The 144,179-nt window shown below is 43.9% G+C and overlaps 1 protein-coding gene and 1 long non-coding RNA gene across 2 annotated transcripts; both read right to left on the minus strand.

The window, feature by feature from the left end:
- Positions 1-756: 756 nt before the first annotated feature.
- Positions 757-70,618, minus strand: LOC133447755 (NACHT, LRR and PYD domains-containing protein 12-like). Its single transcript, XM_061726481.1, has 12 exons — positions 70,572-70,618; positions 70,315-70,381; positions 69,822-70,026; positions 50,351-52,145; positions 49,964-50,137; positions 48,124-48,297; positions 47,842-48,012; positions 7,047-7,220; positions 2,542-2,736; positions 2,209-2,379; positions 1,654-1,700; positions 757-1,552 (listed from the first exon to the last, which is right to left on the minus strand). The coding sequence occupies exons 1-12, from the start codon at positions 70,616-70,618 to the stop codon at positions 954-956; spliced, it is 3,819 nt and encodes a 1,272-aa protein (XP_061582465.1). The 3' UTR covers positions 757-953.
- On the minus strand, positions 10,548-24,327 carry LOC133446726 (uncharacterized). Its single transcript, XR_009782875.1, has 3 exons — positions 24,095-24,327; positions 13,740-14,135; positions 10,548-10,626 (listed from the first exon to the last, which is right to left on the minus strand). It is a non-coding gene; the product is annotated as an uncharacterized LOC133446726 (long non-coding RNA).
- Positions 70,619-144,179: the final 73,561 nt, after the last annotated feature.

Raw genomic sequence — 144,179 nt, forward strand, 5'->3', positions numbered from 1 at the left:
TTTTTTATGTTTATGTTCATGTTCATGTTCTGGATCTCTGGAAAGCGTCTAGAGACAACATCTGTTGTATTAGACGCTATATAAATAAAATTGAATTGAATTGAATTGAATTGAATTGAATTATGATCGGAACACAAGCCATTTCACGGTCCAGTAGTAACAGCTCTGCGGCCCGGTACCGGACCGGGGGTTGGGAATCACGGCTCTAGTGGACACATAAATTACCACATTAAAATTACTTACCTGCCCTCTAGTGGACACATAAATTACTACATTTAAATGCATTTATTTTCCCTCTAGTGGACACATAAGTTACTGCATTTAAATGCATTTATTTGCAATCTAGTGGACACATATATTACTGCATTAAAATCTATATATTTGCCCTCTAGTGGACATAAAGGTTACTGCATTTGAATGCATTTATTTTCCCTCTAGTGGACACATAAATTAATGCATTTAAATGCATTTATTTGCCCTCTAGTGGACACATAAGTTACTGCATTAAAAATACGTATTTGCCCTCTAGTGGACACATAAATTACTGCATTTGAATCTATTTATTTGCCCTCCAGTGAACACATAAATTATTGCATTTAAATGCATTTATTTGCCCTCTAGTGGTCATAAAAGACTAAAATTAACAAGACTTTAAGAATCTAAACGTGAAGTCAAAGATAAAAACATTTAGAGACAGAATCAAGAATAAAACAAGGATTATGAGATAAAAATCGAATTTATGATCAAACATCAACAATCCAGCAAAATATTTAATGTTTAAATGTGAAAAAAAATATCAAATAAAATACAATAAACCAAAAAGCTAAAGATAAACAGTGATCATCTCCTTCTTCTTCATCATCATCATCATCATGGAGACACTGAGGAACCAGAACCAGAGTCCAAGTCCAGGATCCAACAGAGACTGTTTCTCTGACAGGAGACTCTGGAGACTAAACTGGACACAGAGACACCGAGTATTCAGACACTAACAAGGTCCTTAACGTGTATTTTATCATGGACTCAGATCGGGACTGAGACCTGGACCTGAGTCTAAATCCAGCATAGAGAGGTCCAGTGAAGGTGGTGTTGACGGTGTGGAGGTGGATCAGTCTGTCAGAGACAACTTCATAGAAGGACAGAGTTCCAGCAGGAACGTCCACGTACACTCCTGCACTTCTAGAGTCTGAATCTGGAGATGAGGAGGTGATGGATGTGTCTCTCTCATTGTGAAGGACACGGTACCGACCACCTGGATAACAGTACAGACTCCAGGAATGATCGTTCCATCCAAACCTACAGTCACCAGAGGTTCCTTTCCTGCTGATTCTTCTGTAACTCACTGATAAAGAAACCTCTCCTCTCCACTCAACCTCCCAGTAACAGCGACCCGTCAGAACTTCTCTACACAGCAGCTGACGATAGTAATCAAACCTGTCTGGATGATCAGGATATGACTGATCCTCGTCCACCAACATCATCTTCCTGTTGTTGTTAGACAGTTTGATGAAGTTGTTTACTGTGTTTGTGTCAATGGTGAGTTGACAGGAATCTGATGGAGAGAACAAACAAGCAGCTGCAGTTATTATTGATCAGTTATTGATCACTGATGGACTCATGAACGAGTGAAGATGGTTGAATAAAAACACTTACACTTCCTCAGACCTGGTGTCAGAAATCGTTGTCCAGACGGCTCCACCCTGGAAGGAGGAGGAGGGTCAGACCAGCTCTGTCTCTCTCAGAGGAAGCAGTGATGTCAGAGTCCCCCCCCCCCCCCCCCCCCATCACCTGTTGGACACTCCCGTATCCACTACACCCCCCCCCATTACCTGTGTCCTACCTGAGAGTGTCCAGCCTGAGAGTGTCCTGCCTGAGAGTGTCCTACCTGAGAGTGTCCTACCTGAGAGTGTCCAGTCTCCCCCACCCAGCAGAGTGTCCTACCTGACACTGTCCTACCTGAGTGTGTCCTACCTGAGAGTGTCCAGTCTCCTCCCACCCAGCAGAGTGTCCTACCTGAGAGTGTCCTACCTGAGTGTGTCCTACCTGGGAGAGTCCTACCTGAGAGTGTCCTACCTGAGAGTGTCCTACCTGAGAGTGTCCTACCTGAGTGTGTCCTACCTGAGAGCGTCCTACCTGAGTGTGTCCTACCTGGGAGAGTCCTACCTGAGAGTGTCCTACCTGAGAGTGTCCTACCTGGGAGTGTCCTACCTGAGAGTGTCCAGTCTCCAGCGGCGATCCTTCAGTCCAGACAGAAGCTTCCCTGCTGACTCCCCTGGATGGTTGTAGCTCAGGTCCAGCTCTCTCAGGTGGGAGGGGTTGGAGGTCAGAGCTGAGACCAGAGAAGCACTTCCTTCCTCTGAGATCAAACAGCCTGACAGCCTGCAGACACACAACACAGGTCTGCTGCATGTCCTCTGCTCAAGTGTCCTGCTGCAGACACACAACACAGGTCTGCTGCATGTTCTCTGCTCAAGTGTCCTGCTGCAGACACCTTTAGCAGCAGGTTCTCTGGACCTGGAGAATACTTGAATGAATCCTGACCTGAGAGACTCCAGTTTACAGTGTGGACTCTCCAGTCCAGGACACAGCTGCTCCAGTCCAGGACACAGCTGCTCCAGTCCAGAATCCTGCAGGTCGTTGTTGCTCAGGTCCAGTTCTGTCAGACTGGAAGACTGAGAGCTGAGAACTGAGGACAGAACTGGACAGATGTCCTCTGAGAGGTTACAGCCACTCAGTCTGCAGACGGAAGAAAAGAACAGCAACCAGGTTATTTCACTGTTGTGGAAGAAAATGTAGTTGTGTCTCCAACTGTTCTGCTGGTCTTCAGTAAAGTTTCAGTTAAATCACATTTCAGGAACAAACAATTCAAACTGCTTTGCATGATAAAAACATGAAAAATAAAGAGAAAATTAAAATCACGACTTTTAGTGCAGTTGGCAGAACAAACAAAAGTTACTGAAACTAGAGTTACATTTAAGAACTAATATCATCGTTTAAAGTAGAATTCAGAATAGTTTCAATAATCCATCAAAGGCTGTAAACTAACGAGTTTTAACTTGATTCAAAGGAACTGAGGGTTTCAGTTCCTGCAGGTTTGTTTCAGATCTGTGGAGCATAGAAGCTAAATGCTGCTTCTCCATGTTTGGTTCTGGGGACACAGAGCAGACCTGAACAGGACAACTGAAAGGTCTGGGTGGTTGCTATGGTAACAAGTCTGATGTATTTTGGTCCTGAACCATTCAGTGATTCATAAACTATCAGAATTATTTTAGAGTCTATTCTCTGAGGTGCAGGGATCCCGTGTAAAGATCTCAGAACTGGACTGATGTGGTCCACCTTCTTGGTTCTGGTGAGAACCAGCAGCGTTCTGGATCAGCTGTGTGATTGACAGCTAGTCAGACCTGTGAAGATGCTGTTGCAGTAATCAAGTCCACTGAAGATAAACATGGATCAGTTCAAGGTCCTGCAGAGACATCAGTCCTTGATCCTGGAGATGTTATTCAGGTGATAGGACGACTTTGTCCATGTTTTAATGTCTCTGAAGGTTTAGGTCTGAGTCCATGACTACACCCAGATTTCAGGTCCGAGTCCATGGCGACACCCATATTTCAGGTCTCAGTGGTTTGTAGCTGTAATAGCTGAAGCTGTGTGTTGACTCTTAAACGCTCTTCTTCTGGTCCAAAAACTACTAGTTCAGTTTTGTTTGTGTTCACCTGAAGAACATTATGTTACATGTCATGCTCTAAGGCAACATGGCAAAAACAAGGAGTCCACACAATGGTCAACAGTTTTAAAGTATATTTATTAATTAAAATATCAAAATAGCCATAACCCAGTGGTAGGTGTAAGAATATCAGTGAACAGTCATGTCTGCAGTGTATGGATGTGTGGAGTGTGCTGGGTGATTGGTCTGACTGCCTGCTCCCACTCTGCCATCACAGAGGCTGCTAGCTAGCCTACAGTGAGTAGAGGGGGCAGGGCCGGCACATGTAACCACACAAGCTGGATACACTACTGCCCCATTAGACTCCTTGTCCTGCTGAACATCTCCAGGCCAATTCCTGGTAATCACATTAGGTATTTGGTCAGCCCAAATTCGTTCCCCGCAGAGGTCCTTACCCAGGATGATATCCACCCCTGCAACCGGCAACTCCGGTCTCGCCCCTATGTGAACCTCTCCATTTACCAACTCTGAAGTAAGTGACATCTTATGGACTGGGACAGGAAACACAAACATGCCCATTCCCTGGATCAAAATGCTCTCCCCTGTATCAGTCAAATCTGAAAAAGGTAACACTGACTGGAGTACAAAAGAATCTACTGAGCCACAGTCTCGTAACACCTTTACTGGTACTTTTTCGTCATTTCCCACCACAGACACAAAACCACTAGAAATGAAAGGCAAGTATGCCTCAGCAGCTGTAGATTTCAAGAGTGAACTCTGTTGTCCTAAAGGCACAGCCACTGGGCTGAGTGAATTAGCCAGTGCCACTGGTTTGACCTGTGAGCTGGAGGACCTGTCCTTGGACTTGAGGACCGGACACTCGTTCTTCCAGTGTCCTGAAGCTTTACAATAATGGCATACCCCCAGTGATTTGTCAAGTGTACCTGGTGGCACCTTGCTGTCGGGCGTATTTTTGTGAAAATCTTTAACATGCAGAGATTTATTAAACACTTTCTCTGTAGCTGCTGTATGAATACTGTAACTGTTCTTGTGAATTAACACATACTCATCTGTCAACACTGCAGCCTCAGTCGGTGATTTTACTTTGTGCTCAATGATGTACGGAGCAACATTAGATGGTACATTAGATGGTACAGTGTTAAACAACTGCTCAAAGTTCACCACCTCAGATGATGAACACCAGCGCGAAAACTGTGTCGTCAAATCTCTGACAAACTCCACATGTGACTGTTTGTCACGTTTTCTCCAGCCCCGAAATCTCTGCCTGTACGCTTCAGGAACCCTTTCATAGATCTTTAACACTGCCTCTTTAACCTTAACATAACTTCTAGAGTATTCCGGTGTTAAAGCAACAAATGCCTCTTGCGCTTTCCCTGTGAGAACAGACTGTAGCATTAACGCACAGTCTGCATCTAACCAAGCTTGTGCCTCTGCAACTTTGTCAAATACTAGAAAAAAAGTGTTGGGATCCTTGTCATTGAATTTAGGAAGGAGCCTCAGGCCACTGCCAACATCCATAGCTTTTATACCTCTGCTTCCAGTATTCAATGCATCTGCTGACAATATGCCCTGTTCAATCAACTCCAGCTTCTTGGCTTCCAAGTCTAATTTGGCCAGTTCAGTACGTTGTTTCATCTTCTCTAAATCCATTACATGTTTTTGTTTTAACAGCAATAGTTATTTTTTCCCATTTAAAATCAACGTCCGACTTGACCTCATCCTCTTCATCAAGCTGCAGAATGCCTCTCTCCACCAACCCACTGATTAGTGTGGCCTTCATTGCTGCCTTGAGCTTTCCTGTTACTGTAATGTTATAGTGTTCAGCAAGGAACAGTAGCTGGTCTTTTGTACACTGATTTAGATGTTCCACTGACGGAGACTCAATAACTTTGTCCGTAACCAAACTCATCTTTCCATTCGGGCAGAAAACAAAACCTTACAAAAACAAGTGTTGGGGCTGTGTCGGCAATGTGCAGTACAACATTTTAAACAATATGGAACAAACCCCCCCCTAACGTACCCAATATTCCTAATTAACTACCTAATTTAAACCTACCGTCGGCACCCGGGCATGAGGATTTCTCCCCTCCAGCCACCTGTGTGACCCCCAAGATCCGCCGCTACACAAAAACTCTACTAAGAGAAAATCAAAGAAACAAACAAAACGGCCGAGACCCTATTGATGCCGGTCGCTAAGGGATTTGTTCCAACTAAAAACAAAAGTACCTACACCTGTAAACACATCCCAACACTTACCTTGTTGTATCCTGAAACTTAGAAACTGGGGAGAAAAACGCTCTCTCATCCCGCTCCCAACCAAAAAACAAACAAACTCAAGTGTGAACTCCCAAACAAAACTCAATACTTTCCAAAACTGAAGAAAAAAAAATGTTATCAAACAAACTAATCAATTAGGTATGGACGAGCCCCCATTTTGTCATGCTCTAGGGCAACATGGCAAAACAAGGAGTCCACACAATGGTCAACAGTTTTAAAGTATATTTATTAATTAAAATATCAAAATAATAGCCATAACCCAGTGTGAGGTGTGAGGATATCAGTAATCAGTCATGTCTGCAGTGTATGGATGTGTGGAGTGTGCTGGGTGAGTGTTGTATAAAAGGATGCAAAAATGGGAACTTAAATCATGGCAAGGCCAGGTGGCAGAGGCCCTGCTGCATGAGAGGATAGAGAGGGAGCGAGCCTGTGGAGAAGGAGCTCCCTTTATACTCCACAGGCCCCGCCCACCACAGGTGAGCAGGATTGGTCTGACGGCCTGCTCCCACTCTGCCATCACAGAGGCTGCATGCTAGCCTACAGTGAGGTAGAGGGGGCACGACCGTCACACACATCCACTTATTGATTTGTTATCTGCATCTAAATAACACTTATATGGGCTCATTGTCTCCTGGTGACATTGAAATGTAAAGTTGTGTGTCATCTACGTAGTGGAAGGAGATCTTCTGCTGGAGTCCTGAATCCTGCTGCTGCACAGCTGAGTGATGTTGTTGACAGAACTACAGCTTCAATGTCAAAAACGTTGGATGGTGTCGTCCCTCAGGAGCAGAAGGTCAAAGGTCAGAGCAGGTCGGCCCCGTGGTTTAATTCACAACGGCAGGTTTTAAAGCAGACCTCCAGAAAGATGGAGAGAAAGTGTTGTTCCCATAACCTAATCAAGATTACATTAATCAAGAATCAATAATATGGTACTGATTAGACCGCACTGAGGTTTAAACCTTTGATTTGTGTGTGGAGTGCTGAGGTGAGCTTCTAGTGAAGTGGGTTCTACCAGTAAAACTAGACTGAAGTGAATTATCTGCTGCAAGGGAGTCAGCAGGAAAAGACTTGAATGAATCCTGACCTGAGAAACTCCAGTTTACAGTGTGGACTCTCCAGTCCAGGACACAGCTTCTTCAGTCCAGAATCCTGCAGGTCGTTGTTGCTCAGGTCCAGTTCTGTCAGACTGGAGGACTGAGAGCTGAGGACTGAGGACAGAAGTGCACAGATGTTCCCTGAGAGGTTACAGTCACTCAGTCTGCAGACGGAAGAAAAGAACAACAACCAGGTTATTTCACTTTTATGGACGAAAATGTAGTTGTGTCTCCAAATGTTATGCTGGTCTTCAGCTCATCCTGCCCCCTCCCCCAGTAAAATCAGAAATGAAAGTGTTTCCTTGTCAGAGTTCATGTTTGTGTGTGATTTTAGGTCCAAAGTGTCTGGAAATTAAAGAACCAGCGTAAACTCACTCATGTGAGGTTGTGCTGAAAAAAAGACCCAAACAAGTGAAGAAAACATGAAATCTGGAGGTAAAACCAGACGTAGTCAGAAACTAGCCCCCACTCCAGAGGTCCAACATGTGCCTCTTGGTACTTACACAACTTTCTTCGAGGCTTGGACCACCGGCAGCAGCCTCCGTAGAACCTTCTCTGAAGCTGAGAACTTCTTCAGGTCAAACACCTCCAGATCTTCTTCTGATGACAGTAAGATGAAGACCAGAGCCGACCACTGAGCAGGAGACAGTTTATCTGTGGAGAGACGTCCAGACCTCAGTGACTCTTGGACCTCCTTCACCAGAGACCGATCGTTCAGTTCATTCAGACAGTGGAACAGGTTGATGCTTCTCTCTGCAGACAGATCCTCACTGATCTTCTCCTTGATGTATTTGATAGTTTCCTGATTGTTCTGTGAACTTCTTTGGTTTGATGTCATCAGACCTCGTAGGAGGTTCTGATTAGTCTCCACTGAAAGACCCAGGAGGAAGCGGAGGAACAAGTCCAGGTGTCCATTTGGACTCTGTAAGGCCTTGTCCACAGCTGTCTGATAGAGGTGAGTGTCTGCTCTTGTTTTAAACAACCAGAAAGTGTCTTTTTGTTCCCCCAGCAGGTTGACTCCAGAGCTGATGAAGGTCAGGTGGACATGAAGAGCAGCCAGAAACTCCTGGACACTCAGATGGATGAAGCAGAAGACCTGGTCCTGGTACAGGCTGCTCTCCTCTCTAAAGATCTGGGTGAACACTCCTGAGTACAGTGAAGCCTCTCTGACATCGATGCCACACTCTGTCAGGTCTTCCTTATAGAAGATCAAGTTTCCTTCAGGTTTCTGTAGCTGCTCAAAAGCCAGTTTTCCCAGAGACTCCACCATCTTCCTGCTCTCTGGACTCCAGTGTGGATCCGTCTCAGCTCCTCCATCATACTTGACCTTCTTCAGTTTGGCCTGGACCACCAGGAAGTGGATGTACATCTCAGTCAGGGTCTTGGGCAGCCCCCCTCCCTTTCTGGTTTCCAGGACTTTCTCCAGGGCCGTAGCAGTGATCCAGCAGAACACTGGGATGTGGCACATGATGTGGAGGCTCTGTGATGTCTTGATGTGGGAGATGATCCTGCTGGTCTGCTCCTCATCTCTGAACCTCTTCCTGAAGTATTCCTCCTTCTGTGATTCAGTGAACCCTCTGACTTCTGTCACCATGTCAACACAGTAAGGAGGGATCTGATTGGCTGCTGCGGGCCGTGTGGTGATCCAGAGACGAGCAGAAGGAAGCAGGTTCCCCCTGATGAGGTTTGTCAGCAGCACGTCCACTGAGGTGGAGCTTCTGGGGTCACTGACGATTGTAGAGTTGTGGAAGTCCAGAGGAAGTCGACACTCATCCAGACCGTCAAAGATGAACACAACCTGGAAGTCTTCAAACCTGCAGATTCCTTTGGTTTCAGAAAAGAATCGATTAACTAGTTCCACCAAGCTGAACTTCTCCTCTCTCAGCACATTCAGCTCTCTGAAGGTGAATGGAAGCAGGAACTGGATGTCCTGGTTGGTTCTGCCTTCAGCCCAGTCCAGACTGAACTTCTGTGTTAGGACTGTTTTCCCAATGCCGGCCACTCCCTTCGTCATCACCGTTCTGATTGGTCCTCCTCTTCCAGGTGGGGGTTTAAAGATGTCTTCCTGTCTGATGGCTGTTTCTGCTCCGTCTGGTTTCCTGGAAGCTGCTTCAATCTGTCTGACTTCATGTTCTTCATTGACCTCTCCGGTCCCTCCCTCTGTGATGTAGAGCTCCGTGTAGATCTGCTCCAGAAGGGTTGTCTCTCCTGCTTTAGTGATCCCCTCAGACACATGCTGGTACTTCTTCTGCAGCTGAACTTTGAGTTTGGATTGACAAACGGCAGCAAAGGTCTCTAAATAAAGATGAAATAAAGAAAACCACTTAGTGATTAAAACCAGCCCACAACAAGTTCTACTTCCTCTAAAGAATCAGCATTTCAACATTCACTGATCAGCCGTTCAATGAGGAGTATTGAAGCGTTTTCCTCCCAAAAACCCCTCCGATCAATCAGAGGACCAACAACAGTGTTTCCTCTACAATTTACTTCAGACACACAAGTTGTGTTTGTTTTGTGTTTGCTGGAACTGAATATTGAACCCACACGGTTCAACTATTTAGAATAAAACTTTAATTTACTGTGATATTAATGACCCTATTAATGAGATGTTCCTAACAGAAGATGAGCTGAGTTCCTCCACCTTCCAGTGGGTTTAATGTTGTGTCAGATCTGTGAATGTTGGTCATCTACTGAGACATTGGGTGTGGTTTATCCAGCAGCTCAGATGTTCAGAGAAATGTCTTACTGCTCTGCAGGAGGTCAGCCAGCTCTTCCTGCTTCCTCCTCCTCAAGAACTTCACTGTGATCTTCATGAATGTCTTTCTGATGCTCTCCGGCTCTTCATCTTCATCCTCCTCCAGACTCTCTGAGGATTCTGGGTAATCTGGACTCAGAACCTTCTGGATGTTCTTCAGCTCGTCCTTCACAAACATGACAATGTCGTCCTCCAGCAGCTGGAACAGAAGACCACATGGACACAATCAGACTGAAATCACGGAGACAAACATCAGGTCCATGTTGGACAGACTGAACAGTCCATTGGTCACAGAGACCAGCATGAAGACAAACATCAGGTCCATGATGGACAGACTGACAGTCCACTGGTCTACAAAGACCATCATGGAGACAAACACCAGGTCCATGTTGGACAGACTGACAGTCCACTGGTCTCCAGAGACCAGCATGGAGACAAACATCAGGTCCATGTTGGACAGACTGACAGTCCACTGGTCTCCAGAGACCAGCATGGAGACAAACATCAGACCCATGTTGGACAGACTGACAGTCCACTGGTCTCCAGAGACCAGCATGGAGACAAACATCAGGTCCATGTTGGACAGACTGACAGTCCACTGGTCTCCAGAGACCAGCATGGAGACAAACATCAGGTCCATGATGGACATACTGACAGTTCACTGGTCTCCAGAGACCAGCATGCAGTTGGACATCAGGACAACAGATGGAGAAGCAGTTGTTGTTCTTGTACAGACCTGAAAGATGGAGTCCAGCCGGGTCTGATGCTGCTGGACAGACGGACCACTGGGGGACTCTGAGATCTGCTGGTCCACTCTGTGGAGGAATCATGAAGAACTAGGTCACATAATGTCTGAAGGTCCATGGAGTCATGTTTGGATAAGAACAGTCCACCAGAGGACTTCCTGTCATGTTAAAGGTTCTCTGGTCCTCCTGAAACTGTCCACGTCTTACACGTCTTACACGTCGTACAAGAAGGTCCAGCAAGTGTCCACAAAGACCAGCTTCTCAACAGATCAATGTTCACATGGTTCCAGGAACCATCTGTCCTCCTGCAGCCAGCAACACCGTCCACCTGAGGAGAACTTCCTCCCTAAATCAGTCAGTCTCATGCTCGCAAAGATCTTACAGCGTACTGTACACACGACTGATTACATTCACACACCGGACATCCATGCGTGACCTTTTACACCCACTCCCCCTTGCCTTCAGTCGCTTCTTCTTCTCCTCCCTCCGTCTGTGAATTTATGAATTTTTTTGGATCCCCATTAGCTGATGCAGTACATTAGCCACTCTTCCTGGTTTCACATATAACAAACAGACAATATATATACAGGACTAGAGGGAAGGGGGCGTGGTCACAAGTGTTTATTGGTTGCTTAGCAACGCGTGTTTGTTTCTGTTAGTTGTCAACTGTCAGTTGAGTTGTCAGTTGGATACCACTGTCTTGGAATAAAGTCCTGTTTTATCAACCTCTGGAGTCGAGCCTCATCCTGCGGGGGGTGGGTGGGGGGGGGGGGGGGAGTTCTTATCTACCGTGATAACATAAAAGTCCCTGCCCTCACTGTCCCGGATCACTCCTCTTTTGAAGGCTTAGCTGTAAAACTCACCGGCCCCAAACCCATCATCATCAAGCCGTTACCATTTACAGACAGAAAGGCCGTTTTCCTCATTGAATTTTCATCTCCAATAACATCTATATGCACAATGTCCCCCACTGTTATCCTCCACCGGACTTCAATATTCATATTGATGACCCCTCCAAACGACTTCACATCACTCCTGAACTGCCTTGGTATCATACAACACGTCAACCTCCCAACACACAACAAAGTACACATTCTGGTCTTAATCTGCTGCACTGACATTACTCCCGCTAACCTCACTATCATTGACCTCCCCATTACAGACCACGAAGCTGTACTTTACGACATCCTCACTCAACTGCACAAAGTCAAAGAACAACGGATCATCTCCTTCAGAAATATCAGCAACATCAACCCCAGAGATCTCTCCACCCTGATCAGCTCCTCTCCCAGTCCCCCCTCACCCTCCCCCCGCCGACCTAGTGAACCACTACAACGACTGTCTCTCCTCCTCCTGCTGATCTGGTGAACCACTACAACAACTGTCTCCCCCCCTGCTGATCTGGTGAACCACTACAACAACTGTCTCTCCTCCTGCTGATCTGGTGAACCACTACAACAACTGTCTCTCCTCCTGCTGATCTGGTGAACCACTACAACAACTGTCTCCCCCCCTGCTGATCTGGTGAACCACTACAACAACTGTCTCTCCTCCTGCTGATCTGGTGAACCACTACAACAACTGTCTCTCCTCCTGCTGATCTGGTGAACCACTACAACAACTGTCTCCCCCCCTGCTGATCTGGTGAACCACTACAACAACTGTCTCTCCTCCTGCTGATCTGGTGAACCACTACAACAACTGTCTCTCCTCCTGCTGATCTGGTGAACCACTACAACAACTGTCTCCCCCCCTGCTGATCTGGTGAACCACTACAACAACTGTCTCTCCTCCTGCTGATCTGGTGAACCACTACAACAACTGTCTCTCCTCCTCCCTCACTGCCCTGGCTCCACTGAAAACCCGTTCCGTGTCATTTACTCACTCCGCTCCCTGGTTCATCTCTGACCTCCACCAGCTCAAAACTACAGGCCGTCGACTGGAGAGACTTTACAAAAAGACCGGACTCACTGTGCACAGCCAAATGTACTCAGACCACCTTCACCACTATAAGAATGCCCTTAATACTGCCAAATCTTCATACTACTCCAACCTTATCAACTCTGCCTCCGGTAACAACAGAGTCCTTTTTTCAACCGTCAACCTTCTACTCCAGCCTCCAAAAACCCTCCAGACATTTCCACCGACCAATGCATCGCTTTCCTGGATTTCTTCAGCTCCAAAATCAACACCATTCACCAGCAACTGGCCTCAACACGCATCTCACACACCCACCCTGGATAACGACCACCAACCAACCTCTCTCCAGCTCTCTCACCAACTTCACTCGGGTATCAGAGCTCACCATCTCAGAACTTATCCGTAAAGCCAAAACCTCCACCTGTCAGCTTCATCCCCTCCCCATTCTGCTGGTCAAAGCCTGTCTGCCATTCATTTCCCCCATCAGACATAATCAACTCCTCCCTCAGTACTGGAACTGTTCCCCCACTCTCAAACTAGCTGCCATCACCCCCACCCTGAAAAAACCTGATGCAGTCCACAACCAGTCCACTAGCAGTCCAAACTGCATCATCTACAAAAACTTCCTCCTCACCTACAAAGCCCTTCACAACCAGCTCCCACTGACCTCTGACCTCCTACATGAAGACACTCCCTCCCCTCCCTCGGCTCAACCTCGGCTGGACTTCTCAACATTCCCACTTCATGTCTCAGCACCATGGGTGCATCATGGGTGCCCCATGGGTGCCCGAGCCTTCAGCTGCTCGGCACCCAGACTCCCCCCACACATAAAACAAACAGACTCCATCACAGCATTCAAAACCCAACTCAAAACTCACCTGTTCAAACTCGCTCACTCTAACCGGACACTGCTCTACACTCCACCAGTTTGTTCTATTCATTGGTCTATGTACTGCGGTGGCAAAAATTGTTGTTCGTTCAATAAAGTGTTCAAAAAGAATGTCAGGACACACTCAGCTGTCTTTCTGGAGTTTTAATAAAAAGAGAGCATTCATGAATGGAGTCACACAGTACAACTGATTATGAGAAGCAGTCAGTGCGTGAGTGAGCTGAAGATGTTTTGGACATCCTGCCTTATATTTCAGCCAGGCTGGGAACATTAGACAAAATATATGTCCCCCTGACAACCAGCCTGGCTCCACCACCTGATAGTGAGAAATTCCTCGTTCCTACGTTTTCAAAAACATTTATGTAAAACTCACCTCACTGAGAGAGAACGTTGGGTATCTTTAAAATAATAAAAAAAATCCCTTGATCTGTCACTCTTCAAGGACACACAGCTGGGCTCAGGTCCAGGTCCAGGTCCAGGTCCAGGTCCAGGTCCAGGTCCAGGTCCAGGTCCAGGTCCAGGTTCATTTCCAGGTCCAGGTCCAGGTCCAGGTCCAGGTCTCCTGTAATAAAGGTGTTTGGTGACGTGAGGGCTGAACTCTGACGTGCAGAAGAGTCATGGACAGTTAGATCATCTCACCTCTCTTCTTCTCTCCGACTCCCAGGTTTTCCCCTCGGGGAGGTTTTGGAGGGAAGGACTCCCTCCTCTCTGTCCTCACACTGATCCATGCTGCTGGATTCACATCAGCTCACACACCTTCTACCTTCATCTGCAGAGGAAACACACGTCATGGTAGATGTACAACGACCAGCTCTGACTGATCTTCTCTTCAGCTTCATGTCCAACAGCAGTGAGGAAGCTGCTGCACTTCTACTATCCCACCACTAGATGGAGTCATGGAGCTGCAGCTCAGCTCACACCCTCAAGCCATTTACACATTTACACTCCATTTAATCACACGTTTGCTCTTAGTTTCTGTCTTCAGGACAAAAGATCATCATTGACTCTGAATTACTGAAACACCTGAGACCCTGGAGAGTCCAGTCCTGGACCCAGTTTACACCCAGAACAGGTTCTGGTCCAGGTTCAGCTGACAGCGAGGACCATCAACTACCTCATCAACAGATTTTAGGATGTGAGGTTTGTGAAATCCCACCGTAGAGACCAGGTCCTGCCTCAGACCATGAGGTTGACGTGAGTTTATCCTGAAAATGTTCAAGGAGGTTTTAGAAGAAGTTCTATCTTCAACTTTACCACAAATGTGAAGTTGTAACAAATATTCTGGCTTAAAATCATCTTAAGACGACATTCTGTTAACAACAATGAAGTTATAACTTTGTATTTACTTCTCTCTTTTCTTTTACTTTGGCTTATTGGTGCCAAATGCATTCTGGGATACTCTGACACTTCAAGCGCCCACATCTCCCCCGAGCACCAACATCTGACCTCCCGCTGAGTCTCAGGCTGCAGTTCCTCCACTGACCACTAAAGGCCAAAACAGAGTTACCTCGCTGACCTCCGTGTTCAAATGTCCAACTTTACAGCAGAAACAAACATATTTACAGTCTGGTTCAAAACACTGAAAGAGTAAAAAGAATAAGGTTGTATTTTCATTGTGAAACAGAATTTAGATGATGGATGTTTTAGCAGTTATTAAACTACTGACATTCAAAAGTAGAAAAAGGGAAATAAAACTAACACAGTCAGAAACATTTCATCCAGATGAGTCCTCGCTCCATTCTGAGTTGTATTAATGTACAGATGGTTTATTTTATGTTAAGTAAATGTAATGTTTTCTGGATGAGAGTTAGCCTGTAATCTGATCTGTGATGTCATAAAGTACGCTGATGTCTCCAACTGCAGAAACACTGAACTTTGTCCTCCAAAGTGTTGCAGTAAAACTTGTTATTAGATTAATATTTAACACCCAGCAGGCAGAAGCTGCAGCCACCACCTTTAGCTAACTGCTAACCGCTAACCCCTTTGGTCCGGGGTCAGAACGCTGAGAACAAACACTTCATCACGGTTCAGAAAGAGATATTTACAATATATGTCTTAGCAACTACTGAAGACAACAGCAGTTACTTTGTAGGCCAAAGAGAGGACTGGCCCTTTAACGGACCCTCATCACACAAATCTGCCCCCAAATCTGCCCCCGAACCTGAACTCCGAGTTGACTTATCCTGAGATAGGAAACTCTGAGTTTTCGGCGCCAGAACAGCGGATATGAGCTAGTTCAATCAACTCTGACTTTGTTAAAGCTTGAGTTAAGCGCGTGCGTGAGGGAAATAAAAAGCCATCATCAGTAGAGCCCAGATACAACGATTCACCATGGCAACCGGCGACAACAAAAGATCCCCATACTTTTTCTTTTTTTTCTTTTAACTTTATTTAACATTTCAATTTACAAAATACCTTTGAGGAAACATTAGTTTGCATCTGAAGATCCACATACTTCACGCCACTGGAGTTAGAAGTGTCAATACCTGCGTATGGCGAGTATGAGAGCATATTTTGAAAAAAAAAAAAAACAGCTGCAGCAGCAAAGGAAAGACAATTGGCGTGGGAGAAAGTTGCTGCAGTCAATGTGTAAGATTGAATACAGTATTCATTTAACATTTAAGCACACTGTCTTATAATATTACAGATGAAAGCAGTTGTGGAATGGTATTAAATTAAATGTTATTGTCATTTAGATCAGGGGCAGCCGCCACACCTCGGCTTCAGGGGAAAATGTAAATGTTTTTTTTTTTAACACATTTATGGAATTACTCTGTGTCTATTTGTATTGATTTATTCTATTACTTAATACATATAAAATAACTACAAATGCATATCAGAAAAACATGATGGATTTCACTAGGTATTATCTTTCCCAACACTTGCACCCCCCTCATATCTTGAAATGTCCCAGCGTCCCTGACGACAGTGGTCGCTATCAATCTCGTTTTTAGCTCTGCAGTGTTACTAACTTACAAAAATGAAAAGGAAGCAGACAACAACGCAATTTAAAAAAAAAAGAAATAAGGCAAGTGATGGGTCCAGAAGATATTAACGAGGCTGTTAGCCACTGATGGATTAATTATGCAAGTACATCTTAAAGTAAGATATAAATCCTCTTATAAATCTGTTTAAGGGAAATATTTGACTTTTCTTTACTCTCCCTCTCCTTTTTGCATTTGGACTTTAACTGTTTGAAGTTAAACTGGGATGTCCCTGTGATATTGTTGCACTGACATAGTGAATAAAGTGAACAAGTTAAATTGCGTTTGTCAGATACATTTTCTCTGCTCTCTAACTCTGCCGCTTGTTGTCCGTGGTGCAGAAAACAGATGCATATCGCGTGAAGGCCCATTGACTGAATTGACGCCACTGAGGGAGGAGACGGAGAGAAACTCAGGCTTTATTGAAGAAAACCTGCTAGCGAGCAGGTTAGGTTCAGAGAGTCTGTTACTACGGTAACTGACCAGGTTAGGTTCAGAGAGTCTGTTACTACGGTAACTGACCAGGTTAGGTTCAGAGAGTCTGTTACTACGGTAACTGACCAGGTTAGGTTCAGAGAGTCTGCTACTACGGTAACTGACCAGGTTAGATTCAGAGCGTCTGTTACTACGGTAACTGACCGAGAGCTTAAGTTACCTCTCTTTGTGAAACAGGCTAGAGTTACCTCTCTCTCTCTGGTTTGAGTTACCTCCCTTTGTGAAACGAAAAACTCAGAGTTTCCCTCATTTCAGGGTGAACAGACTCAGAGTTTTCACTAAACCTGCTTTGTAAAACGGACCCCTGGTCTCTGACGACAACAAGCTCTGCTTCCAAGCCTCTCTCCTCCTCCTCTTTTAGACGTCCATCACTGCAATCAACTCCAGCTGATTAGATTAAATTAGATTATTTATTTATTGTACCCTTGGGTAAATTTGGTTTACAGTGAGTGATTCATCTCGTATTAAACATACAATCCAAAACCAAACACTCAACAACACAGGACAAGATAAAGTGACGATAGTGCTTTGGCTAAGTTAAAACATCAGTAGATAAAAAACACTAAAATATTCAGACCAAGCCAAAGGATAAAAAATGTGCCTTTTCATAAAAACAAGATAAAGGAAACAATAGAAAACATAAATACAAGGTTATGTTGCAGTTTCTCTCACTTAATAGCACTGATGGCTGCTGGTACAAAGCTGTTTTTGTAGCGTTTGGTTTTGCAAGCAGGAAAAACCGACCTGATGTAGCAGCTGAAACTCACCTTTAAGAGGGTGTTGTCTTTTAAAATAAACTCACCTTTAAGAGGGAGTTGTGTTTTAATATAAACTCACCTTTAAGAAGGAGTTGTCTTTTAAAATAAACTCACCTTTAAGAGGGCGTTGTCTTTTAAAATAGAGCCAGCTCCTCTGTAACTGATTAGTACACAGGGATTCTGGATGAAGCTGAGACTCACCAATCAGCTGAGAACCAAAGCCTCCAGAGTCTCAGCAGCAGCAGCTCAGGTGAGGTTCACGAGTCGCCATGGCAACGGACACACCCACCAAACCAAGGCCTCTGTGGTTTTAGACTTTGTCCTCCAGAGGACTTTGTCCTGAGTCATGTACCCAGCAGGAACTCTCCAGAACTCAAGTTGAAAAACCAGGGGCCTCATTTATAAACCTTGCGTGCTACAAAACAGGGCTTGAAAGATGCGCACTCCACCTTCTATGCAAAGGTTGGGATTTATAAAAAAAGACTTAACGGGAAAATGTGCGTGTCTTTACGCAAACTTTGATCTTAGCCCACAAACATTTGGAAGATATGGGGAACTGGCGACGCAGACAGTGAGGTGGTGAAATGAAGCCACATTCATGTCATACTTTTAATGTCATCACATATCAGACTTACACCGTGTCCTAACTGCATACGAGTGTCTGACTATCGTAGCACTGCGTGACATCGGATGCTCTCTGTCCATCTCCCTCCAGCAGCTGCCACTTTATAGAGGTTTTTGTAGTGAAATGAGGAGGAATCATAGAGATAACTTCTCATTTCAACTAACTGGATCAGTCGTTCCTCATCATGACCGTTTCCTACAGCGCTTTCAACCGGCTTTCAACACGAGCGACAGGTAAGAAAATAGAAGCAGGGCGTCCGACAAATGTTCAGCTCAAAACGGCGCGCTGCGTCGCACTGTGCAGCGCTTTTCGTCGCTGAAAGCCAGTTAGGACAGTCCAATAGAAAATAAAGACATGGAATTGATTTTGTCACTGACGCTCGCTCGCATCGCATGCAGTTAGGACACGGTGTGACGCACAGCAGTGTAGGAAACAGACTGCAGGTGGCGCTGCGAATGCTCAGCAGGCTCATTCATATGCAAATACAGTCATGAAGTAGTTTGCATTGCCCATTCATGGTTCAATTCAATTCAATTTTATTTATATAGCGTCTAATACAACAGATGTTGTCTGTAGACGCTTTACAGAGATCCAGAACATGAACATAAACCCCTGAGCAATTATTACATAAACAATGGCAGGTAAAAACTCCCATAGTGGGAGAAAAGCCTTAAGTCAAACAGTGGCAAGAAAAACTCCCCTTTAGGAGGGAAGAAACCTGGACCAGGACCTGGATCATAAGGGGGGACCCTCCTGCTGAAGGCCAGACTGGGGGAGTCGGGGACGGCAACAGCACAGCAGGCATGTGGAAGCAGCAGCGGGATGACCAGAGGTGGGGGTAGGACGACAGCAGCACACAGCAGACATCTACGTAGGCAGGTGGAAGCAGCAACGGGATGACAGGGGATGGGGGGGGGGGGGGCCGGGACCGCAGGCCAGCATGCAGCTCCTGAGGCTCCGGCCTGCAAACATGCACAAAAAAGAAAAAAGGGGGGCCAGCACAAGAAACTACAGGAATGATGGACAAAAACGATAGCTATGAGATACTTATAATAAATAAAAATCGAAATGGAGAAGAGAGGAAGGGAAATGGAGAAGAGAAGAAGGGTGAGAGGCACCGCCCAGCGGATCATGTCGGTGCCCCCCTGCAGCATAGGCCTATAGCAGCATATCTACCACCAAGCTATATTTGAGACTAACTATTATAGTCTTGTTCTATAGCTGCGACTATGACTACTGACTCTAACACACTAGAGTTTACACTACCTAGAGATTTACCAACACCAGCTAGAGGTTTACTAAACACTAACTATAGGCTTTACTAAACAGAAAGGTTTTAAGTTTAGTTTTAAAGGTGGAGGTGGTGTCAGCCTCCTTAACCCAGATTGGAAGTTGGTTCCATAGTAATGGTGCCTGATAGCAGAACGCCCGCCCTCAAATCTACATTTAGATACTCTAGGAACTACGAGTAAACCTGCACTCTGAGAACGGAGAGCTCTGCCAGTAACATAAGGTACTATCAGGTCTTGTAAATACTGCGGAGCTAAGCCGTTTTGGGCTTTATTTGTAAGTAATACAATTTTAAATTGGATTCCGAATTTTACAGGTAGCCAATGGAGCGACGCTAACACTGGAGAGACGTGGTCTCTCCTGCTAATTCCTGTCAGTACTCGTGCTGCTGCATTCTGGATCAGCTGGAGCCTATTCAGAAAATTACTTGGACATCCTGCTAATAACACATTACAGTAATCTAGTCTAGAAGATACAAACACATAAACTAGTTTTTCTGCATCACTCTGCGAGAGGATTTTCCTAATCTTTGCAATATTACGGAGATGAAAAACTCTATTTTACAAACCTGATTAACATATGGTTTAAATGACAAATCCTGATCAAAAACAACACCAAGGTTTCTCACAGTTGCACTGGAAGCCATCGCAACACCATCTAATCCCTTCCTAAGATGCTCTGGACCAAGAATGATAACCTCTGTTTTATCTGAATTTAGAAGCAGGAAATTTCTGGACATCCAGTCCTTGATGTCCCTAAGACATGCCTGAAGTTTAACTAACGGTTCTGTTTCATCCGGCTTCATAGACAAGTAGAGCTGCGTATCATCAGCATAACAATGAAAGTGTATGCCGTGATTCTGGATTATACTTCCCAATGGCTGCATGTATAAACTGAACAAGATTGGCCCTAGCACTGAACCCTGCGGAACACCATAACAGACCCTTGACTGTTCTGAAGAAACCTCATGTACATGAACAAACTGGAACCTGTCAGATAGATATGATTTAAACCAACGTAGAGCTGTCCCTTTAATCCCAACAACATGCTCTAACCTGTGCAGTAAAATGTAATGATCTACAGTGTCAAAAGCAGCACTGAGGTCCAGTAGAACCAATATGGACACTAATCCCTTATCTGAGGCCATAAGGAGGTAATTCGTGACTCGAACCAGTGCTGTCTCCGTGCTATGATGCATTCTGAACCCTGACTGAAAGACTTCAAACAGATCATTTCTATACAAATAGTCACATAACTGGCTTGAAACTGCCTTTTCCAGAATTTTAGACACAAATGGAAGGTTGGAAATTGGTCTATAATTAGCTAAGGTGTCTGGGTCAAGAGAAAGTTTTTTAAGTAAAGGTTTAATTACTGCCACTTTGAAAACCTGTGGTACTTAGTGATACTAAACTTAGGGATAGGTTAATTTGGTCCAGTATTGTCGTACCAATAAGAGAAAAAACATTTTTGAATAGTGGAGTCGGGATGGGGTCTGACATACATGTAGTTGACTTAGCTCTATTAACGAGTGAGGTCAGCTCAGGGAGGTCTGTAGGATCAAAACAGTCTAGAGACAAGTCAGAGCCTAGGGAAGTCGCTAAAGCTGAAGAAACGCCCACAACCGGCTGGTTGATTTCTTCTCTAATTCTCGTGATTTTACTGTTGAAGAAGCTCATAAAGTCCTCACTACTGAGAGCTGCAGGAATGCACGGCTCCACAGAGTTGTGACTCTTTGTCAGCCTGGCTACAGTGCTGAACAGAAAACGTGGGTTACTTTTGTTATCCTCTATCAACGTTGAATAATAAGCTGTTCTGGCTTTGCAAATGGCTTTTTTATATACTATTAGAATATCTTTCCATTCACGATAAGAGTCTACAGACCTACAAGAGTACCACTTCCTTTCCATTTTACGCACGTTTTGTTTCAACATGCGGATATCTGAATTATACCAGGGAGTTAAGCTCCTGTGGCTAGAAACCCTCCTTTTCAAAGGAGCAACTTCATCTAAAGCTGAATGCAACAAATCAGCAGTGTTACTAACAAGAAAATCAACATCAGAGGTAGAACCCAGGTCACTGGCCTCTACTGCTTCACTATCTTTCACTGCAGTGGCAGATTTTATAAATCAGGATTTTATTGTGTGCACGCCATTTTTGGCTTTTGAGCGCGCGTACACTTTTAGTATGACTCCTACACACTCTTTTATAAATGAGGCTCCTGGAACCTGGAACCTGGGACCTGGGACCTGGAACCAGGAACCTGGAACCTGGAACCAGGAACCTGGAACCGACCACAGTCTTGTTCATTTCATGGTCAGACACCACGACACGATAAAAACCACAGGACGCAGCGAGATGGAGACCAGGAGGAGTTTCTGGTCACGTTCATTTCCTCCTTTTAGGCCTGAACCTGAACTTGGACCGTTAGTCTCCAAATATTTCTGATCTATTCGGGCCGGCAGCTCTTTCTTCCCCCACAAATACAATAATGATCTGATACTGAGCTCCTTTATTGGACAGGTCACTATCACTGTAGTGTCAATAATCTTATTGGGTGAGAACAGTGGCTTCATTCATTCATTCATTCAGGCTTAAGATGAACAGAACCTCAGAACTAAGTCACAGTGAAAGAAAATGATTTTATTAAAATAACACACATTTTGAATTTTCTGCAAACCGGCCACTAGGGGGGTGTCACCATTTGTTTGCGGTGTGTTGAGCCGCATTTTGTAATAAACGTCCAAAATGTAATAACTTTGTCATTTCATTTTGTAATAAACTACCTACCTGTGAGGAACCAGAGCGGCCTCCCCACGTACAAGGGGACAAGGCAAAACTGGACCTGGGTGATGAGGCGTAAAGGAGACCTCGCAGAGTGTCGAATGCCAAAAAATAAGGCTTTTTATTGTATGCAAAAAACACAGACATACAGGCGGATGCAAAATCAGTATTCTAGGAAAAAAAAAGGCACAATGGGGCATAGCCTCTCAACAAGCTTCCTCCAGCAGACCCTTCTTCTGGTATACAGCTGCTGTTTATAAACCCAGGCAGGGTGGAGAGGTTGATTGGACACAGGTGTGCCACAATCAGCAGAACCAGGCACACCTGTGTGCTGCTCCCCCTCAGACCACGCCCAATCCTCCACCTTGCCACACATTAAAAAAAAGTCCGGTGATGGTGAGAAGGGGAGGGGTTGCTCACTTTCTCACACTACCCCAACGCATTTTGTAATACATTTTGCCGCACTATGTAATAAAAATGCACTTGCATTGCTTTTTTATTCTCTATAAAATGTAATAAGATGGTGCATTATGTAATAACAATTCTAAAGCATAGTTTAGTTGTTTGTTATTAGCCTATATAATTCCAAACTTCAAATAGGCAACTAAAGTTATATTTGGAGTTTTATACATAGATTTATTGGGATACATAGCTCTGAGGGAAATTGCATAAAAAACAGTAAGTCACTCTTGTATAAATTCATTGTTAAACAAACAACAATAATAAGTATTATTACATAATACACCATGTTATTACATTTCCTAGAAAATAAAAAAGTTGCAAGTGGATTTTATAATAATCTTCTCAAAATGCAATAACTTACTACATAATGTGGCAAAATCTATTACAAAATTGGGCAGTTTATTACAAAATGCGGCTTTATACAAAATTAAATGAAAAAGTTATTACATTTTGGACGTTTATTACAAAATGCGGCTCAACACGGTGGTTTTTGAGAACTTTATGTCCATAACTAACATGCCAAATATCAAAAACTTCTATCAATCTGAGCGGATCCGCTGCTCGGAGAAGAAGCGCTGCCGCGGAGACGGAGAAGGAGCTCAGTATCAGATCATTATTGTATTTGTGGGGGAAGAAAGAGCTGCCGGCCTGAATAGATCAGAAATATGTGGAGACTAACAGTCCAAGTTCAGGTTCAGGCCTAAAAGGAGGAAATATCAAAAACGTGTCACCAAGTGCAGGATTTTCCAGAATTCCCTCCCAGCTGTTCAGAGTGTGACGGCGGGAGAGCAGCATCTCCTCCTCCACACGGACGGAGACGGTAAAGCTGCTTCAGTCACCAGTACCAGCTGGTCCTGCGGGCTGACTGCAGTCCAGCAGCCGTCATTCCTACTCACCTGGTCAAATCAGCCGCTCCTACATTTTCATGTCCCTCCTATTTCAGCCTTTACGGTAAATGAATGAACGCGGCTCAGAAACACAAAGATATGAAGCACTGAGTTTGAGATAATGCAGATATTTTTTTCATATACCCAAACTTCCACCGTAATATTTACACGCTCTTAGTGTAAAAGAAAAGGATGAAACACTTTTCTTTTAACATCTAATCTTCAAACACCTTACTTTTTTACAAAGGTCAATCGCCTTTTTTGGTTCAAGTTCTGTTTTGCAGAGACTATAAAAATTAATTCTCCCATAATTTCCCCCAATGCCTCACATAGCCCTCTACACAACTACAATCACTACAGGCACAGTGAATTTCAAACAATTTTACTGTACAAATATTGAAATATGAATGTGTAAAATTCCTACACCTTACACGACCATTATCTACCTGAACTGCTGCTAATTCACCGACTCCGCTCCAACATCTGGACGCGTCGAACCGTCGGCTCCTTCGTCCTTCAGTTCCAGCTGTGAGTCCGTTAACGGGAATTATCTGCGGCGCTTTTGACCAGAAACGGAGCTGCTGGCGGTTTAAAAACTGCTGCAATCGCCTTAACACGGAGTTCCGCACAGAAACCCGTCCAGGAGGAAGTGAAAGTGAACTTGACTAAAGTATCTGCGTTTTCTCCACCAGCGGAGCAGGCGGGGGGAGAGGGAGCAGCCGCCGCTGCTGTGAGGGTGAGGGGCGCAAGTAAGGGGAAGAAAAAAGTGTACTGAATAAAATCAGGAAAGTTGGACTAACACTTACGTTCATGAGGATGAATTTGTTTAAAAAATAAAAATGAAAGAAATAGTCCCTTCTCCCCTTGTGTGTCTGCCTGTCATGCACGGGTTCGTGCGCGCGCATGTTGTCTGTTTACTTTTAGCCTTAAAGCAGGAAACTCATGCTGAGTTTCAACATCTGAAGTTGATTAAAAACTATCTCCGGACTGCATGGATGAGACCAGACTACCAAACCTCTCCTTGCTCTCCATTGAGAGGAAATTTGATATTGATAAGAGCAAGGTGATTGAAAGGTTTGCGGTGATGAAGAACCGGCTGATGGTTCTATGATGAGGCCACACACATACTGTAAATAGTTCGGATTTGAAAAAGTTTTAAAATTAACGTTTTTGCATTTTGCATTCGTTCAATGTGTACTTTCCCCCCCTTGGATGGAAATATTTGTTGTTGTGGTTCTCTGCTCACTGCTGGATGAAACCATCATTGGTAAACTGTCAACTATTTCTGATAAGATTCAGGGGCGCCTCCAAAAATGTTTGCTAGGGGGGGCGAGAGGGGGGCCCTTAAATTCTTGGGGTGGAAATCAAAACTAAAAGCCATCATTACAGGACTTAATTATACTGTTGTAGTAAACTGTTGTAGTATATATTAATGGTTAATACCATGTTGGTAAAAGCCCAAGGCATATATATATATATATATATATATATATATATATATATATATATATATATATATATATATATATATATATATATATATATATATATATATATATATAAACATTTTTAATATATAATATATATCATATATATTTAAAAAATTTTGTATATATAATTGTTTTTTATATATATTTTTATTATTAGGCTCAGAAATACTTTTTTATACAGACAGTGGACATACAGTACAAACAACAACAAAAGAGAACATCGAGTTATAATGATACGATATGTATCAAGTTGTGTGTGTGTGTGTGTGTGTGTGTGTGTGTGTGTGTGTGTGTGTGTGTGTGTGTGTGTGTGTGTGTGTGTGTGTGAATAATACAATGCACATAATAAATAAATAAATAAATAAATAGACAATTATCATATAGAGCAATATAATATAGCACAATATAATATAAAGTAATATATGTAATACTATAATAGTATACAATAATATAATAATATCCTAATATAACATAATATTATAATATTATAAGATATAACAAAATGATATCACCATACTATAATATATAACAATATAATAATACTATAATATAACATCCCATGAGATCTCATAATATAATAATAGACAATAAAAAAATATATCATGATCAGGTCTTGCTGCTTTTAATGTTGATGTAAAGCACTTTGAATTACCTTGTGTTGAATTGTGCTGTACAAATAAACTGGCCTTGACTAATGCCAAGAATAATTATTAGAATTAGAATTGGTAATATATATATCGCAATGAGGAGAGGTGGGGTCCTCCCACCCCGACCCCCACCCATGGCCCCGCAAAATACACACGAAGTATGAAAAGGTATATATTCCATCGTCCGCCGCTTATCCGTTCCCGGGTCGCGGGGCAGCAGCCTCAGCAGAGATGCCCAGACTTCTCTCACCCCAGACACTTCCTCCATCTCTTCCTCCAGCTCTTCCTCCATCTCTTGCTCCAGCTCTTCCTCCAGCTCTTCCTCCATCTCTTCCTCCAGCTCTTCCTCCAGCTCTTCCTCCATCTCTTCCTCCATCTCTTCCTCCAGCTCTTCCTCCATCTCTTCCTCCAGCTCTTCCTCCAGCTCTTCCTCCAGCTCTTCCTCCATCTCTTCCTCCAGCTCTTCCTCCATCTCTTCCTCCTGCTCTTCCTCCAGCTCTTCCTCCAGCTCTTCCTCCAGCGCTTCCTCCAGCTCTTCCTTCAGCTCTTCCTCCAACTCTTCCTCCAGCTATTCCAGGGGAGTCCGAGACGTTCCCAGGCCTTTAGAGAGACATAGTCTCCCCAGCGTGTCCTGGGTCATCCCCGGGGTCTCCTCCCGGTGGGACATGCCTGGAACACCTCCCTAGGGAGGCATCCAGAAGGATGCGGTACAGATGTCCAAGCCACCTCAGCTGACTCCTCTCAATGTGAAGGAGCAGCGGCTCGACTCCGAGCTCCTCCCGGGTGACCGAACTCCTCACCCTATCTCTAAGGGAGCGTCCAGCCACCCTGCGGAGGAAACTCATTTCTAAGGGAGGAAACTCATCTCTAAGGGAGCGTCCAGCCACCCTGCGGAGGAAACTTATCTCTAAGGGAGCGTCCAGCCGCCCTGCGGAGGAAACTCATCTCTAAGGGAGCGTCCAGCCACGCTGCGGAGGAAACTTATCTCTAAGGGAGCGTCCAGCCGCCCTGCGGAGGAAACTCATCTCTAAGGGAGCGTCCAGCCACGCTGCGGAGGAAACTCATCTCGGCCGCTTGTATCCGCGATCTCGTCCTGTTCATGACCATAGGTGAGGGTAGGTGCGTAGGTGAAAAGGTATATAAAAAAAGTATATCCTAAAAATAAAAATAAAAATAACCAATAAATAGCTAAATAATTTTTAAAAAGCATATAAAAAATGAGCAATGTACAAAAGAAATACTAAACAGAAATACTAAACCTGAAAAACGAATAATATATACAGTACATGTGCAAAAAATGTGAGGCAAGGCAAGTCAAGTTTATGTATATAGCACAATTCAACACAAGGTAATTCAAAGTGCTTTAAATCAACATTAAAAGCGGCAAGACATAATTAGACAGTAAATAACAAATAAAATGAAATGAAATTGTGAGAAAAGGTAAAATAATAAAAAGCACAAGTATTTGATTTAAGAGTACGCTTAAATAACAAATAAATGAAATAAAATGGTAAGAAAAGAGGTAAAATAATAAAAAGCACAAGCTGTTAAAAATAAGTTGTATGTTTGCCCGGTATTTGCATACCGGGCAAACAGATCGACGGAAGATGCCATAAACATCGCACTCCACTCCGCGCTGAGTCACCTGGAGAAACAGGGGAGCTACGTGAGGATGCTCTTCGTCGACTTCAGCTCAGCCTTCAACACCATAATACCGGACATTCTAATCCCCAAGCTATCCACCCTGGGGATCCCACCATCCACCTGCACCTGGATCAAAGACTTTCTGGTGAACCGACCCCAGCGCGTGAAGCTCGGTCCTCACCTCTCCTCCCCCCGCACTCTCAGTACTGGCTCTCCTCAGGGCTGTGTGCTGAGCCCACTTCTGTACTCGCTCTACACTTCGGACTGCAGCCCCGCCCACCCAGAGAACGTCATTGTCAAGTTTGCTGATGACACAACGGTGGTGGGGCTGATCACAGGGGGAAACGAGGCGGCCTACAGAGATGAGGTCCTTAAACTTGGTGAGTGGTGTGCACTGAACAACCTGGCACTGAACACCACCAAAACCAAGGAGCTCATCCTGGATTTCAGGCGGAATCGAGCCGCCCCCGTCCCCCTGCACATCAACGGTGAATGTGTGGAGCAAGTGCAGTCCTTCAAGTTCCTGGGCGTCCACATCACTGCAGACCTCTCCTGGTCTGTCAACACCACTGCACTGGTGAAGAAGGCTCAGCAGCGGCTGCACTTCCTGAGGGTGCTCAGGAAGGTGAACTTGAACACGCAGCTGCTGGTGGCCTTCTACCGGTCCACCATAGAGAGCCTGCTGACCCATGCCGTGACAGTGTGGCACTCCAGCTGCACGGAGGCAGACAGGAAGAGGCTGCAGAGGGTAGCAAACACAGCACGGAAGATCATCGGCTGCCCTCTGCCCTCTCTGCCCTCCCTGTCTGACATCTACAGCTCCCGCTGCCTCAACAGGGCAAGGAACATTGTAAAGGACAACACCCACCCCAGTTCTCACCTTTTTGACCTGTTGCCCTCTGGGAGGCGCTTCAGGGCCTTACGATCCCGAACCAACAGACTCAGGGACAGCTTCTTCCCCAAAGCTGTGAACTTTTTGAACTCATAAGCTACCTCACACTGTGCAATATCATCGTATTATTATATTATCTATGTATGTGCAATATTCTTCCACCCATCCAAGTGCGATATTCCTCCACCCATTCATGTACATTTTTATTTTATTCTCCATTCACTCTTTCCTTATAGTATATATATATATTTATGTTTACTTTTTGTTCATTTTTGTGGTGTACAGTTTACTTGTTTATATAGTCTTGCATTTGTTTTGCACTTTGACGGAGCTGCTGCCTAATTCCATTGTAGAAATATAATGATAATAAAGGCTTTCTATTCTATTTCTATTCTACCAGTAGTATCAGTTGTTTTATTTGCTGGTGGACACATAAATTACTGCATTTAAATGCACTTTTTTGCCCTCTAGTGGACACATAAATTACTGCATTTAAATGCATTTATTTGCCAATTACCAGTTGTAGTACTAGTTGTAGTACTAGTTGTGGTACCAGAAGTAGTACCAATAGTACCAGTTCTAGTACCAGTTGTAGTACCAGTTGTAGTGCTAGTTGTAGTACCAATTGAAGTACCAGTTGTACCAATTGTAGTACCAGTTGTAGTACCAGTTGTAGTACTAGTTGAAGTACTAGTTTTAGTACTAGTTGTAGTACCAATTGTAGTACCAGTTGTAGTACATCTAGTACCAGTTGTAGTACCATTTGTAGTACCAATTGTAGTACCAGTTGTACCAGTTGTAGTACTAGTTATAGTACCAGTTTTAGCACCAGTTGTAGTACCAGTTGTAGTACCAGTAGTACCAGTTGTAGTACCAGTTGTAGGACCAGTTGTAGGACCAGTTATAGTACTAGTTGTAGTACCAGTTTTAGTACCAGTTGTAGTACCAGTTTTAGTACCAGTTGTAGTACCAGTTATAGTACTAGTTGTAGTACCAGTTTTAGTACCAGTTGTAGTACCAGTTTTAGTACCAGTTGTAGTACCAGTTATAGTACCAGTTGTAGTACCAGTAGTACCAGTTGTACCAGTTTTAGTACCAGTTGTAGTACCAGTTTTAGTACCAGTTGTAGTACCAGTTTTAGTACCAGTTGTAGTACCAGTTTTAGTACCAGTTGTAGTACCAGTTATAGTACTAGTTGTAGTACCAGTTGTAGTACCAGATGTAGTACTAGTTGTAGTACCAATTGTAGTACCAGTTGTAGTACCAGTTGTAGTACCAGATGTAGTACTAGTTGTAATACCAATTGTAGTACCATTTGTAGTACCAGTTGTAGTACCGGTTATAGTACTAGTTGAAGTACTAGTTTTAGTACCAGTTGTAGTACCAGTTGTAATACCAGTAGCAGTACTAGTTGTAGTACCTGTTGTAGTACTAGTTATAGTACCAGTTGTAGTACCAATTGTAGTACCAGTTCTAGTACATCTAGTACTAGATGTAGTGCAAGTTGTAGTACCAGTTGTAAGACCAGTAGTACCAGTTGTAGTACCAATTGTAGTACCAGTTCTAGTACATCTAGTACTAGTTGTAGTACCATTTGTAGAACCAGTTGTAGTACCAGTTGTAGTACCAGTTATAGTACCAGTTGTAGTACCAATTGTAGTACCAGTTGTAGTACCAGTTGTAGTACATCTAGTACCAGTTGTAGTACATCTAGTACCAGTTGTAGTACATCTAGTACCAGTTTTAGTACTAGTTGTAGAACCAGTTGTAGTACCAGTTGTAGTACTAGTTGTATTACCAGTTGTAGTACCAATTGTAGTACCAGTTCTAGTACATCTAGTACTAGTTGTAGTACCATTTGTAGAACCAGTTGTAGTACCAGTTGTAGTACCAGTAGCAGTACTAGTTGTAGTACCTGTTGTAGTACTAGTTATAGTACCAGTTGTAGTACCAAATGTAGTACCAATTGTAGTACCAGTATTGCCAGTTGTAGTACCAGTGTGTACTAGTGTGTACCAGTGTGTACTAGTGTGTACCAGTTTATACTAGTGTGTACTAGTGTGTACTAATTATCGTTTCTAAATGCATTTATTTTCCCTCTAGTGGACAAATAAATTACTGCATTAAAATTACTTATTTGCCCTCTAGTGGACATATAAATAAATGCATTAAAATTACTTATTTGCCCTCTAGTGGACACATATATTACTGCATTTAAATTACTTATTTGCCCTCTAGTTGACACATAAATTACTGCATTTAAATGCATTTATTTGCCCTCTAGTGGACAAATAAATTACTGCATTAAAATTACTTATTTGCCCACTAGTGGACATAAAAATTACTGCATTTAATTGCATTTATTTGCCCTGTAGTGGACACATAAATTACTGCATTTAAATTACTTATATGCCCTCTAGTGGACATATAAATAAATGCATTAAAATGACTTATTTGCCCTCTAGTGGACACATAAGTTACTGCATTAAAATTACTAATTTGCCCTCTAGTGGACACATGAATTACTGCATTTAAATTCATTTTTTTGCCCTCTAGTGGACACATATATTACTGCATTAAAATATCTTTTTTGCCCTCTAGTGGACATATAAATAACTGCATTTAAATGCATTTTATTTGCCCTCTAGTGGACACATAAGTTACTGCATTAAAACTACCAATTTGCCCTCTAGTGGACACATAAGTTGCTGCATTAAAATTACTAATTTGCCCTCTAGTGGACACATGAATTACTGCATTTAAATTCATTTTTTTGCCCTCTAGTGGACACATATATTATTCATTCATTCATTCATTATCTTACCCGCTTTATCCCTTGCGGGGTCACGGGGGTCTGCTGGAGCCTATCCTAGCTCATTTTAGGTGAGAGGCGGGGGTTACACCCTGGACAGGTCACCAGTCCATCGCAGGGCCACATATAGACACACAAACCATGCTCACAATCACACTCACGCTCACACCTACGGGCAATTTAGAATCACCAATTAACCTAATATGCATGTTTTTGGACTGTGGGAGGAAGCCGGAGTACCCGGAGAAAACCCACGCAAGCACGGGGAGAACATGCAAACTCCACACAGAAAGACCCTGCTGGGCCTGGGAGTCGAACCGGGGACCTTCTTGCTGTGAGGCAACAGTGCTAACCACTAAGCCACCGTGCTGCCCTATATACATATATTACTGCATTAAAATATATTTTTTGCCCTCTAGTGGACATATAAATAACTGCATTTAAATGCATTTTATTTGCCCTCTAGTGGACACATAAGTTACTGCATTAATATTAATTTTTTGCCCTCTAGTGGACACATAAATGACTCCATCCATCCAGGCCAGGTCTCATCCCTCCATCCAGACTAGGTCTCATCCCTCCATCCATCCAGACCAGGTCTCATCCCTCCATCCATCCAGACCAGGTCTCATCCCTCCATCCAGACCAGGTCTCATCCCTCCATCCAGACCAGGTCCCATCCCTCCATCCATCCAGACCAGGTCTCATCCCTCCATCCATCCAGACTAGGTCTCATCCCTCCATCCATCCAGACCAGGTCTCATCCCTCCATCCATCCAGACCAGGTCTCATCCATCCATCCATCCAGACCAGGTCTCATCCATCCATCCAGACCAGGTCTCATCCCTCCATCCAGACCAGGTCTCATCCCTCCATCCAGACCAGGTCTCATCCCTCCATCCAGACCAGGTCTCATCCATCCATCCAGACCAGGTCTCATCCATCCATCCATCCAGACCAGGTCTCATCCCTCCATCCATCCAGACCAGGTCTCATCCATCCATCCAGACCAGGTCTCATCCCTCCATCCAGACCAGGTCTCATCCCTCCATCCACCCAGACCAGGTCTCATCCCTCCATCCAGACCAGGTCTCATCCCTCCATCCATCCAGACCAGGTCTCATCCCTCCATCCAGACCAGGTCTCATCCTTCCATCCAGGAGTTGGAGGTCAGAGAGGAAGAGGAGTCATCACTTCATCTTCACTCGGTTTCTAATGTTTTTTTTTATTTCAAAAGTACTTGAATACTTTTACACATGCTGCTGATGTTTTTACATGTTGGATGTTACATGAATATCTCCATCTTCTCACTTCATTTTTACATCAACAATTTTGAAAACCGAAGTAATCAAATTAAAACAATCAGATAAATCTATCAAATATTGTACCAACTGGAAAAGTTGAATGTAAAATGGAAATGTTTAGATTTGAAGCTCAAACTTTCTTTCAGGGAAGAAACAAGATTCTAAGAATCTTACTGTGAAGTCAAACATGAAAACATTTGGAGACAGAATCAAGAATAACAGTAAAGGGGAGATAAAAATCAAATGTATGATCAAATATCAACAATGCAGTAAATTATTTAATGTTTAAATGTGAAAATAGATCAAATAAAAATACAATAAACCAAAAAACTAAAGCTAAACAGTGGTAAACTCCTTCTTCTTCATCATCATCATAATCATCATCATCATCATCATGGAGACACTGAGGAACCAGAACCAAAACCAAGTCCGAAGTCCAGGATCCAACAGAGACAGTTTCTCTGACAGGAGACTTTTGGGACTAAACTGGACACAGAGACACTGAACTAGGCCAGGTCCAGAGTCCAAATCCAGCACAGAGAGGTTCAGTGAAGGTGGTGTTGACAGTGTGGAGGAGGATCAGTCTGTCAGAGACGACTTCATAGAAGGACAGAATTCCAGCAGGAACGTCCACGTACACTGCTACTCTGTTAGAGTCTGAAGATGGAGATGAGGAGGTGACGGATGTTTTTCTGTTATTGTGACGGACACTGTACCGACCACCTGGAGAACAGTCCAGACTCCAGGAATGATCGTTTCCTCCAAACCTACAGTCATCAAATTTTCCTCTCCTGCTGATTCTTCTGTAACTCACTGATACAGAAACATGTCTGCTCCACTGGACCTCCCAGTAATAGTGACCCGTCAGAACTTCTCTACACAGCAGCTGATGAAGACGATCAAACCTGTCTGGATGATCAGGATATGACTGAGGCCGCAAGGCAAATGTCATCTTCCTGTTGTCATCAGACAGTTTGATCTCCTTGTCTACTGTGTTTGTGTCGATGGTGAGTTGACAGGAATCTGATGGAGAGAACAAGCGGTTGCAGTTATTATTGATCCGTTATTGATCACTGATGGACGCATGAAGGAGTGAAGATGGTTGAATAAAAAGACACTTACACTTCCTCAGACCTGGTATCAGAAATCGTTGTCCAGCAGGCTCCACCCTGGAAGGAGGAGGAGGATCAGACCAGCTCAGTCTCTCTCAGAGGAAGCAGAGATGTCAGAGCCTACCCCCCCCCCCCCCCCCAACCACCTGTTGGACACTCCCATATCCACTAAATCAGGGGTTCTTAACCTTTCTGAACTTGAGGCCCAATTATTTCAGTACAGAGTGGCCCAGGGCCCATTAAATATTAACACTGTATAGGCTTAATATGACGTCACTCTTGGTTTGATTTGTATTCAATAATAAACCAAATCCACTTACAGTTTAACAATCAAAAACCTTGTTAAATAAAATGACATAATAACTTTTATTAAACATGTCAATGTTAACATTCAAACACATCAGGCTTGATTCATGGCACAAATCAATCAGTTCAGGCTTATTAATAAAAAAAGATCAATAATTAGATAAAAAGGAAGGACTCAGAATGAAAATTAATATATATACATATAAAATCAATCAATAAAAAGTAAAAGTAGAATAAATACATTCAAAATAATGTTTTTTTTTTAATTCAACAAATAAACTGTAATTAAAATAAAGTGCAAATGAAACTATATTTGTGCATGGCAGAACCAGAAGAATCGTTATATCTGTGACATATGAACAATAACAATAATAAAAACAATTAAAGCTGCAAGCAGCGATGAACGGGCCCCTCGCACTCACGGCCACCGTCCCCCATAAGCATATCAGAAATGACACCACCCACGACTTCCTATGTTAAACCATTCAAAAGTTATAGCAGAAAAAAGGGACAACCAATCAGAAGAAGGGCGGGGCTAATTCAGGCCAAAGAAGGTCAAGGACTCAATACAGCGTCCAATGACACAACCCACGACTCTCTATGTCAAACCATTCAAAAGTTATAGTAGAAAATCGGGAAAACCAATCAGAAGAAGGGGCGGGGCTAATTCAGGCCAATGAAGGTCAAGGACTCCATACATAATCTGATGACACCACCCACGACTCTCTATGTCAAACCATTCAAAAGTTATAGTAGAAAATCGGGAAGACCAATCAGAAGAAGGGGCGGGGCTAATTCAGGCCAAAGAACATCAAGGACTCAATACAGCATCCAATGACACCACCCACAACTCTCTATGTCAAACCATTCAAAAGTTATAACAGAAAAAAGGGAGAACCAATCAGAAGAAGGGGCGGGGCTAATCCAGGCCAATGAAGCTCAAGGACTCAATACCGATTCAGGTGATGTCACCCACGACTCTTTATGTCAAAACATTCAAAAGTTATAGCAGGAAATATGGACAACCAATCAGAAGAAGGGGCGGAGCTAATTTTCACCAATTATGGTCAAGGACTCAATATCGAGTCCCATGACACCACCCACAACTCTCAATGTCAAACCATTCAAAAGTTATGGCAGAGAAAAGTTTTCTAGGGGGTGCTGTTGAGCCATTCGGCTACGCCCATTAATGCAAACCATGAAATATCTAATTTATCTCCAGGCCTGGCTTGCATGCAAAATTTGGTGACTTTTGGAGAACTATCAAATATGGACCAATCAGATGAATGGGAGGCACGCTTTTTGGTGTCTAGAGTCGCCACGGTAACACTTTTGAAAGAGAAAAGTAATGCGGGTAGTCGCAAGATGGAGACGCACATTTTGAGGTATAACACACCTGGGTGCACGTTACGGTTCGGGCCGTATTAATTGCCGAAGGAATGGCATAAATTGCGTCAAAATTACACAATTAATTCAAAATGGCTGACCTCCTGTTCGGTTTCGGCCATGGCGCCCAGAGACTTTTCTTTAAGTTACGACATGATACAGGTGTGTACCGATTGTCGTGCATGTACGTCAAACCGTATTGTGGGGCTTGAGGCACAAAGTTTTCCGGGGGGCGCTGTTGAGCCATTTTGCCACGCCCATTAATACAAACCATGAAATATCAAATTTATCGCCAGGCCTGGCTTGGTGCAGAATTTGGTGACTTTTAGGGAACTATCAAATATGGACCAATCAGATGAAGGGGGGCGCGCTTTTTGGCGCCTAGCGTCGCCACGGTAACACTTTTGAAAGAGAAAAGTAAAGCGCGTAGTCGCAGGATAGAGACGCACATTTTGATGTAAGGCAAGGCAAGGCAAATTTATTTGTATAGCACAATTCAACACAAGGTAATTCAAAGTGCTTTACATTGACATTAAAAGCGGCAAGACATAATTAGACAGTAAATAATTCGACATAATTAGACAGTAAATAACAAATATGATTGAATAAGATGATAAGAAAAGAAGTAAAATTATAAAAAGCACAATCTGTTAAAAATAAGGGCAGTAGAATACAGCAGGTAAGTTTAATTTAAGAGTACGCTTCAGTAAACAGTAATGTTTTTATCCTGATTTAAAGGAGCTGACAGTTGGAGCAGACCTCAGGTCTACAGGAAGTTTGTTCCACCGGTGAGGAGCAGAATAACTGAACGCTGCCTCACCTTGCTTGGTTCTGGTTCTTGGGACACACAACAAACCAGATCCAGAAGACCTAAGGGGTCTGGGAGCTTCATAGGGAACTAACAGATCAACCATGTATTTTGGTCCAAGACCATTCAGTGCTTTGTAGACCAGCAGTAAGATTTCTCTATCCTTTGACTCACTGGAAGCCAGTGTAGTGATTTCATGACCGGTGTAATATGGTCCAGTTTCCTGGTGTTTGTAAGGATTCTGGCAGCAGCGTTCTGGATCAGCTGCAGCTGCCTGATAGATTTCTTGTTAAGGCCTGTAAAGATGCCATTGCAATAATCCAACCTACTGAAAATGAATGCATGAATAAGTTTTTCCATGTCTTGTTTAGACAGAATCCCCTTAATTCTGGCAATGTTTTTCAGGTGGTAATAGGCAGATTTAGTGATAAACTTTAGATGGCTGTTGAAGTTCAGGTCTGAGTCAATAATTACACCAAGATTTCTGGCTTGATTTGTAGCTGTCAATGACATGGAGCCAAGGTGAGCGCTGATCTTTTCCCTTTCATTTTTAGGGCCAAAAATGATCACCTCTGTCTTTTCTGCATTTAGCTGGAGAAAATTCTGGCACATCCACTCATTGATTTGGTGAATACAGTTACTCAGGGAGAGTAGGGGACTGTAGTCATGTGGTGACACTGAAATATAGAGCTGTGTGTCATCGGCATAAGTATGGTAGGAAATGTTGTGATGTTCCATAATCTGAGCTAGGGGTAGCATATAGATGTTAAATAGAAGCGGTCCGAGTATAGACCCTTGAGGAACCCCACATGTGATCTTGGTTCTCTTAGACTCATGGTTTCCTATTGACACAAAGAAGGCCCTATCATGCAAGTAAGATTTAAACCATTGAAGCACAGTGCCGGTAAGTCCCACCCACTTTTCCAATCTGCTGAGAAGAATGTTATGATCAACTGTGTCGAATGCAGCACTGAGATCCAATAATACCAGAACAGAGGATTTGCCTGCATCATTATTCAGATGAATATCATTTAGGACTTTGATGAGTACAGTTTCAGTGCTGTGGTGTGGCCGAAATCCAGACTGAAATACATTAAAGAGGTTGTTTTGCATCATAAAAGCATGGATTTGCTGGAAAACGACCTTTTCAATGATTTTCCCCAAAAATGGCAGATTTGATATTGGCCTATAGTTACTAAGTGTTGTAGCATCCAGATTTGATTTTTTTAGAAGAGGTTTTATTACTGCAGTTTTCAAGGCCTGGGGAAACTGGCCTGTTTGAAGAGAAGTATTTATTATCTGCAATACATCCGGCGCTATGCAGTTAAAAACTGTTTTAAAAAAGTTTGAAGGCAGAATATCAAGACAGCATGTTGTGGGCTTTAATTTTGAAACTGTTTCCGTTAGGGTTTTGTAATTTAAAACGCTGAACTGTCCCAGCTTTACTAAAGGATAGGAAAGCCAGAGTGTTATCATTCCTGAGGGGGAGCTGCACATTGCTTGTCTTATCTGTAATATTTTGTTTGTGAAAAAGTCAGCGAAGTCGTTACAGGTCTTTTTTGACAGCAGTTCAAGTGGGATTTAGGCTGCAGGGTTTGTCAGTCTTTCTACCACAGAAAACAGTGTGCGAGTATTATTACTGTTTCTATCGATAATCTCTGAAAAATACGATTGCCTTGCATTCTTCAGTTTCTGGTTATAGTTGCGAAGACTCTCTTTATAAATGTTGTAATATACCTGAAGTTTGTTTTTGCGCCACTTGCGTTCTGCTTGTCTACATATCCTTCTCTGTTCTTTAACTAGTGTTGCGTTTTTCCAGGGTGACTTTTTCCTCCCGGACAGAACTTTGGTCTTAATTGGGGCGATAGAATCAATAACAGTCATAACATTGGAACTGAAACTGTTAACAAGGTCATCAACTAGAACTGAGGGAAGGGTTGGTGATGGTGTAAAACCCTGGATGAATAGTGCACAGGTGTTATCATTTATATAACGCTTTCTGATTACCTCTGCTTCACCTTTCATAGGATTGGCAACAGTGGTCATTTTAAACAAAACACAGTAGTGATCAGACAGAGCAACATCGTTCACCACAACCTCTGAGATATTAAGACCCTTGGAAATAATTAAATCTAAAACATGTGACATGTTGGGAAAGCCCAAAATTATCCAGAATATTGAAAAGTTCCTTAGCACATCCATCTTTGGGATTATCAACATGAATGTTAAAATCACCCACTAAAACAACACAATCAAAATCCATGCACATAATTGACAGTAGTTTGGCAAACTCATCAACAAACCTTGCATCATATTTGGGGGGTCTGTAGATGGTCACTAAGATTGCTCGACAGGGGGATTTTAACTGAATGGCAACATATTCAAAGGAATCAAATTGACCATAAGACATTTTCTTGCATTGAAAGCTGTCCTTAAACAGAGTGGCAACTCCACCTCCTCTCCTATGTATTCTTTCTTCACTAAAGAAACTAAAATTCTGGGGTGTTGACTCAATGAGAACTGCTGTACTATTATCCTGACTTAACCAAGTTTCAGTTAAAAACATAAAATCAAGGTTGCGCTCGTTAATAAAATCATTGATTAAGAAAGATTTGCCAACCAGAGACCTGATATTTAAAAGGGCTAAATGTACATGTAAATCCTTAACAGGAGACACTGGTGAGATTCGAGGATGACATGCTATACTCAACAGATTAGCAGATTTAACTGAACTTTTTTCATTTCTCACCAGTTTGATACGTTTTCTGTTACCTATTATCACAGGGATAGAGAAAGCTGATTTAACTCCATGGGGCCCAGACTTTTCCTGGGACAGAACAATGTTAATATTGACATGACAACCTGGACCCGGCCCATATCAGACATCACTGATATGGTAGTTCAGAGGAGGTGAGGGGGGGCGGTGACTTTTGGTTAGCCGCTTTGTCCGAGGTGGTGGTTTGGGAGGGGTTGGGCGATGTGGGGGGTTAGATAAAGGATTTTGGCATGGTGTTAGTTGTAATCCAATATTCACCAGGCTTTTCATTCTGTCAGTGAATTCCAGGAGTGGGATGTCCTGACTTCCTGGAGACAGAAAGCTGGGTGGGCTCTCGGGGGGTGAGGGTCTGTCTCCTGTTGGGGGGGCTGGGGGAGACTCCCCCTGTTGGGGTGAGGATAAGGATGATGATGCAGTTTCTCTCTGACTCAGTTTTCCATGGTCAGTCCTTGTCTCAGTGTTCTCATCACAGCGCCGCCTTATCAGTTGTTTTGTATAACAAACCTGGATGCACGTTACGGTTCGGGCCGTATTAATTCTCGAAGGAATGACATATATTGCTCCAAAATTACGCGATTAATTCAGAATGTTCAAAATGGCCGACTTCCTGTTCGGTTTCGGCCATGGCGCCAAGAGACTTTGCTTTAAGTTGCGACATGACCGTCAAACCGTATTGTGGGGCTTGAGGCACAAAGTTTTCCGGGGGGCGCTGTTGAGCCATTTTGCCACGCCCATTAATGTAAACCATTAAATATCAAATTTTTCACCAGGCCTGCCAAGCCTTGCATGCAAAATTTGGTGACTTTTTGGGCACGTTTAGGGGGGAAAAAAGGCCCTCCTTTCGTCAGAAGAAAAAAGAAAGAAAAAAAAATTCCTACAGATACAATAGGGCCTTCGCACTGAAGGTGCTCGGGCCCTAATTATACAACTTCCTTTTTATCTTCAGCTTTTATCTCCAGTCTGGGTGGAATGGGGGAAAGGCTCACTCTCAGAGTCGCCTCCAGCTTTGCTCTGAGTCTGTTTGGGGCTTTAGTTTATTTGTGGCCACGATGGAGAATCCTGACTTACACAGGTACGTTGTAGTAAATGGGAGGAGTTGTTTCACAGCCCTCAGTGCAAGACATGCGTATTCCTTTGAGACAGCAATCCAGAAGGAGCCCAGGTCCAGTTTGCCCCATTGCAACTTTAATGTGCTGTCAGTGGAAACTTCACAGAAGCTGGGATTCCAGATGTGAGGGCAAGGCAACATTATTTTCAGTTTCCACAGAAACGTGTCCCTCTCTGGGATCCTCAGGAAAGTAGTCATCACATTTCTCTGCCACTTGTGAGAGGTACTGAGAGTCACTGATATTCACTTGGGGGGAGTTTTCCAAAATGTCAGACAAAAGTGGAAACGTGGGCCTGGGCCCTCCTGGGCCCTCTTGGTCCACAAAGCAAGTTTCCTCTTGAAAGCTTGAACTTTGTCTGCAACAACAAATATGACAACAACAAACACTTCCTTGAAGTGAGATGTTCAGCTGGTTCAGTAGTGAAAAAATGTCACAGAGGTAGGCAAGTTTTGCTTTGAACTTTGTGTTGGCATGGTGATGTGCAAGAGGAGATTTTTTCTCAGTGAGAAATGAGAAGACCTCATTCCACAGTTCAAACAGATGGTTGAGGACCAGTCCTCTTGAGAGCCATCTCACTTCACTGTGATAGAGCAACTGGATGTTGTATTGTTTTTGTGGGTGTGGGTTCAATGACAACACCGTATCTTGAAGATGCAGGCAGGTTTATATAGCAGTTCTTAATAGCAGTTACAGGCAGCCGACTCGGTTCTTCTTCGGTTGATCTGCACAGACGCGGTGCGCCCCCTACTGTCAGGATTTATAAACTGTATTCCATTAACAACAGATACCAAGCAAATCTCATTTGCTGTTATCATTACATCTTCCTTTTTTTTCTTTTAAAAGTAAACACTTTATACTTTTATAAACATTTTACTTATTTAACTAAACCAGTTAACGTTAATAAAATTTTCTGATGTTAACCTCAAACTGTACCAAACAAATACATAAATGCATCTAAACCTTAACGAAATCTGATGACCTCAGAATCAACATATAACCTCATTTAAATCTGTTCAATGAGTCTCTCAGGTGGCTTCACATTTCTTGAAGACTTTCTGAACGTTTGTTCTTGCTTCTGAGCAGGTGTCACAGGTGATAGAGTCCTGAGTGTGTGTGTAGGTTGTTCAGCAGCCTCAGACGTCTGTTCTCCAGTTGTAGTTCCTTTGAGAAGATCTCTGCGATTTCGTCTCAGAAGAGCTCCGTCTTCCGTCTGGATGGTGTATGACCTTGGTTGAACTTCACTTAGAACTTTTGCTTTCTGTCTCCATGTGTTTGTTTTGTCTTTAAACCTCACTTCGTCCCCAGTATGCAGTTCAGGTAAGTTCTTTGTTCCTCTGTCATAATAGAACTTCTGTTTTACTTTTTGCTGCTCTTTGAACGTTTTCACACCGTTACTTTCCTCTGTTTTAAGTAAGCCATCCTGGATGGGCAGGTTTGATCTTAGGCGTCGTCCCATAAGGAGCTGAGCTGGCGACACGCCGCACTCGAGAGGTGTCGTGCGGTAAACTAGCAGGCTCTGGTAGAAGTCAGTTTCACCATCTCGTGCCTTGCTCATCAGCCTCTTCACTGTTTGGACTGACTTTTCAACTAGCCCATTAGACTGCGGGTAATGTGGACTTGATGTTGTGTGAATAAAGTCCCATTCTGTGGCAAACTGTCTGAACTTCATGTTGGAAAATTGTGGTCCGTTGTCAGTAAAAACTTCACTTGGCACTCCATGTCTCGAGAATATGGCTTTCATGGATGTAATCACAGCCTCTGCCGTCGTAGTGTGCAATCTACAGACTTCTGGATACAGTGAATAATAGTCTGTGACCACAATGTAGTCCTTTCCTTCAGAAACAAAGAGGTCAGCACCTACCTTCTGATAAGGGCGGTCTGGCACGGGGTGTGGCTTAAGTGGCTCTGCAGGATTTCTAGATTGATATTTCAAACATATTGCACAGTTTGACACTTCATTAGTCACATCCTGATTAATATGTGGCCAATACATCACCTCACGTGCTCTCTTTTTGCATTTTTCAATGCCAAGATGTCCTGCGTGTATCTTCTTGAGCATGTCTCCTCGTAGACTCTTTGGAATGACTATTTTGCTTCCCTTGTAGATGATACCTTCCACTATCGACAGTTCTGCTCTGCAGTTCCAGTACTCTTGAATGACAGATGAGCAGTCTTGCTTACAGTTGGGCCATCCATCTATGATAGTTTTGCTCAATGTTTTTAATGTGTCATCTTCACTTGCCTCTGCTCTTATGAGCTTCATTTTTTCATCTGCAACAGGCAGTGCACTTGTGATCATGTTCACATATACTTCCACATCATTGTCCATTTTGGTGTTTGCCGGCTCTTTTGGGTCAACAGCTCTGGATAGAGTGTCGGCTGTGTACATCAGCTTACCAGGGGTGTACATCACGTTGAGTGTGTATCGTTGCAGCCGGATCATCATCCTTTGGATTCGCAGTGGACAGTTGTTAAGTGGCTTCTGGAACAACGCGATCAGTGGTTTATGGTCAGTTTCAACACTGATTGCTTGCCCTGACACAAACTGGTGGAATCTTTCACAGGCATATGTTATGCTGAGCAGTTCTTTTTCTATTTGTGCATATCTTGTCTCTGCGTCTGTCATGGAACGCGAAGCATATGCAATAGGTTGCCAGTCATCAAACTTTTGTATAAGAACAGCTCCAAGCCCACTCTGTGATGCATCTGATGAGATCTTAATGGGTCTCACTGGGTCATAAAACTTCAGCACTGGCTCTTTTGTGAGCAGTTTCTTTAAGTTGCACCACGACGTCTCATGTTCATGATTCCACTCCCATTCAATTTTCTTTTCTGTCAGCTGTCTCAGTGGCGCCATCTTTTCAGAGAGATTAGGTATGAATTTCCCCATGTAGTTTATCATACCATTAAACCTCTGTACATCCTTTTTACACTGTGGCCGTGGCATGTTTTCTATTGCTGACACTTTTCTGGGGTCGGGTCTGATGCCTTCACTGCTCAGGATGTCACCCACAAATGTCAGTTCCTTTACTCCAAGCTGGCATTTATCTTTGTTCAGCTTGAGATTAGCTTTTCTGGTTGCCTCAAGAACATTTCTTAGTCTTATGTCATGCTCAGCTTTTGTGCTTCCCCACACAATAATGTCATCCATGGATGTGTCCACTCCTTCCAGGGGCTCATAGATCATGTGTATTGTCTTATGATACACTTCAGGTGCTGAGGCAATGCCGAATGGCAGTCGCCGGAATCTATATCTGCCAAATGGACTGTTGAATGTGCATAGTTTTGAGCTTGCATCGTCCAACTTTAATTGCCAAAATCCTGATGATGCATCTAGTTTGCTAAAATATTTAGCATTTGCAAACTGTGACATTATTTCTTCTCTTGTAGGCAGTTTGAAATGTTCTCTCTTTATGGCTCTATTCAGATCTCTAGGATCCATGCACACTCTTGGCTTGCCATTCTTTTTCTCTACAATGACCAACGAACTCACCCACTCTGTTGGTTCATCGATCCTTTCAATGACCTCCAGGTTCTCCATCCTGTCCAGCTTATCCTTCAGTGGCTTTTGAAGAGCAAATGGTACTTTGCGGCATGGATGTATGACTGGTGGCACGCTGTTGTCCACTCTGATGGTGTGTTCTCCTGAAAGGCAGCCAAGACCCTGGAACAGTTCACTGTATTCTTTCATTAAATCATCATAGTCCATATCATCATCAGTTTCCACAATAAGCACTCTTTTAATTAGGTTCAGTTTCTCACAGGCATTTAAACCTAATATGGGCTGCACATTCTTCGGCACCACGATGAATGTTAGTGTATGTTGTTTGTCCTTGTGTGTCACTTTAACGATGTATTTACCTTTCACAGGTATTTCCGCTCCTGAGTATCCACTTACTTTCACTTTAGTTGCATGTATTTTTGGTCTGGGTCTGATTTTCTTGAACTCTACCTCTGATATGACGTTCGCTTGGGCACCGGTATCCAATTTAACCTCCATGTGAGTGTCATTCACCTTGAGTGTCATCATCCAATCCTTTTTTCCGACTTTGTTTTCTGTCACAGCATCTACATAGAACTCCTCTGTTTCATCTTCATCCACTGTATGGACTTTGCTTTGTCTTGGGGTACTATTTTTGCAGCACCGAGCATAATGGTTACTTTTGTTACAGTTGTTGCATGTCTTGCCATATACCGGACATTTTTTAGGAGGATGTTGTGTGCCACATCGACCACAAGTCTTCCCTTTACTGTCTCTGTTAGTTAGTAACTTTGTATGTTGTTTAATGTCAGCGGCAGCACTCCTTTTATTGACTCTGTGTGTGTTTTTATTCACAGCATCTACCTTGCAGCGTCACTGAACAGTTCTCTTGCTTGTTCTTTCACGGCCTCAGCCGCTCTGCACAGTTTCAATGCTTTTTCCAGGTCGAGATTTTCCTCTCTCAGTAGCCTCTCTCTTAGACCATTATCAGGAATCCCGCACACAAGTCTGTCCTTTATCAGGGAGTCTGCCAGCCAGCCAAATTCACACGTCTTGCTTCTGTTGCGTAGCTCGGTCACATACTGATCAATTGTCTCTCCAGTCTTCTGTGCACACGTGAAGAATTTGTGCCTCAAACGTCACGTTTCTCTTAGGTATGCAGTATGCTTCAAAATTGTCCATTATGTTCTCCAAATTTATTTTGTCTCCATCATCAAACGTGAAGTTATTATATACTTCAAGTGCTTCCTCACCCACAACGTGTAAAAACACTGACGCTTGCTTTTTATCACTTTCCTCGTCAAGTCCAATTGCTGACAGGTACAAAGCAAAGCGCTGCTTAAATCTTCTCCAATTTTCAGCCACGTTCCCAGTAAGCTGAAGAGCGGGTGGTGGTTGTAAGCCATTCATGTTGCCGTCGTTTTAGCAACACCACGTTCACTGCTGAGCTGATGCTTCGTAACTGCTAGCTGAGTGGCTAACCGTAGCTTGCCTCGGTAGCTCGTCTCCGTTGCTTTATTCACGTCCGTTACGACCCTCACCTCTCTTCAAGACCATCTTCTGACACCATGTATTGTTTTTGTGTGGTGTGGGTTCAATGACAACACCGTATCTTGAAGATGCAGGCAGGTTTATATAGCAGTTCTTAATAGCAGTTACAGGCAGCCGACTCGGTTCTTCTTCGGTTGATCTGCACAGACGCGGTGCGCCCCCTACTGTCAGGATTTATAAACAGTATTCCATTAACAACAGATACCAAGCAAATCTCATTTGCTGTTATCATTACAGATGTGATCTGCTTCCATGTCTTCACAAAGTTTAGCAAAACATCTGGAGTTCACAGTATTGTTTTTCATAAAGTTGATGGTTTTCACACTTAAGCTGGGCATACACTGCGATATTTTAAATCGTTTGATTCAGCCCCATCTCACACTGCACGACTAGATCGCTGAGTTCAAAAGTTCACATCCCACGATGTATGGTCTCACACTGTACGACCTGATGCTCTGATGCGACCCGTCTGCTCACACTATACAATCCTAATCCTCACGTTAGACTTCTGTTACTGGAACTGCGAGGCTGGTTTTGGGGCAGGGGTGGGCTGTGTCCACCCAAACGTGCATCCTGCCCACCCAATCAAAGGTTATGGGGATCCTTTATTTTTTTTATAATTTTATTTTTTTTATATATATAAAAAAAAATAATCACAAAATATCTGTACTGTTTCTGATTGGGTGGGCACTGCGCATCATTTTTAGACACAGCAATGAACACATACCGCAAAAGTTGTGTCTCGACGGAGGGACCCGGCGTCCCAGCAAAATGAGCACAACAGAGTAGTGTTCAGAAAAGCGCACAGAGCCCACACTGAAGGCGGATTTATGGTTCCGCGTTACACCAACGCAGACCTGTGGCGTAGGTTACGCGGCGATGCGCCTCGTACGGTGCGGGTCGCAGTGTACCCTACGCCGCAGGTCTGCGTTGGTGTAACGCTGAACCATAAATCAGGCTTTAGCAATTTGGGCCACTCTGTGTGGCGATAAATGAAAAAAAATTAGACAACGGCTTGATTGGACAACGAATTGGCTGGGCAGACGTGGGACATGCGGTCTTTTTTTCTGCTATTAAAACATGATTTTTAATGTGAACACTTTAAAACATTTTAAACTACAAATAATAGTTTTTGACATGACATCAGAGATTGCACATGCTCTCTGCGAAAGGATGAGGCAAATCGGATCGTAGCACGACCAGGATTTCAAACACATTTGATTTTCTTGCGAGCACACGATTTGTGATCGGGAGCTCATCGTGAGGTGTTAATCTCTCGTTGTTACCTCATGTATACTGCACGAGGCACGACCAACGATTGGGTCAAAATCTGGCGTGATCCAAAAAATTGTAAACTGTATAATCGGCTCAAAACAAGCTGATAATCGCACAGTGTATGCCCGGCTTTACTTCCATCACCTTGTGGAACTCTGGTGACATATTTTTTGCTGAAAGGCTTTCACGGTGGAGAAAACAGTATGTTCATTTAGCTTCTGGTGCACGACCGATTATCTGTCTGATGACGGCGTGATGCTTGCCAGTCATTGATGCTGCACCATCACTGCACACCCCGACACAGTTCTGCCAGTCCATGCCGTTCTCACTGAAGTAGTTATCCATGCAGCAGAAACATTCCTGAGCCGTAGTTCGTGTTGGTAGCTCTCCACAAGACAGTATGTCTTCGTGCAAACTATTGTCCCAGCGATAGCAAACAAAAACCAGCAGCAGTGCAGCATTTGTGACATCAGTGGACTCGTCAAGTTTCAAAGAGAAAAATTGGCTACTTTTTACTCTTCCAATGAGTTGTTGCTGTATGTTTGAGGCCATGACCGCGATAAGGTGACTCACAGTGTCGTTTGAGAAAACTCCTCTGCTATGGTGAAAGCTTTCTTACTCTGTGCCACATGTCTGGCTATGAGGTAGCTAGCTTTCAATGCACATTTAGAGATGCCAGTCAGTGACACGATAGATCTTTTCTGCATCGGCAGCCCATCTTCTTTTCTCTGGAAAAATTCCACCGGCTTTCCCACAAGCGTCGGATGCTTGGTCTCTAGATGCCGCTATAGTTTTGAGGGCTTCAGTGCTTCGTTGGATAGAGTTAATCCACACTCCACACACTGGGCTCTCAGCGCTGCCGCGCTACCTCCGTTTACGAAGCTGTACTTGATGAAGTCAAAATTTACTTTTGGGGGGGTTGTCGTCTTCATTTTTCCGTTTTAAATATTGCTCCATCGTGTTAGCGTAGAGCTAGCTGAGTGTATTCTTCTCCTCATTTATGGAGGCTGGTTAAAGTAACAACTGACTAATGCATTAGTGCCACCACATGGTCGGGAGTTGCTATGCCGCGGCCCTCGTGGCCAACACGTAAAAATAATTATTTTTTTACGGCCCACTAGGTGTCGCTTGCGGCCCAAGTTTGGGCCGCGGCCCTATGCTTAAGAATCACTGCACTCAATAACATCCCACCACAGCCCTGAGCAATCACCTGAGGTGGAGGAAAACCCCCACACCTGCTCCACCATGACCACCACCATAATAAACCCCCACCCAGCAGTGTGTCCTACATGAGAGTGTCCTACCTGAGAGTGTCCTACCTGAGAGTGTCCTACCTGAGTGTGTCCTACCTGAGAGTGTCCTACCTGAGAGTGTCCTACCTCAGAGTGTCCTACCTGAGAGTGTCCTACCTGAGTGTGTCCTAACTCAGAGTGTCCTACCTGAGAGTGTCCTACCTGAGTGTGTCCTACCTGAGAGTGTCCTACCTCAGAGTGTCCTACCTCAGAGTGTCCTACCTGAGAGTGTCCTACCTGAGTGTCCTACCTGAGAGTGTCCTACCTGAGATTGTCCTACCTGAGTGTCCTACCTGAGGGTGTCCTACCTGAGAGTGTCCAGCCTCCAGCGGGGATCCTTCACTCTAGACTGAAGCTTCCCTGCTGACTCCCCTGGATGGTTGTAGCTCAGGTCCAGTTCTCTCAGGTGGGAGGGGTTGGAGGTCAGAGCTGAGACCAGAGAAGAACTTCCTTCCTCTGAGATCAGACAGCCTGACAGCCTGCAGACACACAACACAGGTCTGCTCCATGTTCTCTGCTCACGTGTCCTGCTTCAGACACGTTTAGCAGCATGTTCACTGGACCGGGAGAAGACTTGAATGAATCCTGACCTGAGAGACTCCAGTTTACAGTGTGGACTCTCGAGTCCAGGACACAGATTCTTCAGTCCAGAATCCCACAGGTGGTTGTTGCTCAGGTCCAGTTCTGTCAGACTGGAGGACTGAGAGCTGAGAACTGAGGACAGAACTGGACAGATGTTCCATGAGAGCTGACAGTCACTCAGTCTGCAGACGGAAGAAAAGAACAACAACCAGGTTATTTCACTGTTATGGAAGAAAATGTAGTTGTGTCTCCAACGGTTCTGCTGGTCTTCAGTAAAGTTTGTGTTAAATCACATTTCAGCAACAAACAATTCAAGCTGCTTCGCATGATAAAAATATGAAAAATAAAGAAGAAAAAGTTAAAATCATGACTTTTACTGCAGTTGGCAGAAGAAACAAAAGTTACTGAAACTAGAGTTACATGTAAGTACTAATATTATCATTGTTTAAAGTTAAATTCAGAATAGTTTCAATAATTAATCAAAGGCTGTAAACTAACAAGTTTTAAATTGATTCAAAGGAGCTGAGGGTTTGAGTTCCTGGAGGTTACTGCAAGTTTGTTCATGTTTGTCCATGTTTGGTTCTGGTTCTGGGGACACAGAGCAGACCTGAACAGGACAACTGAAAGGTCTGGGTGGTTGCTATGGTAACAAGTCTAATGTATTTTTGGTCCTGAACCATTCAGTGATTCATAAACTACCAGAAGTATTTCAGAGTCTATTCTCTGAGGTGCAGGGAGCCGGTCTAAAGACCTCAGAACTGGACTGATGTGGTCCAGGTTCTTGGTTCTGGTGAGAACCAGCAGCGTTCTGGATCAGCTGTGTGATTGACAGCTAGTCAGACCTGTGGAGACGCCGTTGCAGTAATCAAGTCCACTGAAGAAAAACATGGATGAGTTCTTCAAGGTCCTGCAGAGACATCAGTCCTTGATCCTGGAGATGTTCTTCAGGTGGTAGAAGGACGACTTTGTAGATGTTTTAATGTCTCTGGAGGTTCAGGTCTGAGTCCATGACTACACCCAGATTTCAGCTATAAATCCACGACTGGACACAGATTTCAGGTCTGAGTCCATGACTACATCCAGATTTCAGGTCTAAGTCCATGACTGCACCCAGATTCCAGGTCTGAGTCCATGACTACAACCAGATTTCAGGTATGGGTCCATTACTACACCCAGATTTCAGGTCTGAGTCCATGACTACACCCAGATTTCAGGTCTCATCAGTGGTTTGTAGCTGTAACACCTAAAGCTGTGTGTTACTCTTAAACGCTCTTCTTCTAGTCCAAAAACAACTAGTTCAGTTTTGTTTGTGTTCCCCTGAAGAACATTATGTCACATCCACTTATTGATTTGTTCTCTGCATCTACTCAACACTTGTATGGGCTCATTATCTCCTGGTGACATTGAAATGTACAGTTGTGTTTCATCTGCATAGTGGAAGGAGATATTCTGCTGTAATCCTGAATCCTGCTGCTGCACAGCTGGATGATGTTGTTGACAGAACTACAGCTTCAATGTCAACAACGTTGGATGGTGTCGTCCCTCAGGATCAGAAGGGCACGACGTCAGAGCACGACGGCCCCGTGGTTCAATTCACAACTGCAGGTTTTAAAGCAGACCTCCAGAAAGATGGAGAGAAAGTGTTGTTCCCCTAACTTAATCACGATTACATTAATCAAGAATCAATAATATGGTACTGATTAGACCGCACTGAGGTTTAAACCTTTGATTTCTGTGTGGAGTGTTGAGGTGAGTTTATAGTGAAGTGGGTTCTACCAGTAAAACTGGACTGAAGTGAATTATCTGCTGCAAGGGAGTCAGCAGGAAAAGACTTGAATGAATCCTGACCTGAGAGACTCCAGTTTACAGTGTGGACTCTTCAGTCCAGGACACAGCTGCTCCACTCCAGAATCCTGCAGGTCGTTGTTGCTCAGGTCCAGTTCTGTTACACTGGAGGACTGAGAGCTGAGAACTGAGGACAGAACTGTACAGATATGCCCTGGGAAGTGACAGCCACTCAGTCTGCAGACGGAAGAAAAGAACAACAACCAGGTTATTTCATTGTTCATGCTTGTGTTTTATTTTAGATCCAATGTGTCATTAAAGTCTCTGGAAATGAAAGAACCAATGTAAACTCACTCATGTGAGGTTGTGCTGAAAAAAGTAGGTAAAACAAGACGTAGTCAGAAACTACCCTGCCCTCCAGATGTCTAACATGTGTCTGTTGGTACTTACACAACTTTCTTGGAGGCTTGGACCACCGGCAGCAGCCTCCATAAAGCCCACTCTGAAACTGAGAACTTCTTCAGGTCAAACACCTCCAGATCTCCTGATGACAGTAAGATGAAGACCAGAGCCGACCACTGAGCAGAAGACATTTTATCTGTGGAGAGACGTCCAGACCTCAGGGACTCTTGGATCTCCTCCACCAGAGACCGATCATTCAGTTCATTCAGACAGTAGAACAGGTTGATGCTTTTCTCTGCAGACAGATCCTTACTGATCTTCTTCTTGATGTATTTGATAGTTTCCTGATTGTTCTGTGAACTTTCATGGTCTGATGTCATCAGACCTCGTAGGAGAGTCTGATTGGTCTCAACTGAAATACCCAGGAGGAAGCGCAGGAACAAGTCCAGATGTCCGTTGGGAATCTGTAAGGCCTTGTCCACAGCTGTCTGATGGAGGCCAGTCTCTGCTCTGGTTTTAAACAACCAGAAGGTGTTTCTCTGTTCCCCCAGCAGGTTGACTCCAGAGCTGGTGAAGGTCTGATGGACATGAAGAGCAGCCAGAAACTCCTGGACACTCAGATGGATGAAGCAGAAAACCCGGTCCTGGTATAGGTTGCTCTCCTCTCTAAAGATCTGGGTGAACACTCCTGAGTACAGTGAAGCCTCTCTGATATTGATGCCACACTCTCTCAGGTCTGATTCGTAGAAGATCAGGTTTCCTTTCTGCAGCTGCTCAAAAGCCAGTTTTCCCAGAGACTCCACCATCTTCCTGCTCTCTGGACTCCAGTGTTGATCTGTCTCAGCTCCTCCTTCATACTTGGTCTTCTTCAGTTTGACCTGGACCACCAGGAAGTGGATGTACATCTCAGTCAGGGTCTTGGGCAGCCCCCTTCCCTCTCTGGTCTCCAGGACGTCCTCCAGGACATTCTCCAGGACCGTAGCAGTGATCCAGCAGAAGACAGGGATGTGGCACATGATGTGGAGGCTCCGTGATGTCTTGATGTGGGAGATGATCCTGCTTGTCTGCTTCTTGTTTCTGATCTTCTTCCTGAAGTATTCTTCCTTCTGTGGGTCAGTGAACCCTCTGACCTCTGTCACCATGGAAACACACTCAGGAGGGATCTGATTGGCTGCTGCGGGTCGAGTGGTGATCCATAGGCGAGCAGAAGGAAGCAGCTTCCCCCTGATGAGGTTTGTCAGCAGCACATCCACTGAGGTGGACTCTGTAACATCAGTCAGGACCTCATTGTTGTAGAAGTCCAGAGGAAGTCGACTCTCATCCAGACCGTCAAAGATGAACGTGACCTGGCACTCTTCAAAGCTGTAGATTCCTTTGGTTTCAGTGAAGAATCGATTAACTAGTTTCACTAAGCTGAACTTCTCCTCTCTCAGCACATTCAGCTCTCTGAAGGTGAATGGAAGCAAGAACTGGATGTCCTGGTTGGTTCTGCCTTCAGCCCAGTCCAGACTGAACTTCTGTGTTAGGAATGTTTTCCCGATGCCGGCCACTCCCTTCGTCATCACCGTTCTGATTGGTCCTTCTCTTCCAGGTGGGGGTTTAAAGATGTCTTCCTGTCTGATGGCTGTATCTGCTCTGCCTGGTTTCCTGGAAGCTGCTTCAATCTGTCTGACTTCATGTTCTTCATTGACCTCTGCGGTCCCTCCCTCTGTGATGTAGACCTCAGTGTAGATCTGCTCCAGAAGGGTTGTCTCTCCTGCTTTAGTGATCCCCTCAGACACATGCTGGTACTTCTTCTGCAGCTGACCTTTGAGTTTGGATGGACAAATGCCAGCGGCGGTCTCTAAATAAAGATGAAATAAAGAAAAACACTTAGTGATTAAAACCAGCCCACAAGTTCTATTTCCTCTAAAGAATCAACATTTCAACATTTACTGATCTCTATCTCTAGTGAGTTTGGCGATCTGCCTGGTTTCAAAATTAATTGGAATAAGTCTGTCTTATTAGCCCATACTGACACAGATAAAGCACTACAATTCATACCTAATATTACCGTTGTCCAACAATTTAAGTATCTTGGAGTACATATTTTTCCATCCGTGAATCGCATTGTCTTCCACAACTATTTAGAAATTCGGAACAAAGTAACATTTTTCTCTAATATGTCCGACTCACAATGTAAGCTTCGTTTTGGCCAACTAGTCTCCTTTCTTATTCGGACTTGGCACACAGTAGAATCCCTGGCTAAGATATCCTGTAAATGGCACTCATTCTCTCTGTTATTCCACAATAAGAGTCACTCTTAAGAGAACCGCTTTTTGTTGGTTATGTCTGTTTTGTTTGTTTCTTAGTCTATGTTTTGGCTTAAGTTATTGGTTAATCTGGCAGCTCCTGTGACTTAAGAAATCTTGCAGGCCACAGTCTGTGTAATATAGGGTGTTTATGATTGACACAATAGTAATGTCACGGTCTGAGGTTGAGTGGGTGTGTCTGGCTCCTCCCCACCTACCTGGCAACACCTGCAATCACTCTGGTGCAATCATGCCCACAGCATTTAAGCCTCAGTCACTCTTCAGTCCATGCCAGATTGTCTTGTGTTCTCCAAGCCTTCAGCCATCTTTCAAGTCAAGTGAGTTTTCCAAGTTTTTGACCCTTTGACCTCTTGATCTTTTTCTGCCCCCAGACCACGTTTTTGCCTAAGCCCTTGCCGGTACCTCTGCCTTCGCTGACAGCCTTTTTGGACTTTGACCTTTGCCTGCCCCTCGTCGGATTTTTGCCTGATCCTTGCCTTCTCAGATTATTCCAAATAAATCTTTTGAACCGTTTCCCTTTGTGTCTGCATTTGTGTCCATTCCTCGTGTGCCTGACAGAACAATCTGGCCACTATGGACACAGCAGACAGGATTGCCCTGCAAGCAGCGGTTTCCGAACATGGAGCCATTCTGGGATCCCAACAACATACCCTACGTAAGGTAGACCACAACCTGACTACTTTGGCTAATTCAGTTCAAACTCTTAACAATCAGATACAACAACTGCAGGCTTCTTCGTCTTCTTCTGCTGCTGCTCACGCCCCTTTTACTCAGGTTTATGTACATTAGCCTGCTGCCAGAGAGCCCGAGCTACCCCCACCTCAACCTTACAATGGTGAGCCCGGAACCTGTCGTTCCTTTTTGTCTCAGTGTTCACTGATTTTTGAGCTGCAGGCCTCTGCTTTTCCTACTGAGCGCTCACGTGTAGCCTATATAATCACGTTACTCACTGGCAAGGCAAGGGGGTGGGGAACAGCTATGTGGGATTATGATGACCCTGTTTGTGATGGATACAACAAATTTGCTGATGAAATGAAGGAGGATTTTGACCGTTCTGTCACAGGCAGAGATGCTGCCAAGCAGCTACTCCAACTTAAGCAAGGCAGCAGGTCTGTTTTTGATTAAGCCATTGATTTCCGTACTTTGGCGGCCTCATGTGGCTGGGGGCATACTGCATTGTTTGATGCTTTTTTGAATGGACTCTCTGACACTGTAAAGGATGAACTGGTCTCTCAGGACCTGCCTGAGGACTTCAAGGAGCTGGTCAAGCTGGCTGGCAGGATTGATGCTCAACTAAGGGAACGGCACTCTGAGAGAGGTTCATTCCGCCCTCATCCCCGGCTCACCGCCGCCCCCTCATTACCAGCACCTCAAGAGGCAGCCCCTCCTCCAAAACCCATGCAGCTTGATCGTGCAAAGCTGTCTCCTGAGGAGCGCATGCGCCGCCGCCTCCAGAATGCCTGTTTCTACTGTGGCCAGACGGATCATCTCTGCCTCAAGTGTCTGTTAAAAGCCAGCGCCCATCAGTAAAAACAGGGCTTCTGATGGGCACTGCTCAAGGTAATTCCCCTGTCAAGTGTTCTTTTTTGCCTGTTTTGCTGCTACTGTCGGATGGTGCTCATCCCCTCACAGCTCTCAAAGACTCTGGCGCTGATGAAAGCTTCATCTGTGCTACCACAGCTCGTCAGTTAAAGATCCCTCTGCTTCCCTTGAAGCAGCCCGTAATGACTCGTGCAATTGATGGACGGAGTCTCACGCATATCACTCATGTCACAGAGCCTGTTGCATTGTGGATTTCTGGTAATCACAATGAACACATATCTTTTCATGTAATGGATAACCTTCATGTCCCCATTGTCCTAGGCTTTCCCTGGCTGTCAGTTCACAATCTTCATGTCAACTTGGCTGAAAGCACAATTATGAGTTGGAGTCCATTTTGCCATTCTCACTGCTTAAAGGTATTGTGACATCATTTTTAACATGCTTTTAACACTATTAAAAGTCTTGGGCAACATCCCTCAAATGTGTCTAAAAGAGTGTAACAAGAAAAACTTCACTCTAGTAATCTTTTCCTGGCTTTTTATTACAGTGTTTTTTTGCGCCGTGAAAAATGCTTCCTTTCCCCCCTTTCCTGTCAATCATTGCTCCGCTCCTCCTCCAAACCTCCTCCTCCTCCAGCCATACGCTCACAGCGGCGTCGGAGCGACAGGCGAAGCATGCACGGAAAAGCAGGAGGGCGAACCACAGCAAACAATCATAAAAATAAAGGCATGCAAGCAGCACTGTCCCCTTATCTTAAGTCCAGTCAGTGGCCGCGGGTCTTCTTAGCAGTTTTCCTCCGGTGATTAGAACAAAAGAGGCGTGTTAAGCCTAATTTATGGTTCCGCGTTAAATCGACGCAGGGCCTACGCCGTAGGGTTCAGCGTATGGTGCGCGTCGCCGCGTAACCCTACGCCGTAGGCTCTGCGTCGGTGTAACGCGGAACCATAAATCAGCCTTTATGGTGCGCTGGAGAGGAGAGGAGGCAGGGAGCTGGGTGGAGGGGGCGGTGATTTAGCGGATCGTTACGTAACGATCCGCCACCAAACCACATGCGCCGTTTTTGCATAGTTATGCGGAAAATCCCAGAAAGCACACAATACACTGAATGTTAAAAGTTCGTTGTTTTTTGGGTGTAATTGATGTCAAGACACCCAACAAAACACAAAAAATCAAGAAAAATTTGTTTTTCATGTCACAATCCCTTTAAACTCTGCTGGGATCTCTCTCTCCCTGGAGCCAGATAGGACTGAGGAGTTCCCAGATTTGTCATCGGTCCCTCCTGAGTACCTGGACTTAAAGACTGTTTTTAGTAAGTCCTGTGCTGTCTCCCTTCCTCCTCACAGGCCTTATGACTGTTCAATTGACCTTCTGGAGGGAGCCATGCCCCCCAAGGGGCGCCTCTATTCTCTTTCACCTACAGAAACTGAGGCAATGAACAAGTACATTTCTTAGTCCCTGGCCGCTGGCATAATCCGCCCATCGTCCTCCCTGGCTGGTGCAGGCTTCTTCTTTGTTGAAAAGAAGGATGGAGGACTCAGGCCATGCATCGATTTCAGAGGTTTAAATGATATCACTGTGAAAAATCGTACCCATTGCCACTCATGTCCACAGCCTTCGAATTATTACAAGGTGCTAAAATCTTCACTAAACTTGACCTGCGTAATGCCTACCACCTGGTGAGGATAAATGAGGGAGATTAATGGAAAACAGCCTTCAACACTCCCACAGGGCATTATGAATATCTTGTTTTGCCTTTTGGTTTAACTAATGCCCCTGCTGTTTTTCCGGCCTTGGTCAACGATGTGCTGAGAGACATGGTCAATCGTTTTGTTTTCTGTTATTTAGATGACATTTTGATTTTCTCTTCATCCCTCGAACAACCCAGACATCATGTCAGGCAGGTCCTCCAACGACTCCTGGAGAACCGTCTCTTTGTGAAGGCAGAGAAATGCGAGTTCCAGGTTCATGTGGATCCCTCCAAAGTTAAGGCAGTCACTGATTGGCCCACCCCGACCACGAGGCGTGACCTCCAAGGCTTTTTAGGTTTCGCCAATTTTTACGCAAGTTTGTACGCAACTTTAGTACTGTTGCTACCCCACTCACAGCTCTGACATCTCCCAAGGTGCCCTTTCACTGGAATTCCCAGGCGGAGGATGCTTTTTCTAAGCTCAAGAATTGTTTCAGTACTGCACCTGTTTTAACTGTCCCTGATCCCTCTCTGCAGTTCGTAGTGGAAGTTGATGCCTCAGAGACCGGAGTCGGTGCAGTGCTGTCCCAGAGGTCCCCCAAGGACAACAAACTGCACCCCTGTGCCTATTACTCTCATCGCCTGTCTCCTACAGAGCGCAACTACACCATAGGGGACCGCAAACTGTTGGCTGTGAGGCTGGCCCTTGAAGAGTGGCGGCACTACCTCGAGGGTGCAGTCTTGCCCTTCCTCGTTTGGACGGATCACAAGAATCTTGAGTATATCAGGTCAGCTAAACGCCTCAATTCCCGCCAAGCTAGATGGTCTTTGTTCTTTTCACATTTCAATTTTACCCTCTCATATCGCCCTGGTTCTAAGAACACTTAGCCAGATGCCTTGTCCAGGATTTATTCGCCAGAGAAGGAGTCTGTAGCTCCTAAGCCCATTTTGTCTCCCGAGCTAATAGTCGGAGCTGCAAATTTTGACATCGAGTCTCTGGTTCGGAGGGCCCAGCATCAGGAACCAGACCCAGGTAATGGGCCTACTGGCTGCTTGTTTGTCCCCACAGCTGTTCGCCCTGCGGTACTGACCTGGGGACATGATTCTTTTTTTTTTTTGTATGATTTATTTATGAAACTTTTGAGCATACAAATATACAATACACCACCTACACAGAGAGAAACTGATGAATACCGTGGAACAGGGTACCAAAAAAATAGGCAGTTTTATCCCCAATTCCCATCCCCACCCTCCCGTACAAGTAAAAACGAAATTAACACAAGTACGTGCATAAATAAGAAACAATATGCAGTAGGTGTTTTTGTTGATTTAAGTAAAGCGTTTGACACAATTAACCATTCCTTACTTCTGCAGAAATTGGAGCGTTATGGCATAAGAGGTGGATAAGAAGCTATTTAAATAATAGATTTCAGTATGTAAAAATAAACAATACTGGGTCACATTTCAGAAAAGTATCCTGTGGTGTTCCACAAGGTTCTGTTTTGGGACCAAAGCTATTTATATTGTATTTAAATGATATTTATACAGCATTGAATAAGTTGAAATTTATTACATTTGCAGACGATACAAACTTATTTTGTTCAGGACCAGACATTAAAGAATTGTTGAAAACAGCAGAGAGGGATTTGATCATGTTAAAAGAATGGTTTGATACCAATAAATTATCATTAAATGAAAGTAAAACGAAATTTATGGTGTTCGGTGGTGCTAGAACTAATTGTGAAATTAAATTGAAGCTAAGTGGAGTTGAAATTGAAAGAGTATATGAAACTAAATTTTTGGGAGTAATTATAGATCATAAACTTTGTTGGAAGCCACATATAGATTATATTAAGCAGAAATTGTCTAAATCTATTGGTACAATTTACAAAACAAGGGATCTGTTGGATAAAAAATGTCTGCACATACTGTATTTCTCTCTTATCATGCCATACATGTCATATTGTGTGGAGGTTTGGGGGAATACGTATAGAACTTATATAGACCCTATAGTTAAACTCCAGAAAAGAGCTGTAAGAATAATAAATAAAGTTTCTTATCGTGACACTACTAATAAATTATTTGTAGAGTCATGCATATTAAAATTCATAGATATTGTATATTTAAAAACATTAGAAATTGTGTTTCGAGTTAAGAATAATAGCCTTCCTGCTTGTTTTCAGCATTTCTTTAAATTAAGAGAAACAAATTATAATTTAAGGCTGTGGGTCTTTGAAAGATGTCCTGTGAGGACTAATGTTAAATATAGATGTGTTTCATTTTTGGGAGTCAAATTATGGAATCAACTTAGTGATGAAGTGAAACTGTGTAAATCTCTGTTGAATTTTAAAAAAATATTGAAAAGTAAAATAATTAAGGATTACAATGCTAAATAATTGGAGTATAATTTGGTTAAGCAGAACAATTTAAAGGGAAATGTCTCTTTTTGTTTCTTTTCATATTGCAGATAATCTGGGTTTTCTGTTGGAAAGTACAGGGTAGGCAAATATAAGCTTTGGCTTCAGCCTATTCCTTTTTCGGTTACAAAGTTTATTAGGGCCCGAGCACCTTCAGTGCGAAGGCCCTATTGTATCTGTAGGAATTTTTTTTTTCTTTTTCTTCTGACGAAAGGAGGGCCTTTTTGCCCCCCTAAACGTGCCCAAAAAGTCACCAAATTTTGCATGCAAGTCAGGCCTGGCGAAAAATTTGATATTTAATGGTTTACATTAATGGGCGTGGCAAAATGGCTCAACAGCGCCCCCTAGAAAACTTTGTGACTCAAGCCCCACAATACAGTTTGATGTACATGCACGAAAATCGCTACACACCTGTATCAGTACACAACTTAAAGAAAAGTCTCTTGGCGACATGGCCGAAACTGAACAGGAAGTCAGCCATTTTGAATTAATCGTGTCACTTTGGCGCAATTTATGCCATTTCTTCGGCAGTTAATACGGCCCGAACCGTACCGTGCCCCCAAGTGTGTTATACATCAAAATGTGCGTCTCCATCCTGCGACAACACGCATTACTTTTCTCTTTCAAAAGCGTTACCGTGGCGACGCTAGATACCAAAAAGCGGGCCCACCCTTCATCTGGTTGGTTCAGACCGAAAAAACTTTGCGCCTCAAGCCCCAGAATACGGTTTGACGTACATGAAGGAAAATCGCTACACACCTGTATCATGTCGCAACTTAAAGAAAAGTCTCTTGGCGCCATGGCCGAAACCGAACAGGAAGTTGGCCATTTTAAACATTCTGAATTAATCGCGTAATTTTGGAGCAATATGAGCCATTCCTTCGAGAATTAATACGGCCCGAACCGTAACGTGCACCCAGGTGTGTTATACATCAAAATGTGCGTCTCTATCCTGCGACTATGCGCATTACTTTTCTCTTTCAAAAGTGTTAACGTGGCGACGCTAGACGGCAAAAAGCGCGCCCCCCTTCATCTGATTGGTCCATATTTGATAGTTCCCCAAAAGTCACCAAATTTTGCATGCAAGGCAGGCCTGGCGATACATTTGATATTTAATGGTTTACATTAATGGGCGTGGCAAAATGGCTCAACAGCGCCCCCCGGAAAACTTTGTGCCTCAAGCCCCACAATACGGTTTGACGTACATGCATGAAAATCGGTACACACCTGCATCATGTTGCAACTTAAAGAAAAGTCTCTTGGCGCCATGGCCGAAACCGAACAGGAAGTCAGCCATTTTTAATTAATTGTGTAATTTTGGCGCAATTTATGCCATTCCTTCGGCAATTAATACGGCCCGAACCGTAACGTGCACCCAGGTGTGTTATACATCAAAATGTGCGTCTTCATCTTGCGACTACACGCATTACTTTTCTCTTTCAAAAGTGTTACCGTGGCGACGCTAGACGCCAAAAAGCGTGCCCCCCTTCATCTGATTGGTCCATATTTGATAGTTCTCCAAAAGTCACCAAATTTTGCATGCAAGCCAGGCCTGGCGATAAATTTGATATTTCATGGTTTGCATTAATGGGCGTGGCTTAACGGCTCAACAGCGCCCCCTAGAATACTTTTCTCTGCCATAACTTTTGAATTGTTTGACATAAAGAGTCGTGGGTGGTGTCATGGGACTCGGTATTGAGTCCTTGACCATAATTGGTGAAAATTAGCCCCGCCCCTTCTTCTGATTGGTTGTCCCTTTTTTCTGCTATATCTTTTGAATGGTTTGACATAGGAAGTCGTGGGTGGTGTCATTTCTGATATGCTTATGGGGGTGGTGGCCGTGAGTGCGAGGGCCCGTTCATCGCTGCTTGCAGCTTTAATTATTATTTTTTTTGTGTGAAACTGATGAGTGTAAAACTTGTATGAAAGTGTTTTGTCATTTACACACACACACACACACACAGTTTGAATTGCAAATAATGTAATGTAACCGAAATAAACAATTCATTAATTAATTCATTCATAAATGCAAAAAATAAAAAATAAAAAAAATAAAAATTAATTCATTAATTTATAACTAAAAACACTGCTACTGCACTATAGGCTAATGCTCGTGTGTGTGTGTGTGTGTGTGTGTGTGTGTGTGTGTGTGTGTGTGTGTGTGTGTGCGCGCGCGCGCGTGCGTGCGGGGCAGCAAGACTAGGTTGTCTAGATGTCAGGGTCGATTTCTAATTGGAGAGATCTGACATGATCTAGGAAGGGTCGCCATATTTTATGGAACTTCCGTTCGGAGAAACGAAAAGAGTATTTAATATTTTTCAGTCTCATAAAATGCAGGGCGTCTTTAATCCATTGAGAATGAGAGGGAGGGTAAGGGCGTTTCCACCACATCAGAATGGCACGTCTCGCTAACAATGTGAGAAAGGCAACAAGCTCAGTAAAATGGGACGGCAGTGAAAGGCCAGTGGGTAGGACACCAAACAGGGCGAGTAGTGGCGAGGGTCGGATGTTGGCAGATGTGATAGCTGACAGGGAGTTATAAACGCAATCCCAGAACAGAGCAAGGGTGGGCAAGACCAGAGCATGTGACTGAGATGAGCTGGACTTAGATGACATTCGTCACAGTTTGGGTCGATGTCAGGGTATATATGAGCCAGCTTAGTCTCAGACCAGTGAACTCTATGCACCACTTTACACTGTAGAACTCCATGGCGAGCACAGATAGAGGAGTGAACCCTACTCAGAGCCTGCTCCCAGGTGGCAGGATATATATCTTCACCAAGTTCTACGGACCAGGCATTGCGAAAGGTGTCAGAGGCTACAGTCCGACTATTGAGAAGAGTACTGTACAATATTGAAATTGAGCCTTTGCGGCTGGGCTTAATATCCAATAGTGTATCAACAAGAGTAGAAGGAGGAAGAGCAGGGAAGCCAGGAAAATTAATGCGAACAAAATCTCGGACTTGCAAATACCTAAAGAAATGGGTGCGACTCAAATTGAAAGCCTCGGCCAGCTGGTCGAAGGAAGCAAATGTGCCACTGATGTAAAGCTGTTTTAGTGAAACAATCCCTAGATCTTTCCAGATCAAAAAAGCTCTGTCAATAACAGATGGAGTGAACAGAGGGTTAGAATGGATTGGTGCCAAGACAGGTATTTCCTTAAGTCCAAAGTGTCGCTGGAACTGATTCAGATTTTAAGGCAGTTTTTCACCCCAATACTACTGGACCGAGAAGTTGGTGACGATGACAGCGGGAGGCACAGCAGGGTCAGCAAAGAAGAGGGACTACATGAGGCTTCCTCAACCTGCAGCCATGAAGGAGACTGGCTGTCGGGGTGGCACCAGTGCAACATTGCTCTTATGTTCGCAGCCCAATAGTAAAGCAAGAAGTTGGGCAGAGCCAGGCCCCCAAACTGTTTAGGCTTTTGTAAAATATCTTTTCTGATTCTAGGGGTGCCTTTGTTCCAAATAAATTGTGAGATTAAGCTATCCAGAGAGTGAAAGAAATGTTTAGGGAGAAAAATAGGTATGCACTGGAATAGGTATAAGAACTTGGGCAGCACAGTCATTTTAACACAATTTATACGACCAGCGAGAGACAGAGGCAGCACAGACCAACGATGGACATCTTGGGTCAGCCTAGCTAAGATAGGGGAAAAATTACTCTTAAATAATTCAGAAAAATTCTTCGTAACGCACACGCCCGAATATTTAAAGTGCTCCAGCGATGTTCTGAATGGTAAATTGGAAAGGGGATTGGCAATGGCTGCCGCATTAACCGGCATAAGTTCGCTTTTATGCAGATTCAATTTGTAACCGGAGACATGCCCAAAATCTCTCAACACTGATAGTACAATGGGGATAGATTTATCAGGACTAGCAAGAAAGACCAAGAGATCATCCGCAAATAGGGACAGCTTATGTTCTATGCCCCCTCTTGAGATGCCAACCATCTGACTGGACCTGAAGGCTACCGCCAAAGGTTCAATGGCAATTGCAAAAAGTAGTGGAGAGAGTGGGCAGCCCTGACGGGTACCACGACTGAGGGAGAAATAGTCAGAATAGTCATTGTTCGTGCGAACACAAGCAAGAGGGGACGTGTACAAAAGTTTGATCCAAGAAATAAATGTATCGCCAAAGCCAAAACGTTTCAGAGTGTAAAACAGGTAGGGCCACTCCACCCGGTCAAACGCCTTTTCGGCATCCATAGAAATGACCAGCTCAGGGTCATCAGAGGTTGTCGATGAATACAGAATATCAAACAGACGTCGGACATTGTGAAAGGATTGTCTGTTCAGGGTAGATGGAGCCAGATGGAGCGCGCCAACCAGGACCTGGAGGTGGTTCTCCCGTGCATGACCTCCTCCAACTCAGCATTCTGGAGGAAGATGCTTCCCTGGGTGGAGTATGCGCACAACTCCCTTCCCACTACTGCTACTGGTCTTTCCCCTTTTCAGTGCTGCCTAGGTTACCAGCCTCCACTGTTTCCTGCACAAGAAGAGGAAGTGGCAGTTCCCTCAGCCCAGAGCTCGCATGTTAAGGTTGGTGGCTTATTTCAAGAAACAGGCTGACAAACGTCGCTCGGCATCCCCCCTCTACAGTGTTGGACAGAAGGTCCTGTTTTCCACCAGGAATCTACCTCTGAGAGTCCCGGAAACTGGCGCCCAGGGTTATTGGACCCTTCCCTATTTCTAAGGTCGACAATCCTTCATCTGTACGACTCTCACTGCCTCGACCCATGCGACGTGTTCACCCTGCCTTTCATGTCTCCCAAATCAAGCCTGTTGTTCTCAGACCTGTGTCCCCTTCCTCCAAGCCCCCTCCACCTCCCAGGGTCATTGATGGTGGTGAGGTGTTTGCTGTCTGGAAGTTGCTGAAGGTCCGCCGCAGGGGTAGGGGCCTCCAGTACGTGGTCGACTGGGAGGGCTATGGGCCTGAGGAGCGGTGTTGGGTCCCTTCCAGGTTCATCCTGGCTCGTTCCCTCATTAGGGACTTTCACCGTGACAATCCTGGTGCCTTGGATGGGACGCCAGGGGGCGTCCGTCGGAGAGGGGGTCCTGTCACGGTCTGAGGTTGAGTGGGTGTGTCTGGCTCCTCCCCACCTACCTGGCAACACCTGCAATCAATCTGGTGCAATCATGCCCACAGCATTTAAGCCTTAGTCACTCTTCAGTCCATGCCAGATTGTCTTGTGTTCTCCAAGCCTTCAGCCGTCTTTCAAGCCAAGTGAGTTTTCCAAGTTTTTTACCCTTTGACCTCTCAATCTTTTTCTGCCCCAGACCACGTTTTTTGCCTAAGCCCTTGCCGGTACCTCTGCCTTCGCTAACAGCCTTTTTGGACTTTGACTTTTGCCTGCCCCTCATCTGATTTTTGCCTCATCCTTGCCTGCTCTGATTATTCCAAATAAATCTTTTGAACCGTTTCCCTTTGTGTCTGCATTTGTGTCCATCCCTTGTGTGCCTGACAAGTAAAGCTGAAGGTCAGGCCACAGTCTGTGTAATATAGGGTGTTTATGATGGACACCATAGTAAAGCTGAAGGTATGGTTTAGCTCCTAAGAGGAGTTGTGGTGATACCGAGGCTGGTCCTGGAATTGATGTTTGTTCCGGCATATACTGCTGAAGCCAACACTTTTTAACTTGCATATGTTTTTGTTTTTTTCGTTTTTTATTTGTATCTGTGTTGATGGTTATTTTTACTTGATATCTATGTTATGTAAAATATGTGTTGTATCCTGTTAATCTCAGTTACTCAATAAAACATTTTATCGCAAAACATTCCCTGATTAGCGGTTCAATGAGGATTATTGAAGCGTTTTCCTCCCAAAAACCCCTCTGATCAATCAGAGGAACAAGAACAGTGTTTCCACTACGATTCACTGCTGACACACAAGTTGTGTTTGTTTTGTGTTTGCTGGAACTATTGAATCCACAGGGTTCAACTCTTTAAAGTAAAACTGTAATTTACTGTGATATTAATGACCCTATTGATGAGATGTTCCTAACAGAAGATGAGCCGAGTTCCTCCACCTTCCAGTGGGTTTAATGTTGTGTCTGATCTGTGAATGTTGGTCATCTGCTGAGACATTCTGAGTCATTTATCCAGCAGGTCAGATGTTCAAAGAAACGTCTTACTGAGTCACGTGGGACCGTCGGGGAAGATGGCAGCACACTAAGAGAGCTCCTGACAATCATCAGCTAATTACTTGATTTATGAAACATACACCCCATTTTTTAACGTAATATTAGTGGCCTCTACTTCAACAAGTCCACTGCTTGTGAACCGACAGTGTGCAACTTTACGGCAAGATGGCAAGCAGCAACAGAGCAAACTTTTTTCAAGGTGCGTCGACTAGAAGCAAGCAAACTACGAAAGGCAACCCGCTACCATCTCGGAACACCTCGCCGACGACGGCCCATGCTGCACCGACGGCGCCAGATAACAGAACACCGCCGAAAAAAACAAACGACCAGAGCACTGGAAAAAACATAGATGAAGATATGTTTGAAGAAATACGAAAGATGAGCGCTACTTTGCAAAGAGTGGCAGGGGATGTGGTCGCAATTAAAAAGACAACAAAAGAACTAAAAGACTCTGTGGACATCATTCAGGAACGGCTGGGAGAAGCTGAACAACGTATTTCGGACATGGAGGACGTACAAGCAGGGATGGAGAAAAACATTGAGAAGTGTGATGAAAGACTGGAGACACTGTGGACACGTGTGGAAGACCTCGAAAATCGAAGCCGGAGAAACAATGTCAGGATGGTGGGACTGGCAGAAGGTAAAGAGGAGACGGGCAAAGTGGTGGAATATGTGGAAAAGATCTTGTCTGAGGGGCTCGGTCTCTCGGGCACCGGCTTCGAGATAGAACGCGCGCATCGGTCCCTCGCCCCCCTGCCTGACCCAGACCGACCACCGCGGACCATCATGATGCGCTTCCTACGCTCATCGGCGCGGGACAAAGTGCTACAGGTGGCAAGGGAGAAACGTGGAATCGAATGGGAAAACTGCAAGCTGTCTTTCTTTGAAGACATGACGAAGGAGCTCGCGGATAAAAGAAAAGCTTTCAATACGGTGAAGAAGCGCCTGCGCGAGCTTAATGTGAGACACCGGCTGGTGTACCCTGCAACACTCATCTTTACATGGAAGGGAGAGAAAAAGGCGTTCCGAGACAGCAAGGAAGCAGAGAGGTTTATGCGGAACCCAAAATAGAGGACCACAACACTTTAATGAGAGCACGAGGGGTGTGTGTGAAGTCATGGAAATAAGGTAACTTTTTTTTTTGATGATGGTTTGTCGGGGCTGAGTCGGGTTGCCTAGGAAACCGCGCCCCACGGACCAAGTCAGGTTTTTTTTTTTTTTTTTTTTTTTTTTTTGTTTTTGTTTTCCCCCCTTGAGTTCAGTTTGGTTCAGTCCATGCTCAGCCAGGACGGGAGGGGGCTGCTTAGCATCCGTGATTTCCTAGTTGCTTTGTGTGAGGGTTTGTTGTTGTTTGTGTTTGTTTTATGGGTTAAGACAGTGTGTTGCCCTAGTAATGCTCAAATCAGTTTAAAGATGTGTTTTGTGAAAACCACAACCAAGATAGATAAATGGCAAGTCACATTCCTACTATTACAAAACTAAAAATGACTACTAACAGGTATATTAATATCATATCATGGAATATAAATGGCGGTGGGAGTTACATTAAAAGAAAAAAGGTTCTGACATATTTAAAATCCAAAAATACAGATATAGCATTTATTCAAGAGTTGCATGTAATGAAAGAGGAGGAAGCAGTGAAATTTAAAAGAGACTGGGTGGGGAAGATTTATCATAGCTCCTTCTCAACCAAAAGGAATGGTGTGATGATTCTCATTAATAAAAACCTGAGCTTTGTCATGTTAAAGCAACACAATGACGTGGAAGGGCGACTTATCTGTATTGAAGCTTTGATTAATGGGATTAAGACAATATTATGTAATATTTATGCTCCAAACAAGGAGGAACCCGATTTTTTCCATGAAGTGAATACAGTGATAGGACAAATGGAGGGTCAGGTTATAATGGCAGGTGATTTCAATCAGGTAATGGATGGTATGATTGACAGGAGCAGACCAAGTGGTAAATCTACACCAAAAGACAGAGCTGCAATTAAGATGTTGGCAGAGGATCTTAATTTAGTAGATATATGGAGGCTAGTGAACCCACGTGAGAGAGAATACACCTTTTACTCTCACTGCCACAAATCACATTCAAGGATTGATTTTTTTCTGGTGTCAAACACGTTAGTAGACTCAGTTGTGAATTGTGAGATAGGTACCATTGCCCTCAGTGACCATGGTGCAGTGGAGTTGCATGTTGACCTAAATACAGATAAAATAAGAAAAGGTCGTTGGAGACTTAATACCATGTTACTGAAAGACAAATCTTTCAGTGACACATTATCAGAAGACCTCAAATTTTTCTTCGAAACAAATATTGGGTCCACTGGAAAAATATCTACTGTATGGGAAGCATCTAAAGCATTCATAAGAGGGAAATTAATCGCCCACTCTTCAAAACTGAAAAAAGAAAATAGAAAGAAAGAGGAAACATTAGACCAAGAGATACGTAATTTGGAGAAAGATCTGGCGAGACATTATTCTGATCAACTATACCAGAACATATGTAATTTGAAATATCAGCTGCATGACATATGTAATAAAAAAGCTGAATACGCCTTATTCAGACTTAAGTCCAATTTTTATGAAGGGGGCGAAAAGAATGGTAAACTGTTAGCACGGCAATTGAAACAACAGGACAATTCCAATAACATCCCAATGATTAAAAAGGGCAATGGGATAGTGACTTCATCCAAAGACATTAATGAGACCTTTGAAAGGTTTTATAAAGATCTCTATACATCTACCTGCACACCTGATGCAGAAGAAATGGAGGGCTTCTTCACAGGCCTCGCCATGCCCACCATCTCAAATGAACAAAAAAAACAATTGGATGCTCCCATAACAGAGGAAGAGATTAGAGCTACTATCCGGTCCATGAAAACTGGGAAGTCACCAGGAATGGATGGCTTCCCAGTTGAATACTATAAGAAGTATGCTGATATTTTAGCCCCTGTCTTACTTGAAGTGTATCGGGAAGCGTTTGAGACAGGCAGTCTACCCGATTCATTTAATGATGCATTAATTACTGTAATACCTAAAAAGGACAGAGATACATCAGAACCATCTAATTTCAGACCCATAAGCCTTCTCGGTGTGGATTTTAAAATTCTGACAAAGACACTGGCATCACGTGTAGAGAAGGTACTGCCAGACATTATAAACGGTGATCAAGTGGGATTTATTAAAAATAGGTCCTCCGCTGATAATATGCGAAGACTTATACATCTCATGCATATGAACCGCTCTAGTCCGATACCGGTCGCAGCCCTCTCACTTGACGCCGCAAAGGCTTTTGACCAAGTGGAGTGGAGGTTTCTTATGTTAGCTCTCTCCAAGTTTGGATGCGGGACTGATTTCTGTAAATGGGTGAAAACACTTTACTCCAACCTGAGAGCAGCTGTCATCACGAATGGGTTGATTTCAAATTTGTTCTGTCTTTCTAGAGGGACCAGACAGGGATGTGCTCTCTCCCCGCTACTTTTCACAATAGTATTGGAACCGTTGGCCTTAGCAATCAGAAATAATATGAGAATTAAAGGTGTGTATGCGGGGGGAAGAGAACATAAGCTTTTTATGTATGCGGACGATATCTTAGCAGTGATAGTAGACCCTGCTAGTTCTCTACCGGTATTATTGGAATGTATCAACAAATACTCCAAATTATCAGGCTATAAGATAAATTGGCACAAATCAGAGGCTATGCCTCTATCAAACACATGTCATTCTAGTAGTGTTAAATCATTTAATTTCAAATGGTTGCCTTCAGGTATGAAATACTTGGGCATCCAATTAAATTCAAAGCTAGATGAAATAATGATGTCCAATATGGAACCACTACTTCAAAAGATAAAACTGAATCTGGACAAATGGGAAAAACTGAAACTTAGTTTATGGGGAAAAATAAATGTGATCAAAATGGTGGTTGCACCACAATTTAATTATGTTTCTATGATGTTACCTGTTTGTATAGCACCTCAACTCTATAAGCAATATGACAAAATTGTCAAAGACTTTTTATGGGACAAAAAGAGACCAAGGATTAACATAAAGAAGATGTGGTCACCAAGGAGCATAGGAGGAATGGCTCTACCCAATGTCAGATTATATAACTTATCGTTTGAAATGTCCAGACTGGCAAAGCATTGGGGGAGGACTGACTCTGAGCTGAGCTGGATCAAAATTGAGCAGGAACTGACAAACCCCTACAAGCCTTTAGATGTTTTCTCACATGGACCAACTTCTGATGGACAGGACTACTTCTCAAACCCGGTGCTAGCACATTCTAGAACTGTTTGGAGAGAAGTGCATAGAATGTGTGGCACATCACATCTAAGACAATCATATGCATCTATATGGCACAACACTGCAATACGTGTTGGGAAAAAGACTGTTCACTGGAATCAATGGCGGATGAAAGGAATATGTAATGTGGGTGACTTGTACTCTGGTAGAGTGTTTATCTCTTTTTCCGAACTTAAGCAAAAATACAACTTAGAAGATAAAGGAAATTTTTGGAAGTTTTTACAAGTCAGAGACAGTATAACTAAGGGTCAATTCCCACAAGACAAGAATCCGGTGGTGACATTTTTGGAACTACCTGACACAACTCACAGGGCAGCTGTGTTTTACAGAATCTTTAATGGGTTAAAGGGAAATATATGTCAAAGTCTGAGATGTGTCTGGCAGAAAGACATAGGCTGTGAACTGAATGATGAAACCTGGCTGAGAATATTAGCAAATTCAGGAAAACATATAAAGGAAGCAAGAGGGAAATTTACCCAGTACAAATTAATACATAGGTATTATTTCACCCCATCTAAACTCTACAGAATGGGGTTGTTGGCTAATAATTTATGTTGGAAATGTCAAGAAGAGACCGGAACATACCTACATGCTATTTGGGAGTGTAAACACATTAAACCATTCTGGGAAAAAGTAGCTGAACACATAGGGAAGTGGATAGGGTCAATAATACCAGTATCACCAAGAGTGTGCCTACTGGGAGACCAAACAGAGCTGCCTAACATACCAAAATGTCACCTTGTAGTGATAAAGTTAGGGGCTGTTACAGCTGCTCGAATAATTCGAGTGTGGAAAAGCTCAGCCTCCCCGGAGATCAAGAAATGGATTGAAGTAATGTTAGAGGTTGTATCATACGAACGCATGTTGGCCAGAATCAATGATGATGTTGATCATTTCAAGAGGTCGTGGGACCGTTTTCTCATATGTAATGGTGTTACGACAGGGTGATGACTGCACTGATATGAAGGTAATTGAATGTCTAGTTGGTTGTTTCAAACATGAGCATTTGTTATGGGCTATTTTATGTTGAAAAAATACTGTCTGTTTATGTTTACATTTAAAAAATATAAATAAAAACTTGAATGACAAAAAAAAAAAGAAACGTCTTACTGCTCTGCAGGAGGTCAGCCAGCTTCTCCTGCTTCATCCTCCTCAAGAACTTCACTGTGATCTTCATGAATGTTTCTCTGATGCTCTTCTGCTCTTCATCTTCATCCTCCTCCAGACTCTCTGAGGATTCTGGGTAATCTGGACTCAGAAAATTCTGGATCTTCTTCAATTCGTAATTCACAAACATGACGATGTCGTCCTTCAGCAGCTAGAACAGAAGACCACATGAAGGACACAACCAGACTGAAACCATGGAGACAAACATCAGACCCATGTTGGACAGACTGACAGTCCACTGGTCTCCAGAGACCAGCATGGAGACAAACATCAGGTCCATGTTGGACAGACTGACAGTCCACTGGTCTCCAGAGACCATTATGGAGACAAACATCAGGTCCATGTTGGACAGACTGACAGTCCACTGGTCTCCAGAGACCAGCATGGAGACAAACATCAGGACAACAGATGGAGAAGCAGTTGTTTTTCATGTACAGACCTGAAAGATGGAGTCTATCTGCTGGACAGACGGACCACTGGGGGACTCTGAGATCTGCTGGTCCACTCTGTGGAGGAATCAGGAAGAACTAGGTCACATGATGTCATGTTTGGATGAGGACAGTCCACCAGAGTCCACTCCTGTCATGTTAAAGGTTCGCTGGTATTCCTGAGACGACTGAGAACATCCACGTCTTACTCCCAGTACAAGCTCTCAATCTGGTGGTACAAGAAGGTCCAGCAAGTGTCCACAAAGACCTCCTTCTCAACAGATCAATGTTCACATGGTCCAAACCCATCATCATTGTTACCATTTACAAACCACCAAAACCCTCTGCCGTTTTCCTCACAGAATTTTCATCTCTGATAACATCTGTATGCACAATGTCCCCCACTGTTATCCTCCACTGTACTTCAATATTCATATTGATGACCCCTCCAGTACCTTTGCAAACAACTTCACATCACTCCTGAACTGCCTTGGTATCACACAACACATCAACCTCCCAACACACAACAGAGGACACATTCTGGTCTTAATCTGCTGCACTGGCATCACTCCCGCTAACCTCACTAACATTGACCTCCCGATTACAGACCACAAAGCTGTACTTTACGACATCCTCACTCCACCGCACAAAGTCAAAGAACAACGGATCATCTCCTTCAGAAATATCAGCGACATCAACCCCACAGATCTCTCCACCGTGATCAGCTCCTCCCCCAGTCCCCCCTCATCCTACCCCCGCCGACCTGGTGAACCACTACAACATCTGTCTCTCCTCCTCACTGCCGATCTAATGAACCACTACAACAACTGTCTCTCCTCCTCCTCCCTGCTGATCTGGTGAACCACTACAACAACTGTCTCTTCTCCTCACTGCCGATCTGGTGAACCACTACAACAACTGTCTCTCCTCCTCCTCCCTGCTGATCTGGTGAACCACTACAACAACTGTCTCTTCTCCCCCCCTGCTGATCTGGTGAACCAATTCAATTTTCAATTCAATTTTCAATTTTATTTATATAGCGTCTAATACAACAAAAGTTGTCTCTAGACGCTTTACAGAGACCCATACCCAGAACATGACCCCCGAGCAGTTATTACATAAACAATGGCAGGTAAAAACTCCCCTAGTGGGAGAAAAACCTTAAGCCAAACAGTGGCAAGGAAAAACTCCCCTTTAGGAGGGAAGACCACTACAACAACTGTCTCTCCTCCCCCCTGCTGATCTGGTGAACCAATACAACAACTGTCTCTCCTCCTCCTTCTGATCTGGTGAACCACTACAACAACTGTCTTTCCTCCTCCCTGCTGATCTGGTGAACCAATACAACAACTGTCTCTCCTCTTCCTGCTGATCTGGTGAACCACTACAACAACTGTCTCTCCTCCCCCCTGCTGATCTGGTGAACCACTAAAACAACTGTCTTTCCTCCTCCTGCTGATCTGGTGAACCAATACAACAACTGTCTCTCCTCCCCCCTGCTGATCTGGTGAACCAATACAACAACTGTCTCTCCTCCTCCTTCTGATCTGGTGAACCACTACAACAACTGTCTCTCCTCTTCCTGCTGATCTGGTGAACCACTACAACAACTGTCTCTCCTCCCCCCTGCTGATCTGGTGAACCACTACAACAACTGTCTCTCCTCCTGCTGATCTGGTGAACCACTACAACAACTGTCTCTCCTCTTCCTGCTGATCTGGTGAACCACTACAACAACTGTCTTTCCTCCTCCCTGCTGATCTGGTGAACCACTACAACAACTGTCTCTCCTCCTCCTCCTGCTGATCTGGTGAACCACTACAACAACTGTCTCTCCTCCTCCCCCCCTGCTGATCTGGTGTACCACTAAAACAACTGTCTTTCCTCCTCCTGCTGATCTGGTGAACCACTACAACAACTGTCTCTCCTCCCCCCTGCTGATCTGGTGAACCAATACAACAACTGTCTCTCCTCTTCCTGCTGATCTGGTGAACCACTACAACAACTGTCTTTCCTCCTCCCTGCTGATCTGGTGAACCACTAAAACAACTGTCTTTCCTCCTCCTGCTGATCTGGTGAACCACTAAAACAACTGTCTTTCCTCCTCCTGCTGATCTGGTGAACCACTACAACAACTGTCTCTCCTCCTGCTGATCTGGTGAACCACTACAACAACTGTCTCTCCTCCTCCCTGCTGATCTGGTGAACCACTGCAAAAACTGACTTTCCTCCTCCCTCACTGCCCTGGCCCCACTGAAAACCCGTTCAGTGTCATTTTCTCACTCCGCTCCCTGGTTCACCTCTGACCTCCACCAGCTCAAAACTACTGGCAGTCGACTGGAAAGACTTTACAAAAAGACCGGACTCAGTGTGCACAGCCAAATGTACTCAGACCACCTTCACCACTATAAGAATGCCCTTAATACTGACAAATCTTCATACTTCTCCAACCTCATCAACTCTGCCTCAAGTAACAATAGAATCCTTTTTTCAACCGTCAACCTTCTACTCCAGCCTCCAAAAACCCTCCAGACATTTCCACCAACCAATGGATTGCCTTCCTGGATTTCTTAAGCTCCAAAATCAACACCATTCACCAGCAACTGGCCTCAACACGTATCTCACACACCCACCCTGGATAACGACCACCAACCAACCTCTCTCCAGCTCTCTCACCAACTTCACTCCGGTATCAGAGCTCACCATCTCAGAACTCATCCGTAAAGCCAAAACCTCCACCTGTCAGCTTCATCCCCTCCCCATCCTGCTGGTCAAAGCCTGTCTGCCATTCATTTCCCCCATCAGACATAATCAACTCCTCCATCAGTACTGGAACTGTTCCCCCACTCTCAAACTAGCTGCCATCACCCCCACCCTGAAAAAACCCGGTGCAGACCCATCTGACCTCAACCACTACAGGCCCATTTCCAACTTCCCTTTCATCTCCCAAACTCTAAAACGCATCGTTGCCGCACAATTACAGTCCCACATCAATTAAAATAATCTCCACGAACCCTTCCAATCCGGTTACCTGCACCGAGTCATCTGACCACATCACCCCCTTCTTATCCAACTCCACTGGCTCCCAGTCCACCACCAGTCCACCCCCAGTCCACTACCAGTCCACCACCAGTCCACCACCAGTCCACCACCAGTCCCCTCCCAGTCCACCACCAGTCCACCACCAGTCCACTACCAGTCCACCACCAGTCCACCACCAGTCCACCACCAGTCCACCACCAGTCCCCTCCCAGTCCACTAACAGTCCACCACCAGTCCACTACCAGTCCACCACCAGTCCACTACCAGTCAACTACCAGTCCTCTACCAGTCTACTACCAGTCCACTACCAGTCCACCACCAGTCCACCACCAGTCCACTACCAGTCCACTACCAGTCCACCACCAGTCCACTACCAGTCAACTACCAGTCCTCTACCAGTCTACTACCAGTCCACTACCAGTCCACCACCAGTCCACCACCAGTCCACTACCAGTCCACCACCAGTCCACTACCAGTCCATCACCAGTCCACTACCAGTCCATCACCAGTCCACCACCAGTCCACCACCAGTCCACTACCAGTCCACTACCAGTCCTCTACCAGTCCACTACCAGTCCACCACCAGTCCACTACCAGTCCATCACCAGTCCACCACAAGTCCACTACCAGTCAACTACCAGTCCTCTACCAGTCCACCACCAGTCCACTACCAGTCCATCACCAGTCCACCACCAGTCCACTACCAGTCAACTACCAGTCCTCTACCAGTCCACCACAAGTCCACTACCAGTCAACTACCAGTCCTCTACCAGTCCACCACCAGTCCACTACCAGTCCATCACCAGTCCACCACCAGTCCACTACCAGTCAACTACCAGTCCTCTACCAGTCCACTACCAGTCCACTACCAGTCCACTACCAGTCCACTACCAGTCCATCACCAGTCCACTACCAGTCAACTACTAGTCCTCTACCAGTGTAATGGAAAATTTTGGTATAACACTGTCTGTTGCCTGTTTTCATTCCTATGCCGAGGTCATGTTCCTTTGACACAGAGCCTGGCACGGTTGCCAGGGTGATGGGTGATGTTTTGTCTTTTCCAGCTCCCAAGTATAAAATAACTTGTCTCTAACTTCTTGAGCTCACTCAGGACTGACGGTTCATGTGACCGGTTGGACTGTGTGACTCCATTCAATTGAATGTTTGTCCTCTTTTCATAAAATCTTCAGAAAGACAGCTGAGGTGTCCTGACATTCTTTTTGAACAACAATTTTTGCCACCACAATTTGGCGACCACGAAGGGACCCCATCTGTGAACGGATTTTTTCCTTCTCTCCTCCGGAATCGAAGGTGTTTTAAGCATGCAACAACCTCGTACTCCCCCATCAAGTGAAGGTCGAGAAGAGGGCCTCTCGTCCGGAGGGGGTTGGGAAGGTCCCCGCACCGACTGGGGTCGAACGAACCCGGTGGCTTCAGAAACGCCTCGCTGTTCTTTCGGGTGAGTTTTGGAAAGAAAACGGCCGAAATAAGCTGCGCGCTAACGTCTCCTCTCTGCCTAATCAGCTGATGTTGCCAGGAGTGCTTGGAGCCGGAGAGGGCTGGTCCAGCCGGGGTCTGAGTACCTGGGCTGTTTATTACTGACCTAGGAGTTAGTGAAGTGCGACATCGGCTGTGGGTCGTCAGACGTGACGGATCACGAGTGCTTCTGTAGACGTGGTTTGAGAGTGGTAGACTACCTCAGGTTCAAGTGCTGAGGTGAGGTGTAGCTCCCCCAGGTTCGAGGCCTGGGGTGAAGTTCCCTCAGGTTCAAGTCCTGAGGTGAGGTTCCCTCAGGTTCAAGTCCTGAGATAAGGTTTAGCTCCCCCAGGTTCGAGGCCTGGGGTGAAGTTCCCTCAGGTTCAAGTCCTGAGGTGAGGTGAAGGAGTTTTGTGTTTTTGCTCTGAGCTGTCTGTTAATGTCTGACTAAAGGCTGAATTATACTTCTGCGTCAAAACGACGCCATGTCTACGGCGTGTGGTTTTTGGACACGCAGAGGACACGCCGTCACATGCGCCGTCAGTGACGTGCACCTCCCGAAAATTGTAACTACGCGTCGAGGAGACGCCGTCCACACGCAGACCGAGAGGGCTGTGATTGGTTCGTTTGAAAGCGAAGCATTTCCGGTTTCCGGTTTGAATCAGTAGTGAACTTCCAGGGCTCTTTTCTTCGTTTATATGTGATTTTTTTTGTTTTTGTTTTTTGCACAATAGTTGTCCTTATCTCTTTGATTTACTGTGACCGGAAAAAGTCGGATAAACCATTCAGAAAAAGATCGCTAACTAGTGGCTGCGGGGGGTACTGCACCGCGACCAAATGGAGAGACGGAGAAGTCCGAAGGATTCGTGACGACGTCACGGGTGCGCCGTGTGCTCTGCGTGTGTGTGACGCAGAAGTATACCCGCACCTTAACAATCTTGACTGTACGGGTGGATGACAAATAATTTGGAGAAATAATTGGAGTTGAAATGTTTTTCTGTTGATTAAGTCGTGGGTTTTCCCCCGCTTCTGCGTCTAGAATCCGGTTCGAGTTAAGTGGGTAATCCGAAGTATACCTGGTAGGATTTAAAAGATGTAGCATTTGGAAGCAAATGGGTAATCCGAAGTACTACCTTCTTCTGTAGGATTTAAAAGATGCAGGACTCCAGTCAAATCTGAACCGTGACATTTCCTTTTATATATATATATGTATTTTTATTTTTTTTACTTATCCAACTATGTCTGTGAGAGAGCTGCGCGAGTGTTCCGGCTGTTGTGACATCACAGACCCTGATAAGCGGAAGACCTTGGTTAGCCATTGAGTTTTTTTTTGTTTTTTTTTCTCCTTCTGAAAACTTGGACTCGCAACACGTCTGAGAGGATCAAATAATCAGCTGTGGGGGCCAGTTTTCAACAAGCCTTCTGGGAGTAATTTCTCCAAAGGACCAAATTTGTCAGCACTAAATGTGAGATATATGATAGTTGATTATGGAAAAGAATAGAACCCACAACCTTTGTCGGAACTGTGGGTCAGACAACTTAAATTTCCCAAAAAAAAAACAAAAAAAAAACAAGAAACAGGAAGCCTGAGCGTTAAACAGCTGGAGGCTTTGCAGGTTAGACTGAGGCCAGTTATCGCTAAAAAGAAAAATGAAAAACAAATTTAGATAGATTGGAATGTGGCTAAGTGAGGCAGACACCCAAACAGACTGTGCCCCAGTGTGTGAAGCTGGACCCGGTCTGGACTCTGCGCCCCCCGCCCCACCCGCCCTCCCTCCCCCCAACTAGCGCCCAGACCTCAAGCAGGGCTCACCATCGCCTGGACTTCACCCAGCTGCGCCCGTTTGCCCCCCACTGCCCACAACCCCACCCGTGGCAGCACCCCTCCCCCATCTTCACCCGTTTCACCCATCGGAAAGATGAGGAAAAGTGCTGGAAAGACTGGCTGTCTAAAGGACATTTTTGACTGGCAGAAAGCCTGCGTTCGCCAGGAAAAGGGTGAGACTGTTGCTGCAAAAGGCTGAAAGAGAGAGCAACGGGAGAGGCAGAACACAGTGAGGGCCTGTGACGTCACAGACCGCTGCCGTGCCCAGAGAAGGGAGAGAAGCCTGAGACGCGCGAGAAGGTGGGCCGGACTGTCTAGGGGTGGCGAGGAGAGCCGGTGAGGTGTCCGGCGGACACGTGGAGGACATCTGTGAACCTTGTTTTTCATTTATTGTAATAATTGTCATTAAATTTAATCAGATTTAATTACTCTGATCATCGTCCAGTATTTTGGATGACTACGCCGTAGTTTCGAGGGAGCTAATAATGCTCACTTTTGTTCCCAAAGAACACCATTTTTGCTCCACAAAGGAAACGTTGATCTAGCGGGCAATCCTAAGTACACCCTGACTGCCTCAAAGATTTAACAGGAACATTTAACATTTAACAGAAATTTGCAGGTCTGGATTTGATGTTTAATGTCCAGGGGGAAGGAAAATCAGCACACTTGTCCGTATAAGATTATGACGTAATTTATTAAAAGAAGTTGGAATTGATATTGTGTCAGGAGAGATTTTTCATGACGTGTGGGTACACACCCCAATGCTGTTGTTGTAGCTGCTTGCCCGTGATTAGTATCTTCTCAGACGTGGTTATTAATGAATAAAAAAAACTTCAAGTTACGTGAGTGCAATAGTAAAATTAAATAAGTGTCGGTAATTTCACTCATGCCGAACTGTTTTTGAGTTAAAGGCTTCATTATAATACTTTCGGCTGTTAGAACATTGTTGCAGGACAACTCTTGCATCACATGCTAGACTGGAACGCCTCATTCACGGTTAATTAAAAATGAGGTACAAATAAGATGAAGTGATATAAATGGACTAGAAGTGAAATGGATTCTACCTGAACATACCACATACTATTCTTACTCAGGTTCCGGTAGAACATTGTTTTTTTTTTTCTCAGCGTTCCAGTCCACCCTAACAGTCAATTTTGTTTGCTGTTGTTTTGATGGTAAAATGTTACACGTTTGTTTTGATGGTAAAATGTTACACGTTTGTTTTGATGGTAAACTGTTACACGTTTGTTTTGATGGTAATATGTTATACGTTCACTCGTGTGGGGTCGGCTCAACCTGGGTCAAGCAGCCGTGCTGAGGAGGGGTAGCTGACGTAAGAGACACTCCTCTCGATAGATCTAGGGGAATGGGAATTTTTGTTTGCCTGTTTTGGCTAATGGTTCTCCTGTCCAATGTTTTTTGTCTAGTGTTCATGACTGAAACTGTTTATTGAATTGGGATTCCTGTAAATGCATTAAAGTGGGTTTGAGTCCCGCTGAGGGGTTAAGTTGAAGGTCAGGGACCTTCGGGGGTCTGGGACCCCCCCCCTTTTTTTTTAGCTAGGGATTTAAATTGCCAGAGAAACTTGGATGTTGATGGCGTGGCTTCGTGAAGATACTATGTTGATACTATACTATGTTGACATGAGCCTGAAAAAACAGAAACAGAGATGGTCAGATTGATAAATATATGTGAAATTCAGCAGGAACTGCTGATGCGCCTGCGCTCTGTGTGTGCTGAGGTGTGTATGTGAGGGTGTGTGCGTGTGTAAACGCATGGGTGTGTGTAAGCTCCGTGTCGCCTGTCTGACTGCGCGTTCACGCAGGGAGCGTTCACGTGAGGCTGCGTGGATGGGAGAGAGGTGTATTTCATTTTCCTTTCTGTTGAAATTTTTGTTAAATTGATACAAATAATATAGTTTTTTTTAATCATTCTTTTCCCTGAATGGGGAAATGGTGACGTGGAATTGTGAAATTGGGTTGATTCACCATTCGAATGGTTGCAGGTTACTTTTGTGATACTGTATTTGAACCGGATTGTATGGAAATGGGATTCTTGCCATTGAGCTGCGTATGATTGGGTTGATTGTGAAAAGCATGAAACATATCAATCATTTTTCTTTATTTTGTCTGTCCTGAAGTCACATACTGATGATTGACGGTTTCATCAAGAGTGGGTTTCGTCCCGTAAAATGAGTGCCCTGTGTTTTTTTTTTTTTTTTGGATATAGTGTTCATGAGCCTACTGTCATTGGCTCTGAGGGACAGTTTGGAAGTGCTTATTGCAGTATGTTGATGTTATCTTGGTTGCGAGTGAGTCCAGAGACGAATGCGTTAAAGCTTCTCTGGACCTGTTGACCCATTTTGGCTGAACAGGGGCACTAAGCCGGCCTGTCCGAACTGCAGTTTGTTGCCACAGAGGTTACGTTTCTGGGTCATGTCATTTCGGGGGAGGACAAATCCCTCTCACCAAGCAGAATTACCGCCATTCAGAAGGAAAAACGCCAGAACTGGTCATTAAGAAACAAATGATGTGAATTCTGGGCTCCACCAGTTATTGTCGACAGTGGGTCGCGCATTATGCGGAAATTGAGGCACCATTGGCAGCAATTGCCCATGGAGAAGGCCTAAAAGCATCAGACCCTGTTACCTGGACTGACGAGGCTGACAAAGCCTTCACTGACCTGAAATTGACGTTACAAACGCCTCCAATACCTGGACTGCCTGACTGTTCACGACTTTTCGCCCAGACTGTGGACGGAAAGGGGGGTTACATGACTTCAAGTGCTACAGCAAGTTCTTAACCCTTACCCTTTTGCCAACAGCGGAAGATGGAGAACCACACGCAACGCTAACACCCATTTGTTCCCCAAGACCTACATTTGAGTGATGATGCTGTTGTAATGATGTTGTCTTTGTTCCCCAAGACCTGAATTTGAGTGATGTTGCAATTGACAATGCTGACTTTGATCTTTTTTGTTGTTGGTTCTGCTTCCAGGCCTCCTGCAACGTGCGATAACATTGCAGGTTTTGCTTTTTGGGGCCTTTGTCCCCGATACGTTTTTTTTAACTTCCACAGGTAGACCCATAGCCCATCACGTGGATACCATGTTGCTGCCTACACAAATTGCTGTGTGTAAATGTGATGATCACACTAACAATCTGATTTTATCTCTCAATTAAATGTTCAAGCTGACGCAGCTGCAAAAGAAACTGCGTCAAAACAACCCTTGTCTCTCAAAGTACAAGCTGTCTCCCTGCTACTTCCGTCCTCGGCTGTGACCTCAGTTGACATTGGTGAATTGCAGCTAAGGGCTTTGCACACTGAAAAACGGTCCTGGGAGGTTGCAGACTGCAGGGTAATTAACAGGGTGTGAATGGGGCCCGGCGGCCGGCCATGTCTCCCCAATAATTTTTTCCCTCACTTTGCTAAATTGACACACGTTTTCATGTGTCAAGGGGTGGGGGATGGTGAGTGAAATACGCAATACGAATGAATACGAAGACACTGGTTCACGAGAGGGGGTTCACAACTTACGGTACTGATTTTTGCAAAAGATGTGTGATTTGCTCAACCAATAATGTGGGACGGGGGTTAAAAGTGCCACAGGCGGCTCACCCCCCGCCAGACAGACCGTTTCAACATTTGCAGATGGATTTCAGTGAGCTTACACCCAGGGAAGGCAAAAAGTTTGTTTTGGTTATCATTTGCATGTTTTCTAAATGGACTGAAGCTTTTCCCACAACAAGACAGGACTCCGCCGCAGTGGCCAAGGCTTTGATGCACCTGATAATTCCCAGGTGGGGGATTCCGGAAAAGATCAGCTCAGACAATTGCGCTCCGGTTGTGAGTGCGGCACTGAAACAGGTCGGTGAGTACATGGGCGTAGATATACGACAACATTGCGCCTACCACCCAGCCTAATGTGGTGCTAATGTGGTGCACCAGAGAAGGAAAAATGGCCTCAGCCCCTTTGAAATCCTGTTTTGGGAGACCTTTAAACAGGGATTGGGCCCGTTTAAGAGGCAGCAGCAAGAAACTGGCCTTTGTGAAGACGAAATGTTACGATATTGTGCAACCTTGTTGTCTGTTTTGTCTGATATTAACAAGCAGGTTAAGGCGGCCCTCCCCAGACCGGCAGAGACGAAACTCCATGACCTCGGAGTGGAGACTACATCGTGGTGAAAGACTTCGGACGTAAACACTGGAAGGCTCGGAGGTGGAACAGACCGTTCCAAGTGCTTCTGGTGACGGAGACAGCAGTCAAGGTTGCAGAGAGACGTGCCACGTGGATCCACGCCAACCACTGCCGACAGGTTCCTGATCCACATGCACGCCATGCACCTGATCGAGAGGCCACGGCCGTGGCATCCCCTTAGGCGGCTCGGATGCGGCCTAAGGGTGGCAACCAGCATCCTGCTGGTCATCGGCATAGGGGCGGGGTTGCTTCTGCTGCTATTGGAGAACCTCTATGACCACAAGTCACAGACCAACAACACGACAATCTCACCTCCCCCTGACCACGATTCTGAGGCGGCACCTACCCCTCATTGGCTGGTGAGAAGGGCTGCTGTTTACACGACCAACACGACCAACACGGCATTGCAGCGAGAGGACAACATGTGGTTCCGTTCCATGGCCACTGTGACGAGGAAGCTGACCAACGGGATCAATGTGACACATGTTGTCGGCACCTGACTGAATTGTTGCATTTGCAGAGGAGGTCCTGGTTTTCCATTTCAGGGTGGGAAACTGCACTGTTCAACCTCTTTGCCCCTGAACTGACAATTCTTTTGGGTTTGTGTGTTTTTCTGTGTTTTATTGTGCCATGGGTGAAGAAACTAGTAGCTTCTGCCATTCCCACCGCAGCTGGACGGTTAGCCCAGGAGATGGACCGCAATGATGAGTGGGTTCCTCCTTCCATGGAGGAACCAGTGCTACTTTAATTTATATTCTGCATTAATCCTTCCTCAGGTTGATGATGTTTTTTTCCATTTATGCTGTTTTGAACTGATTATGAGCTGTTATTTCCTGTTAGTCAGGGATCCAGTCACTGAAAATTTGAGAGGACCTGTGATGTCATGCTATACTTTTTTTGTGTGTTTTTTCTATTAATTTGGCCATTAATGTCCACAGAATGAGAGGCCTGCTCTGCCGGAAACATTGCAAAAAAACGTTATGGCCATTTTTGTATACTGAAGCCTGTATTTTTTTAACTGTGTGACACGAACTAGGTTTATTTTCTTTAAGTGCTCAATAGGTTGCTTAGGCTGTCAAAAAATGATTCCCAGATACACAGAACACATATTAGAACAACACTAAGTCAAGAAATACACTCACAAAGCCTTTTCTAATGATTTTTAGTCATTTTTTGTACAAAAAATACAACCGTTTTTTGCATTTTTCCCAATACTTTCATCTTTACTTCAATAGTAATCAACTTTGCCATGGGTTATGACATCAGCCAATGTCTCATTATTGTCAACAATCTTAATAGTCATTCCACAAAAAATATTATTAAAATCAAGCCAATATTAAAGAAACTGTGGTGACTTTATTACCCTTATGCTCAAAATTCCCAGAGACCTTTTTTGTTAAAAAAAAAAAAAAAAAACTGTACCCCCCCAAAAAAGATTTGTTATGTATTAGTAAAAAAGGAAAAACATTGGCTGAATAAAATAAAGATACGTCTAATATCACAAAAATTAAAATGATCAGGAAAATAAAAACAACGGATTAACTCACTCACTCTCACTGTCTTCGAGCGTGAGTTCAACTCGTGAACATTTGTTTGGGTCCCCAGTGCAGAGACACGCAATAACACACTTGACACCGGCTCTTGCACAGGAGCATCCTCGGGCACACTTGCTTTTCTTACAGTGGCAGTATTTGCTGCGCTTGCAATGTGCAGGTTTTGCATCCTTCAGCATCATTTTTGCCACTAGCTTACCACTGACAAGCTCTCTGCCAAAGTTTGTTGCCACAGGGTAATTTGGCTGAGACATGTGTGCCCTCTTACATATAACCAACTGATGCAGAGCTCTGAGAAGGTGTAAGCCTTCTCAGCCTATTCCTTTTTCGGTTACAGAGTTTATTATTATTTTTTGTGTGAAACTGATGAGTGTAAACTTGTATGAAAGTGTTTTGTCATTTACACACACACACACACACACACACACACACACAGTTGGAATTGCAAATAATGTAATGTAACCGAAATAAACAATTCATTCATTCATTCATTAATTGGAAGGCATCTTCAGTAGGTGGAAGGCAACGCATGTCTCCTTTGACGTTGCCAAAAAGATGGGCCCGCAGTGCATCCAAGTTACCACTGAAGTCACTTCTGTCATACAGTGAAGCCATGTATCGTCTGGCTGCTGTCACAACATCTTCGGTAACATTCAGACTTTCCCCAGAGTCACCGTATTGGCCCAGAGGCAGAAGATCCTTCAGTTGATCAACAGTGGCTTTGTAGGCACGCCTTTTCCCTCTTCTGTAAAAGTAACTCACTGTGTCACATCCGGTTAGTATATAGGTGCTGAGGAGTATGGATGAAAGATCTGAAGCTTCAACACTGTACTTCACTGCCAGGGCATCCACAATTGCATGAGCAGGTAGGTAGGTATCCATCTTCTTTACCCATAGCTCCTGTAGGCCATCCATGTGTGTGATGTAATATATGCACATCATGATTACATCTGTGTCAGTAGCCACAACCACAGCCCGTTCGTGGTGCAGATGTTGTGCTGAGTATGCAATATGGGCAAACATCCTAGTTCTGGAAGCTCAACCTGACAATCTGCTGCTAACAGAACAGTGTGACCAGGATCACAGAAAAGTCCACCGAGAATAAGTGTACATCCAGGAGGAAGTAATTTGTGCTGAGCAGCCCATGTTTCTCCCATATAGTTCAGCAGGTTCGCTTTATTCAGTGGATTTTGAACAAATCCTTTCAATTCCGGTAAGGCAAGTGTATCATGTGGCTTGTACTCCTTCATCTTGCTGGGGCAAGTCTTCATTCTCTTCTCTCGTTCCTCTCCTTTCAGACTTTCAACTGGAGAGACATCATATCGATCACCAACAAAGTGGATGGAGTCACAGTTGTCGGTGATACCACTAAGGAGATGCTTCAGATACTTTGCTTGCAGTTCATGGAAGGTGCTGCTACCAAGATGTTGGTGACGCTGGATGAATGCCATGGCATCAACTACCATTACAACAGGCTTGTCGAATGTGGGCAATCTGTCCACTTCACACCATGAGCTGCCAAGGGATGTCTTGATCGCAGCCAAGTAGTCTGCCTTATTCCCTTTTCTGCATGGCATAACCTTGGTCAAGGAATGGATCTGGCTCAAACAGGGAGGCTGGGCAACTTGTCCACTCATGACCAAAGACTTCTACCTTCTTGTCTTCATCCAAGTCCTGTACAAAGTACAGGTTTCAGACAACAGCACCCTCTTCCTGGTAGACCTTCTTGGCTTTGAGAGCCATGGACATTGTCTTTTTTGTCTTTGCTGCAAATGTGGCAAGTTTCATTGGGGCTATTTTCTCACTGTCTGTTTTTCTTGCTGCAGCCAGTGCCTCCAATCCTTTTTCACGGGCGTACACCAAGTCTGCAGATGCAGATTTTTGGCCTGTTGAAATGTTAAGCAGCTCCTGTTCTTCACACATGAAGGGATTGATCATCTGGTTTTTGACTACATCTGTTATTTTCAGAACACTTTCTGTGTCCTTTTGTCCTTGGCTTTTGGAGTCTTCATGGTGTTTGGTGTCCAGGTGTACCATAGCTTTTGTCTGCTCTGATACCGCTGTCAGACATGGAAGAGCTCGCAAGTATTTCTCCATGGCTGCTGGCTGCTGACTGATGCCCGTGAAGAGTTTTGTTTTGGCATCACGGTTGTATGTTTTCTCAAGTGCCATGTCTGTCCAGACACCATTGAAACGACCTTCAGTTTGATGCACAGTAAAGTTCCCATTCTTGAATTCTCTATGGACCTCTGGAGCCAGTGTAGGTAGGCTTCTCGTGGCTTCCAAATAGTGAGGCAAGCAAGATACATACTTTTAGTGGCCAGCAGCTACAAGGTATGGTAGCATCCTTTCTACTTCAGCCAGGTGTTCCTCCCACAGGCCTGCACGCTCAGCATGGATGAATCGCTTCAGAATCATCACCATGTCCATTTACATTATCCAGAGCTTTGAGGTAGGTGAAGTACATGTGTCATCAAACACGACAGCTCTTTCAGCTGGTCAGTTGCATCAGCACATGCAGCAGATGCCTTCTCCACATCCTTTTCTGACAGGGCGTCTAGGAGTAGCTGGACATTGATGGTAAGTGCAGATATGCACTCCGGGTCCTTCTCTTCAATGATCAACCATTTGGAAAATGCTTCCCAGTGTAGGGCAAACATGGCTTCATGTACCATATTGTGGGCACGCAGCATTGCATAGTAGTCTTTCCCACTGATGATCTTGTTTGCTGTTCCACGGAGACAAACATCAGCTTCTACCATGATGTCTTCGATTCCAGTTGCCTGCATGAAATGCCCAATTGCTTTAAGGAAATTTTGAGCAATATGAAATCCACCCATGCGCAAGATAACTTTTGCATACATCTGAGCGTTCTTCTTTTGCAGACCCAGAACCACTTCATAGATTGCTTGGTCACATGTAATGGTGGTGAACTCTTGGCCTTGTTTTCTGGACACATCCACGCAGTATTGGACTGACTGTTCAACCACATCTGGGTCTGTTGGAGCCAATCACAGTTGCAGGGGTAGCAGCTCTTGATATAATGACAAAACTCCCTGATTAACTTAGATGCTGTACAGGTGTGATTATTATTATTATTAACACATGTGCAATCATTGTCTGTGCAGAGAAAGGAGACTGCTAGATTCCAGTAACAGCTTAAAATGTCTATTGCCTTTAGTTTTTTGTTTTAATTTTATTTTTTCTTTTGCTCTTAGAATTTTGAGCATAAGGGTAATAAAGTCAACACAGTTCTTTTGATTTAGGCTTGATTTTAATAATATCTTTTGTGGAATGACTTTTAAGATTGATGAAAATAATGAGACATTAGCTGATGTCATAACCCATGGCAAAGTTGATTACTATTGAAGTGAAGATGAAAGTATTGGGAAAAATGAAAAAAAAAGGTTGTATTTTTTGTACAAAAAATGACTAAAAATCATTAGAAAAGGCTTTGTGAGTGTATTTTTTGACTTGGTGTTGTTCACATATGTGTTCTGTGTATCTGGGAATCATTTATTGACAGCCTAACCAACTTATTGAGCACTTAAAGAAAATAAATCTAGTTCGCGTCACCCAGTCAAAAAATACAGGCTTCAGTATACAAAAATGGCCATAACTTTTTTTCGCAATGTTTCCGGCAGAGCAGGCCTCTCATTCTGTGGACCTTAATGACCAAATTAATAGAAAAAACACACAAAAAAAGTATAGCATGACATCACAGGTTCAACCCATTTTCAAGAGCTTTTGGGCATGTGGATCCCCGACTATGTTGACAGGTTGTGAGGGAATCAAGCATTAGCCCCGTGGTACGGTGGGTTAAAACATGGAGGGTTTTGCCAGGACATATGGAGAATTTTGTCATTTTTATTATTATTATTATTATTATTATTATTATTATTATTATTATTATTATTATTATTATTATTATTAGGGCCCGAGCACCTTCAGTGCGAAGGCCCTATTGTATCTGTAGGAATTTTTTTTCTTTTTTCTTCTGACGAAAGGAGGGCCTTTTTGCCCCCCAAAACGTGCCCAAAAAGTCACAAAATTTTGCATGCAAGCCAGGCCTGGCGAAAAATTTGATATTTCATGGTTTGCATTAATGGGCGTGGCAAAATGGCTCAACAGCGCCCCCTTGAAAACTTTGTACCTCAAGCCCCACGATACGATTTGACGTACATGCACGAAAATCGGTACACACCTGTATCATGGCGCAACTTAAAGAAAAGTCTCTTGGCGTCATGCCTGAAACCGAACAGGATGTCGGCCATTTTGAATTAGTCTTGTCATTTTGGCGAAATTTATGCCATTCCTTCGGCAGTTAATACGGCCCGAACCGTAACGTGCCCCCAGGTGTGTTATACATCAAAATGTGCGTCTCCATCCTCCAACACCACGCATTACTTTTCTCTTTCAAAAGCGTTACCGTGGCGACGCTAGACGCCAAAAAGCCCACCCACCCTCCATCTGATTGGTTCAGACAGAAAAGACTTTGCGCCTCAAGGCCCATAATACGGTTTGACGTACATGAACGAAAATCGGTACACACCTGTATCATGTCGCAACTTAGAGAAAAGTCTCTTGGCGCCATGGCCGAAACCGAACAGGAAGTTGGCCATTTTGAACATTCCTAATTAATCGCGTAATTTTGGAGCAATATATGCCATTCCTTCGAGAATTAATACGGCCCGAACCGTATCATGCACCCAGGTGTGTTATACATCAAAATATGCGTCTCCATCCTGCTACAACGCGCATTACTTTTCTCTTTCAAAAGCGGTACCGTGGCAACGCTAGATGCAGAAAAGCGCGCCCCCCTTCATCTGATTGGTCCATATTTGATAGTTCCCTAAAAGTCACCAAATTTTGCACGCAAGCCAGGCCTGGCGATACATTTTATATTTCATGGTTTGCATTAATGGGCGTGGCCTAATGGCTCAACAGCGCCCCCTAGAATACTTTTCTCTGCCATAACTTTTGCATGGTTTTACATAAAGACTCGTGGATGGTGTCATCGGACTCGGTATTGAGTACTTGACCTTCATTGGGATGAATTAGCCCCGCCCCTTCTTCTGATTCGGTCGATATGTGATACTTCCGATTTTCTGCAATAACTTTTGAATGGTTTGACATAAAGACTCGTGGGTGGTGTCATCGGACATGGTTGTGAGTCCTTGACCATAATTGGCGCAAATTAGCCCCTCTCATTCTTCTCATTGGTCGATATTTCATAGTTCCTATTTTCTGCCATAACTTTTGAATGGTTTGACATAGAAAGTCGTGGGTGGTGTAATTTCTGATATGCTTATGGGGGGCGGTGGCCATGAGTGCGAGGGCCCGTTCATCGCTACTTGCAGCTTTAATTTTTTTTTATCTGTGGGAATTTTTATTGTCGTCGTTATTCTTTCTTTCTTCTGACGAAATGAGGGCCTTTTTACCCCCCTAAACGTGCCCCAAAAGTCACCAAATTTGCACGCAAGCCAGGCCTGGCGAAAAATGTAATATTTAATGGTTTGCATTAATGGGCGTGGCAAAATGGCTCAACAGCGCCCCCTTGAAAACTTTGTGCCTCAAGCCCCACGATACGGTTTGACGCACATGCACGAAAATCGCTACATACCTGTATCATGGCGGAAAAGTCTCTTGGCACCATGGCCGAAACCGAACAGGAAGTCGGCCATTTTGAATGAATCGTGTCATTTTGGCTAAATTTATGCCAAAATGACAGTTACAGTTGACAGGCAGTTAATACGGCCCGAACCGTAACATGCACCGAGGTGTGTTGTACATCAAAATGTGCGTCTCCATCCTGCGACACCACGCATTACTTTTCTCTTTCAAAAGTGTTACCGTGGCGACGCTAGACGCCAAAAAGCGCGCCCCCCCTTTATCTGATTGGTCCATATTTGATAGTTCCCCAAAAGTCACCAAATTTTGCATGCAAGCCAGGCCTGGCGATAAATTTGATATTTCTAGGTTTGCATTAATGGGCGTGGCAGAATAGAATCAAGAATTCAAGTTTATTTATTTACAAATAATTAAAAAACACAAATACAGATAATAATTGAGGTTTGTAAAATGGGACTCCCCAGAAGCTACTGTAGCTTATGAATAGGGGCCCATGGCTCAACAGCGCCCCCTAGAATACTTTTCTCTGACATAACTTTTGAATGGTTTGACATAAAGAGTCCTGGGTGGTGTCATCGGACTAGTTATTGAGTCCTTGACCATAATTGGTGAAAATTAGCCCCGCCCCTTCTTCTGATTGGTTGTCCCTATTTTCCGCTATAACTTTTGAATGGTTTGACATGGAGAGTCGTGGGTGGTGTCATCAGACTCTGTATTGAGTCCTTGACCTTCATTGGCCTGAATTAGCCCCGCCCCTTCTTCTGATTGGTTTTCCCTATTTTCTGCTATAACTTTTGAATGGTTTAACATAGGAAGTCGTGGGTGGTGTTTATTTCTGATATGCTTATGGGGGGCGGTGGCTATGAGTGTGAGGGCCCGTTCATCGCTGCTCGCAGCTTTAATTATTATTATTATTTTACATTTGATCACATTTTTATCCTTAACTGCTTAGTCACACAGTGCCTTTGATTTTTTCCTTCTTCTTTTCCCTTCATGGACTATTATTCTGAATGTGATTTGTTTTGGTATTGTTTGAAGTATATTGATGCCTCTTGTGTTTTGCACTATCCACTTTGCTGCTGTAATCTGGAAATTTCCCCTCTGGGGGACTATTAAAGGATTTCTTATCTTATCTTATCTAAGTAGATTAGTTTATATTTCATAATGGGTATTTTCCCCTTCAGGGTTTTTTCCCTCCTTATCTATGATAGAGTAGCTAGACAGATTGAGTCTTTTGACTCTCCCTTTGTCTAGTGGAGGGAGGGGTTTTGGCTCTTCTGTACCCGTGACCTCTGTCGGGGTTTCTTTAACTCCCGCGTTGGAGAATGGGTGTGCTAGCGTTTGGCTGGTGCGAGACAGAGCATAAAGGTCACGGGATAGGTCATTGCAAAATTTCCTATTTTATTATGGTTTAGCATAAAATGCTAAAAGGGGTGGAATGTAATGGAAAATTTTGGTATAACACTGTCTGTTGCCTGTTTTCATTCCTATGCCGAGGTCATGTTCCTTTGACACAGAGCCTGGCAAGGTTGCCAGGGTGATGGGTGATGTTTTGTCTTTTCCAGCTCACAAGTATAAAATACTTGTGAGCTGGACCGGTTGGACTGTGTGACTCCATTCAATTGAATGTTTGTCCTCTTTTCATAAAATCTTCAGAAAGACAGCTGAGGTGTCCTGACATTCTTTTTGAACAACAATTTTTGCCACCACACCAGTCCACTACCAGTCCTCTACCAGTCCACCACCAGTCCTCTACCAGTCAACTACCAGTCCTCTACCAGTCAACTACCAGTCCTCTACCAGTCCCACTACCAGTCTACTACCAGTCCACCACCAGTCCACCACCAGTCCATCACCAGTCCACCACAAGTCCACTACCAGTCCTCTACCAGTCCACTACCAGTCCACTACCAGTCTACTACTAGTCCACTACCAGTCCACCACCAGTCTACCACCACTCCACTACCAGTCTACCACCAGTCCACCACCAGTCTACTACCAGTCAACTACCAGTCTACCACCAGTCCACTACCAGTCTACTACCAGTCCACTGTGGTGGCAAAAGTTGTTGTTCAAAAAGAATGTCAGGAGACCTCAGCTGTATTTCTGAAGATTTTATGAAAAGAGGACAAACATTCAATTGAATGGAGTCACACAGTCCAACCGGTCACATGAACCGTCAGTCCTGAGCGAGCTGAAGAAGTTAGAGACAGGTTATTTTATACTTGGGAGCTGGAAAAGACAAAACATCACCCATCACCCTGGCAACCATGCCAGGCTCCGTGTCAAAGGAACATGCCCTCGGCATAGGAATGAAAACAGGCAACAGACAGTGTTATACCAAAATTTTCCATTACACCACCACCAGTCTACCGCCAGTCCACTACCAGTCTACCACCAGTCCACTACCAGTCCAATACCAGTCCACTACCAGTCCACAACCAGCTTACACTGACCTCTGACCTCCTACATGAATACACTCCCTCCGCTCAGCCTCGGCTGGACTTCAACATTCCCACTTCATGTCCTAGCACCATGGGTGCACCCATGGGTGCCCGAGCCTTCAGCTGCTCAGCACCCAGACTCTGGAGCTCCCTCCCCCCACACATAAAACAGACAGGCTCCATCACAACATTCAAAACCCAACTCAAAACTCACCTGGGGGGTATTCCAAAAAGGAGGTTTACTGGCTAAACTGGGTATGTTAACACAGGGTAAATGGTAAACCTGGGTTTTCCGTTCCAAAATGGTCAGGTTAAGTAAGTCACCATGGTAACATAGGCTCTGAACATAACCTGGTAGGGGGTAGGTTTTATGCCGGTTTTGTTCAGGTTTTGTTCAGATAACCCAGTTATGTTCGGGTATTTAAGCGCAAGTTCAGGAGGGCTGTTACTTGTTACACATAGAAGCCCAAATTGTCCGTGCAATTCACCGTGAGAGGGTGATAAGACCACGATATGACATTTTGGCTTTCCCCGATAAGTATTTGTGAGAGCGCTACCGTTTTTCAGCAGAATCCCTGATTTATTTGAGTAACCTTCTCCCTCACTGTAAACCCTAATAAGTTCACAGTAACTGATTACCCAAAAATATTTTTGTGATATTTTTAAATGTTTTAAGTTTATATAAAATAAAAATAACACTTACAGTTGCCTTAAATTATCCTAATATTATCTTTAAAAAAGTAATATTCCACAACTTACAGTTTGGGAGAAATACACTCAAAATGTTCAATATTCCTCAGCTCATAGTCTACGAGACATACACTCAAAATTAATTCTAAAATCAAATACTGATGCCAGCCCACTACACATATAATCAGCTAATAATGTTAGAAAAAATGAAGGCGACACCACTATTACAATTCAACCATTTTTAACGTTTAACGTTTACAATGTATACATTGCAAACGTTACCCATCGTGGGTCTGCCCTCTTTTCCTGCAAACAATGTACATCGCTCTCCGTTTTTTTACACCTGGGAGTTTCCTGTACAGTATTGGAGACGCTGAACATATCAGGAAAGCAACTGCCTGTCGGTCGGTGCGTAAAGTGTGCCTTTCGCTTCATGCACAACTTTATTCGTTTTCCTGGCCACAAACCTACGAGGGTCGTTAAGATGGAGTTCCACCAACTGGCATGTCAGAATCGCTTAGGTTTCTGAAATATGCACAGAAATCTTTGGTGGTGAGTTTACATTTAATGAGCATTGGCTATATTGTCGGCTTTCCAAACGTTATTGGATGCATCGATGGGACGCATGTGCCAATTACAGCACCATCCCAAAATGAGGCTGACTTTGTTAACAGGAAAGGTAGTCCAAGTAGGTATATTGGAACCGTAAGCTGCTTTTATTTTTGAGCGCTCTCTTAATGATGTTTGAAAACGTATTTTTTCAATTGCCAGATGATATGCAATGCTGCAAATCTAGTATCAAACATGGAGGCGAGATGGCCAGGCTCTGTGCATTATGCCAGGATGTACAGGGAATCAAATTTGAGCACCAAATGTCTACAGAGTACATTATATTACTAATATTATATTGATCAGTTTTGCGAATATTCATGTGTCTAACTTTGTGTTATATGTGCAATTGCAGGAGAATTTGATGGCTATCTCCTGTGGGATAGAGGATATCCATGCCTCCCCACGCTCATCACCCCGTACCCCGATCCGGATGCTGGAGCGCAAACACGCTTCAACGTGGCTCACAGCAGAACCCGGGTCAAAATTGAGATGACTTTTGGGATTCTCAAGGAGAGGTTTCAGTGCTTGCGCAGGCTGAGGGTCTGTCCAGACAGGGCTGGGATATCATTGTTGCATGTGCCATATTGCACAACATTGCCACATTGCGCAATTAATTGACTGCAGTCATTGAGGAGCCGGTACCGGTTCCTCACTTTCAACAGCAGGTTGACATGGCAGATGACAGAGTTTTCACTTTTTTTTATTTTTATTTTTTATCTTTTCAATTCATTTGCCCATTTTTTGCTTCATTCATTTCATATAAAATTCACATAATGGCCTAAACTTACGCATTGACGCGATCAGTAATTCTCTGCCAAGCCATATCACGTGCTTTGGCAGATGTATTAGTGTTACTTTTTTTGTAATCACTGCCCTCTCCTCCTCGTATGCCTCCAGGAGGACTTGCTGCTCCATTTTTCGACCCTCGATAGATGATGTCTTTATAGATTCACCGGGAACGCGCACAACTCTGGGTTAACCAACTCTGGGTTAGTTGAGTTAATTCATAACCGGTGTGTTGGAACCAACTGAGCGGGTTTAGTCGTCATGGGTTCAAGTAACCTCAAGATGAGACTTTAACTCAGTGTTTGTTAAACCTCCTTCTTGGAATACCCCCCTGTTCAAACTCACTCACACTAACCGGACACTGTGCTCTACACTCCACCAGTTTGTTCTATTCATTGATCTGATGTATTTTGTTTATGCTGTCTGTTGCTGCTTTTTTGTATTAATTGTATTTTAACTCATTAAATGTGTATTTGTATCTCTTGTAAGGTGATCTTGGGTGACCTGAAAGGTGCCTCTAAATAAAATGAATTATTATTATTATTATGGGCATGCCAAGTAATGGCATGACCATATTGCAATCGTCCAGAATGGCCCAAAGGGCAATGTTGCTAGCATTTTGCTAACAAGCTAAAGTCGCAAAAGTCCCACGTCACACCAGCGGGTGTACAGCATGACCCCGCTCGGATGTGGGAAAAAAAAATCCCCAAAAACTAAAACACGCCCGAAAAAATGAGGAAAAACATGAAAATGAAGGCGATATATTGGTATACAGAAAAGGTTTCCCTTTTCTTATTATTCTTATTCCGCACTTTTTTTGTCCGTTAATACGGCCCGAACCGCAACGTGCACCCATGCATGGCATACATCGTTGGATGCGTCTCCATCGTGATTCGATGGGTATTACTTTTCTCAGTAATAGGGGTTACCGTGGCAACGCTAGTTGCCCAAAAGCAAAAAAAAAGGCGAAAATTCCCGCGCTTATTGCTCGGCCGAACTTTATCGTAGAGACATCGTTCAAACTTTGAAACACTCAGCCCGATAGTCTTTAAAGGACCATACAACTTCATCATTCTAGTCATTACGGTTTTTGCGATATTTAACTTTCAATTTTAAAAAAAAATCCCTTTTATTTTGAACGTTTGTTGCTAGGCAACGGTTTATCGTACAGACATCATTACAACATTGACAAACCCGGGACGCTTTGTACTGCAACATATTTTAGTCTCGTCAAGCTTGCTATTACGGTTTTTGAGATATTCCACATTGTTCATTTTGATGCTAACGGAACTTCGGATGCTTGTTGCGCGGCAACACGATATCGTAGAGACTTTAATTTAACGTTAAAAGACTCGGGTTGCTGTGGACTACAACATACTAAGGTCTCATTACGCTGTCGTTTACAGCTTTTGAGATATTGAAGCCTAATTGTCCCATTCTATCCTATGGCGCTTGTTACCATGGCAACAAAAACCTATGCATTTGTATGGGGGAGCATGTGAATAAAACATCTGTTAATGCTGCCCAGACCGGAACGTGCACCCATGCATGGCATACATCGTTGGATGCGTCTCCATCGTGCCTCGATGGGCATTACTTTTCTCAGTCAAAAGTGTTACCGTGGCAACGCTAGATGCCATAAAGCAAAAAAAAAGGCAAAAATTTGAACGTTTATTGCTCGGCCAGACTTTATCGTAGAGACATCGTTCAAACTTTCAAACACTCGGCCCGATTGGCACTAACGGACCGTCCAAGCTCATTATGCCAATTATTACACTTTTTGCGATAATGACCTTTCATTTTTTTCTTTATTTCCATTTGACTTTGGACGCTTGTTGCTAGGCAACAGATTATCGTAGAGACATCCTACAAATGTTCCCCGACTCGGCACGCTCTGGGCTTCAACATATTCAAATTTCATGAAGCTGTTATTTAAGGAAATTTTATGTCAAAATCCATGCCAAATGGCCCCATTCATTCGGATGGGTTTTTTTACCACGGTGAAACAAAAACCTATCCATTAATGTAGCCTGAACCGCAACGTGCACCCATGCATGGCATACATCGTTAGATGCGTCTCCATGTTGCCTCGATGGGCATTACTTTTTTCAGTCAAAAGTGTCACCGTGGGGGGCGCTAGACGCCAAAAAGCGCACGCCTTTAATAACTATTGGGAGCACAGGAATGAATGCAATACAACCGTAAACACCTCAAACTGACATAGAACCACCCCGAACACAACCACTACAGCCCTAAACCAAAGCAGCGAGAGGGGTCGAATGGGCGGTAGGGCATGCCCATATCAAAATTTCTAGAAATTTTCTAGTTATTATTATTATTAATAATAAATTATGTTGCAACCACAGCAGAAAGATGCCCCCTGCTGTACAAACCACTGAACTACAGTCACTCAGAAGAGACTCCAACACCCCCTTTATAGTCTGCTGTGTTTCTGGAAACATCAACAACCATCTAAGAATTGCAGCAAAACAGAGAAATGTTCACTTTAAACATTACGATGAAAACGTTTTAGTCTCAGTTATGCTTATTAGAATCAACATTTACAAACAACTCGCCTCTCTGAAGGAAAACCAGGAGCATCTTTAAAAGTGATATTGAAATCCTTTGATGCATCACTCTTCAAGGACACACAGCTGGGACCAGATCCAGGTCCAGGTCCATGTCCAGGTCCAGGTTGTCTCCTGTAATAAAGGTGTTTGGTGACGTGAGGTTATGTTCTGGTCTCTGGAAAGATCCTAGACACAACTTGTATTTTAATAGATGCTTTATAGATAAAACTGAACTGGAAATAAAATAAAAGACTTTAAAACCTCTGCGTCCATCCTTACTGACAGCAGCTGGACTGTTTCTTCTTTGATGCAGCACATTAAAGGGAAAATTTCAAAATCACTCGCAATCCTGTATAAATCCAGAAATGTACTGAATTCCAAGGCCTTGCATTTGATTTACTACTCATGGATTGTTCCCTATTTATCTTACTGTGTGGAATTGTGGGGATCCACCTTTAAAACCACTAGGGATGCCCCGATACCGGTACTGGTATCGGTATCGGGGCCGATACTGCCCTCATATACTCGTACTCGTAAATTATCCTAATATTATCTTTAAAAAAGTAATATTCCACAACTTACAGTTTGGGAGAAATACACTCAAAATGTTCAATATTCCTCAGCTCATAGTCTATGAGACATACACTCAAAATTCATTCTAAAATAAAATACTGATGCCAGCCCACTACACATAATCACCTAATAATGTTAAAATGAAAAAAAAAGTACTGAGTGAGTATGGGGTCGGAGGCCCTCTACTAAGGGCTGTCCGGTCTCTGTATGATCGAAGCAGGAGTCTGGTTCGCATTGCCGGCAGTAAGTCAGACTTGTTCCCAGTGCATGTTGGACTCCGGCAGGGCTGCCCTTTGTCACCGGTCCTGTTCATAATTTTTATGGACAGGATTTCTAGGTGCAGCCAGGGGCCGGAGGGGATCCGGTTTGGGAACCTCAGGATTTCATCTCTGCTTTTTGCAGATGATGTTGTCCTGTTGGCTTCATCAGACCGGGACCTCCAGCATGTGCTGGGGCGGTTTGCGGCCGAGTGCGACGCGGCAGGGATGAGAATCAGCACCTCCAAGACCGAGGCCATGGTTCTCCACCGGAAAAGGGTGGCATGCCTTCTCCGGGTGGGTGGAGAAGTCCTGCCTCAGGTGGAGGAGTTCAAGTATCTCGGGATCTTGTTCACGAGTGAGGGAACAATGGAGCGTGAGATTGACAGGCGGATCGGTGCAGCGTCCGCAGTAATGCGGTCGATGTACTGGACCGTCGTGGTAAAGAGGGAGCTGAGTCGAAAGGCGAAGCTCTCGATTTACCGGTCAATCTACGCACCTACCCTCACCTATGGTCATGAACTTTGGGTAGTGACCGAAAGGACAAGATCGCGGATACAAGCGGCCGAGATGAGTTTCCTCCGCAGGGTGGCTGGACGCTCCCTTAGAGATAGGGTGAGGAGTTCGGTCACCCGGGAGGAGCTCGGAGTCGAGCCGCTGCTCCTCCACATTGAGAGGAGTCAGCTGAGGTGGCTTGGGCATCTGTACCGGATGCCTCCTGGACGCCTCCCTAGGGAGGTGTTCCAGGCATGTCCCACCGGGAGGAGACCCCGGGGAAGACCCAGGACACGCTGGAGAGACTATGTCTCTCGGCTGGCCTGGGAACGCCTCGGACTCCCCCCGGAAGAGCTGGAGGAAGTGTCTGGGGTGAGGGAAGTCTGGGCATCCCTGCTGAGGCTGCTGCCCCCGCCACCCGGTAACGGATAAGCGGGAGAAGATGATGATGTGTGTGAAAAAAAAAAATGAAAGCGACACCGCTGTTACAATTCAACTATTTTTAACGTTTAACGTTTACAATCTATACATTGCAAACATTACCCATTGTGGGACTGCCCTCTTTTCCTGCAAACAATGTGCATCGCTCTCCGTTTTTTTGCACCTGGGAGTTTCCTGTACAGTATTGGAGACGCTGAACATATCGGGAAAGCAACTGCCTGTCGGTCGGTGCGTAAAGTGTGCCTTGTGCTAAAGCGCTTCATGCACAACTTTATTCGTTTTCCTGGCCACAAACCTACGACGGTCATTAAGACGGAGTTCCACCAACTGGCATGTCAGAATCGCTTAGGTTTCTGAAATATGCACAGAAATCTTTGGTGGTGAGTTTACATTTAATGAGCATTGGCTATATTGTCGGCTTTCCAAACGTTATTGGATGCATTGATGGGATGCATGTGCCAATTACAGCACCATCCCAAAATGAGGCGGACTTTGGTAACAGGAAAGGTTTCCACAGCATCAATGTCCAAGTAGGTATATTGGAACCGTAAGCTGCTTTTATTTTTGAGCACTCTCTTAATGATGTTTGAAAACGTATTTTTTCAATTGCCAGATGATATGCAATGCTGCAAATCTAGTATCAAACGTGGAGGCGAGATGGCCAGGCTCTGTGCAAGATGTACAGGGAATTAAATTTGAGCACCAAATGTCTACAGAGTACATTATATTACTAATATTATATTGATCAGTTTTGCGAATATTCATGTGTCTAACTTTGTGTTATATGTGCAATTGCAGGAGAATTTGATGGCTATCTCCTGTGGGATAGAGGATATCCATGCCTCCCCACGCTCATCACCCCGTACCCCGATCCGGATGCTGGAGCGCAAACACGCTTCAACGTGGCTCACAGCAGAACCCGGGTCAAAATTGAGATGACTTTTGGGATTCTCAAGGAGAGGTTTCAGTGCTTGCGCAGGCTGAGGGTCTGTCCAGACAGGGCTGGGATATCATTGTTGCATGTGCCATATTGCACAACATTGCCACATTGCGCAATTAATTGACTGCAGTCATTGAGGAGCCGGTACCGGTTCCTCACTTTCAACAGCAGGTTGACATGGCAGATGACAGAGTTTTCACTTTTTTTTATTTTTATTTTTTATCTTTTCAATTCATTTGCCCATTTTTTGCTTCATTCATTTCATATAAAATTCACATAATGGCCTAAACTTACGCATTGACGCGATCAGTAATTCTCTGCCAAGCCATATCACGTGCTTTGGCAGATGTATTAGTGTTACTTTTTTTGTAATCACTGCCCTCTCCTCCTCGTATGCCTCCAGGAGGACTTGCTGCTCCATTTTTCGACCCTCGATAGATGATGTCTTTATAGATTCACCGGGAACGCGCACAACTCTGGGTTAACCAACTCTGGATTAGTTGAGTTAATTCATAACCGGTGTGTTGGAACCAACTGAGCGGGTTTAGTCGTCATGGGTTCAAGTAACCTCAAGATGAGACTTTAACTCAGTGTTTGTTAAAGCTCCTTCTTGGAATACCCCCCTGTTCAAACTCACTCACACTAACCGGACACTGTGCTCTACACTCCACCAGTTTGTTCTATTCATTGATCTGATGTATTTTGTTTATGCTGTCTGTTGCTGCTTTTTTGTATTAATTGTATTTTAACTCATTAAATGTGTATTTGTATCTCTTGTAAGGTGATCTTGGGTGACCTGAAAGGTGCCTCTAAATAAAATGAATTATTATTATTATTATTATTAATAATAAATTATGTTGCAACCACAGCAGAAAGATGCCCCCTGCTGTACAAACCACTGAACTACAGTCACTCAGAAGAGACTCCAACACCCCCTTTATAGTCTGCTGTGTTTCTGGAAACATCAACAACCATCTAAGAATTGCAGCAAAACAGAGAAATGTTCACTTTAAACATTACGATGAAAACGTTTTAGTCTCAGTTATGCTTATTAGAATCAACATTTACAAACAACTCGCCTCTCTGAAGGAAAACCAGGAGCATCTTTAAAAGTGATATTGAAATCCTTTGATGCATCACTCTTCAAGGACACACAGCTGGGACCAGATCCAGGTCCAGGTCCAGGTCCAGGTTCAGGTCCAGGTCCCGGTCCATGTCCAGGTCCAGGTCCATGTCCAGGTCCAGGTTGTCTCCTGTAATAAAGGTGTTTGGTGACGTGAGGTTATGTTCTGGTCTCTGGAAAGATCCTAGACACAACTTGTATTTTAATAGATGCTTTATAGATAAAACTGAACTGGAAATAAAATAAAAGACTTTAAAACCTCTGCGTCCATCCTTACTGACAGCAGCTGGACTGTTTCTTCTTTGATGCAGCACATTAAAGGGAAAATTTCAAAATCACTCGCAATCCTGTATAAATCCAGAAATGTACTGAATTCCAAGGCCTTGCATTTGATTTACTACTCATGGATTGTTCCCTATTTATCTTACTGTGTGGAATTGTGGGGATCCACCTTTAAAACCACTAGGGATGCCCCGATACCGGTACTGGTATCGGTATCGGGGCCGATACTGCCCTCATATACTCGTACTCATAAATTATCCTAATATTATCTTTAAAAAAGTAATATTCCACAACTTACAGTTTGGGAGAAATACACTCAAAATGTTCAATATTCCTCAGCTCATAGTCTATGAGACATACACTCAAAATTCATTCTAAAATAAAATACTGATGCCAGCCCACTACACATAATCACCTAATAATGTTAAAATGAAAAAAAAAGTACTGAGTGAGTATGGGGTCGGAGGCCCTCTACTAAGGGCTGTCCGGTCTCTGTATGATCGAAGCAGGAGTCTGGTTCGCATTGCCGGCAGTAAGTCAGACTTGTTCCCAGTGCATGTTGGACTCCGGCAGGGCTGCCCTTTGTCACCGGTCCTGTTCATAATTTTTATGGACAGGATTTCTAGGTGCAGCCAGGGGCCGGAGGGGATCCGGTTTGGGAACCTCAGGATTTCATCTCTGCTTTTTGCAGATGATGTTGTCCTGTTGGCTTCATCAGACCGGGACCTCCAGCATGTGCTGGGGCGGTTTGCGGCCGAGTGCGACGCGGCAGGGATGAGAATCAGCACCTCCAAGACCGAGGCCATGGTTCTCCACCGGAAAAGGGTGGCATGCCTTCTCCGGGTGGGTGGAGAAGTCCTGCCTCAGGTGGAGGAGTTCAAGTATCTCGGGATCTTGTTCACGAGTGAGGGAACAATGGAGCGTGAGATTGACAGGCGGATCGGTGCAGCGTCCGCAGTAATGCGGTCGATGTACTGGACCGTCGTGGTAAAGAGGGAGCTGAGTCGAAAGGCGAAGCTCTCGATTTACCGGTCAATCTACGCACCTACCCTCACCTATGGTCATGAACTTTGGGTAGTGACCGAAAGGACAAGATCGCGGATACAAGCGGCAGAGATGAGTTTCCTCCGCAGGGTGGCTGGACGCTCCCTTAGAGATAGGGTGAGGAGTTCGGTCACCCGGGAGGAGCTCGGAGTCGAGCCGCTGCTCCTCCACATTGAGAGGAGTCAGCTGAGGTGGCTTGGGCATCTGTACCGGATGCCTCCTGGACGCCTCCCTAGGGAGGTGTTCCAGGCATGTCCCACCGGGAGGAGACCCCGGGGAAGACCCAGGACACGCTGGAGAGACTATGTCTCTCGGCTGGCCTGGGAACGCCTCGGACTCCCCCCGGAAGAGCTGGAGGAAGTGTCTGGGGTGAGGGAAGTCTGGGCATCCCTGCTGAGGCTGCTGCCCCCGCCACCCGGTAACGGATAAGCGGGAGAAGATGATGATGTGTGTGAAAAAAAAAAATGAAAAAAAATGAAAGCGACACCGCTGTTACAATTCAACTATTTTTAACGTTTAACGTTTACAATCTATACATTGCAAACATTACCCATTGTGGGACTGCCCTCTTTTCCTGCAAACAATGTGCATCGCTCTCCGTTTTTTTGCACCTGGGAGTTTCCTGTACAGTATTGGAGACGCTGAACATATCGGGAAAGCAACTGCCTGTCGGTCGGTGCGTAAAGTGTGCCTTGTGCTAAAGCGCTTCATGCACAACTTTATTCGTTTTCCTGGCCACAAACCTACGACGGTCATTAAGACGGAGTTCCACCAACTGGCATGTCAGAATCGCTTAGGTTTCTGAAATATGCACAGAAATCTTTGGTGGTGAGTTTACATTTAATGAGCATTGGCTATATTGTCGGCTTTCCAAACGTTATTGGATGCATTGATGGGATGCATGTGCCAATTACAGCACCATCCCAAAATGAGGCGGACTTTGGTAACAGGAAAGGTTTCCACAGCATCAATGTCCAAGTAGGTATATTGGAACCGTAAGCTGCTTTTATTTTTGAGCACTCTCTTAATGATGTTTGAAAACGTATTTTTTCAATTGCCAGATGATATGCAATGCTGCAAATCTAGTATCAAACGTGGAGGCGAGATGGCCAGGCTCTGTGCAAGATGTACAGGGAATTAAATTTGAGCACCAAATGTCTACAGAGTACATTATATTACTAATATTATATTGATCAGTTTTGCGAATATTCATGTGTCTAACTTTGTGTTATATGTGCAATTGCAGGAGAATTTGATGGCTATCTCCTGTGGGATAGAGGATATCCATGCCTCCCCACGCTCATCACCCCGTACCCCGATCCGGATGCTGGAGCGCAAACACGCTTCAACGTGGCTCACAGCAGAACCCGGGTCAAAATTGAGATGAATTTTGGGATTCTCAAGGAGAGGTTTCAGTGCTTGCGCAGGCTGAGGATCTGCCCAGACAGGGCTGGGATATCATTGTTGCATGTGCCATATTGCACAACATTGCCACATTGCGCAATTAATTGACTGCAGTCATTGAGGAGCCGGTACCGGTTCCTCACTTTCAACAGCAGGTTGACATGGCAGATGACAGAGTTTTCACTTTTTTTTATTTTTACTTTTTATCTTTTCAATTCATTTGCCCATTTTTTGCTTCATTCATTTCATATAAAATTCACCTAATGGCCTAAACTTACGCATTGACGCCATCAGTAATTCTCTGCCAAGCCATATCACGTGCTTTGGCAGATGTATTAGTGTTACTTTTTTTGTAATCACTGCCCTCTCCTCCTCGTATGCCTCCAGGAGGACTTGCTGCTCCATTTTTCAACCCTCGATAAATGATGTCTTTATAGATTCACCGGGAACGCGCACAACTCTGGGTTAACCAACTCTGGGTTAGTTGAGTTAATTCATAACCGGTGTGTTGGAACCAACTGAGCGGGTTTAGTCGTCATGGGTTCAAGTAACCTCAAGATGAGACTTTAACTCAGTGTTTGTTAAACCTCCTTCTTGGAATACCCCCCTGTTCAAACTCACTCACACTAACCGGACACTGTGCTCTACACTCCACCAGTTTGTTCTATTCATTGATCTGATGTATTTTGTTTATGCTGTCTGTTGCTGCTTTTTTGTATTAATTGTATTTTAACTCATTAAATGTGTATTTGTATCTCTTGTAAGGTGATCTTGGGTGACCTGAAAGGTGCCTCTAAATAAAATGAATGATTATTATTATTATTATTAATAGTAAATTATGTTGCAACCACAGCAGAAAGATGCCCCCTGCTGTACAAACCACTGAACTACAGTCACTCAGAAGAGACTCCAACACCCCCTTTATAGTCTGCTGTGTTTCTGGAAACATCAACAACCATCTAAGAATTACAGCAAAACAGAGAAATGTTCACTTTAAACATTACGATGAAAACGTTTTAGTCTCAGTTATGCTTATTAGAATCAACATTTACAAACAACTCGCCTCTCTGAAGGAAAACCAGGAGCATCTTTAAAAGTGATATTGAAATCCTTTGATGCATCACTCTTCAAGGACACACAGCTGGGACCAGATCCAGGTCCCGGTCCATGTCCAGGTCCAGGTCCATGTCCAGGTCCAGGTTGTCTCCTGTAATAAAGGTGTTTGGTGACGTGAGGTTATGTTCTGGTCTCTGGAAAGATCCTAGACACAACTTGTATTTTAATAGATGCTTTATAGATAAAACTGAACTGGAAATAAAATAAAAGACTTTAAAACCTCTGCGTCCATCCTTACTGACAGCAGCTGGACTGTTTCTTCTTTGATGCAGCACATTAAAGGGAAAATTTCAAAATCACTCGCAATCCTGTATAAATCCAGAAATCTACTGAATTCCAAGGCCTTGCATTTGATTTACTACTCATGGATTGTTCCCTATTTATCTTACTGTGTGGAATTGTGGGGATCCACCTTTAAAACCACTAGGGATGCCCCGATACCGGTACTGGTATCGGTATCGGGGCCGATACTGCCCTCATATACTCGTACTCGTAAATTATCCTAATATTATCTTTAAAAAAGTAATATTCCACAACTTACAGTTTGGGAGAAATACACTCAAAATGTTCAATATTCCTCAGCTCATAGTCTATGAGACATACACTCAAAATTCATTCTAAAATAAAATACTGATGCCAGCCCACTACACATAATCACCTAATAATGTTAAAATGAAAAAAAAAAATGAAAAAAAATGAAAGCGACACCGCTGTTACAATTCAACTATTTTTAACGTTTAACGTTTACAATCTATACATTGCAAACATTACCCATTGTGGGTGTTGGGCGTCGCCCATGTGAACTCTGGACTTATAAATGTGTATGAACATTTTGTGAATGTGTATATCCAACTTTGAAACAGAAAATCGGCTGCAATGTGCCTCCTGGTGATCTAGCTCGAGATAGTAAGTTTACGACACCTAGGAGGGGGGTCAGGCGCAATATAGCCCCCACAAACCCAGCAGGGTTCCCGCCAGACCTGGAGGAACAAAGGAAAAGACAACGCAAAGGGACCAGGAACAGACTCCCTGGGGTGACGACACCAAGGGGGGTTCAGACTCAGTGGAGCCCCAGGAAGCGAGCCCTGAAGGGGGGGACTGTCCCTCTCAGTAAAACCGCCCCAAGCCCAAAAGCGGGAAGCACCCAATCACTTGCCAGGGGCTGGTGACATCACGCAGCCCGCGGAACTCAAAAGCTCCCTTCCTGCCCAGTGCTCGCTCTCTCCCTCAGCCAGCGGACCGGACAAGACGTGCCTGCCGAGGCAGCCACGGCCGCATCTACCCATTTATTCCTGAGCGCTGCGACGAGACGGGGGGGGGGAGCCGCTTCGAGCCTGGAGTGTCCGGCGGAGCGTAAGACCCGTTACCACGGAGCGCACTGCGCTCCCAACTTTCTCTCCTTTCTAATTTCTCTCTCCGCTCTAAGTTCTCTCCCGAGGAGGGCCTGATCCTCCGGTCAGTCTGCCAGCTCAGCCCGAGGAGCACCCAGCCACCTGTGTCCGTGAGGCCCACGCGCTCATCAGCCGACGAGTGGACCGGACCCCCGCGCGCACCGAGACGCCGTGATAGGCTCCGTGACCAGGGCGGGATCGCCCGGCTGCTGCATGCTGCACCCCTGTCTTTTTATTTCTTCAGAGTCGAAGGAGAAGAAAGAGAGACGAGAGACTGCTTGGACTGAAAGCCGAGAGGAACGAGGCCGCATCGGACTGGAACCCCCGACAGAACCCGCAGCCCAGATGCAGAATCCAGAGGAGACGTGAGGCTGTGTTTGGGCGATCAGTCAGTTAGAACGGTGTAAAGCTGAACTTATGTTTAATGAGATTACCGTATGCGTATTACTGTACGTTATCATTATTGTGTTCTTTATCATCTTTATTATTATTACATTTGATTCTTTTCTTTTCATTCCATGCATTTAACTTTCATTTCATTTTATTGATTGTTGTTTTTCTTGTTAGTTAATGGTTTTATAATAATGTCGTGTGCCATCAGATTTATTCGGGTATTTATTTACATCCCTTTTTATACCCGTATGTAAATAAATTCTGATTGATTCTTAATGAGTGGTTGTGTTATTTCATGCAAGATTTGGTCACAAGTTGATTTGTTTAAGCAGAGCCTAGTGCTCGAATTTCACCCTTCAATTACTGTATTAGGCATAAACCTTAAAATCATATGAGACTGATTTTCTGCTGTTTAGTTATCACAATTCCTCCGGAAGTAAGGCCCGGCGGTGGTGCCCCGACGAGAATTATTATCCTTTGATAATTCAATTTGACAAATAGTCAACTTTATTAATTATTAATAATTATTAATAATATTCATTAATAGCCTTGGATAACTAATCAGCTTAGCTCCCTGAGTTGCACAACATGGGACTGCCCTCTTTTCCTGCAAACAATGTGCATCGCTCTCCGTTTTTTTGCACCTGGGAGTTTCCTGTACAGTATTGGAGACGCTGAACATATCGGGAAAGCAACTGCCTGTCGGTCGGTGCGTAAAGTGTGCCTTGTGCTAAAGCGCTTCATGCACAACTTTATTCGTTTTCCTGGCCACAAACCTACGACGGTCATTAAGACGGAGTTCCACCAACTGGCATGTCAGAATCGCTTAGGTTTCTGAAATATGCACAGAAATCTTTGGTGGTGAGTTTACATTTAATGAGCATTGGCTATATTGTCGGCTTTCCAAACGTTATTGGATGCATCGATGGGACGCATGTGCCAATTACAGCACCATCCCAAAATGAGGCTGACTTTGGTAACAGGAAAGGTTTCCACAGCATCAATGTCCAAGTAGGTATATTGGAACCGTAAGCTGCTTTTATTTTTGAGCGCTCTCTTAATGATGTTTGAAAACGTATTTTTTCAATTGCCAGATGATGTGATGCTGCAAATCTAGTATCAAACGTGGAGGCGAGATGGCCAGGCTCTGTGCATGATGTACAGGGAATTAAATTTGAGCACCAAATGTCTACAGAGTACATTATATTACTAATATTATATTGATCAGTTTTGCGAATATTCATGTGTCTAACTTTGTGTTATATGTGCAATTGCAGGAGAATTTGATGGCTATCTCCTGTGGGATAGAGGATATCCATGCCTCCCCACGCTCATCACCCCGTACCCCGATCCGGATGCTGGAGCGCAAACACGCTTCAACGTGGCTCACAGCAGAACCCGGGTCAAAATTGAGATGACTTTTGGGATTCTCAAGGAGAGGTTTCAGTGCTTGCGCAGGCTGAGGGTCTGTCCAGACAGGGCTGGGATATCATTGTTGCATGTGCCATATTGCACAACATTGCCACATTGCGCAATTAATTGACTGCAGTCATTGAGGAGCCGGTACCGGTTCCTCACTTTCAACAGCAGGTTGACATGGCAGATGACAGAGTTTTCACTTTTTTTTATTTTTATTTTTTATCTTTTCAATTCATTTGCCCATTTTTTGCTTCATTCATTTCATATAAAATTCACATAATGGCCTAAACTTACGCATTGACGCCATCAGTAATTCTCTGCCAAGCCATATCACGTGCTTTGGCAGATGTATTAGTGTTACTTTTTTTGTAATCACTGCCCTCTCCTCCTCGTATGCCTCCAGGAGGACTTGCTGCTCCATTTTTCGACCCTCGATAGATGATGTCTTTATAGATTCACCGGGAACGCGCACAACTCTGGGTTAACCAACTCTGGGTTAGTTGAGTTAATTCATAACCGGTGTGTTGGAACCAACTGAGCGGGTTTAGTCGTCATGGGTTCAAGTAACCTCAAGATGAGACTTTAACTCAGTGTTTGTTAAACCTCCTTCTTGGAATACCCCCCTGTTCAAACTCACTCACACTAACCGGACACTGTGCTCTACACTCCACCAGTTTGTTCTATTCATTGATCTGATGTATTTTGTTTATGCTGTCTGTTGCTGCTTTTTTGTATTAATTGTATTTTAACTCATTAAATGTGTATTTGTATCTCTTGTAAGGTGATCTTGGGTGACCTGAAAGGTGCCTCTAAATAAAATGAATTATTATTATTATTATTATTATTATTAATAATAAATTATGTTGCAACCACAGCAGAAAGATGCCCCCTGCTGTACAAACCACTGAACTACAGTCACTCAGAAGAGACTCCAACACCCCCTTTATAGTCTGCTGTGTTTCTGGAAACATCAACAACCATCTAAGAATTGCAGCAAAACAGAGAAATGTTCACTTTAAACATTACGATGAAAACGTTTTAGTCTCAGTTATGCTTATTAGAATCAACATTTACAAACAACTCGCCTCTTTGAAGGAAAACCAGGAGCATCTTTAAAAGTGATATTGAAATCCTTTGATGCATCACTCTTCAAGGACACACAGCTGGGACCAGATCCAGGTCCAGGTCCATGTCCAGGTCCAGGTTGTCTCCTGTAATAAAGGTGTTTGGTGACGTGAGGTTATGTTCTGGTCTCTGGAAAGATCCTAGACACAACTTGTATTTTAATAGATGCTTTATAGATAAAACTGAACTGGAAATAAAATAAAAGACTTTAAAACCTCTGCGTCCATCCTTACTGACAGCAGCTGGACTGTTTCTTCTTTGATGCAGCACATTAAAGGGAAAATTTCAAAATCACTCGCAATCCTGTATAAATCCAGAAATCTACTGAATTCCAAGGCCTTGCATTTGATTTACTACTCATGGATTGTTCCCTATTTATCTTACTGTGTGGAATTGTGGGGATCCACCTTTAAAACCACTAGGGATGCCCCGATACCGGTACTGGTATCGGTATCGGGGCCGATACTGCCCTCATATACTCGTACTCGTAAATTATCCTAATATTATCTTTAAAAAAGTAATATTCCACAACTTACAGTTTGGGAGAAATACACTCAAAATGTTCAATATTCCTCAGCTCATAGTCTATGAGACATACACTCAAAATTCATTCTAAAATAAAATACTGATGCCAGCCCACTACACATAATCACCTAATAATGTTAAAATGAAAAAAAAAGTACTGAGTGAGTATGGGGTCGGAGGCCCTCTACTAAGGGCTGTCCGGTCTCTGTATGATCGAAGCAGGAGTCTGGTTCGCATTGCCGGCAGTAAGTCAGACTTGTTCCCAGTGCATGTTGGACTCCGGCAGGGCTGCCCTTTGTCACCGGTCCTGTTCATAATTTTTATGGACAGGATTTCTAGGTGCAGCCAGGGGCCGGAGGGGATCCGGTTTGGGAACCTCAGGATTTCATCTCTGCTTTTTGCAGATGATGTTGTCCTGTTGGCTTCATCAGACCGGGACCTCCAGCATGTGCTGGGGCGGTTTGCGGCCGAGTGCGACGCGGCAGGGATGAGAATCAGCACCTCCAAGACCGAGGCCATGGTTCTCCACCGGAAAAGGGTGGCATGCCTTCTCCGGGTGGGTGGAGAAGTCCTGCCTCAGGTGGAGGAGTTCAAGTATCTCGGGATCTTGTTCACGAGTGAGGGAACAATGGAGCGTGAGATTGACAGGCGGATCGGTGCAGCGTCCGCAGTAATGCGGTCGATGTACTGGACCGTCGTGGTAAAGAGGGAGCTGAGTCGAAAGGCGAAGCTCTCGATTTACCGGTCAATCTACGCACCTACCCTCACCTATGGTCATGAACTTTGGGTAGTGACCGAAAGGACAAGATCGCGGATACAAGCGGCAGAGATGAGTTTCCTCCGCAGGGTGGCTGGACGCTCCCTTAGAGATAGGGTGAGGAGTTCGGTCACCCGGGAGGAGCTCGGAGTCGAGCCGCTGCTCCTCCACATTGAGAGGAGTCAGCTGAGGTGGCTTGGGCATCTGTACCGGATGCCTCCTGGACGCCTCCCTAGGGAGGTGTTCCAGGCATGTCCCACCGGGAGGAGACCCCGGGGAAGACCCAGGACACGCTGGAGAGACTATGTCTCTCGGCTGGCCTGGGAACGCCTCGGACTCCCCCCGGAAGAGCTGGAGGAAGTGTCTGGGGTGAGGGAAGTCTGGGCATCCCTGCTGAGGCTGCTGCCCCCGCCACCCGGTAACGGATAAGCGGGAGAAGATGATGATGTGTGTGAAAAAAAAAAATGAAAAAAAATGAAAGCGACACCGCTGTTACAATTCAACTATTTTTAACGTTTAACGTTTACAATCTATACATTGCAAACATTACCCATTGTGGGACTGCCCTCTTTTCCTGCAAACAATGTGCATCGCTCTCCGTTTTTTTGCACCTGGGAGTTTCCTGTACAGTATTGGAGACGCTGAACATATCGGGAAAGCAACTGCCTGTCGGTCGGTGCGTAAAGTGTGCCTTGTGCTAAAGCGCTTCATGCACAACTTTATTCGTTTTCCTGGCCACAAACCTACGACGGTCATTAAGACGGAGTTCCACCAATTGGCATGTCAGAATCGCTTAGGTTTCTGAAATATGCACAGAAATCTTTGGTGGTGAGTTTACATTTAATGAGCATTGGCTATATTGTCGGCTTTCCAAACGTTATTGGATGCATTGATGGGATGCATGTGCCAATTACAGCACCATCCCAAAATGAGGCGGACTTTGGTAACAGGAAAGGTTTCCACAGCATCAATGTCCAAGTAGGTATATTGGAACCGTAAGCTGCTTTTATTTTTGAGCACTCTCTTAATGATGTTTGAAAACGTATTTTTTCAATTGCCAGATGATATGCAATGCTGCAAATCTAGTATCAAACGTGGAGGCGAGATGGCCAGGCTCTGTGCAAGATGTACAGGGAATTAAATTTGAGCACCAAATGTCTACAGAGTACATTATATTACTAATATTATATTGATCAGTTTTGCGAATATTCATGTGTCTAACTTTGTGTTATATGTGCAATTGCAGGAGAATTTGATGGCTATCTCCTGTGGGATAGAGGATATCCATGCCTCCCCACGCTCATCACCCCGTACCCCGATCCGGATGCTGGAGCGCAAACACGCTTCAACGTGGCTCACAGCAGAACCCGGGTCAAAATTGAGATGAATTTTGGGATTCTCAAGGAGAGGTTTCAGTGCTTGCGCAGGCTGAGGATCTGCCCAGACAGGGCTGGGATATCATTGTTGCATGTGCCATATTGCACAACATTGCCACATTGCGCAATTAATTGACTGCAGTCATTGAGGAGCCGGTACCGGTTCCTCACTTTCAACAGCAGGTTGACATGGCAGATGACAGAGTTTTCACTTTTTTTTATTTTTATTTTTTATCTTTTCAATTCATTTGCCCATTTTTTGCTTCATTCATTTCATATAAAATTCACATAATGGCCTAAACTTACGCATTGACGCGATCAGTAATTCTCTGCCAAGCCATATCACGTGCTTTGGCAGATGTATTAGTGTTACTTTTTTTGTAATCACTGCCCTCTCCTCCTCGTATGCCTCCAGGAGGACTTGCTGCTCCATTTTTCAACCCTCGATAAATGATGTCTTTATAGATTCACCGGGAACGCGCACAACTCTGGGTTAACCAACTCTGGATTAGTTGAGTTCATTCATAACCGGTGTGTTGGAACCAACTGAGCGGGTTTAGTCGTCATGGGTTCAAGTAACCTCAAGATGAGACTTTAACTCAGTGTTTGTTAAACCTCCTTCTTGGAATACCCCCCTGTTCAAACTCACTCACACTAACCGGACACTGTGCTCTACACTCCACCAGTTTGTTCTATTCATTGATCTGATGTATTTTGTTTATGCTGTCTGTTGCTGCTTTTTTGTATTAATTGTATTTTAACTCATTAAATGTGTATTTGTATCTCTTGTAAGGTGATCTTGGGTGACCTGAAAGGTGCCTCTAAATAAAATGAATGATTATTATTATTATTATTAATAATAAATTATGTTGCAACCACAGCAGAAAGATGCCCCCTGCTGTACAAACCACTGAACTACAGTCACTCAGAAGAGACTCCAACACCCCCTTTATAGTCTGCTGTGTTTCTGGAAACATCAACAACCATCTAAGAATTACAGCAAAACAGAGAAATGTTCACTTTAAACATTACGATGAAAACGTTTTAGTCTCAGTTATGCTTATTAGAATCAACATTTACAAACAACTCGCCTCTCTGAAGGAAAACCAGGAGCATCTTTAAAAGTGATATTGAAATCCTTTGATGCATCACTCTTCAAGGACACACAGCTGGGACCAGATCCAGGTCCAGGTCCATGTCCAGGTCCAGGTTGTCTCCTGTAATAAAGGTGTTTGGTGAGGTGAGGTTATGTTCTGGTCTCTGGAAAGATCCTAGACACAACTTGTATTTTAATAGATGCTTTATAGATAAAACTGAACTGGAAATAAAATAAAAGACTTTAAAACCTCTGCGTCCATCCTTACTGACAGCAGCTGGACTGTTTCTTCTTTGATGCAGCACATTAAAGGGAAAATTTCAAAATCACTCGCAATCCTGTATAAATCCATAAATCTACTGAATTCCAAGGCCTTGCATTTGATTTACTACTCATGGATTGTTCCCTATTTATCTTACTGTGTGGAATTGTGGGGATCCACCTTTAAAACCACTAGGGATGCCCCGATACCGGTACTGGTATCGGTATCGGGGCCGATACTGCCCTCATATACTTGTACTCGTACTCGCAAAAATTCCCTGATACCAAGCACCGATACTTGTAGTTACTGGTTAGCGCCGCTAGGGGGAGACGTTGAGCCGCCCCGCGGCTCCCCGGGCCTGGCAGCCTGGCTGAGCACCAGCAGCTGAGCTGCTGCTCTGTGGCTGTAGCAGCTGTTCCATGTTTCAGTAAATTCTATCTTCCTTAATTATACAAACTGGACAAACCTTACTCACAGAGAACTTTATTAAACATTCCGTGTAACTCACAGTACAACATAAACAATCCCATTGTTACATTCCGGTTAGCCGATTAGCCGCGTTAACCGCGTTAGCCGCGCCAACAGCCTGCAGTCTGTCTTGCTTCTGTCGTCGTCCCTTATTTTGAAATATGTCCACCCTGCTGACGTCCTGCTTACATTAATTGTCACTATCTTGCCGGAAACGGCGCTCTATATAACCGGACTGTAAGAATGGGATTGTTTATGGTCTTCTTCTTCTTCTCTGTTTTATTGGCGGATCGCAACCAACTTTAAGGTGCTACCGCCACCTACTGTACAGGAGTGTGTAACATCATTTCATTTAGCCTGTTTTCTACATTATATTTGTTGTTTATGTTGTTTCCAGAGCTGTGTAGAGGAGCCAAAAATTGTACTCAAGTAAAAGTACTGTTACTTCAGAATAATATAAGATGAAGTAGAAGTAAAAAGTATTCATCCAAATAATTACTTGAGTAAAAGTAAAAAGTACTTGGTGAAAAAACTACTCAAGTACTGAGTAACTGTTGAGTAACGTCTGAAGTACAAAATAATCATCTTCAGGCAAATTAAATCAATAAAATAAATAAAAAATAAAGAATAGCTCAATTAAATTAATCTTAATGTAAATTCAAGTACTTTAATAAATAATAAAATAATAACAGAATAAATAAAATAAATTAAGCACAAGTAGCACAAAATTTCAAGCCTTTGTACTTTTCTTTTTTAACCAGCAGAACTAGAACAAACATGAACTCATAGAAACTCTGTGTGTGTTTGAGTCTGTGTAAATGTGACAAAAACAAACATTTTTCCCAAAGAATCACCCAGTGATGTCATGAGATTGACGTGTACGTGGATAAAAGGTATAAAAGAAAAGTAACAGCTCAATGTAGCCTAACTGGCCGAGTTTTGTCTAAAATTGAATTTCTGTTGCAAATAAAACCTGTCTTCCAATTCATTGCATTTTTCATTGCATTTTTAGCCTAGTATTTTTGTGGTAGAAGTATCGGATTGGTACTCGGTATCGGCGAGTACACAAATTTAAATACTCGTACTCGTACTCGGTGTGAAAAAAATGGTATCGGGACATCCCTAAAAACCACCTTAAATTCAATAATAAAACTTCAAAAACGAGCCATACGTATCATCAATAAGGCTGATTACTTTGCTCACACAGATCCACTTTTTCTAAATTCTCATGTTATTAAATGTTATGATTTGTTTTATTTTAAAATCATGCAAATTATGTTCAAAGCAAAATCAAAAATGCTCCCTCACCCAATACAAAGGTTCTTTTCAATTCAGGAGACTCGTTATAATCTTAGAGATGTCTGCAATTTTACTGTACAAAAAGCTAAAAAAGGTATGAAAAGGAGATGTGTCTCCATTACTGGAGTTAAATTCTGGAATGATGCAAACATACATTTAAAAACATGTCATTCTTTTTTTGTATTTAAGAAAATGGTCTGTAAAGCTATTTTTGAAGCTTATTAGTGCAATTGACTATCTGTTAATGTTTCTTTGCTTTTCTATTGTTTCTTTGCCTTATATTGTTTCTTTGCTTTTCTATTCTCTTTTTGGTTTTCTGGAGGTCGGTAGCCAAAAAGAGAAAGTTGGTACTATAGGATAGGCTTTTATAAGCAGTTTGCTTCAGCCTATGCCTTTTCAGTCATTGTTCAACACATTTTTTGGTTTTGTATGAAATGTTAATGCTGTGCACAATGTTTTTTTTGGTGTTGTTTTGTGTTGTCATGACTGAATAAACTTCATTCATTCAAAATTATATATAATATAAATTATATATTATACATAATAACTAAAATAATCATGTTAAGATGAAAACAGTTCAGTCTCTTTTACTTCTTCAAAAACATTTATGTAAAACTCACCTCACTGAGGGAGAACATTGGGTCTCTTTAAAATCAACAAAAAAATCATATGATCTGTCACTCTTCAAGGACACACAGCTGGGTTCAGGTCCAGGTCCAGGTCCAGGTCCAGGTCCAGGTTGTCTCCTGTAATAAAGGTATTCGGTGACGTGAGGTTCTGGTCTCTTGAAAGATCCTAGACACAACTTGTATTTTAATAGATGCTTTATACATAAAACTGAACTGAAAATTATCAAGAAACATATTTCTAAAACTAAAATAATCATGTTACGATAAAAACAGTTCAGTCTCTTTTACGTTTTCAAAAACATTCATGTAAAACTCACTCCACTAAGGGAGAACGTCGGGTATCTTTAAAATCAACAAAGAAATCATATGATCTGTCACTCTTCAAGGACACACAGCTGGGCTCAGGTCCAGGTCCAGGTCCAGGTCCAGGTCCAGGTCCAGGTCCAGGTTCAGGTCCAGGTCTCCTGTAATAAAGGTGTTTGGTGACGTGAGGGCTGAACTCTGACGTGCAGAAGAGTCATGGACAGTTAGATCATCTCACCTCTCTTCTTCTCTCTCAGGTTTTCCCCTGGGGGAGGTTTTGGAGGGAAGGACTCCCTCCTCTCTGTCCTCACACTGATCCATGCTGCTGGATTCACATCAGCTCACACACACCTTCTACTTTCATCTGCAGAGGAATCACACGTCATGGTAGATGTAGGCTACAAGCACCAGCTGCTCCATCTATATTTTTTGATGCAGGTGATTTTTTTTTCATGAATAAATGATGTAGTGATGAAAAGGCAGCAGCTTCTCTCTAAAGTATGAGCTCAGTCCTGGATGACACATCTTTAAATATAAATGTGTATTTTGCGTAAAGAGTTTTAGTGTTTAATTGTTGTGTTTTGATAACTTAAAGCCCAGTGTGACTGGTGAAATATGTCTACATCCTCCTAAAATAATAGTAACATTTATGCAGCATGATTCTAAGCAACCTTGAAAAAGTGTTTAAAAGGCAGCCAAGAATTAAAACCAGTTGAAAAGAGAGTGAAAGCATGTAAAAGTTGGCCACACACTAACGCACGTTTTTGAATCGGGCTGTTTTACGTTCTATTATGTCAGGAGTTTTCAGAGGAAGTGAGGAAGTGTGTCATTCTTTCTTCGGCTTTCTTGTAGAAAAAAGGGGAGGAGCAGAAAAGTAGCTCATTTACATTTTAAGAAACAGGCACGAATAAAAACCTGATAAGACCGGTTTATACCAGTTGAAACAGAAACAGGGAAGCCAGATTTATGTATCTGTTGAATCACCGGCATCAAGAAACAGAATTCCTCTCTCGACCTGAAAAAGCTTTTTAAAATTTTTATGTAAATAAATTTTTTTACATAAATTCACAAGACTCAAAATAAAACGGTATAAGTGTAATTAGTGAATATTGGAGAAGGGGCAGGATTAAATTTGTTTTACTTCCTAACCCTTTTTAGACATGTTAAAGAGGATTTGTGTTTTACGTGTTATGCGCATGCATGTACATAGGTACGTATATATAGATAGGTAGGTGTGTACATGTACATAGGTATGTATGTATGTATATATATATATATATATATATATATATATATATATATATATATATATATATATATATATATATATATATATATACATATATATGTATATATACACACACACTGTCGAGACACATTGTCACGCAAAGCTCCAGCTTCCTGCAGTGACGACACCTTGGAAGTAGCTTCAGCTTCCTGCCCAGCTTCCTACCCCCCTGCAGAGACGACACCTTGGAAGTAGCTTCAGCTTCCTGCCCAGCTTCCTACCCCCCTGCAGAGACGACACCTTGGAAGTAGCTTTAAACAGTCTTGAGCCAGGAGAACACCCTAGGGGTAATTTAGAACTTAGTGACAGTCATGCCAAATGCCAGATAATGACATTTGGCCACAGATCACATCCGACTGTAAATTGCTTTTCGTCTCTCACTTGGCTTGTGTATTTCCTGCCTTTTGTACTTTGAACTTACTGTATAAAAAGTCATGACTCCAGCACACCAACCCAGACACGCTCTGAGTAGGTCCTGCTCACCGCCGGCTTACTGAATAAAACTCTCAACCCCACAGCAGATTCCTGAACTGGATTCTATATTATTATTGGGGCGGCAGTAGCTCAGGTGGTAGAGCGGGTCATCCAATGATCGGAAGGTCAGCGGTTCGAATCTCGCTCTGTCCCAGTTTGCTGTCGTAGTGTCCTTGGGCAAGACACCTTACCCACCTTGCCCCGTGTGGATGTTGGTGGTGGTCGGAGGGGCCGTTTGGCGAGATATGGCAGCCACGCTTCAGTCAGTCTGCCCCAGGGCAGCTGTGGCTACAAATGTAGCTTACCACCACCAGTGAGGGTGTGTATGAATGAATAATGATCTCTGTAAAGCGCTCTGGGTGCCTTGAAGGGCGCTATATAAATCCAAGTCATTAGGGCCCGAGCACCTTCAGTGCGAAGGCCCTATTGTATCTGTAGGAATTTTTCGTTCTTTCTTTGTTTCTTTGTTTCTTTGTTTCTTTGTTTCTTTCTTTCTTTCTTTCTTTCTTTCTTTCTTTCTTTCTTTCTTTCTTTCTTTCTTTCTTTTTTTCTTCTGACGAAAGGAGGGCCTTTTTGCCCCCCTAAACGTGCCCAAAAAGTCACCAAATTTTGCATGCAAGTCAGGCCTGGCGAAAAATTTGATAATTAATGGTTTACATTAATGGGCGTGGCAAAATGGCTCAACAGCGCCCCCCGGAAAACTTTGTGCCTCAAGCCCCACAATACGGTTTGACGTACATGCACGAAAATCGGTACACACCTGTATCGGTACACAACTTAAAGAAAAGTCTCTTGGAGCCATGGCCGAAACCGAACAGGAAGTCGGCCATTTTGAAATCTGATTGGTCCATATTTGATAGTTCTCCAAAAGTCACCAAATTTTGCATGCAAGACAGACTTGGCGATAAATTTGATATTTCATGGTTTGCATTAATGGGCGTGGCCTAACGACTCAACAGCGCCCCCTAGAATACTTTTCTCTGCTATAACTTTTGAATGGTTTGACATAGGAAGTTGTGGGTGGTGTCATGGGACTCTGTAATGAGTCCATAAGCTTTGTTGGCCTTAATTAGCCCCGCCCCTTCTTCTGATTAGTTGTCCCTTTTTTCTGCTATAACTTTTTAATGGTTTGACATAGGAAGTCGTGGGTGGTGTCATGGGACTCTGTAATGACTGCTTAAGCTTCGTTGGCCTTAATTAGCCCCGCCCCTTCTTCTGATTGGCTGTCCCGATTTTCTGCTATAACTTTGGAATGGTTTGACATAGAGAGTCGTGGGTGGTGTCATCAGATTCTGTATGGAGTCCTTGACCTTCATTGGCCTGAATTAGCCCCGCCCCTTCTTCTGATTGGTTGTCCCTTTTTTCTGCTATAACTTTTGAATGGTTTGACATAGGAAGTCGTGGGTGGTGTCATTTCTGATATGCTTATTGGGGACGGTGGCCGTGAGTGCGAGGGCCCGTTCATCGCTGCTTGCAGCTTTAATTATTATTATTATTCCTCAACAACACACACATACATATATATATATATATATATATATATATATATATATATATATATATATATATATATATATATATATATATATATATGTGTGTGTGTGTGTGTACATGTACATAGGTGTGTAGTCATTGTGTAGAGATTTATTTTTAGAGATTTATTTATTTTGTGTACTAATCTAATATTAGTGTACTAATCTAATATTTGTGTACATATTAGATTTTTTTTATTTATATAAATGTATTTACATTGGATTTTATATGTTCAAATTGTGTGTGTATGTGTTTGTGTATATGTGTATCTATGTCTATTTATCTATACATACATAGATTCATACTAGTGTAAACGTTCGTTATGCTCTAGCTATACAATTTTATTGACGTGTCTGGAATGAATCCATAAGTTAAATAAATGAAATATAAAAGCTTGTCCAGTTCTTCTTTTCACAACTGGCCCAAGAAGGAACCCAGATGCAGCAGAATCTGTTTTTGTGCCAAGTTTAATTGGGATAAATCAAATTTCTATGATCGTCGTCAGAACCACTCTACAAGTCTTCGTAGTCAGAGTTTAATTTAAGGCTGATTTTATCTGCTTATTTTATTATCTGTGTCTTTTTCTTTCAAAGGCTTTAAACAAGTCAACTACACTTCCCTTTTCTTGTCCTCAAAGACGTGTCACCGTCCATCCAGGAGGAATCTTCAGTTCAACATGAACTCAGGTCAAACGTCTTCAAGAACAATCGAAATGGAAGTCGTGTTTGTTTCAGCCTTTGAGAGTTTCTCTGACCTGGATGATAGTCTTTTATTTCATATTTACTTTATACAAAAGCTTTAAATAAAGAGTCAAACTTCCAAATGAAGTGAACAAGTTTACAGAAAAGTATCTGGAGACAAAGTTTAAACATGAATCAAACTTACAGTTTGTTGGATCGGTCCACAGCTCTCCTGATGACTCGATTCCACGGCCTGAAAAACCAAATCTGAGTCTCAAAAAGGTTCACAGGTAAGAGTCCAGACTCCACCCCCTCATCTCCAGGTGTAATTCAGTCTCGTTAACTCTTGGCAGACTGGATTCAGTGAATGGATCCATGGAACGAGTAAAGTTCAGAAACTGTCAGAAGCAGCAGCGATGTTGGTGTTGATGACAGATATTCATTTCTGCTGTGGTTTTATTGAGGAGAGTCGGCTCTCTGACCCTGGAGGACTGGAACTACTCTAGTCTTGTTCCTGTCAGTGGTTCCGACCAACAGGAGGCTGTTTTTTAGTTTTGTTGACAAGGAAGTACATAACTGACACGCCTCAGCTGCGTCTCAAACATTCAAACACATTTAGTTCTGCTGTATCTATCTGAGGATTCCCAGATGAAAGAACGTGCCCTGATCTGTCAACACACCTTCTCATGTCCCAGCAGGTTCACCAGCAGAACCAGACGGACCAGTTCAACCCAGTCAGAAGCAGCATCTCTGGAGGAGATCCAACTGTTAAAGGAACTAACTCATATCTAATATTTACACAACTTACAGAGAACCAACAACTGTCATACAGCAGAACTAATGTGCCACAGTAACTGTTAAATAGTAACGTAGAATGTTGTGAGTGGTAGTTAATGTGTCGTTGCCTTGGTTATTGAAATGCTCTTTTTATGCCGGTTAGCTAGATGTTGTGTGCTCGTCATTAAATAAATATTACGGATCAAGCCGAACATCGATCATTCTACATGGTGTCAGAAGTAGCTCAATGAACGATCAAGAGACAAAGTAAGAAGACAGACGACCAGAAGAAAAGGATTGGTGAAGTTTAACCCCCGGAAAACTTCACAACGGAGTGCCCCGAGTGGAGACAAGGGTTGGAGCGATAGAGTCACAACAAAACTCCACAAGGACCAGGGACGAGTACAAGTGAGCTGCCTGATTTCTGCCGTGGCCTTTCACGTTTTCTCAAGAGGAGGATCACCATGACTTTTTCATTGTCATGGGGAAGTTTAAGGACTTCTTTTTACTTTTTGAATGAATGAATGAAAAAATGTATTGGTCACCACCAAGCATGAACACTTAGGTCACAACCAAAGGGGCAGGGCTGAAGCCTCGGCTTATGAATGCCCCCCCTTCTTACATATGAATATAAATAAATACAACAAATGAATAATTGCTAACAACAACAAAAGACATTTGCACATTTACATGCATACCTATCTACTTACGTACGTACATACGTACCTACACATATATCCATACATGTACATACATATATACAAGCACATTACAATCCCACATACATATGTACACTACACATGCATACACTTACATACAGTGGGGAGAACAAGTATTTGATACACTGCCGATTTTGCAGGTTTTCCCACTTGAAAAGCATGTAGAAGTCTGTAATTTTTATCATAGGTACTCTTCAACTGTGAGTGATGGAATCTAAAAAAAAAATTGCATTTTATTGCATGACATAAGTATTTGATACATCAGAAAAACAGAACTTAATATTTGGTACAGAAACCTTTGTTTGCAATTACAGAGATCAGACGTTTCCTGTAGTTCTTGACCAGGTCTGCACACACTGCAGCAGGGATTTTGGCCCACTCCTCCATACAGATCTTCTCCAGATCCTTCAGGTTCGAGGCTGTCGCTGGGCAATACGGACTTTCAGCTCCCTCCAAAGATTTTCTATTGGGTTCAGGTCTGGAGACTGGCTAGGCCACTCCAGGACCTTGAAATGCTTCTTACGGAGCCACTCCTTAGTTGCCCTGGCTGTGTGTTTCGGGTCGTTGTCATGCTGGAAGACCCAGCCACGACCCATCTTCAATGCTCTTACTGAGGGAAGGAGGTTGTTGGCCAAGATCTCGCGATACATGGCCCCATCCATCCTCCCCTCAATACGGTGCAGTCGTCCTGTCCCCTTTGCAGAAAAGCATCCCCAAAGAATGATGTTTCCACCTCCATGCTTCACGGTTGGGATGGTGTTCTTGGGGTTGTACTCATCCTTCTTCTTCCTCCAAACACGGCCAATGGAGTTTAGACCAAAAAGCTCTATTTTAGTCTCATCAGACCATATGACCTTCTCCCATTCCTCCTCTGGATCATCCAGATGGTCATTGGCAAACTTCAGACGGGCCTTGACATGCACTGGCTTGAGCAGGGGGACCTTGCGTGCGCTGCATGATTTTAATCCATGACGGCGTAGTGTGTTACTAATGGTTTTCTTTGAGACTGTGGTCCCAGCTCTCTTCAGGTCATTGACCAGGTCCTGGCGTGTAGTTCTGGGCTGATCCCTCACCTTCCTCATGATCATTGATGCCCCACCAGGTGAGATTTTACATGGAGCCCCAGACCGAGGGAGATTGACCGTCATCTTGAACTTCTTCCATTTTCTAATAATTGCGCCAACAATTGTTGCCTTCTCACCAAGCTGCTTGCCTATTGTCCTGTAGCCCATCCCAGCCTTGTGCAGGTCTACAATTTTATCCCTGATCTCCTTACACAGCTCTCTGGTCTTGGCCATTGTGGAGAGGTTGGAGTTTGTTTGATTGAGTGTGTGGACAGGTGTCTTTTATACAGGTAAAGAGTTCAAACAGGTGCAGTTAATACAGGTAATGAGTGGAGAACAGGAGGGCTTCTTAAAGAAGAACTAAGTCTTACTGGTTGACAGGTGATCAAATACTTATGTCATGCAATAAAATGCAAATTAATTACTTAAAAATCATACAATGTGATTTTCTGGATTTTTTTAGATTCTGTCACTCACAGTTGAAGAGTACCTATGATAAAAATTACAGACTTCTACACGCTTTGCAAGTGGGAAAACCTGCAAAATCGGCAGTGTATCAAATACTTGTTCTCCCCACTGTACATGCCTGTATCTGTACACACATATGTTAAAAAAAAGGATTATTTAAATTATTATAAAAAATAATACTCAATGTACCCATCCTTTTGTTTCCTTTCTTTATGACATCATTCCATTACCCGGGAACAAGTCTGTACTTATCCATCATCATGTCTTTATATGTTTTTTTAAAATTCAACACATTTTTGCTATATTTTAATTCGTCCGGTAATGCAGTCCATAACCTCACGCCACAGACAGAAATGCACCTACTTTTCAAAGCTGTATTCCAGATTGGTTGTTTCCAGTTGAATTGGTCTCTGAGGGCATAACCCCCCTCTCTCTCTCTGAACATGGCTTGTATGTTGGGAGGAAGTAGATTTTTTCTGGCTTTAAACATAAGAAAAGCTGTTTTCTGATCTACCAGGTCCATGAATTTGAGTGCCTTTGACTTGATGAATAATAAATTGGTGTCATCATAAAAACCAACATTATTCACCATTCGTATTGCTCTTTTCTGTATTGTGTAAACTGTCTGTAGTGCGGTCTTGCAGACATTACCCCAGATTTCAACACAGTAAGTCAAGTAAGGTAGAATAAGCGTGCAGTATAGAGTATTCATAGATCTGAAGTAAAAAAAATGTCTGACTTTGCTCAATACTCCGATACTTCTGGAAATTTTTAATCTTACTTGGCTTACCTGTGGTTTCCAACTGAATTTATGGTCTATTATTATCCCCAAGAAAGTGTTCTCATATACTCTTTCTAAATCAACTTTTTCTATTCTTAAACCTACCTGAGTTGTTAAATGTGTTTTACGGTTTCCAAAAATCCTAAATTTGGTTTTTTTTAAATTCAAAGATAATTTGTTGACATCACACCACATTTTCAGTTTGCCTAGTTCAACTGTCACCTTCTCCATTAACCTCTGTAAACAATAATCTGAACAGAAGACAGTTGTATCATCTGCAAAAATTATACATTTCAAAATGTTCGACACTTTACAGACGTCATTTATGTACATAATAAATAATTTTGGTCCAACTATCGAACCTTGTGGCACTCCACATGTGATGTTTGCTGGCATAGACATGGCATCACCCACCTGAACATACTGGTTTCTACGTCTAATGTAGCTCTTCAGCCATTCCAGTCCCACCCCTCTGACTCCATACCTTTCCATCTTTTCCAAAATAATATCATGGTCTATTGTATCGAATCCTTTCTTCAGATCTATGAAAACCCCCACTGCAAACGTTTTCTCATCAACTGCACTTGAAAGCTCTTCTATAAGCTCCATCAAAGCCATCGACGTTGATCTACTTTCTCTAAAACCATATTGACAATCAATTAATAATTTATGTTTTTCAACAAAGCTGTCCAGTCTGGCAACAACAAGTTTTTTCAAGTATCTTTGAAAATTGGGATAAAAGAGAAACTGGTTTATAATTTGTGTATAATTTTTTATCTCCAGCTTTGGAACAGTGGAATTACTTTCGCTACTTTCATTTTATCTGGGAAGCGGCCCAATTGAAAAGATAGGTTACAGATGTATGTCATAGGCACTACAATAACTGAGATTACTTATTTTACTATAAACATATCAATCCAATTCCAGTCAGTAGATTTTTAGTTTTTACATTTTTTGACAAGTTCAATAATCTCTTTATCCTCAACTTTTCTCAGGAAAATTGTTGCAGAATTTCTAGCACCATAGAATTGCTCAGCCCTGCCCTTTTCTGGCGGTGTTATTTCCCCGGCCAGTTTGGAGCCCACGGCTACAAATAATTTATTAAAACCTTCTGCCACTTCATTCATGTCACTGATAAATTTTCCATTGTCAATAAAATGACTGGGGTAGCTTGTGCTGGAAGATTTATTAGAGAGAATTTTATTTAATATGTCCCATATTCCCTTAATGTTGCATTTATTGATTTCTAATTTATTTTCAAAAAACTTCTTTTTACTTTTTCTGATGATATCTGTTCATTTGTTTTTGTATCTTTTATATTTGATTTCTTTGTCTTTACATCTGTTTTTAATAAATTCTCTGTACATGCTGTTCTTTTTCTTGCATGCGTTCAGTATACCCCTAGTGAGCCATGGCTTTTCACTGCTCTTGTTTATCCTTTTGCTTTGCTTGACTGGACAGCTTTTATTGTATAGTACTAGGCAGGAGTCCAGAAATATGTCATAAGCCGTGTTTACATCCTGGGCCTGAATGACATCATTCCAATCATGTGACATAAGATCTGCTCTAAAGGCATTCACAGATTCAACAGTTCTCACTCTTCTTTGTCTAATGTTGCTCTCCTCCAATAATTTATGGTTAGAAAAGATATAGAAAAGACTGGCAAATGGTCAGTAATATCTTTCACCAGAAGCCCGCTTACTATTTCCATCCATCCATCCATCCATTATCTATACCCGCTTTATCCCTTGCGGGGTCACAGGGGTCTGCTGGAGCCTATCCCAGCCCATTTTAGGTGAGAGGCAGGGGTTACACCCTGGACAGGTCACCAGTGGGACAGGTCGCTTACTATTTTATTCTCCATATTATTAGTACATATATTGTCTATGATTGTAGCAGAATGTGAAGTAATTCTACTTGGTTTTGTGATTGTGGGATATAGACTCATTGCATATAGGGTTTCAATAAAATAATTTATCACTGCTTGCTTGTTTGGATTTAGAAGGTCTATGTTAAAATCACCACATATGAACATGACCTTTTGTTCAGTCCTTGCATATTTTCATCCACTCTTTGAACATGGTTATGTCATAACTCGGGGCCCGGTAAATACAGCTTATCATGATGTTTCTGTTCCTGCTCATATCAATCTCAATGGTTAGGCATTCACAAACATTTTCCACCGCTACTGTCAATCTTTCCACTACATGTATTTCTTTTTTTTGAACTTCTTTTTATTTCTTTTAACAAGTTTAGACATATAGTGCAGTCATACAGCCAAAAATACAGCAAGGGTGTCAGCATGAAGTAGTCCGTGGGTTTCTGCATCTGTTCATTGTCCGTGTGTCACATAATCCCTATGAGGATGAGTAGTCCATAGGCAGAGGGGGTATGAGTGCACATGTACCACAGTGCACAATTAAGAGAGCACTACATGTATTTCAATCTTCTGTCTACATACAATGCCGTTCCCCCTCCTGTTTTCCCTGTTCTATTTATGTGATTCAACTCATATCCTGGAATTTCATAATCCTCACATCTACTATCCCCAATCCAAGTTTCGGAAATTGCAATAACACTAAACGGCCTATTAAATTCTCTTAGGTAATCAACTATGTCCTGGAAGTTCTTATTCAGACTACGGCTATTGAAATGAATAATTGAGATGCTGTGCTCTGCTTTAATGCTATTGTTAAATTGATCCACTGTAACGTAGTTGCAGTTGTCTAATTTATTAGAAAAAAAAAATTTTGGATCTGTATCATGATTTCTACTCATAGATGGTTAAGCAGACATTTCATAGGATTACCTTATAGGCCTCATCGTCCTCAGAACTTTCCTAAATCTTCTAGGCTTCTCATTAGCATCACTTTGGCTGTTTCCGGGGATCCATTTGTTAGAATGTAAACCTTACAATTTCTGGTCCAAGTTCCCTTAATTGTATTCTCTCTGCGCAGTTGCCTGGCACACCTGGCTAACTCAGCATTGGTTTTGGTAAGATGCTCATTTAGATATACATTGGTCCCCTTTAGCACTTTTCCCTGTTTTAGTAGACTGATTTTGGACTTCCTGTTAGTAAATCTCACTATAATGGGTGCTGTCTTGCCCTCTTTTTTTGTTGAAATTATTGTGGGAGGGGGTGGCACGCCTCTATGTCCTGCTCATTTACTTGGACATGGTTAGACTGTAGGAACTTAATCAGTTGCTGTTCTACTGACTGGTTGTCCTCCTGGTCTGACTCTCCATTTTGAAAATTTGCTACAGCTTTAGCATAAGACTGAGGCTTGGTTTTCAACCCTGTCACCACTATATAATTTATTCTGGAGTGCTGATCAAGGTCATTTATTCTACCCTCCAGTGTTGCAATTTTGGTGTCTTTCTCCCTGTTCTGTCGTTCTAGCTCTTCAACCCTCTTTATCAAACCCACCACCATTTCAACATTTATCTTGATTTCACTCAACTCCCCTTGCGAGAGTTCCAGAGATGATTTCAGTCCATCAAACTTATTTTCAATGAGACTTCTAATTTCTTGTATGTCTCTCAGTTTCGCATTGGTGTTTGCCATTTTCCTTTTATTCTGTCTGTGAAAGGTTTTACTAGCAAGAGAGGGGGATGTTCCCTCTCTATGTCTTCTCTCAACAAACTGGATGGAATACCTTGAGTGTGAATCTCCAGCTGGTGGTGGTGGCTGCTAGAGCGCCCAGTGGTAGTGGTGGCTGCTCCTTGGCCAGGTGGTGTTGGCTGCTCCTTGGCCAGGTGGTGTTGGCTGCTCCTTGGCCAGGTGGTGTTGGCTGCTCCTTGGCCAGGTGGTGTTGGCTGCTACAGGGCCCAGTGGTGGCTCCTGAAGGGAGTCAGGTTTCTTTCCCAGTAAATCTGTTCTGTCAACTGCTGCTGCTGCTCAATGCTGCTGCTGCTGCTCAATGCTTGCTTCGAGCATGGAAATCATTCAAACCTCTATTTTTAGGAGGAATACTATCCAGGAACGGGCATGTTTTCACCAACGGATCCAACGGTTGGGCGAGAAGGCAGAATGTTTCATCAGAGCCCAGTATGACCTCTCAGAGCACTGTAAGTTTGGAGCATGTCCAGCAGGTCAGAGGTCACAGAGAATGAGAGGGAGATCAGTTAAAACACCAGCCATCTATAAATCCACATTGAACACGGCATTCTAATACCTGAACTGGTCAAAATAGAAGATGCTGTACACACTGCACGCCGCATGCACTTTCCCATGTTACAGAAAGCGGAGTCAGAAATACAGAGGATGGAGAAAGATGGTGTCACCTAATGAATGGTCCGCTCCCATGGTACCAGTCCTGAGGAAGAACACAGCCAGGAGCTGCGGTGACCTGACAAAAGGAAATTAGTCGGTCAAGAGAGAACCCTACATCCTACCTTCCTCAGACGAGGTACCAGCTAAGCTGAGCAGTGCAACTGTGTTTTCTTCCCTTGATGCTGCCAGCGGATTTTGGCAGATCCCTCTGCATCCAGACAGCTGCAAGATGACAACTTTCATAACGCCGTTTAGCAGATACCGTTTCAAAAGATTACCTTTTGGCAACAAGTGCACTGGAGATCTTCCAGCGGGAGATGCTGGAGACTGTGGAAGGACTGGAAGGCGTGGCGGTCCTCATGGATGACATCCTCATCTATGGGAGCTGCATGGAGCAACAGGAAGGCCGACTGGAGAAGGTGTGGCAGCGTTTTGAGTTGGCAGGTTTGAAACTCCAGGAGAAATGCTCCCTCAGACATCTCACCGACCAGTCAGGGGTCAGACCGGACCCTGACCAAGTGGAGGCCATTTTCAGCTGCCACCGCCTGAAAATGTGCAGGAGCTAAAAAGACTTCTCGGCATGGTGAATTACCTGGGCAGGTTCGTCCCAACTCTTGCAACAGTGGAACAGCCGTTGTATGAGCTGCTACAGAGCAATAACTTCTGGACCTGGGGACTCTCAGCAGTCAGCGTTTGAGGACATTAAAAGAATGCTGACAAACATGCCTGTTCTTTCCTTATGACGTCACGAGGCCCACAGCTGTATCTGCAGATGCCAGTAGTTATGGACAGGGAGCTGCGCTGCTCCAGCTCCACAGAGAAGAGTGGACGCCAGTAGCCGACTGCTCTAGATGTTTCTCTGAAGCTGAAAAACGCTACGCCTAGATAGAGAAGGAGTGTCTGGCTGGCGTGTGGGCTTGTGAAAGGTTTGACAAGTATCTGTGTGGCTTAGATGAATTCAGGCTTGAGCCGTCACTGCCACTCATCGACAGCCAGAGCCTCGGTAAAGTTCCTTTATGATGTCAACGTCTCTTAATTCGACTCATGAGGTGCACACCAGTGGCTGTGTATATGTCAGAAAAAAGCCTCGTCATTGCTGATGCTTTGCCCCGAAGCCCACGGACTTACATGAAGAGTGTTAGGAATCCTCCTCCTCGGGCTGGGAGAGCCAGCAGCACAGGTGCTGCTGACTAGGTCTCATCCATCCATCCAGACTAGGTCTCATCCATCCATCCAGACCAGGTCTCATCCATCCATCCAGACCAGGTCTCATCCATCCATCCAGACCAGGTCTCATCCCTCCATCCATCCAGACCAGGTCTCATCCCTCCATCCAGACCAGGTCGCATCCCTCCATCCATCCAGACCAGGTCGCATCCCTCCATCCAGACCAGGTCTCATCCCTCCATCCATCCAGACCAGGTCTCATCCCTCCATCCAGACCAGGTCGCATCCCTCCATCCAGACCAGGTCGCATCCCTCCATCCAGACCAGGTCTCATCCCTCCATCCATCCAGACCAGGTCTCATCCCTCCATCCAGACCAGGTCTCATCCCTCCATCCATCCAGACCAGGTCTCATCCCTCCATCCATCCATCCAGACCAGGTCTCATCCCTCCATCCATTTACATGTTGGATGTTTCATGAATATCTCCATCTTCTCACTTCATTTTTACATCAACAACTTTAAAAACTGAAGGAATCAAATTAAAACAATCAGATAAATCTATCAAATATTGTACAAACTGGAAAAGTTGAATGTAAAATGGAAATGTTTAGATTTGAAGCTCAAACTTTCTTTCAGGGAAGAAACAAGACTTTAAGAATCTAAACGTGAAGTCTGACATCTGTCTGAGGCTGCGCCTTCACTGCGACTATACCTCTCTCCACTAGTTGCTCTGACACCACACGTTTAACTTCTGCTTTAAGCGCATTCAAAGGGACAGGAATATCAAAAACAGCAGCAATCACCAACAAATCATCCCTAGTACACCTGTCCAACTTCTCAAGAACAGGAGCCTGTGCAAACTCATCCATCTCAAACATCACACTGCCTCCACACACACAGAAAAAACTGCCAACCAAACACACCAACTACCAAACCCCAAAACGCGGGCGAATGTAGAAGAAGCAACAGGCGGACGAGGACGAGCCCCCACTTTATGTTACGTCCCATGCTAGGGGAACAGAGGTGCAACATAAGAATGAGGCAGCGAGAGATGGTTCACAACAAAAAGGCTGTATTTATTGTTGCACAGCTCAAGGTTCAACATCCAAAATTCAAATCAGTGCTAACCGAGTTAGCACAAAAGAAACAAAATGACAAAAATGAAAATGAAGCTTCTCTTCGGGGTAAACCTAGGCCAAAACAACAAACAAAAGAAACTATCTTCTCAACCAGACTACCTAAGCCCCGGGAGGAAACAAAAGATCAAACAAAATTACAATATCTGAGCCTAACTTCCTAACTTAACAAAAACAGGAGAAAAAGGGGATCAAATTAAATGGCGGTTTACCCTTACTGCTTCGGTATAAAATAAAATACAGGCTACAGCCAGTTACAAAACCCACACAGCTAATACAGCTAACTCAAACAAGAACTGCTCACAAGCAGACAGCAGACTAACACAGATCACAGATCACAGATCCCAGATCACAAAGAGCACAGAACACAGCGAGGAGGATTGCCACACTGAACAGTAGCAGCCCTCAGCATGCTGACTGAGGTGTGCTGCTTTTGAGCTGGACCAGCAGCTTGGTGTCTTCTCGTCAGTCTGATCTGCCGCAGCTGCGGAGGACCAATGGCGCGGCAGGAGGCGGGACCTGTCAATCTGAACTGTCAGTGGGAAGAAGATGGATCAAAAACAGGAGTGCTCACTCGCCCAAAAAAATACAGAAACAAAACATAAGTACAGTTACACACCAAATCAAAAGCAGTAACGGCTGGGGGCCGTAACAGATAATTATTTATAGGTCGCATTTACGCAGCATAAAATTAATTAATTTAGTGATTGCCTTGTAAAACAAAAGGTATAACATACTTTTTTGGAGCGAGCAATAATTTCCGGGTTGTCTCACAAAAACACGGGGGTGCTGAAATTCACAGAAGAAGAAATGTGTGACCCGTTTTATGTTGTTTTATGTTGAAAATAATATTATCAACACAAAATTACATAAATATCTTAACAGTTCACACAACTACCTAATATTAAGAGTAAAATAAATAGCATATAAGCCACTTGGTTTCGTCCATAACGGCGCACATAGCAACCGGTATAGCAACGGGAGTAAACGTAACACTGAGACGATTTCATAGCGAGACCTGCAAGTTTCATCATAATAACTAACAAACCAAAGATCATATTCATCAACTGAACAAATATTGTGATATTTCAATATATATTTTTTAATTGATTGAACTTTTTATTTACGTGTCATGCACATGACGTGCCCAGCCCGAGTGGGCTTACAAGACACCAAAAAATAGAAAAAGGAACATAAAGCAAATGAAAGCCAGACAACAGACCCTGTACCAATTAAACAAATAAACAATCCTGACGCTTTATCCAGGCTTCAGAAACAAAATGAGCCAACTTAAAAACATTGAAGCTAGACAACCCGTCCATTCTATCATCGTCAGAGCACCAGAACATTTCCGTTTTTTTAACAAACATTTCGGTAAATAATGGAGTTCTCAGTTCATCATACAGAGGGCAATATAACAGAAAATGTGATTCACTTTCCACTTCATTAAGTTCGCATAATTCACACAACCTTTCATCTTCGGGAATGTTTTTAAATCTACCGACTTCAAGATTCAAGGGAAGGATTCCTGTTCTCAGCTGAGCCATTAAAGACCTTTGATTTCGTGTTAGGTTTGCTTTAACATAAGGTTCAGGGCCATAATTGTGCTTGATTTGGATGTATGTTCGTAATTTGGGTTTAAACAAAATCTCGTTTAACCATTTTGTCTCAAATAAAGCAAAAAACGTATCACTAATTGAAGTTATTGAACAGGTTAAGTTATTCCTATAGATTATTCATATTCATCATTATACATATTTCTGGCTAAAAATATGATAAAATCTGCTTTTCATGGCGAAACTATCTTAAAATATTGCAATTTAGACCGAGAATCAAGGAAATGGCAGCAATTTTATTTTTCCTCCACAGCCGAAAACTTGAAAGTCACGTGACAGAAACGAAACCTGACGAAACCATTAAAATGAATGGGCCATGGAACGCGTTCACATCTCATGTTTTAGGAGGGCAAATTGTAACATTGCCACGTTTTGCAATGTGGACCAACGTAGCCTCTACCATGTTTTCCTGTGAGACTGGGTTGCGTTAACGCAGGTGGAACGAGGAAGCGCCTTAGGACAAGACTCGGCTTGCCTGTTATATCTCTTTTCCCCCAAACCGGTTCCAGTGCAGGTTTGTTTTTCCACAGCTCGGGATGCCCACTAAAAGACAGGTCGTCTCCTCCTCAGACCAAGGGCGTAGGTTTGCATAGGGACGGTAGGGACATACCACTACCAACTTTTCAGGAGGCTCAAATTGTCCCCACCAAATTTTAAGCAACCTTATTTGCATTATATAATGAGTTCAGATATATAGGTAATTTAGATTGTCTTCCCAAATGTTGTAAGGATAGAATTGACCCTAATATTATTAAATTAATTATTTTCATTATGTTCAGACTTACATTTACCCCTTTTCACTTGCTGAATGTGCCGGTACTTTTTTTTTTCCTCAAACGCATGTGATTGGCTGATGGCCAGGCTCTGTGCATGATGCCAGGATGTAGGAAATCAAATTTGAGCATCAAATGTCTACAGAGTGCGTTATATTACTAATATTATATTGATCATGTAGCACTGCTCGTTGCTACGGGGGTCACTCAAGACAGCAGATACCGGGATTTGGTTAGAAATCTTTTATTTCTATTTGTTTCTGTGCTTCTGCACCGTCCGCAGAGCTGCACCTCTGCTCCGCTCTGCGTCCGTCCTCTCCCGTCTCCAGGGCCCGCACACCTACTGAAATACACAGATAGTGATTAGACACACCTGTGTACCGTCAGCTGTTCCAGCCGCGTCACCTGTGTGCCACTCCCCCGCACTCCCTCTCTCCCCTGCAGACCACGCCCCAATCCTGCACCCTGCCACATACCCCCATCGCCCGACTCAGGCCGGGGACCGTCCGGCCTAGCCAACTCCCCCCCCCCTCCCTCGGAGCGGGAGAGGAAGTCAGGGACCGCCATCTGAGCCCCCGGCCTGTGAACCACTCTGAAATTAAAGGGCTGTAAAGCCAGATACCAACGTGTGATCCGCCCATTGGTATCTTTCATGCGATGGAGCCACTGGAGGGGAGCATGATCCGACCAGAGGGTGAATGGGCGTCCCAGGAGGTAGTAGCGCAGGGACCCGACCGCCCACCGAATGGCGAGGCACTCCTTCTCCACCGTGCTATACCGCCCCTCCCTCTCCGACAGCTTGCGGCTGATGTATAGCACGGGGCGGTCCATCCCCTCCACCTGCTGGGACAAAACGGCCCCCAGCCCTCTGTTCGAGGCATCAGTCTGCAGAACAAAAGGGAGAGAAAAGTCAGGAGTATAAAGGAGCGGCTCCCCACAGAGGGCCTGTTTCACCCTCTCAAACACCTGCTGGCACTGCTCCGTCCACTGGACCGGATCTGAGGCACCCTTTCGGGTCAGGTCAGTCAGGGGGCTGGACAGATCGGCAAAGTCCGGAATGAACCGCCGATAATACCCCGCCAGCCCCAAGAACTGCCTAACCTCCTTTTTGGTCTTGGGTCTTGGGCAGGCCGCAATCGCAGCTGTCTTATCTACCTGGGGACGCACCTGCCCGCCTCCCAAGTGGTACCCCAGATACCGTACCTCCCTCCGTCCAACCACACACTTCTTCGGGTTGGCCGTGAGCCCCGCCTGTCTCAGTGAACCGAGCACCGCACCCACCTGCCGCACATGCTCCGCCCAGCTGTCACTGTAGATGATGACATCATCCAGATAGGCGGCAGCATACGCAGCATGCGGGCGCAGCACTCTGTCCATGAGACGCTGAAACGTGGCCGGGGCCCCGAACAAGCCGAACGGAAGTGTGCGAAATTGGTACAAACCGTACGGAGTGGAGAAAGCCGTAATCTCCTTAGACTCTGGAGACATGGGAATCTGCCAGTAGCCCTTGGTCAAATCCAGTGTCGTGAAAAAGCGAGCCATGCCCAGCCGATCCAGGAGCTCGTCGACCCGAGGCATCGGGTACGCGTCAAAACGTGACACCTCATTCACCTTGCGGTAGTCCACACAGAAGCGTATAGACCCGTCTTTCTTGCGCACAAGAACGATGGGACTAGACCAGCCACTGTGGGACTCTTCTATTACCCCCATTGCCAGCATGGCGTCCAATTCGGCCTTCACCACTTTGCGTTTGTGTTCAGGCAGACGATAGGGACGTGAGCGCACCGTCACCCCCGGGCGTGTCACAATCTTGTGCTCTATGAGGTTCGTGCGTCCTGGTAAGGGAGAGAACACATCAGCAAACCGCTGCTGCAACGAGGCCAGGTCTGCCCTCTGGGACGCGGAGAGCTGGTCCCCACAAGCGAGCGAGGCTGGATTTGCAGATTTTGGCACCTCAGGCCCCAACTCATCTCTCTCTCTTACCTGCGTCACCAGAGCGACCGGCACCGCCTCCCTCCATGCTTTAAGGAGATTGACGTGGTATAACTGTGTCGCCCCACCCCTGTCAGGACGCACCACCTCATAGTCCACGTCCCCCACTCGCCGTGTGACCACGAAGGGCCCTTGCCACTTGGCGAGTAATTTGGAGCTAGAAGTGGGCAGCAATACAAGCACTTTATCTCCCGGAGTGAAATTTCTCAGCCTGGCTCCTCTGTTGTACAGCCGTTGTTGCCGCTCCTGGGCTGAGAGCAAATTCTCCCGTGATAGCCTCCCCAGTGTATGGAGTTTTGCTCTCAGCTCCAAGACGTGCTGAACTTCATTTTTACTGGGGCTCGGACCATCCTCCCAGTTTTCTTTAACCAGGTCCAAAACCCCCCGTGGTGTTCTGCCAAACAGCAGCTCAAAGGGGGAAAACCCTGTTGAGGCCTGGGGAACCTCACGCACTGCAAACAGCAGAGGATCAAGCCACCTATCCCAATTCCTAGCGTCCTCGTGAATGAACTTACGGATCATGGCCTTAAGCGTCCGGTTAAAACGCTCACATAAACCATCCGTCTGGGGATGATAAACGGAGGTCCTAACCGACGTAATGCCCAGCAATCCGTAAAGTTCCCTCAGTGTTCGTGACATAAACTGCGTGCCCTGGTCCGTCAGAATCTCTTTCGGGATCCCGACGCGGGAGATGACCTGAAGCAGCGCCCGCGCCACACTCGTTGCCGAGATGGTGCGCAGCGGCACTGCCTCTGGATAACGTGTTGCATAATCCGTCAGGACTAGTACAAAACGATATCCCCGTGCGCTCCGCTGAAATGGACCGATGAGGTCCATGGCGACACGCTCAAATGGAACCTCCATTAATGGCAACGGCTGCAAAGGTGCTTTTGGCACAGCCGGAGAGTTAACTAGCTGGCATTCGGGACAGGAGGCGCACCAGCGGCGCACCTCCCCCCAAATACCCGGCCAATAAAATCGGTCCATTATGCGGGCCAGTGTTTTGTCGCACCCCATGTGACCAGCCATCGGGTTATAATGAGCCGCCTGGAAAACCATTTCCCGGCGGTTCTTTGGTACCAACAACTGGGTAATAATGCGGCCAGATTTAGCGTCACGGCTCACTCGATATAACCTGTCCCTATTCAATGCAAAGTGCGGATATGTGAGCGCTGCATCAGGGCGCACCTTGTGACCATCAATTAGTATCACTTGGTCGAAGGCTGAGCGTAGAGTATCATCACGAGACTGCTCGAGTGGAAAATCTTCCATAGAGTGCAGAGGGTCCCGCCGAGCCTCCGCCGGAGCCTCCGCGGGTCCCTCTCCCTCTCCGTCTGCAGCGTCGGACAACCTCGCGTCACCACTGAGCACAGCGCACATACCGCATGTCCCTGACTGCCGTGATTGCATCCCCACACACTGACTCACCAAATTTCCAAACCCTGGCCAATCGAGTCCTAGAATCAGAGGATGCAAAAGGCGGGAGCTAACCGCGGCCTTTACTCTATGATTTTTCCCCTTGTGTCTAATTTCCACTGGTACCACGGGGTACTTATGCACATCACCGTGAACACACACCACCTCCACCCAGGACGACACATTCATCAAAGCCTCGGGTCGCACCAGGCTTTGGTGAATTACCGACTGCATGCAGCCAGAATCCACCAAGGCCGAGTGTATACCCCCACGGATCCTTACCGGAACCCGGTATGTCCCTCCTGAGTCCGGGGAGGATGCTGGCGGACCGGCCACCCGGATCACCTGGCCCACCTCCATCTGCGGGCAGTCCCGCCTGATGTGTCCGGGCTGGCCGCACCGCCAGCAGCCCTGCCCAGGCGTTTGAGGGGCCCCCGCAGGGTCAGTTGGCGCGGGCGGAACCGTGTGCGAGCTCTGGGGAGGGGAAAAAGGAAAAGCGTTAGTTGGTGGACCCCCTGCAGCGGCGAACCTCCGGCGCGGCGCAGGAGTGGGACGCGCTGCGGGTCCCGCCGCGGCTGCGGCCGCCGGATGGACCGCCAGGTGGTCCTCGGCCAGGGTGATGGCCTCCTGTAGGGTCCCCGGGCGATGGCAGCGGACCCACGCCGCCGTCCGGGTGGGGAGCCCCTGGACGAACTGCTCCATCACCAACTGCTGCATCAGCCGCTTCTCCCCCTCCGTCTCGCCGGGGCGCAGCCACCGCACCACCGCGTCGTGGAGCTGGTGGGCGAAGGTGAAGGGGCGGTCCGTCGGCCCCAGCTTGAGCTCCCTGAACCGGCGGCGGTAGTCCTCCGGGGACCGCCCCAGCCGGTCCATCACCGCCCGCCGCACCTGGCCGTAGGTGGCGCGTGCTGTCGCTGGGAGGGCTAGAGCCGCCATCTGCGCCTCCCCTGACAGGAGCGGCAGGAGGCGCACCGCCCACTCCGCCGCCGGCCAATCACAGGCCTCCGCCACCGCCTCGAAGGTATCCAAGAATGCGAGGGGGTCGTCCGCCTCAGTCATCCTCTGTAGGGACACCCCCGCAAAAGGAGCGGGCGGGCGACCCCCCCTGCCTGCCTGCTGCTGCGCCGCCAGCGCATCCAGGGTGGCCGTCTGCCGCTCGCCCTGGCTCCGGAGCGCGGCCGACATCTCGGTCATCGCCTGGGCGAGGGCCGCCACTGTCTGCTCCATCTCTCCTCCGCGTTCCGCTGTCATTTCGGTGCCCCACGTTGGGCGCCACTGTAGCACTGCTCGTTGCTACGGGGGTCACTCAAGACAGCAGATACCGGGATTTGGTTAGAAATCTTTTATTTCTATTTGTTTCTGTGCTTCTGCACCGTCCGCAGAGCTGCACCTCTGCTCCGCTCTGCGTCCGTCCTCTCCCGTCTCCAGGGCCCGCACACCTACTGAAATACACAGATAGTGATTAGACACACCTGTGTACCGTCAGCTGTTCCAGCCGCGTCACCTGTGTGCCACTCCCCCGCACTCCCTCTCTCCCCTGCAGACCACGCCCCAATCCTGCACCCTGCCACAGATCAGTTTTGCAAATATTCATGTGTCTAACTTTATGTTATATGTGCAATTGCAGGAGAATTTTATGGATATCTCCTGGGGGTTAGAGGATATCTGCGCCCCCACGCTCATCACCCCGTACCCCGATCCAGATGCTGGAGCGCAAACACGCTTCAACGTGGCTCACAGCAGAACCCGGGTCAAAATAGAGATGACTTTTGGGATTCTCAAGGAGAGGTTTCAGTGCTTGCGCAGACTGAGGGTCTGCCCAGACAGGACTGGGATAGAATTGTTACATGGAGCCGGTACCGGAGGAGCCGGTACCGGCTCCTCCCTTTCAGCAGCAGGTTGACATGGCAGATGGTCACAGAGTGCGTGATAAAATCTGTCTTAATCATTTCAATTAATAAAATACAGTTGACGGAGTTTTCACTTTTTTTTATTTTTTCAATTAATTTGCCCATTGTTTGCTTCATTCATTTAATATAAAATTCACATAATGGCCTAAACTTACGCATTGACGCGATCAGTAATTCTCTGCCAAGCCATATCACGTGCTTTGGCAGATGAATTGGTGTGGTGGAGGACTTGCTGCTCCATTTTTCAACCCTCGATAGATGATGTCTTTATAGAGTCACCGGGAACTCGCTCAACTCTGGGTTACCCAACTCTAGGTTAGTTGAGTTAATTCATAACCGGTGTGTTGGAACCAACTGAGCGGGTTTAGTCGTCATGGGTTCAAGTAACCTCAAGATGAGACTTTAAATCAGGCCACGTTTACACGTAGCCGGGTATTTACAAAAACGGATATTTTTCCCTCTCCGTTTTCAAAAATATGCTTGTTTACACGGACTCGCATGAAAACGCTGGTAACGTCATGCCAGCCAATCAGAATCCTGGAAAAAACATCAACAAATGACACGTGTAACTTCCAGTTAAGGCTGATTTATGGTTCCGCGTTACACCATGTCCACACTGCATGCGAGCGAGTGAGCTTTATTTTTTATTGCACTGTCTATACTGGTTGCGAGCGACGCTGTGCCGTTTTGAGCTGGACTTTTGTCGCACGCCCTGCTTCTATTTTCTTTTCTTCCTGTTGCTCGCTTTGAAAGCAGGTTGAAAGTTGAAAAAAAAAGTTGAAAGCGCTGTAGGAAACAGTCATTTCAATAAAAGAACCTCAATAAAGTGGCAGCTGCTGGAGGGAGATCGCCAAAGAGCTGGAAGGTTCTGATAAAATAATAAGATATAATAGGAATTATCATCTTATCATCTTAATCTTATTAGGGCTTAATTTGTGCCGGATCCAACAAGATCTGGTACCTATTTGATCATTTCTCGCGTCCTCTGCTTTTCCCCCACATCCCAGTAATGATCTGACATGTTTGCTGCTTTAACACCACGAACACGCCGCTCACTCCAGCTGTTCGCTGTTTGATTGCGTCACCACACGCCGTTATTTTGTTCGTTTTTTCCCCACTTTGGTCGGACGTTAGACCTGCTTCTATTTTCTTCCTGCCGCCTTGTGTAGGAGTTATTTTAGGAGTTTCTTTTAGGAGCGCACGGGCGGTTGGTGGGGCGAATAAAAGGCGAGTCTCGGGCGGGTGAATAATGGCAGATTCATGGTCCCGCGTAAAATCGATGGCGTAGCCTACGGCGCATCGCCGCGTACCCTACGCCGTAGGCTCTGCGTCGATTTAACGCGGGACCATAATTCAGGCTTTACTTCCAAGACGGAACGAGAGTCTGAGAGAATTTAAAACAGGTAAAATAAAATAAAATATTGACGGTGGCCAAACAAATTGTAAACACAGGTCACACACATGACGCTGCTGGTGACGTTTCTGTCGCATAATGTGACGTAAATCTCCGTTTTCCTCCGTTTTGTCTGTTTAGACGCAAACGTGAAGACGGAGTTTTTGAAAATCTCCACTTTGGCCGGAGTTTTCAGAAATGATCGTTTTTGGGGGCTTTGACATCCGTTTTGGTGTAAACGAACGGCCAAAACGCATGAAAACGCCTCCGTTTTTGCCCCGTGTAAACGGGGCCTCAGTGTTTGTTAAACCTCCTTCTTGGAATACCCCCCTGGTCAGTTACCGTAGTAACAGACGCTCTGAACCTAACCTGGTCAGTTACCGTAGTAACAGACTCTCTGAACCTAACCTGGTCAGTTACCGTAGTAACAGACTCTCTGAACCTAACCTGGTCAGTTACCATAGTAACAGACTCTGAACCTAACCTGCTCGCTAGCAGGTTTACTTCAATAAACCCTGAGTTTCTCTCTGTCTCCTCCCTCAGTGGCGTCAATTCAGCCAATGGGCCTTCACGCGATACACATCTGTTTTCTGCACCACGGACAGTAAGCGGCAGAGTTAGAGAACAGAAAAAGCGTATTTGACGAACGCAATTTAACTCATTCGGTTCACTTTATTCACTATGTCAGTGCAACAATATCACAGGGACATCCCAGTTTAACTCAAAACAGTTAAAGTCCAAGGGTAGGGTGATTTGATATCTTACCTTAAAATGAACTTGTCCATCAGTGGCTAACAGCCTTGTTAATATCTTCTGCTGCTGGGGCAACATTGGACCATCACCTGCCTTCTTTTTTTTTTTTTTTTTAATTGCGTGGTTGTCTGCTTCCTTTTCATTTTTGTAAGTTAGTAACACTGCAGAGAGCGCTAAAAACCAGATTGATAGCGACCACTGTCATCAGGGACGCTGGGACCTCACATTTCCAGATATGAGGGGGGACAAGTGTTGGGAAAGATAATACCTAGTGAAATCCATCATGTTGTTCTGATATGCATTTGTAGTTATTTTATATGTATTAAGTCATAGAATAAATCAATACAAATACACACAGAGTAATTCCATAAATGTATTTAAAAAAAAACATTTACATTTTCCCCTGAAGCCGAGGTGTGGCGGCTGCCCCTGATCTAAATGACAATAAAATTTCATTCAATACCGTTCCACCACTGTTTTCATCTGTAATATTATAAGACAGTGTGCTTAAATGTTAAATGAATACTGCATTCAATCTTACACATTGACTGCAGCAACTTTCTCCCACGCCAATTCTCTCCTTTGCTGCTGCAGCTGTGTTTTTTTCTGAAATCTGCTCTCATACTCGCCATACGCACATATTAACACTTCTAACTCCAGTGGCGTGAAGTATGTGGATCTTCAGATGCAAATTAATGTTTCCTCAAAGGGATTTTGTAAATTGAAATGTTGAATAAAGGGTAACACTTTACAATAAGGGTCCCTTAATTAACGTTAGTTAATGCATTAGCATTAATTAACAGTTTAATAATAGTTAAATAACCATTATTATGTATTACTTAACATTAATTAGCATATTAGTTAATGCATTAATAAACAGTTAGTTAATGCATTATTAAGCATTAATTAACAGTGTAATAATAGTTAAATAACCATTATTATGTATTACTTAGAATTAATTAGCATATTAGTTAATGCATTAATAAACAGTTAATTAATGCCTACTGCTCAGAGTTAATACATTAGTAAGCATTAATAAACGTTACATGATGTAATTATTTATCCTTACGTATGCATTACTTAGTATTAAGTAATACATTAGTTAATACATAAGTAAAACGTTAATAATGTCCCTAGTAATCATTTACTAATGGTGTTTATTTGGAGTGAATATGCATTAAATAACAGCTACCTAATACATCTATTAATCATTCGCTAATGGTGTACATGTTTACTGGATGGGCATTATTAAACAACTATTTAGAGTCTTAAGTAATCATTTCCTAATGGTGCTGTGTATGTTATCAGGTAGCTTACCTGACCTTATGAACGGTAACCTGACATAAACCTTAATAAATGCATAGGAGTGGCTCATAACCATTACTTAACCATTAGTAAAGGCTTGCTGGACCCTTATTGTAAAGTGTAACACATTTATCCCTTAGGTAACACATTATTAATGCTTAACTGCCTCATAAGCATTACTTAACCATAATTAACCATTAGTAAAGGCTTGCTGGACCCTTATTGTAAAGTGTAACACATTTATCCCTTAGGTAACACATTATTAATGCTTAACTGCCTCATAAGCATTGCTTAACCATAATTAACCATTAGTAAATACTTTTCTGGACCCTTATTGTAAAGTGTAACACATGTATCCCTTAGGTAACACATTATTAATGCTTAACTGCCTCATAAGCATTACTTAACCATAGTTAACCATTAGTAAATTAAGCAATCACATATAAAGAAGTTTACACTTTTTATTTAAAACAAAATAAAACAGATAACAGATAACAGATAACATTTGTTATATGTATACATCTTATACATATATATACACATATATATATATATATATATGATGAGCTCGGAGTCTCACCTCGCAGGACCAGGATAACCACGCAGAAGAAAAAAGCGGAAAAGGGAAATTCATCTGGAAAACATGGTAAGATTAATCTAACTACGTTAAACTGTTAGCTCTTAATGTTAACTTTATGACACTTTTTTTGAAAAGTTCACAATTCGAGTTGTCATAACAAATACATCAAAATGTAAACTTTTCAAAAAGATGCTGCATATTTGACTCAGTAACACTTGAATAATGGAGAAGAAGAAGTTTACGTCGGTAAATTCTAAAGACTGACTTCTCAGTCATGTAACTGAAAGGGTGTGTGTAGAAGCTAATACACCTCGTGAAGTCTGACACTTTTTTAAACGAAAGACCCCAACTAAACACGGAGCGGGATGGATGAGACGTCACTGAAACTTGATGTGATGAAGCTCTGCTGCCCCTGCTAGTTTTGGGGGGGGTCACCAGACATAAAACCTGTTTTCTCTGTATTTTGAAGGTAGAGGCTTAGATTTATTAGGAATTCGTCTGAAAAAAATTATAATAGGTAAGAATTACAGTACATAAAAAATATGTGGTTATAATGGGAGTCAATGGGGCAAATTTGGACATGAAGGTAAGAGTGTATGTTTTTTTAAATGAACAATCATTGTTCCAAAAATAATAATGCATCAAAATAAATGTTATCAATTATTGACATAGTCAATGCTGATTTTTCTATTGAAAAAATCAGGAGTTGTAAAAATTATTATTATTATATTATAATTAACTTTATATCTATGGCTAGGTCTGAAGTTGTTGAAAAGATTTTATGTGGTGAAAGTGAAAATAAATATGTATTACATTTTTATTGCACTTTTATGAGATGGTAGTCAATGAGGCAAATTTGGACTATGGGTAAAAAGTGTATATTCATTTTAAGGGATGCTCGAGGGTTAAAGAATGATGGGTGTGTACGCTGTGGGTGCGAAAGTTGTGTCATAGCTGTGTTTGTTGTTGTAGGTGTTTGTATACAATAAGCAATCAAACTGATGTAATCAGCTATCAATCCTTGCATCCATAGCTTTGACATGTCTCAAGGAGGCTCAACAGTCCAGAAGAGAAGACAGTGATGATGAAGCGATGAGGGGATCTGAGATGCAGCATGACAGTGAAGACGACAGTGAGGATGACTCTGAATCCAGCTCTGAATCCAGCTCTGACAGGATAAGGAGAAAAAGGCGAAGAAAAGCAAACATCGCTCTCACCTGCGGGGTATGTGGAACGTATTTCATGGCTGGCTTGAGCTGTATGTGTCTGTTGTCCCTACAAGTAGATCAATCTCTCATGACAAGCTGACAGGGCTTGAAATTAACTTTTTGACTTACTAGCCAAGTGGCTAGTAGATGAAAAAAGTTATTAGCCAACCAGATTTTTTACTAGCCAAAGCCAAAACCAAAACGTTGCTTTACTTTTGTATTTCGACATCACTTCTATATAGCAGTCATCGTAGTACCATATTACATCAATCCTGTTTTTCTATACGCTACAATTATCATTCAGTAGTGTACTACTATACTATTGGTGGAAAATGAGATTGCATGATGTGTTCTTGTATAATTTAATTTCAGTAGTTGCCTACTTAATTGTAAATCTAACATTTATGGAGGAATATATAGCATTACACCTTCAAAGTAACACTTTGATCCTGTCCTGTCTGTATATTCTATAATGCAGCAGGTGTATTGTATAAATAACGTGTTTATTCTGGGCTGGATAAAAATGTCCAAATGAGAATGAACAAGTGAATTTAAAAACAAGCAGCCTTTTTATTATTAGCTCGAAAGTGTCTTATAAAGACTACAACAACCAACCTAGCCTGTCTTAAGACAACCACAAGACACCAGCTAAACCATTTAAGGAACTATACAGTGTGTCCCCTGCTGGTCAAACTGAGACATTGCATTGGTCCATTTTCTCCAGTTGTTCTTCAGAGTGTTTACTATTCATTCTTCAGAGTCAGACTCAGACGGTTCACCCGGAGTTGACATCAAGAATAAAAAATAAAAAGGTGCAATGGTGCGCACAGTATTGGGAATCTCAATTTGATTTATAAATGGCACAAAAGTTGGGAATCTCGATTTTTCTAACTAGCCAAGTGGCAAGAAAATCTGTCTCGCCACTTGAGGAATTTGGGTCGCAAATGGCAAGTGGCGAGTGCTAAATTCAAGCCCTGCACGCTGATAGAGGGATGTACCAGAAGGACCAGTACGGTCCAAATGAATGTTCATTTCCAAAAATGATTCACCCCAAATGTGTCCATTTTTATTTAGCATTTTCCCCTCTTTTTCTCCCAATTTAGCCTTGATAATTCCCTGTGTGTGTCATGGTGTTTCCATGTACCTTGGTGAAGTTGTGCCAGAAAATCCTTCTACACTGTGTTGAGGTGTCACATATAGGATTAGTGTGTCTCGCGGCACATTGAACATTAACAGTAAAATACAATGATTTGTTTTTTTCTTCTCATCAATCTCATGATTCAAATGATACATTCCTTCTTGTTCTTGTGTGTTTATATTAGTTGGAGGACCAGGTGATGTGGTGAAGCGGTACAAGGAAGTCCTTGCCATTTTCCAGACGGGGAAGAATATGGCCAAATCCTTCGAGAAGTATGGAGTAGACAGACTTACTATTGTGAGGACTGCAGCGATTGCCGAGCTCACAATAGCTGCTCCAGAAGAATATGATCAGGTGGAGAAGGGGGAGACGGTGGTAGACTTTGCTAAAAGATGCAAGGAGGTTATAAAGGCCACTGAAGTCATTTCTGCTACAATACATAAGATGAAGGATGATGAAATTATGCCAGCCTATCATACTGTGTTATTGTATTATGTTACTAAATAATGTTTGTTCAAAGCTCTCCTCTGTGTGAATTGTTGTTACGTATCTGTTATCACAGATGTGTGTATATATATATATATATGTGTGTATATATATATATATATATATATATATATATATATATATATATATATATATATATATATATATATATATATATATATATATATATACTGTCCTCCTTTAAGTGTGATGACTAAAAGTAGACAGCAAGCCAAACTCCATTCACAAAAGACATGAGAGTCAGGATATAGCCTTCAGCTCCGGAATTTAATGCAGACTCAAGAAGCATGCAGATGCAAAATTGGAGTGAAACTGTAACATAAGAAAAAAGTAAAATCACTGTTTGCCATATATTGTTCAAATCAGTAAAGAAAAACAAAAGTACACAGGTATTTTCAGCTTTACATTACAGTAAACAAAAGATAATTAATAAATGGTCATCCAAATTAGCTTACAAACTGGCTGAAAGCTACACTGACCGAATAAAATAACATTTCAGAGTCCCAGACTAAAATGGAAATAAAACACTTTTCTTTCACAAAGTCATAAAAATACTCTTCAATATTCCTGAACAAAATGCATGTCAACTTAGATAACTCACAGACAATGCTTTCAACAGCACCACGCAGCTGGATGACGACGGAAGAACTTTCCTGATCTGCTTTGCTCAACATGTGCTTTTTCTGTGCCTACTTCCTGGTTTTCCTACATCCCATAGACAGGTGGTTGTCAAAATAAAAGCATGCAACAAATAAAAGGCATTAAAGGGTGCTACCTGCCAATATAAACAACAAAAATGCCTGGAGGGCAGAACAATATATATGTATAAGATGTATACATATAACAAATGTTGTAAATCTGTTTTATTTTGTTTTAAATAAAAAGTTTAAACTTCTTTATATGTGATTGCTTAATTTACTAATGGTTAACTATGGTCAAGTAATGCTTATGAGGCAGTTAAGCATTAATAATGTGTTACCTAAGGGATACATGTGTTACACTTTACAATAAGGGTCCAGAAAAGTATTTACTAATGGTTAATTATGGTTAAGTAATGCTTATGAGGCAGTTAAGCATTAATAATGTGTTACCTAAGGGATAAATGTGTTACACTTTACAATAAGGGTCCAGCAAGCCTTTACTAATGGTTAAGTAATGGTTATGAGCCACTCCTATACATTTATTAAGGTTTATGTCAGGTTACCGTTCATAAGGTCAGGTAAGCTACCTGATAACATACACAGCACCATTAGGAAATGATTACTTAAGACTCTAAATAGTTGTTTAATAATGCCCATCCAGTAAACATGTACACCATTAGCGAATGATTAATAGATGTATTAGGTAGCTGTTACTTAATGCATATTCACTCCAAATAAA

This window comes from Cololabis saira, chromosome 7, assembly GCF_033807715.1.
Source record: "Cololabis saira isolate AMF1-May2022 chromosome 7, fColSai1.1, whole genome shotgun sequence".
Taxonomy (NCBI): domain Eukaryota; kingdom Metazoa; phylum Chordata; class Actinopteri; order Beloniformes; family Belonidae; genus Cololabis; species Cololabis saira.

Bases quoted from the DNA above. Each gene is read 5' to 3' on its own strand.
- LOC133447755 (XM_061726481.1), bottom strand. From the start codon at position 70,618: ATGATGATGGGTTTGGACCATGTGAACATTGATCTGTTGAGAAGGAG. The intron at 48,013-48,123 runs GTCAGGATTCAT...GTGTGTCTGCAG, and splicing joins TGTAAACTGGAGTCTCTCAG to GCTGTCAGGCTGTCTGATCT. The intron at 7,221-47,841 runs GTAGGACACCCT...TTCCGTCTGCAG, and splicing joins TGGAGGCTGGACACTCTCAG to ACTGAGTGACTGTAACCTCT.